Below are 143,688 nucleotides of genomic sequence, written 5' to 3'. Positions count from 1 at the left end.
AAACAGTGCAAGTGCCAGCTGCAGGGGCCGCCCCTTGGAGGCTGGCTGTGCTCCCGGGGGCAGATCTCAGGAGTGGCCCAACGGACCCCGGTTCAGAGCCTTCGCAGGCTCTATCTGCTGGTGACCTGTTTGCAGGCACAGTTACATCACTCAGGAGCACACCCACAATGCACTAGGTTAGGACCATGCACAGGGGAGAGGGCCCAGGACCACACCTCATTGCTCTGAGTGACAGAGATCCCGCCAAGGGGCACGCCTTGCCCGCCCCCCCGGCCTGCTGTGCAGCACACACCTGCACCCTCCCTGGTGGACACACGCAGGAGCAGGAATCCTCGGCCTGTGTTTGCTTTTTTATAAAATAATACGGCACCTTCTTTCTCTACTGGGGAGCTCTGGACAGGTTTTTCTGCAGATGTATTGAGGATGATAGTTAGCTTAAGGGAGAAGCAGTCAGGCCTTCCTCTTACAATGACTTGCAAGGACACTAGCTGCTCACCAGTTTGTACCTATGAATAAAATTTTTCTCCCCCACACAAGGACGGGGCCCCCCTTGGATGCAAGGACAGCCTCATCTCTGGGAAGCACCTTTCTTTTTAGGTTTGAAAATTTGCTTTTTCCTTTCCATTCTATCCTCTGTGAAGAATGGTGGGATCCGGGGACACACACACACACACACACACACACACACACACACACACACACACGGAGGGCAACACAGCATGTGGGAAAAAGGAGCTTCCGCCCCCGTAAGACAAAGGCTCCGCTGCCACATCACAGATCAGAGGAGACACAGCCCTGCGGCTGACACTTACCAACACCGCGCCTCCTGCAAGTTGACGGAGGGCTCGGATGCAGAGCGCCTGGTCCCCGTGTGCTGGGCACATGCATGAAGGGGACCCCTGGTCCATCCGTCCAGGGTCAAGGAGGCACGTGATGGTCAGTCCCTCCTCCCCGGGGGTGGTAGGAGACTGCTTCATGCCCTCGGGGAGAGGTGCTCCCTCGTCTTTCTTTCCTGACCTCCCCTGCTACCCCGTCCACATGCCCCCTCTCCGCACACACAGAGTCTGGCCCCCACCCCAGTGCCCGGGGACTTGGGGACAGGCGCCAAGAGTGGCCCCACTAAGGACACCCACACCTCGAGGACTGCAGGGGATGCCTCTTCTCTGGGCCCCAGGCATGGGGCCAGGAGGGAGCAGGAGCCGAGCCTGGCAAGGGCTGCTGCGCTGGGGGGTGGAGGTGAGGACAGGGCCCTCTGTCTGTCCTTCAGGCTCCGGAGGAGGACGGCCCTGCCTCTGGCCTCCCGTGTCTCAGGAGGCCCCCACACAGGGTGTGCCCCCCCCACAGTCCCTTCTGTGGCAGGCCGTGGAAGAAGAGGGGTGGTGACCTCAGCCCTCCCCTCCCGCTGGAGAAAGGTCTCTGGCTGACACATAGGGATGGCATTAGGAGTGGGGTCATCTGGCCCTTTATACAGCAGCCCCATCATCATCACTTCAGGTTGTTGATAACCAGGCAATGAATTCCATGTCCACAGGTCTTGCGGGCCTGGCCAGAGGACATGGAAGGTCTGGCCCATCCCTGCATCCAGGGATGGGTAGGAAGGCAGGTGGGCAAGTGCCGGAGGGGCGGACGGTTGGGTAGGCTTTGAGGGAGGTGCAGGGAGAGGTGCAGGGGGCCAGAGGACACAAATCCAAACCTGAGTCTTTCCTCAAGCAGGGCTCAGAAACGTGTATGCGCAGAGTGGGGATTAGGAAACAGGATGAAGCTTTAGTCACAACCTCCCTGGGCATCGCCTGGTGATGTGTGACAGGCCTGGGACTGCCCTACAGGACAGCCTCTGCCAGGACGCTGGCCTCCCGCCCGTGGGCGAGTAGAGGTGGCCGGAGAGGGCCACAATCAAGGCAGCCTCGAGGGTGGGCCGTCCGGTGCCCCCTCCCAGGAAGTCAGGTTTCCTCCTGTGAATGATGAAAGCAGTGGGCTCCGGGCTCTCTGAGGCCATGCCAGCCCAAGACTGTGACTCTGGGTCTGAGAGATTTGATACCGATTGGTTGGCGATTCACACCCAAGGCCTGGAGGTAATGGTGGGCTAGGAGATTCCTCGTAAAGAATCAGAGTATCAGTAGGTAAGCAGAATTACTTATCCTCAGAATTCAGCATCAGGCAGCACTACTAGTGGAAAATAATTTTTAAAGAGCTCTGTCTCTGCAAAGCCAAATCAGATAGGAAGTGTGAGGAAATGGCTGCCACCCTGGAGGGAGAGTGACATGGCAGGGTGCAGGCCCACCGATTAATAATCAGTAATAACTGGTTATTATGAACTAGAGTGAGACAAACGCTTGCATATGAATTACTAAGATACCTTCCCTGGAGCCTCCCTAGAACCTGTATATAGGATTTGAGCTCAGCCAGAGGAACATGAAACACTTTCTCTCTAATTTATTGCCTTCCCCTGAGCTCCTGTTTTCTCCCAAGAGCAAGAATAATCTTGCTATTTCCAGAGGAGCTTCTTTAATAACTACAAAGTCATTTCAGGATTTGAATCCAGATGTTTCTGCCCCAGGGATTGGGTAAAGGCCCTGGGGGACTCAGGTAAGCCTCAGTCAGCCTCCGCCCAGGAGGCCCTTCTGCTTAGATGGTGCTCGGGCTCCATGCTGTGCCGGCCACACCTCAGGGCACAGCCCCCAGCACTCGGGGGCTCCACAGCTTGTCGAGGGGTTATTGTCATGGCTCATTCAGCCTGCGTGTGCATGACACGGAGTCCCTTCCCCAAGGCGCAGCTTCGGCGACCTTCCTTACAGCCTCCCCTCCTGAGTTTGAAAAAACTCCTCCTGCAGCCCAGAAAGAGCTTTCACCCCTTGTTCTGCCATGAAGAAAATGGGTGAGGTGAGATTCTTCCAAAGCGTCATATGTAGATAAACTTCCAACACTTAATTCTTCACTTCTTCACCTCTGGATCCTTCCTCAAAGCCAGAATGTTGCCAGTTGAAATCCTTAGTTTTGAAGACATTTTCTCCGCTACGGTTCTCACGAGCCCATTTTATTTACAGGGGAGGCTCAGAATTTTGCTCCACGTTTTGTCCCTGAACTTGGCCTGTAATGCTAGAAAGAAGGGCTGTGTGATAGACAGGGATGCCCAGAACAAAAACAATCTGCTGCTATTTCAAACTATTTTCCTATGACGTTAAGATACACCAGTCTAGTGGGGACCCAGCTGTGTGCACCTCAGGCGCGTAAGCTACGGGCGGCCAAGTCCAGCCGGTCTCTCCCACAGCTGAGGGCCGAAACAGGCCGGCCAGTCAGACTTTCTGTTTGGGTGTTTTCCATGCTTCATCATGTTGAGGGCTAAGACTCGGCTTTTCATGTGTTCACCTCATCACCTGAAGCAGCTAAAAGAATCATCAGACTCCAGGCTTATATGGCAGCGACTTCTGCACCAGCAATTGCCTCTTCACCCAGAATGGGCTGCTCTGGCTAAAAAGCAGCTGAAAGGCAAAAACCCAGAAGACCTAATATGGCACACTCCAGAAGGGCTCTCCATAAAGCCCTTATATTCCAGTAGGGATACCAAGGACTTGCCTGAAGAACTTCCAGGAGTGAAGCCGTTCACGTGGGGACCATATCCTACTATGTACACCTTTAGGCCCTGGACCATCCGTCAGTATGCTGGTTTTAGTACTGTGGAAGAGAGCAATAAGTTCTATAAGGACAATATTAAAGCTGGTCAACAGGGATTATCCGTTGCCTTTGATCTGGCAACACATCGTGGCTATGATTCAGACAACCCTCGAGTTCGTGGTGATGTTGGAATGGCTGGAGTTGCTATTGACACTGTGGAAGATACTAAAATTCTCTTTGATGAAATTCCTTTAGAAAAAATGTCAGTTTCCATGACCATGAATGGAGCAGTTATTCCAATCCTTGCAAATTTTATAGTAACTGGAGAAGAGCAAGGCGTACCTAAAGAACAACTTACTGGTACAATCCAAAATGATATACTAAAGGAGTTTATGGTCAGAAATACTTACATTTTTCCTCCAGAACCATCCATGAAAATTATTGCAGACATTTTCCAGTATACAGCAAAGCACATGCCAAAATTTAATTCAATTTCAATTAGTGGTTACCATATGCAAGAGGCAGGGGCTGATGCCATTCTGGAACTCGCCTATACTATAGCAGATGGACTGGAGTATTGTAGAACTGGACTCCAAGCAGGCCTGACAATTGATGAGTTTGCACCAAGGTTGTCTTTCTTCTGGGGAATTGGGATGAACTTCTATATGGAAATTGCAAAAATGAGAGCTGGGAGAAAACTCTGGTCTCACTTAATAGAGAAAATGTTTCAGCCTAAAAACTCTAAATCTCTTCTTCTGAGAGCACATTGTCAGACATCAGGATGGTCACTTACTGAGCAGGATCCTTATAATAACATTATTCGTACCACAGTGGAAGCAATGGCAGCAGTGTTTGGAGGGACTCAGTCTTTGCACACAAATTCTTTTGATGAAGCCTTGGGTTTGCCAACGGTGAAAAGTGCTCGAATTGCCAGGAACACACAAATCATCATTCAGGAAGAATCTGGGATTCCCAAAGTGGCTGATCCTTGGGGAGGTTCATATATGATGGAGTCACTTACAAATGATGTTTGTGATGCTGCCTTGAAGCTCATTAATGAAATTGAAGAGCTGGGTGGGATGGCCAAAGCTGTAGCAGAGGGAATACCTAAACTTCAAATTGAACAATGTGCTGCCCGAAAACAAGCTAGAATAGACTCTGGTTCTGAGGTAATTGTTGGAGTAAATAAGTACCAGTTGGAAAAAGAAGAATCTGTGGATGTTCTCGCTATTGACAATACTTCAGTGCGTAACAAGCAGATTGAAAAACTTAAGAAGGTTAAATCCAGCAGGGATCAAGTTGTGGCTGCGAGGTGTCTCTCTGCCCTGACTGAGTGTGCTGCCAGTGGCGATGGGAATATTCTGGCTCTTGCAGTGGATGCAGCTCGTGCAAGATGTACAGTTGGAGAAATCACAGATGCCATGAAAAAGATATTTGGTGAACATAAAGCTAGTGATCGTATGGTGAGTGGAGCCTATCGCCAGGAATTTGGAGAAAGTAAAGAGATATCATTTGCTATTAAGAGGGTTAATAAATTCATGGAACATGAAGGTCGTAGACCTCGCCTTCTTGTGGCAAAAATGGGACAAGATGGACATGATAGAGGAGCAAAAGTTATTGCTACAGGATTTGCTGATCTTGGTTTTGATGTGGACATAGGTCCTCTTTTTCAGACTCCCCGGGAAGTGGCCCAGCAGGCTGTAGATGCAGATGTGCATGCCGTGGGTGTAAGCACACTTGCTGCTGGTCATAAAACCCTGGTTCCTGAGCTCATCAAAGAACTTAACTCTCTGGGACGGCCAGACATTCTTGTCATGTGTGGAGGGGTGATACCACCACAGGATTATGAATTTCTGTTTGAAGTTGGTGTTTCCAATGTATTTGGTCCTGGGACTCGAATTCCAAAGGCTGCCGTTCAAGTGCTTGATGATATTGAGAAGTGTTTGGAAAAGAAGCAGCAATCTATGTAACATCCTGTTTTTGTTTTAGCTTTTTTCTAAAGAACTCTTCCAATGATGATCAAAAAAGAGAGGGAAGCCATGTTTTCAATTTAATTCAACACCTGATACATGCTTTCTTGAAAGCTTTACATTAAAAATACCTGACTTAAAAGCATATTGGCATGCTGTAAGAATGTATGTGCAGCTTCACTTTAGAAGTTAAAAAGAAATTATCCTTAAAAACTCTCTCTAACACATACTTTATCAGAAACTCTAGATAAAGGTATTTAAAAAATAAAAAAAAAAAAAAGATACACCAGTCTACTGCATCTTGGAAAATGCCCCGGGGATGAAGCAAAAACCCACACGAGTTTCAAGGAAATCAGACTCTCCCGGACCTGTCAAGCCCTGGGACCACGCCACCCCTGACCTCCCCAGTGGGAGCCCCTTTCAGTCGGCTTTCTGTCTCTTGCCGTGAAAGCACCGGGGGGCTGAGGCACTCGTGATGCCGCATCCTCTGCAAGAGAGCTCATGGGGCACAATTTCCTCCGGCCTCACTTTCATGGATAATTGCACTTCTGAGCAATTTGTGGCTTGTTTTTCTCCCTGCATACCATGAATCCGTTCCTGAGTGTGCCAGGGGTGCAGTTTACTCAGGTATGGTAAGACACACAGACATGGAAACATGTCATGAAGAAAGAACTGTTTGTACTCACAGATTCCCCAGAAATGAGAGGCACCCCATGCAGGGCAGCGCAGGGAAGCACCAGGGCCGGCCAGGAGGCTGAGGGCGTGGGGAGAACGTCACCAGGGGGGTCTACTATGGCCAGCATGGCCAATGCAGGTGTCAAGGGCTAGGGCAGTGCCCAGAGAACCCCGAGCCCGTAGGAGCAGTGTGGGGGGTGCGGGCTCCCGTTGGCTGGTTTACATACGAAAGGTGCCCGAAGAGGGGCCCTTTTCACAGGGTCTTCAGGGCCCCAATGTCAAAGCATCAGAATAAAAAGACACATCGACACAATCACAGACCTACTTGTATTTCCCGTCTTTCCTAAGCTCTTGGTAGGCTCAGGATTGAGTTTATGGCTCCCGCTATACCTGCCTCCGGTCTCCCACATGGAGAGGCGGAACCAAGATGGGAACTGAAGCAGCCTGATGCCTGTGTCTGTGCCTTTGGCCAGGCAGGCACTGCCTCTGTACAAGGGCGTCTAAAGACAAGCAAGCGAAGTGGGAAGGAGTGCCCAGGCACAGGCATGTTTTTGGGCAGGCCTGGCCCTCAGACCCATCACAACCACCCCAGCCATTGCTCCCTCTGGCAGCTCCCTCCTGGCAGGGACTGCAGCTGCCCAGCCCCCCATTAGGCGTGGCCCAGGCCCTCTGCAGAGAGTCTGGGGAGCACCTCCCTGAGCAGCTTGGACCACAGGTTCATCCAGGACCAACTGGTGCTTCCAACTTGGTTCAGTCTGGGTCACACACCTGACCAGTTTTTCTTTTCTTTTTGGAGTGGGGTGGGGGGATTCGTACACAGCAGTATGATTGACAGTTCAGGGCAGCTTTGAGGCCAGTTGCCAGGGGGAAGGAAGGTGTCAGCATAACACAGATGGCTGCTAAAAAGCCTGCTGGCCAGCCCTGGACCTGGGGCGCTTCAGCAAGCAGCCCCTCCCTGCCCAGGAACACCCCAAACGAGGGCCATGTGCGGGGAATTCCAGCTGTTCCTGCGGCCCAGGAGGGGCAGCAGGTGCTCTGTGGCAAAGCCCTGCCACGGTGGGCAGGTCTCTTCAGTGAAGGTGGAACAGACCAACGACCACAACCAGAGGCCCCTGGGCACCAGAGGGGCCCTCAGAACCCCGGGGCTCTGACGCTGAACCAGACATGCTGACCGGACAGCTTCCCATCAGAGCAAAGGTACCCCTCCTGGTATAGCTTCCTGGAGGGAAGGCACCCTCGGGGGCTCCGGGGCACAGACAGAAATCAGACTCACTGCCCCAGACTTCCGTGCAGAGGTGGTTTCATGTATTTTATGGCTGGTCCAGGTATCAGGCCATGCATCCCGGTATTTTCTTCCAAACACATAGATGCCCTACAAATGGCCCTCGGGGTTGGAGACTTGGTTTGAAGGTCACCAGAGGCCCCAGGATTCTCCCCAACTTCTCCTTGCTCACCTGCAGTCCCAGGGTTGGGCTCCTGCAAGGAGATCAAGCTGAGCAGCGTCCATCACACGGAATACACGCGGGCCAGCACACGCAGACCCGCTGTGTTCGCATGCTCCTTACAGAGCCATTTCCGTCCCTTGGGCCTGGAGCAGATAAAAGCCCTGACTCCAGGTTTGCGGGGAAGGACAGTGCCAGCCACCGGGTGCAGCAGGGCAAGCGCCACTCTGCGGCTCTGTAGATGTTCTGCACGACTCTACAAAGAGAGACCTGTGGCTTTTTCGAAATCTTGAAATCAAATCCACGTATTCTATCTGGGGAGGGAAGATTCAGAGGCAAAAAATATCTCAAAAGAGAAAAAATGTTTACTTTCAAAAAGAAGGAAGGGAAGCAGCCTCCAAAGGTGAACTCATCCAGTGCAAACCCAGCAGGCATCTGATGTCAAACACCCCAATGCCTGCCGCGCTCGCGCCTGTCTTTTCATGGTGGAAAAACGTCAGCTCCTCCCAGTTCGCATCCACACATTGTTACATTCTCAGAGGTCAACCCTGAAATTAGCCAGAATGAGGCTGGTTCCTGCTGGGTCCAGGCTGACGAGATAGACTCAAGCTGTTGCTCTTTGGAAACCAACACTAGACAGTGTGACTGCATTATTTTTATTTTGTGCGAAGGCACAAAGCATTTTTTCTCAAACACATGACGAAAGGGCTGGACCAAGGGGCGGTTTCCATGGGATGAGCCATTTGGATACATTTGGTCCTTTGTTACTTTATTGTTCCAGCCCCCCAAAGACACAGTCACATTAGTATCACTCCCAAGGGGACACTCTTTTCTGCTACTCAGATCAGGAGGTTCACAGGGCCACAAGGAAATGGCATATGTCATCTCACAGTAAAGAAGAGGCAAAATAATGCAAGGGATGCTCGGCACTGTTCCCTTCAGCATTTTTCTTGTTCCCGGCACACCCTGTGTCGCATGAATCATGATGTCTGTTGATTTTACGAAGCAGAAGGACATCTCGACACATTGCTCTCTGGGTGATTCCCTTCCATCCTGGGGCTCTTTCATCATTAAAGAGGCTGCAGCGTGTGGCTTCACGGGAGGCTGGGCTTAGGGAGCTGAGGATCCTGGGCTCTGCCTTTGAAACCACGGCCTTGAAACCCACCCCAGAGACCCCATAACCAAAGTCAAGGGTTTTATTTACAAGCACCTGACTGTCTGCATACAAATAGTAAGGGTATTGGGGTCTTGGAAAGGACCTGGAGTAAAATGACACACACTCACACACATGCACTCCCTGCCCCACACAGGTACGCGTGACCTTGCACACACACACTGCAGTGCACACAGATGCACAAACGTTTGGAAGGCTCACGCCTCGCCTGCTTTCCCACCACTCCAAGAGGAGAGAAGAACTTCTGGGTTGGGGACTTGGGCCTGTTTTGCCAAGAAAGCCCACCTTTGGTTCTAGCTCCTGAGGGCAAAGGAAATTGCCCCACATGCCTCCTTCCTGCACCCCTTCTTTCCCCACAGGGAGCCTCTAAGTGTCTAGTAGAGCTTCCCAGGCATCAACCCCCCAGCTTTTTTAGAGGAGGTCGCTAAGGCCCAGGAACTTCCCATTCTTGCTGAGATCCCACCGCAGATTAGGAGCTTCTGTGCCCTGGTCATGTCACCCGGGGCTTTGCCCGCCTGCTGCATCTCCCTCCTCACCCAGCCTGCAGAGGCATGCCAGGAGCTGCTAATGCCCCTAAAGCACTCTCAGCCCTGGCCAAGGGAAGCACGTTCATGGGCTGCACTTCATTGGTGAAGTCATGGCTGAGGACGTTTGTCAAAGCATTTAGGAGATCTGACAGCATGCAGGGCAGGACCCAGGGCCAGAACTGTCAGCAATTGGGAATGCTACGTCAACCTAAAAAAAATTACACACACTTGCACATGTACACACTCGGACGCAACAAATCCCGGGGCCCCTTAAACAGCCTTCCTGCAAGGATAAGAGGGGGCTGCAGGCCCAGACACCAGGAGGCTGCCCCGTGCACAGCGCGAGCAGCATACGCAAAGGCCTTAAGGTAGTAAAGACTGGCTTATCTGGGGGCCTGGAGGGGACCTCAGTGGCCAAGGTGAGTGGGAGAAGGACGCAGCCCAGTGGGATGCCTGCTCCATATGCGCTTTCGGTACTGAAAGTGAGGAAGCCTGCCACGGGCCTGGACTCCTCCTGTGAGTCCTTGATGTGGGGAGCTGGGGCACAAATCCACACACACTCTCTTGATGGTGTCCTTGAAGCACAGCAGCTTTTAATTGTGGGGTTCTGGTTCAAGGTGGTAACATGAGAGGTTCCTGAACTCACCTCCTTCCACAGACACACCAAATTTACAGCTATGTGTGGAGCAATTTCCCCTGAAAAAGCCCCCAAATGAGCTGAGTGACCCCTACCCATGGGGCGAACAAGAAAGAAAACACACAGAAACAGGTAGGACAGGCTGAAACCCAATCCTGATATAAACCCATCCCCCAGTGCGGGGACCCACAGTTGGGAGGAAAGTCTCAACCTCAGGCTTCTCCCTGAGGCATGAAGGGTTTGACCCCACATCTGGCACTCCAGCCTTTGAGACCTGCACCTGGGAGATGAGCTCCCAGAGCGTCTACTTTGAAAGCCAGCAGGTCTTGCATCCACAAAAGCCACAGGCCGAGGGAGCGGCGGAAGTTCCGAAGGGCTCTGTGGGGTCTCGCCCACCCCGGGCCCAGCGCAGAGGCAGCCGAGGGCAAGGTGCCCAGGCTTCCCGGGAAGGAGGCTTGTTGGCTTTGGGGTCAGCCTGAGGGGCAGCGGCTGATTCAGCACATACGTAGGGGCTTCTTTAAGCCAAAACAACAGGGTGCTGATCAGGAACATGAAACCATATGAAACTATAAATCTCACTGGCAAAAGTCAATATATACTGAATTTTCAGAATACTCTAATGTTGTAAATGTGACTGGCTAATCACATATAAAATGTATGAAGGTAAAAAGACAAAAGTAGTAAAAATAATTATGACTACAATAATGGGTTGATAGATACACAAGATAAAGAGGTGTAAACGGTGACATCAAAAACATGAAACATTGGAGGGAAGCAATCTAAGTGTACACCAAAGGCTGAATGGATAAAGAAAATGTGGTATATTAGAGAGAATATTTTATAATATACATAGAATACTATTCAGCCATGAACAAGAAGGAAATCTTCCATTTGCAATGATTTGGGTAGACCTTGAGGGCATTACACTATGTGAAATAAGTCAGAGAAAGACAAAAACCATGTGATCACACTTATATGTGGAATCTAAAAACAAAAAAATCAAACTCATAGATAAAAGATTATGGATTGGTGGTTGCCAGCAAGTAGGGAGTGGGGGCGGCAGGTGGGCAAAATGGGTAAAGGTGGTCAAAAGGTATAAATTTCCAGTTATAAAATCAGTAAGTTCTGGTGATATAATGTACAGCACAGTGAGTATAGTTACTATTTCTCTATTGTATATTTGAAAGTTGTCAGCAGAATAAATCTTAAAAGTGCTTGTTATGGGAAAAATTATAACTATGTTAACTAGACTTATTGTGGTGATACACTTGCCAATATATACAAATATCAAATCACTATGCTGTACAACCGAAGCTAGTATAATGTTACATGTCAATTAAAAAAAAACAGAAGACACAGAAACCTGAAAAAATTATACTTTTTACTTTCATGAATTCCAATTTATCTATTTCTTTCATTACTTGTGCTTTGGGTTTCTATATCTAGGAAACTATGGCCTAATGCAAGATCACAAAGATTTACCATCAGGTTTCTTCTAAGAATATGTCATTTTGGCCCTTACATTTAGATTCACAATCCCTGTTGGGTTGATTTTTGTGTATGGTGTGAAGTAGGGGTCCAACTTCATTCTTTTGTATGTGGCTATGCAATTGCCCAGGAACAGTTTGTTGAAAAGACTGTTCTACCCTCCATTGAATTGTCTTGAATTGTTTTGTCTTCTACAAACTTTTGTTGAAAATCAATTGACCATCCTTCAGTCAAGGACTACACATGACACAGGGTGAGGCAGGTGATACATCAGATGTGGGTTGAGGACAAGTACCTGCCTCAAAACAATGCTGTGAGGGCTTCTTACATGCTAGGCTCCATTCCAAGAACCTTACAAAACCCATCTCATGTGCTCCTGGTGGCAATCCTCTGAGGGTAAATACAATCATTCTGTCCTGCAAAGGAGGGAACCACAGAGATGCTGAGCAGTGCGGGCAAGGCCATTCACTAGTTAGAGAGCAAAGCCGAGACCAATCCCAGACAGTTTACCTCCCATGCCTGAGCTCCCGACCACTAGGTAAGCAACCTAGCACAGCCCCCGCCATCTCCCAAGCTCTCAAAAAAAACAAAAAGTACTGTTATTTCACTGCGTCACCATGAACCACAGGATGTAGGACTTGGGCTTTGCCGGTTTTCGCACTGGTTACGCCTGTGATGTGACAGAGGACTTCCATCTGTGGACGGCTCTGCTGGCAGAGGGGCCTCCTCTAAAGGGACAAATTTGTGCTCAGTCCAAAACCAGCTACAGTGCAAACTGAACCAAGTGGGTTCCCGTTGTGTTTAAGGCTTCCTTGATCTCATGGTAGGTTCCATCCATGTAGTTCCAAAGAGGTTCAGAATGCAGGGAACCCACACCCCCCACGGACACACGTATACATGGGAAACACCGTGGTCCTGCATGCCCAGCTCTGGGAAACTGCTTTTCCCTTGTGACACTTTGGTATTTAGAAAGGAAAGCAATGTGTGACAATAAATCTTCAGGCTGCTGATAATCTGTCTGCAGGATATTACTGTCATCCTGATATTCAGGAAATGAGGACGCTCTAAGCAGCAAAGGCAGGTGTATTACTGCCTTCCAAGGAGATGTCAGCAAGGACTTCAAAGAAAGGAAAACAAGTTGCTTTCATCAGGAAGGCTGCAGACAGCTTTGCTATTGATGAGTTGGGGTGGGAACCCAGCACGAGCACCTGTGGCACTTGCCCAGGGGTAGCATGCTCTTAACACGGATCCCAAGGACAATGTGCTGCTCTGACCACATGGCCTCCATTGCTTCTGTACCATGATTGGTTCATGCCAGGAGGAGAGAAGAGAGCCCCAGGGAGGGTCATTTTTCATTAGATGCTTGTATTAGTGACCTTCCACTGCCGTAACAGATTATTGCAAGCAGTGACTTGAACAGGACAAACTTATCATCTTACAGTTCTGCAGGTCAGAAGGCTGGAATGGATCTCAAATCCAGGCATGGGCAGGCTGCGTTCCAGAAGTCCTTTTCCTTCAAGGTTGCCTGGGTCCCGTGGCCCACAGCCCCCTTCTGCCACGCACCCCTCCCTCCTCTGCTGCTGTACCCCAGCTCCTTCTCTGGCTGAGCTGCTTCCTCTTATAAGGACTCCTATAATTATATTAGGTCCATCCAGTAATCCAGGAAAACACCCCATCTCAGGGTCCTCACCGTAATCACACCCGAGGTAACAGGGTCACATGTTCTGGGGATTAGAACGTGGACATTTTTGGGGGTGGGCATCAGTCCACGACAGCGTCATAGCCCTTTCTGCTTCCAAGGGACTGGGTAAGGAGTCCCATTTGCCTGGCCTGCCCCAACTGAGGCAAAAGGACACAGAACCAAGCTTGTGTTCTTAAAGGGGCAGGAGCGCTGGTCCAACCTTGGTGGGCAGGGCCTTGGGCACGCTCCTGCCCGCCTCCATGGCCGTGCATCCGGGAAGATGCCCCCAGAGCGTGCGGGAGGACAGCAGCTGGGCTGGGCGGCCATGGGCCAGGCCTTCCTTTTAAATAACAATGATAGTCACTCTCAGGAACTGAACTGCTGCCGCACACCTTGCACCCAGAAAAGACTGCAGACGTCATTGCATCAAGCCTGACAATATTCTGGCTGGTGTTTTTCTCAGTGTACGGACGGGGAAGCACAGGCTTGGAGGAGTGAGTCATCTGGGAAGTGACCTCTGGGACTCATGACCTTCACACTCAGGGTATGCTCCCCCAGCAGGCTCTTCAGGACAGGAGAGATGCCCCCCTCTTCCCTTGCTTTCTGCCCCAGCAGCCAGCAGAGTGCTAGATGCACAGTGGGTGCCCAAAAGTGCTGGTTCACCTTGCCTCACCTGCCTCAGAAGTAACTCCCACTTCTCTCTGCAGAGAGCACATGGGTCCTGCAGGACCAGCACATACTAAGCACCACATCTGGCACGCCCTTCTCGGGCAGCACCTGTGTGACGTCTAAAGCAGAAGGCAGACTCATGATAGTTTTCTCTGTCTTACAGTCCACATCTCTTAAGAGCCTTGGTGCTTTAAGCCAAGATTCCTTTCCCTTTCACCCAGGAGTTTCTGGGATCTATGAGCCCCGCGTGCTCCTCAGATACATCCTCTGTCGGGACTTACAGAGGGAGGCCTGGAAATAAAGTGCTTGGTGCCATGCGGGGACTGGAGGGGGGTGGTTCTGGGAAGGGGGCCAGGCCCCTGTGGCCGGGCATGTTCCCACCACCCACCACAAGGTCCCCTCAAACAGTTCACGGCAGCAAGTCTGCCATCTGCCCAAAGGCGAGGGCAGAGCTCGGCCGAGATGGTGAAGCCTGGGCCCCCTACAGACTGGGGACCAGGAAGCCTCCATGGCCTGGGCAGTATCATGCAGCTTGCGGGAATAGACTGGCCATTTTCTAAAGGAGTGAAAACCAGGTTTCTCATGATCTTTGTGGTCAAGATGGCACCTTGTAGGCACTTCTGCACCTCATGAGCTCTGGGACCCAGCCAGGGCACCAGAAGTTTCCCAGCAAGGACACCCCATCTACTGAAGGTGCCAGCATCGGGGGCAGTGTGTAAAGTTGGCAAGGCCCTACAGGGTAGTAGGGGGGCAGGGCAGTACCCAGACACACCCCAGCAGATGAAGGCCCACTGCTGGGACAGCCACGCCTTCCTGCCCTTAACAGAGCTGGCTCTGGTTTTTCTTTCCATGAGGCTATGTCCTTTGAGCCTGTCTCCATCTCTATCTCTGTGATGGCAGACCACCAGCTAAAAAGTGAAAATTCAGAGAATCAAACATCCTCTCCATAATCTAGATGACAGCAAGGGTCGTGCGCCCTCCTAAAAGCGAGGATAGATTTCCTCGTTCCATCCTGCAGAAAATCCAGTGTCGTCCTCCCACACCTCAGCAGTGGAGACTCCTATTTGCACATCTATTTTCTGCCTCTGAGCTAGTGCAGCTATCACTAAAAACATGTTCAACAGAACTCTGCTGTACTGGCAGAGAGCCAGGGGTATCAGTATGAACTCATGTTTGACTTAATATAAGCACATGTGTAGAGAGAGAGACAATTATAGATGTGTGCATTCGTGGGCTCATACTCAGCACCACTTCCCAGCCTGCAAGCAGTGACACCCCAGTAGCAATGCACACACCTGGTGCCCAGGACTTGGTTTCTAAATATCCTCCTCCAATAAAAGGGGCCAGGGCTCCTTGGAGAAGCCGCTGATTCTAGAGCAGGGAAAATACAACATGAGGCAAGAGCACAGGACAGAGTGCTCGTAAACAGAAGTACCAGGGCATCTCAAAGAAACCCAGCCACTGACCCAAAAGAGCATCTGATGGCCACGGCTGGAATGATTTGAGCAGCAAAATAAGTAACAGAGCATTGGATTTTAACCCAAAGTATTAACAAATGTGTGCAAATCCACACTGAAGAATATTATAATCGAGTAAGTGAACACTGGGTGAGAAGGGGCAGCCCCTCCTCACAAAGCATTCCAAACAGCATCTCCCACTCGGGGGTGTGGTTCAATTCCCCCAACCTTTAAGCTCCAATCCTGAGCTCCAAAGAATATTTTAGGGAAAGTAAAAAACAGTAACTTAGAGAGGAGAAACCCAGCAACACCCCTTAACCGTGTGATGAGGGCTGACCTCACCAGGGGGGGCCACATAGGCTTCCTGTGTATATGAGACAAGAAGGGCACTTGCCTCTTCAATATTCTTTCCAAAAGCCCACAACCCCAGTCAGATCACAAGAAAACCAGCAGAAAAACCCAAGTTAAAGGACCTTCTACAAAATCCCTGACCAGCATGCCTCAAAACGAAAAAACAAGACAAGACTGGGAAACTGTCACAGACCAGAGGAGACTAAGAAAATAAACGCAATGTCGTCTCTTGGATGGGATCCTGGCGCAGAAAGAGGGCATTAATGGGAAAACTGGTGCAGCCCACAAGAAGCCAGGGGCTTAGGAACTGGGATGCCCCCAGGCTGGCTCCTTAATGTGACAGCTGTACGGGGTCCCAGGAGATGCCAACAGTGGGGCCACTGGGTGCCAGGTGTGTGGAAGCTCTATGAACTCCCATTGCAACTTTTCTGCAAATCTAGTTTTGCCAAATAAATGTTTGTTTTTTTAAAAACTCGAATTGAGCTTTTAAATAATAAATCCTTTGTGCATTCAGCAACCACATATATCACACTTCCCCATTCAAGACACTATTCTAAGTGCAGCAAAAATCCTAACTGCTCCCTCTCCCCAACCTGGGTCCTGGGCATAGCTCACTGAGGTATTTAGCCTCTCGCCCCACTTTCTGCCCCCTACTCAGTCCTGCGAGTGGGAACTTTTTGACAGTTAGGCTTCTGTTCACAGTCCACAGACTGGCCTGAGACAATCCCTCGCGGGCAAGCGCAGAGGAGCAGCCCTGCGCATGACGAAGGCCTGAATTAGCTCACTCCGAGGTGGGGACGCTGCTAGGAGGACACAGAGCTTCTCCTGGGGAGGGGTTCAGGAGCCCAGAGAACCCTGGGGCTGTGAACAGTCACTGCAGGTGATCTCAGACCTCCGGGCAGAGGGGGACCCCGGAGGTGACCACTCTGCCCCTGTTTTACAGACGCGGAGGCACCATCCCGGAACGTGGTCAGCAGACACAGGATGCCCAGGCCTGCAGAGCCAAGGGGATACTGCCGGGAGGAGAGGGCGCCTGAAGGTGTGAGAGGTGCAGGTGAGGTTGACCTGGAGGTGCTGGGCAGCTCTGCCGCAGCAGAAAGGGGCCTGGCCGAGCTCCAGGCCACAGCAGCCCCTCCGGCAGTACGGGGGGCCAGCGCGGCTTCTCAGGACTGCAAACCAAGTGCAGGAGGATGTTGAGGAGGCTGCCCGATTCTGGGCAGTTTTGATGAGGTTTCTAAGAAAGGAGCAAACTGAATGGCGTCAGCTTCCAAAGGAGGCAAAGCTTGAGGGAGTTCCTGGGAGCTGCCAGTTGAGGTGACAAGTGCTTTTTAAGCAGCTTTGTTCACGGATCTGATAAAATCTAGATCCCTGAGAGTTTTAAGCCCTGGGACATCAGCTCCTTCTGAGTTCTGCAGCTCTTTTTGATTTTGGCTTATCACCATCCATTCTCTGCAACTCATCAAGCTGAAGAAGCCTAGGAAGAAAGCGCAAAATGAAAGTTAATACATTTCTTTGCCTAGTTAAAATGATAATAATGATGATGATAAACTCAAACCAGACCCGTTCCTGAGACTGGCCTTGTCTGGGCCCTGGGGAGGTGGAGGTGAAGCGGGCTAGCTCTCTGGCTGAATGCGAAAAGTAAAGGGGTGCTGAAGACGCCTGTCACTTCCCATCCCCCCAGGGGGCACAGCCTCCCCAGCCAGTCACTGTCAAATAGTGCCTGGACGGGGGCAGAAAGAAGGCTGTGTGCCTTCCTCCCCGCCCAGTGCTCAGCTGCATGGGGCCCTGCCTGGAGGTTGTGGGGGCTCTGTGCCCTGGATGGGGCCTCCTCCGGGCCACCAGGGAAGTGTGGTCCCAGTTTCCAAAATTAGCTCTCCTTGTAGAGTCATGCATCAACTGCCCTAGTAAACATGCCCAGACGTTACCAGGGACAGAATGCAATTAAGCCACTGTCAGCCACGAACTAGGTTAATTTATAGAACAGAGAGGAGCCCCTGGGTGGAGGGGCAGCAGAGGAGCAGCTGAGCCAGGTAAGGCCCACGTGCGGGCTTGTGGACAGTCAGGGGTACAGCAAGAAAAGGCACTAAAAGTACTAGAAGCCAGTGTCTGCATTTTGCCTGGAGGAGGCAGTGGGCCTGCTCCCGGTGAGGTCAGAGGACGCCCGGTAAAGTTCAGGTTCAGGCATCAGTTCCCTCGGCATGCCGGACCAGGCCCCCCCTTCCGAGGCTCACCCATGGCTGCAGGAGTCCCTGGGACCTAATAATACACACAAATCAGAGCGCAGGCCGCCGGCCCTGGCCATGCAAGGAGTGGAGGAAAGCCGACACCTGCCCCAGCCTGTCCCCACCGGCCTTGCCCTGAAGCACAGGGTGGCATTCCTCCAGCCAAGGCCCACGGCCAGGGTGCCAGCAGCACCCTATATCGAGGGGATGAGCACGCAGGGCGGAATGGCAGGCATGTGGCCCAGCTGTTGCAGTGAGCCCAGCCCAGGGAGGCTGCTCAGTCCCCTCATCCTCCTTCCTGCCCCAGGCTCAGCAGCCAGTGGCAGAGCTGCAGCCCAGGCACTGTTCCCAGGGCCCTCAGTCTAGACGGCAGGAACCTCCGAGAAATGGAAAAGCAGGCACACAGAGCGAGTGGGGGCCACTCAGGAGACAGAAAAGCTGAAAACCTGCTTAAGGAAGGTGGAGGGCTCTGGCCTCCACTCTGGCCCTAGTTGAGGGGATCTAGGAGAGAAGCACCCCCTTGTCTCTTGCACCCAGAAGAAGCCCAGTAGCTCATGCTTCCAGGGCTGCTCTAGACCTGCCCTCCATCCCCACCACCACATCCCCTGTGCGTTCCAGGCCTCAGAAAAGCAGCAGGTCAGAGACACAGGCTTCTAGATGCAGCCTGGGACTTGACGATCAACTCTCAGCCTTGTTTCCAAATCTGCAAAATGGGATGCTTCTAACTTTCGTCTTGAGCGGGCTGCTCCTGCCACAGAGGGACGACCCTCCCAGTTCACGATGGGCAGAGACCCTGGGGCCTCACTACTCGGTCAGCAGGCCTCACAGAGCCAGCCCCCGAGGAAAGAACTACATGGGTCCCATCATCAGGGAGGCTTGGCCACGGCCCTCAAGGAGCACTGGAGATGAACAAGACCCAAGCCAGGCATCTAGGGCGGGGGTGGGTGTCCCAGCAGCTGGAGACCAGGCCGCCTTTTCACCGGTAGGGACAGGAGGCACCCAGGGGTTGAGCTCCCTGGCATGTCCGAGCCTCATGCCTGACAGGGGCAATGCCCAGGAGAAGGGGCCTGGGAAGGATGCAGCGCAGGCAGGGCGCGGGGAGGTGGGAGAGGCCAGCGCGCAGGGAGCCTGGCTGGCCCCTCGGACCTTCCGGTGGGGGCTGGGTGTCCAGGTGCTCCTGTCCCTCACCCAGGGCCCACCACAGCCGCTCTTGGCTGTAAAGTTTGAATTTTAAGCCTTGTTTACTTGCCCGAGGAGAATGGGGGAGAAAAAAAACACAACAGACCGCTTGTCAGTGTCTCTCCGCTTCCTTCTAGGGTGTGGGAGGGAGAGGACAGCTGGCTCTCCCGGGGAGTCCCCAGAAAGGGGAAGCGGTGCTGTGGCCCCGCCCACTCCTGCTCCTGCAGGCGTGACCCCTGGGGCACCCCGAGCTGGGCCAGGGTCAGGGCTCAACCTGTGCAGCCCCCACCCTGATTCAGGTCCAGGGCCCAGGGCCCCGAGTCAACAGGATCTTGCTCTGAATGTGGGGGTTCATCCAGGGGAGACCCGAGATGCTCACGCCTCTTCTCCGCCAGCCCAGGAGCTGCGCAACCCCTCGCTTTAAAGCACGATGAAAAGGATCCATCACTCCCCCTGGCCCAGTTCCCTCGGCGGGAGTAAATCCTGATTCTCTTCCTAGTACCTCAGGAGTGACATAACCGACATCCTCCCCCTGATTTAATGCAAAGAAGTTTACTTGAGGAGCCGGGTCTCACACAGCAGTCTCTGATTTGGGTGCGCCAAATAACCGAGCTGTTGAAAGTACAGAACCTCGGGGGAGGACCATGGTCTGGAAAGACCACCCAAGAAGTCATTCTCCAGCTGCCCGGCTGAGCCCCACAGGGGCCCGTGCCCTGGACCCCGGCCAGCGGTCACGGAGGGGCTTGCGTACCCACCACAGGCCAAAGACAGGGCAAACACCAGCCCTAGAAGGGGAACCCCAACCCTAGAAGCTGCCCCAGACACGGCCGGCGGGGCCGGGGTTCCCCCGGCCTCCCTCTCAGGAGAGCTGCTGACACCCGGCATCTGCCCAGTCTGCTCTAACCCTCCGGCTTGCAAGGCTGGGGGCCTCCACTGCCTTTCATAGATGAGGGAACCGAGGCTGAAAGCCGGGGCACGTTTTGCACAAGGCAGCGGGGACTGTGGACCCGGGGCCGGTGCCACCCCCCGGGGCCGTTCTGCCCGCCGGGGCAGCTCCCTCCGCGGGAGCAGCAGCCACTGTCCCGCCGGAGCGGCCTCCGTTCCGCCGGGGGGCGGCTGGGTGCCCGCTAGCACGGCCGCCTGGGCCCCTCCCGCAGCCGCCACCACTCCGCCGGGCTCCCCGCTCCGGCCCAGGCGGCTCCCGCGCGGCCGCTGGGAGCGCCTGGGTGTCAGGGAGGCGAGCACCATACGACAGAGGGGTCGCGCAGACCGCCTGCCTAGAGTATTTCGGCTTCTAAACTGTTCCCTCGGCCCGCACCCTCCGCCCAGACGCTCCTCCACCGCTTGGGAGACTCGTTTCCCGGGTCCGATGTGAGTGGGCGCTGGTGCACAAACAGCGGCGGGCGGCGGGACAGCTGCAGGCTCTCCTCCCCGGGCCCCGCCCCCTGCCCCCTGCCGGCACACACGCCCAGGTCCGCGGAGCAGACGCAGGACAAAGCGGCGCCCCGTGAGGCCGGCTTCCCCAGCCACACTGGCCATTTAAGAGCCAGAGACGGCTGCAAACACCAAAAGGGCCCCGCTCCCACTCTCCTGTGGCGGGTCTGGATTTTCTGCAGAGCACATTCCCATTCGAAAGATGCTCCATGCCAGTTCCGAGGCTGGAACGCTCTGGGGGGAAGCGAAGGGCTGCGGCCCACGCCACAGCCCCCATGTCAGGGCCCAGGCCTGGTCTGCCCCGCTCACCGGCGGCTCCTTCTCCAGGACTGCCGACCCAGCCGGTTCCCCGCACCAGCCGCAGGCCCCAGGTCCCCAGCAGCCGTGCTTCAGTGAGTATGAAATGTGGTCGGAGACAGGAGACTGGTCATGTCCATTCCTCTGCCCCCAGCGATGCCAGGTGCCCTCGGTGCTTAAAGCAGTTCAATGGCTTCCCAGTGTTCTTAGAATAAAGAAAAAGTGTTTGCTTAGCAATGGGGGGGTCTGAGCTGGGTCTGCCTCCGTCTGCACCCTCAGCCCACACCACCCTGGGGCTGCTCCCCCGGCCCCACCCACCTCTCTTCAGGGCGCAGAAGGTCCGCCTTCAAGTCCAGCCTGGCCTTGAGTGAGCTGCCCCCTCCCCACTATCCCTGACTCTTCAAAGGCACCTCAAGCTGCACCTGCTCGGGGAACCTGTCCCTGACCTTGGCGGCCTCCCTGATGCCGCATGCCCCACCTCCCTTCTGTAGCAGGTACCAAATACTTAGACTCTTTACCGTTGATTTGTTCAGTTCCTCCATTAGTATCTGTCTGTCTCCCGACACTGTGAGTTCCCTGAGGGCAGACAGCCTGCCTTTCCCAGCTCACTGTTTCATCTGCCAGCACAGTCTGGCCCATAGCAAGGGCTCAGTCCATGTTTTTTAATAAATCAGCAATTTAATGATGACAGGAGGTTGTGCCAATCAGTAAGCATGGCAACAGTGGGGTGAGAGAATTCTAGATCTTTTTGGAAAATGAGCTAAAGAATAATCAAGAGTAGGTTATTTTGGATGTCTTGACTTCTCAGGCGGAGTAGAAGGACAGGCTCACCCCTATGCTTGGATGAGCAGGGTCTTGAGTGGAGGAAAAGGACACATCCCTGGCTGGGAACCATCACCCCGTGTTCTCCTGTGGCCTGGGACAAATCTGCTCGCCTCAGTGCCTGGACTGCCCTTTGGAAAAACACAGCCGCCCCATGCAGGGCTGAGACTGGTACGGCGGGTGAAGTGCCCAGGGTGCAGAGACTGAGGATGCTTGATGTGAGGGCAGGCCTTGCGCAGCCTGAGCCTCACCCTCACCCTCATCCGCCCAGACCGGTAGGTGTCTTACCCCTTGAGTGAGAGACTCCCTGTAATTTCAGAAGCACTGTGATCCCCGGCTTTCCAGTTCTGCCCTCTAGTAGCAGCATGGTGGGGGAAGCAATACACAGCTCCTCCAGGGGGGGAGACCTGGGCTGGCAATTCCTGCCTTCGTGTCCCTGGTGATCCAAACACACATTCTGCATGGAGCCTGTCTCTATCCCGTGGTCCTGCTCTCTATCTGCCTGCCTTGCACCAAGCACCAGAGACTTGAAACCAAAACTAGAGGAAAACCTAGATTCCAGAGAACTTCGCAGAGACAGGTGTGAAGCACATGAGGCTGAAGTTAGAGCAAATACAGTCAAATTACTACTTATAGTGCCTCTCAATGCATGCAACAGAAGAGATGCTCAAGAAATAGGTGTGATGGTTGGCCAGGACAGGAGGGAGGGACGAGGGGAGAAGTGGGGCCCACTGGCTTAGGAAGGGCAAAGTGTACAACTTCAGAGAGTATCTGGGCATGGAGAGCTCCTGGGCAGCCCTGCGCCCTTCCAGCTGACCACCTCGCCTACACACCGAGGCGCTTCAGAACAGCCTCCCCTTCCTTTCCCAGGCATCTGCATCTGGAGGAGTGAGCAGGGCAGAATCACACGCTGTCAGCGGGAGGAGAGACGGGCAGACCTTCCCTGCCCGGCAGAGTTGGACACCCAGTGCCAGCAGCACAGCCGGACCTGGACCCAGGGACCGGGGACTCTGCTTGCACACCCATCTGCCAGGGACTCGCCTGGAGCTCAGAGCGGAGAAATAAAGGGAGCAAGCCTAGCTGCTTTCAGCAGGTGCCCCCTGGGAACAAGCACAGCTCGGCTGACCCTCGGCCCGGACCAGACCCCTGTCCTGGTCTGTCTCAGGAGCCCAGCCCGGCTTCGGGCGGGGCTGCACATGGCTCTGCCCCAGCTCTGGAAATACCAGCAGAGCTGCAGGCTTTATGGGACCTTTTCCATTGATATATTTTTTTCATTTTTCTTCTAATATTATGAACATAACACGTTTCCTAAGGAAAAAAAAAAGGCTGGAAGAAATATTTAAGTATTAAAATGGCAGAAAAAAAAATCCCCCTCACCCCACCCACAGAAGCTATCTTAATAATTTACCACCCTGACCAAGTTCCTTTGTCTCTTTTGCCCTTTGTTTATTTTTTCATGGTTCAGCTGGTCCCTGCTGGCACATGGCACCTGGCGCTGGCCTGAAGGGGCTGCAGGCCTTCTGCCTCCCAGTAGGTGCCCCTATCCGCCTGGGGGAGCTTCTCAGACTCAGTGCATTTTTAAGCCCAGAGGAAAAAAACAACTTTAAAATAAGGCAGCAGAATTTGGGGCAGCATTCCTTAAGCCTGTGAGATTTGAGCTGTATTTCAGGGGTGGCAAAAGCCAAGCCTGAGGCGTAAGAGATGTGGAGTTCTATTTTTAGAGAATATAGGAGGCTACATTCTCGGAATCAACACTCTCTGTTACAAGCAACTTTAAAAGACAGATAAAGTATTTTTAAAATCTTCTTCCAGGTCCTGAAGAGTGGACAAGATTGTAAAGAATTACTAGGCTCAAGTCCAAGAAAAGCCAGAAGTGCAATGATTTCTAGAAACAGCTCCTGCCCTGAAAGTGTTTGCTTATCTCAATTACCTGGTGTTTGACAGCTTTGTAAAGCTTGGGGCCTCCCCTACATGAAGCCGGAACCCGAAGTGGGGCCACAATCCCGGGTGAAGGTAGGGGAGGGAACCAGAGGTGACCCCCACCCCATGCTGACCCTCCAGGATCTTAAGGGCACATCGTGTTGGCCCCGAGCGAGAGCTGGCAGTGTGGGGTGCAGATTTTCTGGGAAATTGCACACACAAGCTGAGCCATCATGTGTATTTGCAGCTCGAATTCCTATCACCTGGGGGGACCACGAGGCTGTGCATTTTGTTTAACATGATCTCAGGTTAGTAGTGTCTTGGGAGTCGCTGACTCTCTCTGAAGAGAAATCCCCTTTATGCTGGCTCTCCAAAGCGTCCCCCAGGCCATTCTTCAAGGACAGTGAGCATGTCGAGGACACATGGAAACAGGAGTTTGAGCAAGGACTGACCAACAGGTCTCAGAAGCCAGAAGGAGTTCTGGGGCTGCTGGGATTGTTCGATCAGCACTATTAAAAAGCTATGCTTGCTCTAGTAAGAGAGGAAGCGACCAGCTAATAGCCAAAGGGATAAAAAACGTTTTAAGAAATCTTTAAAAAAAATTTTTGAAGACAGAAATTTGAAACTGCAGAATATCAAAGGCAAAGAAAGGGTCTTCAAAAATCTTTTTGAAAAGCTGAGAGGTGAGGAGAGGGAAAGCAGATCGCCTCATGGAAGGACCTGGACAGCTTCTGACTTTCTCAGCAGCAGCCCTGGCGCCCAGGAGGCAGAGAAATGCCATTTCAACGTGCCAGAGAGATAACTGTCCACTGGGACTTCTATATCCAGAGACACTGTCTTTCAATCATGGGGGGGGGGGTGGAAATAGAGACATGCATAGGTAAACAAAAACAGGGATTTTACAACCAACAGATCTTCACGAAGGAAAATTCTAAAGACTGCTTCAAACAGCAGAGAAATTTTGGAAGGAATCCATAAGCAAAGAAAAACCGGTTAGTATGCAAGCAAATCTGAACTGTATAAAACAGCTATGGTATCTTGAGGAGGTTAAAAGCATGAGGGGAGTATAACAAATAATAGAATATCTGGAACAATGAAAAAGTGCGTGACAAGTCAGGAGGGTAAACGGACGGATTGACAGTCCACAAAGCCTCACATGGTCCAAGAGGGTAAGAGTATTGATTAATTTTAGCCTTTGAACAGGCTGGACTAACAGCACAAAATAAAAAAGTAGATTTTAAACCCAAATATGTTAGTGATTACATTAAATATAAATGGACCAAGTGTCTCAATTAAAAGACAGAATTGTCAGGCTGGAGAAACTATTCAACCCTATGCAGTTTATAAGAAATACATCTAAAATATTGAAGCTATGTCAAGGTTGAAAATGGAAAAATAGAATCAAGAATTCCACGTTCAGGTCTTTGTTCCACCACTTCTCCTAATTAAAAAAGGTGCACAAGGCTCTTACTCTTGACACCTCACTTCTATCATTTACGAAAGTGGGATGTCAAAAGGCAGGTTTCATGTCTACCCTAATAAAACATGAGCTTGTGCATGCGACGTGCTTCACGTAGCATAAAGCACAAGATTGACACAAGAGATGCATGACCCATGGGGATGAACTGCCGATGGCAGCTCCTTAGGGACCACAGTGGGTTGACCTGGGCTGAACTCTGTGCCCCAAATTCATATGCTGGAGTCCTGAGCCCCACCACCTCTGAATGTGACTGTATTTGGAGACAGAGTTTTTAAAGAGGTAAAATAAGTTCATTATAAGATATCCTTACAAGAAGAGGAGAGGAGGACACAGACGCACAGAGAGGGAAGACCATGTGTGGACTCAGGGGAAGGCAGCACCTACATGCCAAGGAGAGGGGCCACGGGGGACTCCCCCGCTGACACATCAGTCTTGGATGTCTAGCTTCCAGACCTGTGAAAAAATGAATCCTGTTGTTTTGAATCCCCCAGTTTCACAGCAGCCCCAGGAATCCAGTGCAAGTACCCTGGAGGAAATCAGGGAAGATGGGGAGATGTAAGGATCCAAGGGACGTCCAGCCACCTCTGGCCCCATGCTGTCTAGGAGGTCTGCATCCCTGAGGCCAGCTGCACCCACCAGGGCCTCTGCACAGGGATGAGGTCCAGGAAGCCCCAGGGATAATCATGCAAAAGGCAATCTTGGTTCTACTGACACCTGGGAGGATCCCCAGCGTCATCTTCACACCTTTTGGTGTTCCTGCCATTCACGGATCACCCCCAGAACCTGCTCAGTATCAGGATAAGCCACTAGGAAGCAGACAGGGGAGGCAGGGTCAGTCAGAGGGCCGAGGGCTCCTGCACCCCAGCAGGGCCAGCACGCTCCTTGTGTGGCCAGGGCCAGCCTTTGTGAAGCCCCCCACCCACCATGCTCCTCATCCACACTGGCCTAGTCGCCGGCTGCCTTCCCACCCCACGCCGCCTCTGGAAGTGGCAGCCCACGGTCCTGCCTGGGAGACTGGCCCTGGCTGTGGGTGATGGGAGCACAGGTGAACCCGGATCCCTGGTTCCCACCCCGCTGACTCCCAAACCAGACCCCCACCCAGCGCAGATCTCAGCTTCTCTCCGGAGCTGCTGTTGGAGCACAGATGGTCAGCTTGTCATGACCCCTCAAAGGACTAGGATATATCAACGGTGCTGAAGGACAGCGCAGGGCCGGAAGGAAAGGGAAGCGACAGAAGGGAGAGGAGAGGAGAGGGCGGCAGGCAGGCTGACCACACCAGTGCCCTGTCTGGGCCTGAGCCTGTGTCCACCTCCGGCCTCCAGGATGAGGCAGCACATCGCAGCAGGGCGGACCCCCTAGAGCACAGTGAGGTACGTGCTTCCCCACAAGAACCAATGTCTGGGACCCGTCCAGCCTTTGTTAGAAAACAACGCCGTGCGGAAGGGAACCCAGCCTCGTGGTGGCAAGAGACTGAACAGACTGCAAAACAGCCACCATGTCTACGGCATCTGATGGTTCACAGCGCAGGAGGGACCCTCCTCCCTCACAACCAGCAGCCCCACGGGCTTTTTGGTGGTCAGAGTCAGGGCATACGTGCCTGGGGTGGGGGCGCGTTGTGACAGCAAATCCTAAGGACGGGACCATATCTCAGCCCTCTCTGTCCCCCTTGCACATAGTAAGTGGGCAATAAAATATTTCATTAATCCCTTGTAGGTCTGTCGCATCTAGGGTGATGGCTAAGGGGACAGATGCAGCTAGAAGGGACCCCGATCTTCCATGGTCTAATTCCAAGTTCCAAAGGTTTAAATGATAGAGCTTGGGTACAGCCTGGTCCTGGATCCTTTTATTTTCCCCACTCAATGCTAATCCTTTTTAATCCTGATACATTCCCTTCCCTGTTTTCTTTGTCTCTCTTTCTTTAACTGGATACTGGTAATACAGATTTAGTTAAACAGAAACGGTGGCAATTTCATGAGCTTTTGTGAGAAGGAAATGACTCCAATTAGATCCCCAATAAGCCCTCCAGCCAAGTCTAAGGAAACACACCACACTCACTCAGGAGAAATTTGTTGCTGTTTTCAGTACCCCACCAGCTCCAAAAATTGATTCTCTGAGGTGGCTGTTCAGTGGGGGGGGCAGCTATACCATTATTCACACTGTTGCACACAAGGGCTATCACTACACACACTCCTAGAACCCTGGAAAGAGTTATTTCTCTCCTCCCCCAACACAAACATTTGTTTATGTCCTGATATATATTTTTAAAGATATTCTTTATGACACTACACTGAAAATCCTCTTTCAGGACTAATGTAAGTAACACACTTTATCAAATACCTGTACACAATAGGACAGCAGGGAAGACACAGAGCATCAGTAAAATGCATGATGCTCGTTTTCTTTTACAGAAGTGTCAGAAAATGAGAGGTAATTTTTAAATCTGGCACATCTCCAGTGAAATGACACAATTCACAATTTTTGCCTGATTGCAGTCGAAGAGTAATGTCAAAAGGGGTATGCAAGGAAAATCTACCATGTCATATTGACAACTTTTGTGAGTTTCTAAATGATCCTGAGTCACTTCGCAGTTATGATCTCAGGAGAAATGGCTCTTCACCTCCTTCATACTTACTGAAATCCTAATGAACTGATTTGTGGTTTGGGTTAAATAATGTTTAACATGACAATTAGCCAACTCATGTAATCCTACCATGTTCTGGGCTGCTGGCTCTGTGAATTATTCAGGTTGTGTTTGCTCAACTATGCCTACATAAGTTTATTATTAATAATAAAACCTAGATTCCTCTGAAAGACTAGAATTCAGCCGTTTTTTAACCTTTGTCCACCCTGGGTGGGGCAATGATACATGGTCTTCAGTGCACATATATTTAATTAAAATCCTAAATTTTACCAAATGATCGAGTCTTTTGACGTCTGGGGTTGGCAGTAGTCTTGTCTTGGAGACCTCAAGGAATTGGGGAGCTTCTCCCTACGCCATAAAAGGAGGGAATAAACAAGGCTATGTGGCATATTAACAACAGACTGTTCATTCTACTTATAAGCTTGTTTCCGAAGGAGTTTAATATCCTCTTTGAATGAGAACCTATTTTATTTAGGGATTACTGCTCTTGGTAATCTTGCCTAGAAAACTTTAAGCTGATTTAGAGTAAAATAGATACTGTGCTCTCCTACAGAAATTCAAACTCTACAGGTTTTGCGCCTTTCGAACACTGGGGGAGGCGGGGCGGGGGGGGGCGTTCCCTCTCTCTCGGTCCCTCTTCCTCCGGCGCCGGCGTCAGCGCCCCTCCCAGCGCCCCTGCCTCGCGCGGACCGCCCCGGAGCCCGTCCGGCCCGCTGTGCCGTCCTTCTTGGGACAGCGCCCCTCCCCGACCCCCGACCCTTGCTCGCCCTCCTCACCCCTCGGGGTGCCGCCCTGGAAGGGGCGCTTTGCTGCACCACCGTCACCTGGCCCGCAGCAAAGGACTTCCCAGTTGCGAAGAGCAGTGATTGTCGTCACTTACAAGTGAAAACGGGCTGATCACATGCAGGGAACCACCTTTTCGGTTGGATCTGGAGACCCAGCGGGGACTCTGGTCCCGGTAAGGGACCGGGCTCTGGACGTGAGCGGCGCTCGGGCCCAGCACCGTGGCCAGCGCCCGCTGCGCGCACCGCCCGGGAGCGCGGCGCAGAGGGCGAGGGGCGCCACGCCCCCGAGGGCACGCCGGCTAAGACGCGTCTGCCCGCGTCTGGGAACGGGCCTGGGGCAGGGGAGGCGGGGGCACCGTGAGCGGGGAGGACTGGATGGTCTGGCGGGGAGTGGATTCATCCCGAGTACCGTGGAAAGCGATGCAAGACGGGGTCCCTCTCCCTCCTGACCCCTCCGCACCCACCCCCGCCGCTCCCCACCCCAGCCACCAATAAACACAACAATGTTACGCAGCAGAACCGAATGGCTGAGTTTAATGCTTCAAGTTTTCCATTTCCTTCCACAGGGCTTTGTTTTAAAAATAACAAAATGAGGTAAATAAGTTAATGTATGTACACGTTATAAACACTGCATCGGGGTGCGGCCGCAGCGACGAGAGTTGTCGGACAGCCGCTGCGCGACGGCGGCTAGAGGGCAGCCCCCGGCACCCCGGGCAGGTCGTCGTCCTGAGGAGAGTCGGCGCGCCGGTGGCGGGCGGGGTCTAGAAGCATTTGCGGTGCACGATGGAGGGCCCGGCCTCGTCGTACTCCTGCTTGGTGATCCACATCTGCTGAAAGGTGGACAGCGACGCCAGGATGGAACCGCCGATCCACACCGAGTACTTGCGCTCCGGCGGGGCAATGATCTGCGGAGACAAGGCGGGCGGCTGCAGCTGCGGGCGCCTCTTCCCGGCAGGACCCGGGCCCGCGCCCCCGGGCCGCGCTCGGGACTCACCTTGATCTTCATGGTGCTGGGCGCCAGCGCGGTGATCTCCTTCTGCATGCGGTCGGCGATGCCCGGGTACATGGTGGTGCCCCCCGACATGACGTTGTTGGCGTACAGGTCCTTCCTGATGTCGATGTCACACTTCATGATGCTGTTGTACGTGGTCTCGTGGATGCCTGCCGACTCCATGCCTGCGGGCCGCGGGGACAGCGTGAGCAGGCGGCGTGGGCGGCGGGGCCCCGGCCCCGGGGGTCCGGCCGGCCGCGCTCACCGATGAAGGAGGGCTGGAAGAGCGTCTCCGGGCAGCGGAAGCGCTCGTTGCCGATGGTGATGACCTGCCCGTCGGGCAGCTCGTAGCTCTTTTCCAAGGAGGAGGACGACGCGGCCGTCGCCATCTCGTTCTCGAAGTCCAGGGCCACGTAGCACAGCTTCTCCTTGATGTCTCGCACGATCTCGCGCTCGGCTGCGGCGGGCAGGACAGGCGCGGGGCGCTCAGCGTGGCGGCGCCCCGGGGCCCGCGCGCCGCCCGGCCCTGCCCAGCCCCCGGGGCCCGCCGCGCCGCGCACCTGTGGTCACGAACGAGTAGCCGCGCTCGGTGAGGATCTTCATCAGGTAGTCGGTGAGGTCGCGGCCGGCCAGGTCCAGGCGCATGATGGCGTGCGGCAGCGCGTAGCCCTCGTAGATGGGCACGTTGTGGGTGACACCGTCGCCGGAGTCCAGCACGATCCCTGCGCGCGGGGCGGGGAGGGCGCTGCGGGTGAGCGGAGCGGGCGCGCGGGGCGGCCGGGGCCACGGGGGCGCGGCGCGGGGCACTCACCGGTGGTGCGGCCGGAGGCGTACAGGGACAGCACGGCCTGGATGGCCACGTACATGGCGGGCACGTTGAAGGTCTCGAACATGATCTGGGTCATCTTCTCGCGGTTGGCCTTGGGGTTGAGGGGGGCCTCGGTGAGCAGGGTGGGGTGCTCCTCGGGGGCCACGCGCAGCTCGTTGTAGAAGGTGTGGTGCCAGATCTTCTCCATGTCGTCCCAGTTGGTGATGATGCCGTGCTCGATGGGGTACTTGAGGGTCAGGATGCCCCTCTTGCTCTGGGCCTCGTCGCCCACGTAGGAGTCCTTCTGGCCCATACCCACCATGACGCCCTGCGAGCGGGGACAGCGCGCACCGGTCAGCGCGGCCCAGCAAGGCGCGGCCTCCCCGCCCCACGCCCTCCTCCGACGGGCGGCCTGACCTGGTGGCGGGGGCGGCCCACGATGGACGGGAACACGGCCCTCGGGGCGTCATCGCCGGCAAAGCCGGCTTTCACCAGGCCGGAGCCATTGTCGCACACGAGGGCGGTGGTCTCGTCTTCGTCGCACATGGTGTCCGGTTCCTTCTGCAAGGCGGTGGAGGCGCGGGGAGGGGAGTGTCAGCGCGGGCACCCGAGCGCCCGCCCTCCCCGGGGGCCTATGAACATTCCTGTCACCAGCGCCTCCGCAGCCCTCAGGGGAACGGCCGGAGAGACCCGGCCCGAGCTTGGCCTCCCCGGGAGAGGGAACAGGGGTGTCCACACCGCAGGTAAAATGTCTCTACCCCGGGGCGCGTGGCCCCCGACCTCTCTGCTTCGGCTGCGCCCTGGGCTGCTGGCTGTAAGAGCCTGGCGCCGGCGCCCACTCCCTCCCTGCCTGGGCGGCCTCACCGATAGGGTTAAGGCCCGCCGCACCTGCTGCCTAGACGAGTGTGAGTGTGAGTGTGAGTGTGAGAGGAGATGCCCGTGGGAAGGGCCTTGAGCTCCTCCCAAGGAGGCATGCCCTGCTCCGCTCCCCCGTGGCGTTGCACACTCGCAGCAGAGGCACCTTTGCGCCTGATGGCGAGCCCAGAGGGCAGAGGCGCTTGCTGCTCTTATTCCGGTTCTCGCTTGCGTGTGGGGGCGGGGGGGTGGGGGGTAACTGCCCCAGGGGGTGACCAGAGCAAAACCTATGATCTATCTTAAATGCCACGCAGAGCAGCCCAAAGGAGCCAGGGGTGAATTGGGGAAGGTCCCAAAGGCCGACTGTGTCCTGTCTCCTCTCCAAAGCGCACGGCCCTGGGGCCGGAGACTCGCCGAGGGACTGGGGCCGCTCAGCTGAGGGGGCTGGGCTCCGCCCCAGATCGCCCTGGCTCCTGCCTCCCCCCAGTCCCGCTCTACCTGGGCGGGTGGCTACACCTGCTGCTGTCCGGCTCGGGCCCTGGTCGCCGCGGGAGGGAAGCGAGGCTTCTCTCGGCGCTGTCCGCTGCGGTGGCCGCCGGTGCCCCCGCTCAGGTTTTATATAGCCCGCGGGCGCTCCCCCCGTGCCGCCCTGCAGGAATGTCGCTCCCCTTCTCGAGCCATATTTGGGTGTTGGGCGCTAGAGCCCCCTCCCCCGCGGGTTCGCGGCCTGGGTCCCCGCCCGGATCCCCTGCGCTGACCAAAGAAGGAGCGGCCTGGCTCGAGCCCAGGTAACGCGGGCCGGGCCGTATATGGAGCGTCCCCGGGCCGGGCGGCCCCTCCCGACCCGGCCCAGTTGCCCCGCGAGGGGACGGGGTGGGGCGAGGGTCACCGCGTGCCTGCGGGTGCGCGCGCGCCGCGCTCCCGGCTGCACCTGTCCGAGGTCCGCCCTGCGCGCGGGGCGCTCGGGAAGGTGCCTCCCACACTGCAGCGCTCAGGCTGCGTACGGACCCCAGCGCCCCCGGGCGGCTGCAGGGAGGGGGGCGCCGTGGCGGGCCCGCCGGGGCAGGGGAGGCGAGGCGGTCACAGCCGGGGAGGAAGGCGACACCCCAATCGCCTCCCAGGGGGCTCCGTGCTTCCCTCCCACCCCTGGGTTCCCCGAATCCAGAGGGCTGACCCTGGGCGCCCCCGCCCCCACCGCCTCTCGGCCGCCGGCGGCGGGAGGTCGCGCAGCTGTCGCGGAGCAGACAGCTGGCGGCGGGAGGCGCGGGGCTCCCCGGGACCGGCCCGGGCGGTGGCTCTGGCAGCGCCGGGCACGAAGCCAGGGCACCCGGAGCTGTCCGCCTCCAGTGGTGCGCAGCGCGGCGGGGGGTTCAGGGAAGGAGTGAAACGGGGCGCTGTTCCTGTCCTCCCGCACCGACCGGCCCTGGGTTGCAGTGGGCCGGGCCGAGCGCCCTCCCCTCACCGCCGCGGTGGGCTGTGGCCCATTCCCGGGGCTGAGCGGCGAGGGTTACACCCCGCGACCTGGAGGTGGGAACGGGTGAAGCGCTCCTACTAGACAAGTCTCGCTCGCCCTTCCCTCCGCTAAGAGGACAAGGACGCTGCCCTCTAGGGTTACAGTGTTTCCTTTTGCAAAGGCTGAACGGACTCATCTGTATATTTAGAGGATGGTGCCAGGCCAAGGCCAGGCTGCCTCTGGGCCGCCTTGGGGCCGCCTCCTCCCGGAGCCTGGGGCAGCGTTCTATTTATACCGCTGATACACCGGGATAGGCCCTTCATGTTTTCTAGAAGGATTTGGATCTACTTAGGTAAGGTGGAGCGCGGGTCAGAGGAGGTTATCCAGTTGCCACCTTTTTTGGGGAGGGGAGGGGCAAAAACAGTTCTGACCTTGCTATAGAAGGCATAAAGAGAAACAACTATTCACGACGAGCTCGGTGACATGCTTTCAGGGGGTACATCAGTGATGCGCTGCGAGCCAGATGGAAGCATCCGCTTTTCTGATGGGCTCGTGTTCCCAAAATAGTTGCAATTCACATTTGGTAGCCAACTCAGCAACTGGGACTGGTGGCTTCTCGAGGAGGGACAGAAACACGCGCGTGACCCTCCTCCTTAGCCCACATCATAGCATCTCTACCCAAAAATGATCAAAGCCAATTTAAAAAATGAGTGTCATTAGTAAGCGGTGTATGTAGTGAGTACACATGAAAAAAGCTGCTGCGGTTTCCTTCATTGGCGTTTTTGATTATTTTAGAGAAAGAGTGAACGAATATTTGACATAACTACGATTCATTTTTAATACCTCATAATCCTGCTGGGTCAGCGGGTAGTGGAGACACCAGAAAAAAAATAACCAGACAAATGCACTCTGTGTACAATGGTAAGGGACGTAGTTTAAATTTTGGCCTCTAAAGTAGGAAATGGTGCTCATTCACTAAATACCTAAGACTTTGTTGACACTTTAAAGGGGACAAGCGTTGTCAATATTTTCCAAAACTTCTCAGTGTGACTATTTTCTTTCCTACAGAGTCTGTCCCAAGCTCAGGGTCCATCAAACGCATTAAAAGCTGTGAAGAAAACACTCCCAAGCCAACGGGGACCTGCTGGTGCCGCCAGCCTCCTGGAGACGGGCCCTGGGAGTGTGGGTCCAGACACCTCTCCGCCCCACAGCTGGGGCTGGTTTAAATGGTCTCTGCCGGTCACTGTGGGGCAGCTCTCGGCCCTGTTCTGGTGCTGACGACCCCTCATTGGCTCAGAGAATACACCTGATGAGCGGGCGAAACGCCGTCCCCATACATGTACACTTTCGGGTAACACACCAGAGCTCTGCTCTCGCCCAGATAAGCACGTTCTGTTCTGCCCCCACGGCCTTTGCAGAACAACCACGAAGTGAGGGTCTGCCACACGGAGTATGCCTGGCGTTCGGGTGCAGCCTCAGCTCCGTACCTCCAGCAGGGCCCTCCCGCTGCCGCCCGGCCAGCTGCCCGCTCCTTCCTTCTCCAGCCCCGTCCCCTCAACCCCTCACAGGGCTCACACCCCAGTCTTGCTGAGTGTTCTGTTGTGTTTCCTATCGACTCAAACACGAATTTGTAATATACTTCAAATGCTTTCATGGTGTTCCCATTAATCCTTTTAACTACCCTGAGGTATACAAGATAGCTACTATTCATTCCAGTTTTAAAAGAAAAGAAACAAGGCTCAGTGAGCCGGGCAACGTGGCCCCCGAACAGCCGTGGGTAGAGCAGGGCTGGGTGACCTTCCCCCCCACTGGGAGTGGTCAGGGCTGGGCTGGGCGGGGACTGCTGTCTGTCCTCTTTAACACCCCACAACACTGGAAATGTAAGGCTCTTCAAGGGATCTCCTCCAGCCCCTGAAATGAAGGCACAGCTTCACCTGCAACTACCACCTACCATCTCAGAGAGCGAGCGAGGGGTGCTGGCTGGCGAGAGTCAGAAGCACGCCAGCGGCCAGGTGGGCAAGGGGTGAAACCAAACTCACTCTCGTGTCTACAAATGTTAGGTGGGCCCACGGGAGCCGGGGGTGGGGGGCCCCAGGCCTTCCCAAGGTGGCTCGCATCCTCCGGGCCCTGCTCTCCTGGGCCATCTCTAAGGGCCTGGTGATTCCCTGGGAGCCACCCCTTCCCCCCCCGCCCACCCAGTTACACCTGGTACAAGGAACTAGGTGGAAGCCTGCCTTTGGAGTGAAGCATTTCTGGGTGTGCCTTGCCCTGGGACTGGCTATGTGGCCTTAGGCAGGCCGCTTGCGGAGAGAGTCAGCATTCTCAACTGAGATACTACCTACTCTAGGATGGATTACCTATTCACCTAAAAATACGTAGTGCCTAGGACATAAGAAACAAATAATGCATACCTTTCTTCTGCGTGTTTGGAGGAGGTAGGGGGTGAGGTGGAAGGACATGACAAAGGGTTGAGAGGTGGGCAAAGGAAATTACAAATGATTAGAGCTGTTCACTAACATTGAATCAATGCCATCACAAACCGAAGAGTCGATATAATTTTAAATGTATCTGGAGTGCACAAGGATTTGGGTAAAAAGACTTATTCTAGTATTATTTAAAATGGCAAACAAACCAAACCAAAACCATTAACCCAAGTGTTTTAAGAGAGTTAAGAAGGAGAGGCAGAAAGCGACAGAACTGTTACAGTTACAGCCATATGGTCGTTAAAAAATTGTATCTTGAAGAATATTGAAGACACACATTCTGAAAGAGGGAAAAAATGGTTTTTAGAGGAGGTGAGGAGAATCTTGAATATACAATCCTGTGGCCTCCAAAGGCCATGGCACACAGGAGATACACAGTGTATCTGTGACCTTAAACCTTCATGGCGGCGGGGGGTGAGGCAGAGTGATTAGGAAAAAAAACCGTCTAATGAGGCTCCTTGGCAAGAGTGATCATGAAAAATGGTTGGAAAATACTGGATTAAGGACACACAGAAATGCTCACAGTTATCTTACATCAAAGTAAGTGGGTTACAAAAATAGTATGCACAGTCCAAAACATGTTAAGATGTATTTTAAAATAGTTACTGAAGTTATTTCTGGCTGGTGGGATTACAGATCTTTCATATACTTCAAAAAATAGGTTTCACATTTTCCACAGTATTTTTTTTAATTTTAGAATTGTACAAGATTATTTTTTAAATGTACTTTGGTATTAATAAGTGGATTTTACACTGGAATATAGTAAAGCGACTTTCCCTTTAGATATTCTCTGAGTAAAACATCCAGGAATAGGTAGGTGGGACTGCACTAATATTTTGTCAGTTCTCAGCCTCACAATACATAAGTGTGTCGGGTGACCACACACAGCGAGAGGCGGCTCTGGCGTACTGATGGTGCGGCTTACTTTCGTTCAAGTCACTGAAGAACACGATCCTCCCCAAAGGCGGACAGGGCCGCACCCCCGACTCCCGTCCCTGGTCCTGGCACGTGGGGACAGTGCCGCAGGGAAAGCCAGGCCAGGACCGAAGGGAACCACGGAACACCTGTCCCCAAACATCCCCTAAAACGAGATCCCTACAACAGAGGGCTTCGGCGGCCTCCTGCTTCCCTAAGGATTTCAGCGAGTGTCTTGCTGGTACCTCAAGTTCTGCCTTAGTCTTTGACACATTCACAAGCTCTTAAAACATACCAATGTGCAAAGCCTGCCACTCACTATCAAAAACACAACCTGATTATTTGATTTAATCAAGGCCACAAGCTGTGACTTTCCGAACAGCATTCCACAGGCAGAGTGAAAAAAAACCTTTTCCAAGTCAGTCAAGTTTCTCTTTCCTTAGAAAACATGTTTACCTTCATAGCACCTTTATAAGTTGTCTTTATCAATTACTCAATTTACATAAAAATCCATACATCTTTGATAAAGATTATGTCGTGGAACAAATTTTAAAATTTTTGGAAAAAAAATAGTTCAAAATCTTAGGCCTTAATCTCACTATTAGTGCTAAAATCATTTAAAAAACCCGACCATTTTGATGCCAGAGCTCCTGACTTTAGGAGGTAGAGCTCTGAAGAACGAGCCCTTTCACCCCGTATTCCGAGAAAACAGCAGTTTTCCACCTGTGTGACCCGCAGGGCCAGGGCCATCGCCGGAGCGGTTTCCCCACCACACGTGGAACCGGGTGTGTGGCCACAGGTGAAGGCGGCACGGTCCCTGGGTCCCCAGAACACAGCCCCGGTAGGATGGCACAGGTGAGAACTGCCGATGCCTACGTGAAGCAAAGCTGCTCCTGCAACACAAGACCCCGGCAGCCCTCAGCTGCCCCCTGACAAGCTCCCCCCTCCCTCTTGGCCCCTTCACTGATCACAGCCCCGGACCGGACCCGGACCCTGTCCCAGCACCCGAGCCACGGTCAGCAAGGGCCAGACTGATCTCCCTCGACCGTGGAGGTGAGCAGCCCACTCGGCCTGATCTCGCAACTGTGCTCACAGGCCAGGCTCGAAGCCTGGAGGGCGAGGGCGGGTGCAGCACCTGGGTGCACCCTGAGTCCCGGCGCTGAGCTCTCTCTGCTACACTTAACTTCTGACCTTCTCGGCTGTCAGAACAAGTTGTTTAGTGGGCGTCCCACTGGACCGAAGCCTGAATACACCACAACTCCCCGTCCGATCTCTGGTCTTCATCTGAAGCTGGATGAAAACTGAGTGACGGCACGGGTCAGAAGAGAGATGCTCCGAGAACCATTATTTTCCAATTAAATTGGTTGTCATATTAAGAAAAGCCTATAATGGTTTCTACCACTACACAATAGAGCCGGAGTGCAGTGTAAACCATCCTGAGGCTACATGAAGCTGACTGAATCACAGTGAAAGACTGCAACCAACACTAAGGACTAGTTACATGGTGACTCACAGATAGATAGAAAGCCACATGTATGTCTTATTCACTAAAATAACTGTCATTAATACTCTATGCAGAAAGTTTAAAACTTTCCCGATGACATAATCAGTTACCAAACTCACTCTGTTTTATCTTTTAGTCTCATGATAAAGTCAGCAAATCTGACATTTACCTTGCCAGTATTTCCCACTAGCACTGACCAAATGGATATCCAGCACTCCAGATTCTCTTCAGTACTTCATGTCCCAGATGGACAACAATTTCGGAAGCAACCGAGTGCAATCTTGTCATTTTTAGAGTCATAGAAACTGAAGCCTGGTGGGAATCTGTACATACACGCAGCCAGACCGAGGCCAAGAGGTCCAGAGCGCTAGACGGAGGGGTCAGAAGGAAAGGTCAGCAAGTACGGGAACGACAGATAGATCGCAATCAGAAAAAAGGAGAAGAGAAAATATTTAATTAAAAACCAAAACTCAAGTCATAGTTGCTTTATAGTAGCTTCCAAATAAAGTATAAAAAACTCAGCAATGCATAGAATAAAACTGTACAAACTTCTAGATGTTCAAGGCCTATAGTTTTTATAAGGACACACTTAACACACATTTTCAGGAACAATGACCATTTTTAGAAAAAGTTACATTTGTCCTTGGACATAATATTCGTAATTTGCTTTCAAGACAAACTCAAAGTAAGGATTGGACTTCAAACTTCCAAGCTGATCTGCTTGTAGTAGGTCTTTCACCTCTGGTAGGTATTCGTTGAGCTGAATGCCTGAACACAAACACAGAAAGTGATTTTTTATTTCCATAAAACTCTCAAATGAATTAAATTGATTGATAATAAAAACACCTATGCTTCTATTCAAAATATAATGTCATTCTGCTATTGGGAAATATTGTTCTAAATTCCTTCCATCTGTAAAACACAATTGCGGGTCTAACAACGTGACAGTCTTTACTGAGATGAGGTTGCTTGTTTTTCCCCCTAGTGGTTCAAAATAGCCAGTCTATTTAAAATCTTTAATGGGATCTGAAATACTTTCATTTTTCTCCACAGTTTAAGTCCTTACATCAGTGTGAAATTTTTTAAGTAATAATTACTTGAAAACAAGTATTTCAAACAATTATATATTCACCTAGTTGGGAAATAATTTAGGAGAAACACTGTCATGAAAGCCAGCTCTAGCATCTCAAAATGTATCAGTCTGAATTTAAAATTAGATAGGAAGAAGAATCATTTCTTCATTAGTCCTCCATGGAGCTGGGAAGTCAATGAGCACAGATTCAATGGATTACGTTGGGATCTGTGTAATTACAAAAAAGTATGTACAATTTTCTCATTTCATAAAGAAAACCAGAGAAAAAAATTTTAATTAATGTAATTTTACAATGTCTCACATTGCCATAAGGTTCTCAAAATCAAGTATTGCTTTTATATCCTCAAAATACCTAGGCACCATTTTTTGTACTTAATTGTCATACAACATAAAATCAGGGCTAACAAATGTAATAAGGCTAAACCCAAAATATTGATATATCATTCATTAAAATTAACACTTTTAATAGACTTTTTCTCTGTAAAATAGGATTACACTTGGAAAATATCGTATTAATTTCTAAACAATCAATTCTCTAAAAAACTGAACATCTGATTTCCATCTCTACAATGTATATCTTCTGTTTAGACCTAATATTTAATGGTGTATTTCTTTTCTTTAGAGCAGGAGTTGAAGCTCAAACGTCCCCTGGCAGGTGGCCTGAGTAAGGGGGGCAGTGCTCCAGCTGACTGTTGCCAGGTAAGTATTTCAAGCTGTTGTATACATATCTATTCATTTTTAGGAGAAGTCAGAAAACAAGACTTTTGTAAGAATTCTTCTATTAAATGCTGGTGACTAATAAGAAAACATTTTAAACTCCATGTAATGACAGGTGCATTTCATTTTGTATGATGATGTACTTCAATAACATGTAAAAACAAACTGAAAAGGTCCATGTGGGTAATATAAATATAGCTGATAGAATGAATTCACTCCACAGGCTGAAGCAATTGTCAGGCTGTCAGAGCCTATGAAATATAACATGAGTCTATCTATATCTCTCTACGTTCGAGGCTCTGTCCTTTAAAAATATTTACTATTGTACATAGAAGCTATACTATTAAAAAGGTTACACAGATAAATGTCTTTGGCTTGTTGTTATAATAAATACATATTCTTCAGAACAGAATCTATGTGTGCACTATTATATATATTCTTATATAATAGTTTCTACTTGTTTTTGTCCTTTGGTCAAAATCTAGTAATTCCTTTTGTAAAACCATAACAGAAAAATTCCTGCTTTCCATCTAGTATTTAAATTCTAACAATAGCAAAACCTGCAAAGTCATCTTTAAATGACACTAACCAATTAGCCACAACTCAGTTCTGTGGCACTTCTGCAAGAACTAACTTCATGGAAAGCATCGTATTTGGGCCCAAAGGCTTTCTAATAATCTATTATGCTCAACTGGAGATCTCTCCAACAGTATAGAGAAATCAACTATATCCTGCTATTTCTTCAATTCCAAATATATAAAAAAGAAAAAAGCCTTTAGATACATTTTAGCTCTTCCTGAATTTCAAGTATTCCAAGTATTTCCAAGCAAAAGATATTTTCTTTTGCTACATATTTCTTCCTTCATTATTTAATTTTTATCTTCTGATAATGAAAAGCCTTAATTAACCTTTGTGTTATTTGCTCATCTTTAAAAATGAATGTACTCATTAAATCTGTCAATTTTGGGTGATCAAGTTATCTATCCATTTTTCATAAATAAAAGTCAAGGTCAAGTTACAGTAATCTAATCACAGAATTGCATTTATATTTGATTAGTTATAAAAGAAGACTAAAAACCCGAAAAGCAATGCTAGGAGATCCCCCTGGGAGGCCCTAAAATGAAAGCTTTTGGAACACAAACATTGTGAGCAAGTTCACTTCCCTTTAACCTTAATATTGGTTGTGGCTTGTGCCTCAGTAGTTCGGAGAACTGCGCTTCATGTCACAGAGTTTAGCCAGTGACCCTAAAACAGGACTGCAGAACAGAATCTATGTGTGCACAGAAAAATTTCACATGTGTGTAAATGTCAGCATAAGTAAAAGTTCACTTACATTCAGGACTGCTGTGTTATGACAGCTTTTTGTCATCGTGTATTTTTTCTAACTGGTATTTAAGAGACTGTCTTTATATTTGAAAAGATTGGTAAACACTATGTTAGCCTATTTTGCACATTGCCTGGATTTAGTATCACATATTTTGATCTAGTAATTCTGTAATAAACATGAGCCACATTTGTCTTCGTGTATAAAATGTGCAAAATCTCTCATCTCTAGGACACTCCCCAAATAGGAAGCTTCCGGTTAGATGATAAAACGTGGAAGCGTCCTCTAATTCCTCTTTCCTCCTGAGAATAAGCATTTCATTTCTAAAAGCTTCTTTACCTCTTTGTATCTTGATCAACAAACAGCATTTTGCTTACTGCTTTAGGTACAAAATCATATGCAAAACATACTCCCTCTTGTTTCTTTTTAATTAGTTCCCAAGATGAGTTTTAGAGTGTTAATGTCCAAAATGGATTTGTAAAAACATTTTGTAATTTGTTCTTAGGTATGGTATGGTCAGTGCAGGAGGGGATATACCAAAAAAGTGTGTATCTCATTTCCAGTTTTCAATCTTCACAAGAGTTAACTAAAAAAATTAAAGGAAATGATTACTTCTATCACATAGTTTTTTGGTGTCACAACCAAAATGTGACCCCATTCCTTGTCCATCCGAGTCAGCATGGACTTACTTCAGTCACCCAGGGCCCAAGTGGCTGGAGACGTTGCCTTGACACACATACCTCCACTTGCAGAGGGAGGAAAACAATCCCTTCCATTATCTTAAACACATTTCTCTAATTTTGAGCATGATGCTGTTTAATTTTAAACTACCTTGCCATTTGACACTTTGGCAAATCCCCATCATTTTAAGATTTCTTAAAACTGAGCAGTGATGAAGATATAATTTTCAACAATAAAAAACTACTTACCATCTTTTAAAAGTTTCTGTAAGATTTTCACAAATATACTGTCTTTAGATACTTCAATTGGATCATCTTTACCATCTGAACTGGACCAGCTAGAAAACAAAATCACTGTGAGGGGGAAATGGAATCACAGACACCCCTGAAATAAATGATTTCTGTTTGCTATGTAGTTTTGTTTTGATGGTTGGGAGGTGATCTAATCTTTGAGTTTTCTGATAGTGTTTCAGATTATTTAAATAAGGCAGCTTTAAATGATGGATATACTGAGATCTCTGTATTAGATACAAGATGCCACACTCAGGTATCTATTCATGCAATGAACTGTGATGTATTTGAGGTATATTTATACTGATGTATATTTCCCAAGAAAATTCTACAAGTTAAGTAACAATTCTAGTAAGACCCCCAAGTATGACCTTTCAGAGCACAGGCAATAGTTATGTTACAACATACTCTGTTTTCCATAAAAGTAAAATGACAGCCAGTGTCAGGTATAATTTAAGTTTTCTTTCTCTAGTTGAGATTATCTATTAAAATACAAACACGCAGATCTACTGCTTAGTAGCAATCAATGGACACATCCGTGTGACTTAAAGTTTTTAAACACGGAGCCAGGATAAGGAATTCCAGTCAAACAAGCAGTATACTTTTTTATGATTAGGAAGGAGAATCAACCTCCAAGACCAAATTTAACAATAATTTTAACTGTTTGGGAATAACCAGAGGAAGAAATGCTTCAGTAAAAATTGTTCTACCATAATTTCTTATCACTATAGGGAAAATGGCTGAGTAGGCTTTTAGCACTCAAGTCATGCTCTCTTTAAAATTCTTTTCCTGGAAACAGTCCATCCCCACAAGGAATTATTCTTAGTCTTTGCTACCACTAACGCCATCATCCTCACCGATGGAAATCCTCCTCTACAGGGAGAGGACTATGAAAAACAGGCTTCAATAACTTAAGAGGGCACTGATCCTCACACTGTAGTAACTTTTTGTTTACAAAAGCACGTGGCCTCAAGTCTTGTTTAGCCCAACTTCTGTGAAAATAAATAACACATGTATTTCTGTACAAACTGACAGTCTAAATTTCAAAATTAAAGGTACAGATTTATTACAATTGTCTAAGTCCTTAAGCTCTTCGTTAAGTATTGAATGGAAAAAGATTACTAATGCAACTCCTAAAACTTTCATTAATATATTTTACAGTTCACTTAGGCTACAAAACCATTTCACGTATGGTGGCATCACCTTCTAAGAGTCCTGTTCCAAAACCGTACTTGGATTCATGCTGTGAGAACTTACTTGTCTCTCTGAAGAGCTTTGCAAAGGATTTCCAATTTCAGATCATTTATATTTACATCTTCCTCCTTCACAGCAAAACAAAAAATCCTCATTAAGTCCTCATTTTAAAAAATACATGCTTAAACCAAAGTGTCCATCAATAGATGAATGGATAAAGAGCATGTGGTACATATACTCAATAGAATGTTATTCAGCCAAAAAAATTAAGAAATCCTGCCATTTGCAACACATGGATGGACCTAGAGGGTATTATGCTCAGTGAAATAAGCCAGGCAGAGAAAGACAAGTACCATGATTTCAGTTATTTGTAGAATATAAAAACAAAACAAAATAGCAGTAGACTCGTAACACTGAGAAGTGACCAGTGGTTATCAGGGGGAGGGGTTTGATGGGTGGGTGGGGTGGGTGAGGGGGATAAAGAAGCATAAAATCTCAATCATAATATTAATTGGTCATGGGGATGGAGGTGCAGCATGGAGAATATAGTAAATGGTTCTGTAACATCTATGTTGACAGATAGTAACTGCACTAGTTGGCAGGAGGATTTAATAATGTGTGTAACTGTTCAATCACTGTGTTGTATACTTGAAACCAATATAATATGGTATATCGAGTATATTTCAATTTAAAAAAAAGGAGACAGTAAAGAGATCAGTGGTTGCCAGGGGTTGGTGTAGGAGGGATGCAGAGATGGAGCAGAGAGGATTTTTAGGGCAGAGAAATTCGTACTTAGGATACTGTAACAGTGGGTCCATGTCATTACGCATCTGTTGAAGCTCACAGAATATACAACACAGACTGAACCCTAAGGTAAACAGCAGACTTAATAATAATGTATGGGCATTGCTCCATCGATTATGACAAATGTAGCTCACTGATGCGAGATGTTAACAGTAAGGGAGACAGCAGTGGTGTGGGTGAGAGGGTAAATGGGAACCCCTGTACTTTTCATTCATTTATCTGTAAACCTAAAAATGCTCTAATAAATGAAGTCTATTAATTAATTGAAACACAAACACAAAGTAAAAATAAATACATGCTCAAATTTGAGTTAAGCCAACTCCCAATTCTGCATAAATATTATGTTAAATTCATAATTTAAAAAAATTTCTGTCTTCAAAATGTCACTACTACTTAGAAGAATAAGCCCGTTAATAACTTTGTGTGGATCAGTTTCTGATTATTCTGTGATAAGCCTATTTCATTGGGAACCTTGAGAGGGTCAGACCTTCACACGGGGCAGCATAAAGCCAGCGCATGGTGCTTTCCGGGCCCGCCACATACTGGCAATCGCAGGCCAGCTACTCATCCTACGGAATTTTCATTATAACTTTTATTTTTTTCAAAGAAGCTGGAAAACAGCTTCCCTTAGGGTGAATATTATAAAGAACACAGACCAACCTCAGAGATATTGTGGGCTCGGTTCCAGACCACTGCAATAATGCAAGTCAGCTGAGGTTTTTTTGGCTTCTCAGGACCTATAAACATTATGTTTACATGACACTGTAGTCTATTAAGTGCAAAAGCATCATGTCTAAAAAAACAATGTATGTACTTTAATTAAAAAATACTTTATTGCTAACACATGCTGACCGTCCCCTGAGCTCTCAGCAGGCTGTGGTCACTGATGGCCGATCACTGTAACAAATACAACAGGAAGCTTGAAATACTCTGAGAATTACCGAAATGGGGCACAGAGACAGCAAGGGAGCAAATGCTGTTGGGAAATTGGCACCAACAGACTTGCTCGACGACACAGGGTTGTTAACAAACCTTCAACCTGTAAAAAACACAGTCTCTGCAAAGCACAATACAACAAGGTGTGTTTGTAAACCAATAAAGCAACATTGCAGACTGAGGAATTCCTAAGGACTTAACAAATGAGAGAGGACTTTGAAAAGCAGCATTTTTATTTGTGCAGAGAAAAAGACATCAGGGAATGTGTAAGAATCACCAAGAAGTGCAATCATTTGACAGATTTTCTAAAGAGCTATGTGTATTCTAAGAACTAGGGGTAGCTGACCCAGGGTCTTTTCTAATTAACATGTTTTCATGACTGGCTAAAAGAGGCTCTTTTTTCTTTTTGTATGTATTCAGGTCTGCAGAAAACCACATGTAAGTTCTGATACTTGCCTGTGACCATCTCAGGTGATCTACTCACCTCATCAATATACTCCAACAAGTCCAGTGCTTTCTTGAAGTCATACTCACTGGCTCTTCTGTTTTCTTCACAGATATACAGCTATGGCAAGTTAAAATAAGGGTGAGGATTATTTTAAGTTATCATATAACCAAGACTGGAGAAATTTATAGAGAAAAGAAGTCATTTTGTCTTTCAAGTAAGTTGTATTTTTATAGTAAAGAGCAGTATCAACCTTCGAAATTACACTCTATCTACCTCACAATAAACTGTATTTTAAAACACACATATGTTCAATCAGTAATTAATTTGCACAACTTGGTATATATACTTTTTAAATGTCAGTACATTTAAATTCTTATGTTCAAGACAGCATACACATTTCAGTGTTCTTTTTTTGAGCATTCCCTTTGTACTACACTGCTACCCCTGACCTTTAAAAGCTGGCTATAATGCTTTCAAAATGTTGCCCTTTCAGTTTAAAAAACAGCATACAGCTGGTCTACAGTTTACTTAAAAGACAAGAAAATATACACCTACATGTTATCAATGGTTATCACTGATTGGTTATATCATAGATGAGCATATACACATTTCTATCTTCTTCAAATCTCCTATAATTTTGTGATCAGAAAAATACTTGCCTTATTAAAATATAAATTTGAATTTTTCCTGTCTTCTCTTTCTAACTATTCATAATACAACAAATTTCACTTTTAAATACTGTATATAATCCTTTAACAGCAAAGACAGTACTTAAACCATTTTAGAAAAAAGCTATCTACTTGCTTTCACTGTCCTACAACACTCAAAACACAATACTTCATTTCTCTGTTTCTGAATACCCTTGTTTCTCCCACTGTTAACATCTCTGAAATGGGAATGTGGCATCATCAGAGTAAAACTGCCCCTACTTTCCCCTTCTTACTAATATATAAAATAATGATGAGTTTTACAAGCAACGGTTATCTTATATTTTAAACTAAAAATGTTGTGACAGGAGAGGTTGCTGTGAGTTCAAATAGGACATGTGTTGCTAATAGTGGCGAAAATACTAGTTTTTACTTGTTTGCTTTCCTTTTCATATAATTAGAGCAAATCCAAGGTGAGCCTGTGACACCGCTCTGGAATTTGAAATGCTTCCCAAAGAGGGAGCAGCAGAGCTACGGCTACAGCTGTACACGACACAGTCACCCGTCAGAGGCTGCAGCCCACAGTGGAGCTGGGCCCCTAGGAAAGAGTCATGCGGCAGAGGAAGAGGGTGAGGATGACACTTAGGGGCTGTGTAAATCCAGCTCCTTAAACCATTCTTCTTACAGAGGAGCCTGAAAAGCATCTCATGATACTTATCTGTCCCACACTAGAAAAGCAAGATACAAGCAATTTCTTCTGGTCACCTGGATAAACTTTTATGAATAAGTGGAGATCCACGGGGAGGCAGAGGCTGATCAACTATTTCTGCCAATTGGTGTCCTGTGCTCAAGCAGCTTCTGACAACTTATTCTAGGGGGACACTATCAGGAAAACAGGAAGTGGAAAGATGACTACTCTTAGGAACTACACTACGTGGCCCAAGGTTGTTCTGACACTAAGAAATGGTGCCAGAATTTGAAAAGCACGTACACCAATGAGTTGCGGTGCAGTCAGTACTGGCATCGCGCTGAGACTCAGCTGTTTCTCGGCGAGCAGCTGTTCAGGGAGGGTCTCCTGGTGCAGCAGAAAGCGCTCCTGCTCAGCCATGTCTAAAATTCAGAATGAGAAGAGGAATAGGAGTAAACTTTTGCTCCATCGAACAAATTCGAATTTAAAAGGAATCACTTCATCTCTAAAGGCAGTCACATCACTATTCAATGACCTTAGAATGCTATTAATTCTACTATCACTATTCAATGACCTTAGAATGCTATTAATTCTACTTATTCTCGGTTCCTGATTATATTAAAACTTATTCACGATTTGATCCAAGTCACATGGATGATCACATCTACCTGGAACAAGAGGAGAGAGAAGAGCTAAGAAAATGTATGCTACTTCTGGAAGAAGCCACAGAGCAGAGGCTAATGCACGAAGCATAAGCTCCCCAAGTCCGGGGTCTCCCAGTCCCACCTTATGGTGACTCAGTAAGTGCTTCTTCCCACCAGAATTTCTCGTATGATTTCATTCACTAAGATAAATGACCCACTTAAAAGCCACCATGAGTATATTCCAGGAAAACAAAACCTGGACGATTACGTGCCTAAAACTGCTTTGGTTACCTCTGTATGATGAGGTGACAGGCGCTTTTAACTTGCCATCAATGATCCAGGCTGCAGCCCATGGCCTGGCTTTACCCGCAAAAATGTGCTGGGTTGCAGGGAAAAGGGTGGAGACCTGCTCTGTAGCCTCACAGACACAGCAGTCGCGGGGAAATGGAGCGACCAAAGCACAGATATGCTCGTTCAAATTGTGGCATCCTTCCACATAATCCCAATTTCATAAAAATTAAACAAAACATTTTTGTGCAATTCCCACACCTAGAAAAACAGACTGGGAGGATACACAGCCCAGCAGGAGCAGTTACCTCTGAGGCAGTGGGGCTGGACTACTGACCACTTTTTCATTGTTGCTGTGCTTCTTCCACAATTTACAATTTTCTGTAAAGAATTATTTACAGATCCAGAAAGAAACTTCTTTTTAAAAAACTTATCCCCTATAAGTAGATACACTGTGATGATAGTCTGTAAGAAATTACTGAGACCTGAAAGTATTCCCATTGTGTTAAGAAAGCAAATGCTTTCTTAATCATAAGAAGTGATCAAATGCAAAACACTGACCAGAGTTCCAAAGTTACCTGGGGGGAAACAGTAAATAATAAAGCCTTGTGTCAAAATACTTAGATTAACATGATCTATCTCTGGTGACCAGGCTCAAATATGGCTTCCCATTTCAGACCATCAGCCAGCCTTGCAGAACACAGACACATTTTTCCAGAACAACAGGCACTACTTATGCTTAAAAATTAAAGATTGAAAGGTTCTCCCCAACAGTGAAAAATAATCTTAATTATAAATGCTAATCCTATGATTTATTGAGTATTTAATATGTAGAAGACTTTTTTTTTTCAAGGAACACATAATGGCTCTGATCCCACCCATTTATAAATGAGGACACTGAGGCCCAGGAGGGTAGATCGACCACTCAAGGGCATGGAGCCAGCCCCTGGATGAGATATCTGACACCAGATCTGTCCCGTTCTGCCCAGATCACTTCCACTGCACCCAGTCCCTAGAGAAGCCACCGAGCCTTCCAACCAACCTTTGTGTGCGAACGTACTTCATCCCTGACCACCCAGCTGGGACCCTACCCTCCAATACTCACTTGGAAAATTTCCAAACCTGAATACCAAGTGCACTGTGAATCTAGAGTCACCTGCTGCTGACATTTTGCCGCCTTTGCTCTACCTACCTACCAACCTACCTATCTGCCCTCTCCCCCTAACCCATATGGAAGTTCCAGACATCACACCATTTCACTTCCAAACGCTTCAGCATGTATCTCCTAAGAACAAGGACATTTAATTAACCACCATATCATTACCAGGCCTAAAGAATTAAATATCAATAGAGCAATATCATCTAATATTAAGCATGCTAAAATTTCCCCCGTTATCCCCAAAACGTGTGTCACAGTTGTTTTGGTTATTGAGGAGCCGATCGAGGGGCTGATCAAGAATCCCACACGGCACTTGGCCATCAGGGCTGTTAGGCCCCTTTCATCTACAACAGCCTTTTTCTGTCTTTCATGAGGCTGAATCTTGAAGAGTTTGGGCTGATTACATTGTAAAATGCCCCACAAGTGGGATACAGCTAAACGTTCCTTTCTGATTACGTTCAGGGTGAACATTCTTGGCAAGAGTATGACACAGGTGTCCCGTGCTGCCTGCCGCATGACATCGCTCCAGGGAGAGCGCAGTGCGAGCTCGCCTTGCTGTTGGTGACAACACCCTGAACACGTGAGGATAGCCTCTTGCCCTCACCCGGCAACCCAGTGACTTAGTATCCTTGGATGGTCAGTTAGTCATTACGGTTGCAAAGTGGTGACTTCCCAAGTCAGTCATTTTTTTCTACATTACTTGGCATTCTTTCTCACAAAGCAGCATTTCACTGACCCCTCTCCCTTTTGGATAACACTGGGTTTACGGATTTTTCATTTTTAAACTGTGAAATAAAATCCCTTTCCGCCTTTCTCTTTAGTGTCCGAGCAATCCCCAAACTGGCCGGTGGGAGCCATGTGTCGTGTGACACCTCTGCATCAACCCTGCTTCTGACCAGACAACACTCCCCAAGATTCTATCTTCAATAGCCTCCCTACCATTTTGAAATGGTAGCTAGAAAACAAAACACAGGTCCAAAAGTATACTCTTGCTACAGCATGTCGTTATTTTTAGGTCTTTTCAGTGGAGAGCACCAAGAAATAATTTTTGTAGAATAGAGACCCCAGATATTAACCCAAACATATATGGTCAATTAATATATGATAAAGGAGCCATGGACATACAATGGGGAAATCACAGTCTCTTCAACAGATGGTGCTGGCAAAACTGGACAGCTATATGTAAGAGAATGAAACTGGATCACTGTCTAACCCCATACACAAAAGTAAATTCAAAATGGATCAAAGACCTGAATGTAAGTCATGAAACCATAAAACTCTTAGAAGAAAACATAGGCAAAAATCTCTTGGACATAAACATGAGTGACTTCTTCATGAACATATCTCCCCGGGCAAAGGAAACAAAAGCAAAAATGAACAAGTGGGACTATATCAAGCTGAAAAGCTTCTGTACAGCAAAGGACACCATCAATAAAACAGAAAGGTACCCTACAGTATGGGAGATGATATTCATAAATGACAGATCCAATAAAGGCTTAACATCCAAAATATATAAAGGGCTCACGTATACCTCAACAAACAAAAAGCAAATAATCCAATTAAAAAATGGGCAGAGGAGCTGAATAGACAGTTCTCCAAAGAAGAAATTCAGATGGCCAACAGACACATGAAAAGATGCTCCACATCACTTGTCATCAGAGAAATGCAAATTAAAACCACAATGAGATATCACCTCACACCACTAAGGATCACCACCATCCAAAAGACAAACAACAAATGTTGGCGAGGTTGTGGAGAAAGGGGAACCCTCCTACACTGCTGGTGGGAATGTAAATTAGTTCAACCATTGTGGAAAGCACTATGGAGGTTCCTCAAAAAGCTCAAAATAGAAATACCATTTGACCCAGAAATTCCACTTCTAGGAATTTACCCTAAGAATGCAGCAGCCCAGTTTGAAAGAGACACATGCACCCCTATGTTTATCGCAGCACTATTTACAATAGCCAAGAAATGGAAGCAACCTAAGTGTCCATCAGTAGATGAATGGATAAAGAAGATGTGGTACATATACACAATGGAATATTATTCAGCCATAAGAAGAAAACAAATCCTACCATTTGTAACAACATGGATGGAGCTAGAGGGTATTATGCTCAGTGAAATAAGCCAGGCAGAGAAAGACAAGTATCAAATGATTTCACTCATATGTGGAGAATAAGAACAAAGCAAAAACTGAAGGAACAAAGCAGCAGCAGACTCACAGAACCCAAGAATGGACTAACGGTTACCAAAGGGAAAGCGACTGGGTAGGAGGGGTGGGAAGGGAGGGATAAGGGCAGGGAAAAAGAAAAGGAGCCTTACGAAAGGGAGCATTATGATTAGCATGTATAATGTTGGGTGGGGGGTATGGGGAGGGCTGTGCAACACAGAGAAGAGAAGTAGTGATTCTACAACATCTTACTATGCTGATGGACAGTGACTGTAATGGGGTTTGTGGGGGGACTTGGTGAAGGGGGAGTCTAGTAACTATAATGTTCTCCATGTAATTGTAGATTAATGATAATAAAATGAATAATAAAAAAAAAAGAAATACATTTTTGAAACAATCGTGATTCCGTCGGTATCTCCAATTCAAATGCAAAAATATATGGTTCTTCCTCATATTTCTTCTATATTTACATCTCCCTTCTCATTGGTTTTCAAAAATAACATATTCAATCATTTTCTCAATCTGTAGTATACACAAAGTAGTTTTACAATTAAGACACCAGAACATTTTGAATTCTGAAACCAAGAACTTCAAAATTATCTCTATCTATACAACAAACCCACTGAGTGATGGTCAAGATTTCTTTGCAGTTCTTGTCAGAATATGAGTAGCTAAGGGTGGCATGAGAGTACTCTGTTCGAATCATTTGACTTTATTCTTCAGGAATTCTAATTTAAAATATAGATTATTTTTCTCTAAAAAGAGAATTGCAAGTATACTGAAAAGCATTCAGTGAAAAAAGAAAAAAAAAAGCCTTCAGAGAAAAGATTTCCTCTTACAGGAGACAGGGGCCCACTTTCTAATGGGTCCTGGTAAATGGTAGCAGGGATGCGTTATCAGCGCTCATTGATGGCAGGGCTGATTTGTATGTCTTCTTGTTCAGATTATTTCTTTTACCTTCAATTTTTTCTTGCAGTACATCTTCTGAAAAGTCTGAAGCTAATGCAGCCAATTTACTCAAGCCAAGAAGGGTTTTTTTCTTTGCAAAGTAACGAGTTTCCGTATTTGCCAAACCCAAAAGTGTCGCATGCGCCTATAGTAAACAAAATGTGAAAACTGTGGTAAGAAACTGGGTACTAATTCAAGTGGAAATAAAGATTAAATACAATCCAAACTTGTTTTAAGCTGTGTCAATGGAAGATCATCAATATCAGCAAATCTAAAAACTGACCAGTACCCTATATTGACAGTAATTACACAATAAAACACCAGCCCCCACACTAAACACTGGGCAAAAATACATGTATCATGTATAAAACATTTGGTCTATGACAATTATATATTCACTTCAACATCCAGCCAAGGACAAACTTTAAAATTTGTGCACTCCTTTTACCCATAATTTGAACATTTTTATTTTAAGAAAATACTCATTACAAAAAAGATCAACTGCTACTTACATGTCAATAAAATTTTTGCACTTTATTTTACTGTAATAGTCAAATCACAATTGAATACATTTTTTTAACTGAGACATCAGAATAGCAATATCATCATAAATAGAAAACTTCATTCATATTATGAGAATAGAAGATACACATTTCAAATAACTTGTAAGTAGTATTTTAATTACTAAAAACTAATTAAAACTAGCTAAATAAAAAATTGCCTAAATCTGCTCCACATAACCCATTCTTCTTACCTTTTCTAATTCTTGGCTGTTAATTTCATGTAACCAACTGAGATGTTCATGCGCTTGCAAAAAATCTGCCAACTGTCCATGCTGAGAAACGGGCTGAGATAATAATTTACCTCGCTTTCCTTTCTCCATATACCAACGGAAGAGAAAGTCTGAAAAATTCTACAAAAAATAGAGTCAAGAATCCAATAATATTTAGTAATATTGTTTAAAAACATAATTTGATCATAAAACATTAAATTTCCTCCAAAGGTTTTAGACTCTCAAACAGAAATCTTGTTTTAAGCACTGATTTCCTATATTGTAGAGTCCTTAAAAATTACCTACTTCAATAATCCCATTTGACAAATGAGGACATTCAGACTTAGAACGGGGATCTTGATCAAGATCATATAGAATCCAGATGTGTGCTTGCCCAATGTGGTAGCCATTGGTCACATGTAGCTGTTTAAACTTAATTAAAATTTAAAATCCAGTTTGTCAGTCACACAAGCCACATTTCAAGTACTCGATGGCCAATGTGGCTAGAATCTCCCATTTCAAACGGTAATTACAAGTAAGATCTGCATTATCACAGAAAGTTCTACTGGACAATGCCAAGACTCTGTCATTCCAGAATAAAAGATTCTCAGGGGTAGAATCCTGTGCCCGAGGGCCACGTGGGCTGGCCTGATAAATTAGAATCTAGAGAGGACCCCAACACCCAGCCAGTTCTCACCATGGAACATTTGCTGAATGTTGGGATGGTGTGGGAGGCTGGGCTGGAAAAGACGACTAAAATGTCCTACGTCCTCATAGTATGTAAGAGATATTTCCCCTAAAAGGGGACTCTGCAATGAACACATCAGTCCCACAGACTTTTGAAACCAGAAATGAAAAGAATATAACAGAAGTGGCAACCAAGCCCTTGCCCACCTCTATTCCTGATGAACTGAGTGATCTGCCTCTTACCTGCTTTCAAGGGAAAAATAGCATTGATTTCCATCTTTACAGTTCTTTTATATACAATGTCCAAAATACAATGAAACAATTTTAAACATAAGCAGAAAAACATGACCAATAAGAGGAACAGAAGCAGACCTAAGAATGATCAGATGTTGGAGTTAGCACATAGGACTTTAAAATAACTACTAAACATATTAAAGAAAATATAAAAAACAATGCAAAAAATGGATGAAAATATCAATGGAGAACTAGAATCCATAAAAAGAATAAACATCATGATGGGTCCAAAAGTATTACTTTAGCACTATCATAAAATACTGGCTAAGTCATGTCCAAAGTCAGGCACTGATCAGGTAAGTTATATCCAGTCCATGAAATACCATAACATCATTAAAAACACTGTTATGGAATATTTAACAATATGGACAAATGTTTGTCATCTATTAAGAAAAATAAGAAGTTGACAAAACATATTTGTCTTTAATAATATAGAGTAAAAAGACTACAAGAGTATGAACCAAATGTTAAAAAGGGTTTTTCTGAGTGGTACAATTATGAGTGATTTTTTTATATTCTTTTTCTGTTCAAAGGAGTTTTCTGAATTTTATGTAGTCACTTTTATAGCAAGAAAAAAATCAGTTTTTACATTAAGATCAAATGATTGAATACATTGGCTTTAGGAGGCAACTTAAATTCACTTAGTGTCATAATGGGAATTTTAAAAAAATTGGAAGCATGATAATTGAACAAGAAAAAAAGAATCTTAGGGGTATGGAAATCTGAGCTCTCTCAAAGTAGTATCCTATGCTCCTAAGATCTTCTATGCAAATTTTTAAAACTCTACCAATATTCACATATCTAAGTTCCTTCAATTATAACTAAAAATATAAGAACAGAAACACAAGTTTTAACATATTTTCAAAGGCCAAAGAATATTTCAGTAATATTTAAAGAATTGTTTGCCAATTTAAAAAGAGCCATACTGTGCAAATTACTCTCTAAGTTAAATATTAAAAGATTATGCCATTTTCCAAAAGCCCCAAGGAAGATCTGAAATGGCAAAGCCTTGCTACAGGCCCCTGCCCATATCCCGCGTCCCTTACATGGTCCTGGAACTGGGTCATGTAGCGCTGGAGTCTGGTCTGGTTGTCAGTCTGCTCACATATTTGTACCAAGATATCAAAGTCACAGTATTTTTCTGCTAATGAAGCAGCCCATGAGTACTGGCCTAGTGTGACTGTGGAAATGAGAACAAACGTAAAAAACAAATCCTGTTAGTGAAAGCTTAATATCTAATAAAAAATATTACTTGAAGTTTTGCCTTTATTCATATTATATTCTAAAAATAATTAATGAAATGGAAACCTTCCCAGTTACTGGCATGTAGTTTCATAATCCAAATAAACACATTAGATGCAAATTCAGTCCCTTGCTTCAACGCTGCCTACCTAAGATACTACCCCCTTCCTTCACGTTCTAGCAAAACAAGCTGCTTCTCGTAATCCCAACTGCAGTGTCCCTTGCTGACCAGCCCCACTCCTCTATGTACGCCTCTGACAGCCTTCATCGTGTTCTACTCTGAAGTCTAATTACTCATGTCAATGTCTGAGAAAATAAGCTCTTTGAGGGCAGCTTCCCCATGTGGATTTATTCATTTTTAAATCAACTTCAACATCATCTATGGTACTTACGCCTGGTAAGTTATGAAAACAAAGTTGAAGAAATGAACACAGAAAGCTAGCCAGACTTGCTGTGCTTTATGTTCTTGGTTATAGTTGGAATAATAATATTACACTGAAAATGCTACATTAAATGATGTGACTACTTCACTGGTTCTGCACATACAAAGACCCATAGCCCTCACTACAATATCATGCACTTACGAAGCGGAGATAAGATATCTGATCTTTTCTGTAGGTATTCCATTTCCAGATTGTTGTATCTTTCTTTATCACAAGACTTGTCCAGAGACTTAAGCTGCGAAACATAACCGTCCAGGAAGCAATCAATCAGCGCCACCAGCTGCTCTGTCAGAGTGTTCCGGAGGCTGCTGTCCGCCTGAGGATAGACCACTCTCAGAACAATTCCATGCTGATGCAGCACGACTGTTCGGAGGCCAGCAGGACCACCCGTTGCTGTAAAGTCACACAGAATAATACAGTGAGTAGTGGCTGGGGAAAAACCAACTGCCTAGAAATAGCATCACTTCACTGCTGCTGGGGAAAAAAATGTCACATAAGAGCTCAGGTGGTACCTCTCTCTGCCCTGTTCACACCCTGTGTTCTCCACAGGGAGAGAAGGCTTCCGCAGCAAAGCCAGGTACACAGGACCCTTCCTTCTCCTGAACTCCTTAAATGCTACTCCACTTACTTTCTGGTATTACACCAACATAAAATATAGTCAATACCTCCAGGACCAGTATTGCAAATAAAGTAGAAGTAAATGCTTCTACTTGTACTAAAACCTAGGAGATGAATAACAAGTACCAGTGAAATAAATTACAAAGAGATCTATAAATTATCCCCAGGGGATAGAATGATTTTTCACAAGAATTCCTCATCTTGGAGACAGCACACTAGGGGAATAATACAGTCCACAAAAACAATGGATCATTAGAAACACATTTTGAAAAACTGCTATTAAATCAGTCTATTTGGGATCAGTGCTTCAGTCTCACCTGTCCATGGAACATACTCAGGTTCTTTTCCTAGTGGTCCTTCTCTTCTATACAAGGAGTTTCTATTTTGTCGATAATGACTAGCAGCTTGCAGCATGTCCTGAAAAAAATGAAACGTGTTATCACATGTGAGAAGTGATGAATCCCGGTATTTCCAAAGGTAATTTGAAACACCATCTGTTAGTACAAAAAACTATTCAGCACAGGCCTGGAGGACTACTTTCTGGTTCTTTCTGCATTTGCAATTTGTTTTACTCTAGCATATAACTTCAATTTTGGAAAATGACAAAATTATAGTAACCAAAGTAGGGAAATCATTACTATATAGTCAATTAGCTAAAATTAAATGGAACATTCTAATCAATAATATAAGTAATGAGCTTTTGAGTAATTAAAAAAGAGATTTACATAGTTACTTTAACATTAATACATTTGCAATGATTTATATATATATAAACATATATGTATGTCCTTCTCCAAATAAAAGGTTTATTCTACCAAACCGAACTCACCGTTATAGAAACTTTCAACACGCACAAGGCAAAAATGCAAAATGTTTAACTGATTGATAAAATAACTGGTATTTTTCTGCCTTTTGGAATTAACAAATGTCTAAACCTTTATAATTATTAGTGATACAAAGTAGGAATATGGAAACCACTTTCTCTTGTACCCACCCTCTGGGAGTCACCATATCTTTGTATTTTTGTACCTTGAGAATACTGTTCACATTAATCACCACTTCAGCCCATTCAACTGACTCCAATGACATGTCCTTCAAGACTTGCTCCTCGTGCTCCAGCAAACACTCACATATGGTATCTACCTGGGATACCTGTGGGAATAGAGAAAAGTTAACTACTTTTAACAAAAATTATAGTGATGGGTATTAATTACAACTGCCCAGAATCTACTCAATGGGCTTTCTCATTAAATCATACCCTCAGCTCCTTAGTTGGAGGAAAACAAATTTAAAATCCAAGAAAAGTTAGAATCTCCTACATTTTGAAAGTTGAAATGTCCAAATAACCAAGTTTAATAAGTAAGCAAATTCTGAATTGTTACCAGGTAAGTTTTTAAAATACGAAGTAACTGAAAAAGTATGTACAAATGATTTACTATGGCTATTAGTGTTTATGCTGCCTTTAAATAGTACTAGGTTCCAGATGACACCACATTATAACGTAAGATCCCAAACTGATGAACTAATGAACTACTGGATTCAAATAATGACCCAAGCTAATGACTTGCCAATTTCTTTCTTTGAGGAGACATAACATAAAAATTCCTCTTTTTTTACATATGACAGAAATTTTTGTCAAATAGCTACATATAGAAAACAGCTAACTAAATATATAACTTCTAACTGTTCTTTCTGTCTTTTTTTTTCACTAATTAACACACAATGGTAATGGTGCAAAAATTTCTTAAGCACTAAAACATTTGTTTCCAACTTCAGCCCACCGCTAAGCTTTTCCGCTTTAGTAATTAAGTGGACATTCACTTAGCATTTAGAGTTTGCATAGCATTGGGCACTTAGAGATAAGAAGGAGAAATCAGACTCATTGCTCGCAAGGAACTTACAAACTAGGTGAAGGAATAAGGCATGCACACACACAAAATGTGGTCCATACAAATAAATCATTGCAAACCTTGTTTTTCCTTTTGTATGTCTGATGTTAGTCAAAGGCATCCTAACAGACCTAGCAAGAAACTTTGACACATTTAATTTTCAAGGTTAAATGTAAGGATTTTTTTATATTAATGTGAAAAAGATAAAGCATAGATGATATAAAAGAAAATAATATGAAAGTAAATAAAAAGTCAAAACAATTGCTAAACACCCTTATCATGTGAGTTACATATTCAGTGGTTGCAATTCTGCTGTACAAACATGGTCTGTTTCTTAAGCAGTTAACTGTACTTCATAGAGCCCTGGGCGGTGCCGGGCTACTTCCCAGACTGGGAACGAGGCGGAGAGCGTACCCTCAAGCCGACTCTATTATTTTACTTCCAATCAGAGCTGCTAGGTCATATCTCTCCTATACAAGCTCCCCAATTAGACATCTTCTCTTAATATGCTAATACCTGTTGGTAATGTAATTTGTCACAAGTGACGGACGGGTAAAGACAAAGAAAGAATCATTTATATGTACCTTTTCCTTATATTGATACATCCCTTCTTTCCAGCTCCTCTTTCATTATGGCTAAGCCAAGTGAGAGAACCTTTACAACTTTACCCAAAGGAAGCTTACGACCAGTAAATATCATGGGAAATTAAGATAAATGGTGATGTAAACAGTCCTAAACACAAACATTTTGCATAGAAAGCATTCCTTAGAGGAATTAATCACACTTTGAGTTTTGTTCTGTCGTATTCCTAAGGTATTACTCATGAGTTACATATCCAACTAATAATTTCCAGACCCTTTTTCCTCCGCTAATTGGAAAATGGGCATAGACTTAATTAACTAGTATGCTTTGCACTTTTATCCAAATGCAGAAAAAGGAAACAGCCTCTTAATTCTTATGAGTAATTTATCATTAATAACTTTAAATTTTTTGTTTTATCATGTAAAATTATGTATGAATAGACAAAAAGAAGTTACAACAGTTTAATTGGTTGCATCATGAAACTTGAGGTGAACTGTTTTTCTTTCATTCATATTTTGGGTATGTTTGCTAGATAAAACAAACAAAACAAAAAAGTGCTGTGCTTTATATTCTCTAGGGAAAAAAAACTAACCCAAATAAATTAAAACAAGGCATACTTCAAACTAAATACATTCATGCATCAGCAGAAAACCTGAACATAGTTCAACGTCTTAAATTATTTCCAGGTTATAGTATATCAATTACTAAGAAAAAGGAAGACTTCTTGGCATAGCCTGTTAGATGCTAGATTATAGCTAATTGGAAGAGGAAGGAAATAAAATGAGAGGCACCAAATAGAGTTGAGTTCCCCAAATGCAAAAAATAATTTCAAATTTCACAAAGCTGTGGAAAGATTGACACTTTCTAAAATCTGATGCCACAAAGGAAGAAGGGGACAGTCCTAGTTAAAGGGCTATAAACTCCAGAAGCAACCTACTAGTATGCCTGAAACAGTGCGCTTCATGCCAGCTCAGAGCTGGAGTCCGGAGTCTAAGGTGAGACGATCAGTCCCTCTGAATCTCAGCATCAGCATGTTTAAAGGAAGAGAGTGAAGCCTCCACCACTTCATGAGGCTGCGAGGCATCGCACAAGCGCTACCAGTACAGTGCCCAGCTGCTACTACTCACTGGCCAGCATCTGCAGAGTTCAGTGATAGCACCATTCACAGAGGCGTGAGCAGGAGCAAGGGGTGGTGCAGCGCCTAGGGCGAGCCAGAGAGTGGGCCATGGTAAAGTCCAGGCCTGGAAGGGCACCTGGAGGGAGCAGTTACTGGCAGTGCAGAGAGAGCAGCCAGAGAAGAGCTGTGGTCTCTGACCACAGGCACAGCACACAGGCGAAGCAGCAAAGAAGGGGGCTGACGGAATAACCCCCCTGTCCTCTGACCTGACATTGCCTCACCTTCATCAGACCCACAGGAAGCCAGAGGGCAAGGGGGCCCACTGGCCAGGAGGCCCCCCGGGGCAGAGTCCAGGGCGGATGTGGGAAGACAGAAGGGAAACACCCAGCACACAATGGTGAGGCCTTCTTGGTCGATTCTGCAAGCTCTGATTTAAAAGTAGCACATGAGTGACACTTTTGAGTGATAACACCCAGAAAATACAGTCCAGTTTAAAATTTCTCTGGGCTCTTTTGTCCTCAATCTTTTCGCTGCTTGGGTGGGTGAGTAAATGTCACACTTCTTCAAAGCCACATTATGGAAAGAAAGAGGGCTCATCTTACCTCTCTAAAAAAGACATCTGCAGGGGTCAGGCTGGATGGGATGTCACAGTCCCTCTTGTTCAGAGCCATCAGTATTGCTGTGTTCACAAGGCCAGGAAGCCTTGAGTGGTGGCTCTTGAGAACAACAGCAGCCGACACCTTTTCCGCGTGCTCACAGAGCAGCAGTCGGGTCGCCATCGGCAGCCCCCTCACGGGGGACGTGCCCAGACGTTCAAACACACCGACCTTGGGAAGAGACATACACATATTCTTAGAACACATTTACAGTAACACACAAACTAATGTGTTCAGCCAGAGCCAGTGATACCTGTAAGTACAGACATTACTGTTCAAAGATCGGGGGCACTGTGGAGTCTCTGTCTCCTGTGGTTGTCCCTACCTATCTTATTTCTCAAATTATTGTTTATGGATATGAAAATGGTAAAACTGTTCTTGTCTATCTACACCAGTTAACTCCCCCAGATTCCAGACTTCGGGGAACCAGAAACCCAGCAGTCTCCGTCTTCCATGATGGAGCCCCAGAGCCCCACAGCTGCCCGGAGGGGCGGGAGGGTCTTTGTGGCACCATCTACCTCTGATTTTGCCTAATGTCCCTTTCTGACACATCACTGGATTCTAGGAGTTTCTGGAAGCTTTCTCATTCAATAAAGCATTAGAATTACCTGAACTAGGAGAAAGTCAAAAGACAAACATACACAATGACTACTCTTCTGCATTTTAACTATAACTCATTTTATTAACAAATTACTTGATTTTTTATATATGTTAAGGCTTATTTTAAATCTGGAAAAAGTACACAGTACAAAAAAAGAAAGCAAAGGGAGCCAAGATGGCGGCGTGAGTAATTCAGTGGAAATCTCCTCCCAAAAACATATATATTTATGAAAATATAATAAATACAACTATTCCCAAAAGGGACACCAGTGGACACAGTACAACAGCCAGGATACATCTATATCTGTGAGAACTCAACATCACACGAAGGGGGTAAGATACAAGCCGTGGCCTGGCAGGACCTGAGCGCTACCCCCACCCTATAACCCAGTGGGAAGAAAGGAATCAGAACAGGGAGGGAGTGAAAGCCCAGGACTGCTAAACAACCAGCTCTAGAAATCCACACCCAGAGCGCAGACACACGGTGCATGGGGTGCTGGATATTAGAGAAACGAGAAAGTAAAACCTGCGGGCAGGTCCCCGAACCAGCGCCACTGAGACAAAACAAAAGTGCTTTTTGCAAGTCTTAAAGAGAATGGGACCCCACAGCTGGACGAAGTTGTCCCGGCACACTTAGCCAGCAGCTGGGAATCCTGGGGAACTTTAGGCACCCTAACCCCCTGGGCGGCAGCGCTGCTCTGAAGCCCCTCACGGCACTAAGCAGCCTGCCAGTCATTCCCCCAACTGGCACAGAATCCGACACACCAGGCCAGTAGTGGGAGAGCGGCAGTGTGTACCGGGGACGGCGGCGCCAGAGGGGACCAGGAGTGGCCCGCGTGTGCCAGAGGCGCCAGAGGGGACCGGGAGCAGCTTGTGCAAGCCTGCCACGGCGGTGACCGAGTGGCCCAGGAGCGGCCCACATGCGCTGGCGACTGCGGCGCCAGAGGGGCATGGGAGAGGCCTGCGCGCATCTGCAGTGGTGCCAGAGGGAGCAGCCGTGCTCCCAGCAGCTGACCGGAATCACAGCCCGACGCACAGCTGCCTGGGCCAGACGAAAAGGCCGCTGCTGGCACACAGCTGCCCAGCAGGGGCACCACTATCACGGAGGAGCGCACCCAGCGTGCCTGCCACGCGCCACAGGGCTCCATGCTGCTCTGGTGGAGACCCGGCCCACAGCAGCTTAGGGGATTAACCCGGTGGCTGCTCCAGGAGTGCGGGTAACCGACACAGGCAGCGGACAAGGGCAAGGGGTCCAACAAGCAGGAAAGGACTTTTCTTCTCTCAGCTGACACATCCACAACCTGCCTACAGCCACCAGTATCACCATGAAAAGGCAGAAAAATTTAGTCCAGTCCAAAATAGTCCAGACAACCCCTGAGAGAGGATCTTCAGAGACAGACCTAAACAGTCTCCCTGAAAAAGAATTCAAAATAAAAATCATAAGCATGCTGATGGATCTGCACAGAAATACACAAGAGCTAAAGAAGCAAGTATGGAGGGAGACTACAGAAATAAAACAACCTCTGGAAGGACTTAAAAGTAGAGTGGACGGGATGCAAGAGGCCATTAATGGAATAGAAACCAGAGAACAGGAACACATAGAAGCTGATGCAGAGAGAGATAAAAGGATCTCCAGAAATGAAACAATATTAAGAGAACCGTATGACCAATCCAAAAGGAACAATATCCACATTACAGGGGTATCAGAAGAAGAAGAGAGAGAAAAAGGGATAGAAACTGTCTCTGAAGAAAAAATTGTTGAAAACTTCCCCAAATTGGGAGAGGAAATAGTTGCTCAAACCACGGAAGCACACAGAACTCCCAACAGAAGGGACACAAAGAGGACAACACCAAGACACATAATAATTAAAATGGCAAAGATCAAGGACAAGGACAGAGTATTAAAGGCAGCCAGAGAGAAAAAAAAGGTCACCTACAAAGGAAAACCCATCAGGGTACCATCAGACTTCTCAACAGAAACCTTACAGGACAGAAGAGAATGGAATGATATATTCAATGCAATGAAACAGAAGGGCCTTGAACCAAGGACACTATATCCAGCACGATTATCATTTAAATATGAAGGAGGGATTAAACAATTCCCAGACAAGCAAAAGTTGAGGGAATTTGCCTCCCACAAACCACCTCTACAGGGTATTTTAGAGGGACTGCTCTAGATGGGAGCACTCCTAAAAAGAGCACAGAACAAAACCAATATATGAAGAATGGAGGAGGAGGAATAAGAAGGGAGAGAAATAAAGAATCATCATCAGACAGTGTTTATAATAGCTCAATAAGCAAGTTAAGTTAGACAGTAAGGTAAATAAGCTAACCTTGAACCTTTGGTAACCATGAATCTGAAGCCTGCAATGGCAATAAGTACATATCTTTCAATAATCACCCTAAATGTAAATGAACTGAATGCACCAAGCAAAAGACACAGAGTAACAGAATGGATAAAAAAGCAAGACCCATCTATACGCTGCTTAGAAGAGACTCACCTCAAACCCAAAGATATGCACAGATTAAAAGTCAAGGGATGGAAAAAGATATTTCATGCAAACAACAGAGAGAAAAAAGCAGGTGTTGCAATACTAGTATCAGACAAAATAGACTTCAAAACAAAGAAAGTAACAAGAGATAAAGAAGGACATTACATAATGATAAAGGGCTCAGTCCAACAGAGGATATAACCATTATAAACATATATGCACCCAATACAGGAGTACCAATATATGTGAAACAAATACTAACAGAAGTAAAGGAGGAAATAGAATGCAATGCATTCATTTTGGGAGACTTTAACACACCACTCACTCCAAAGGACAGATCCACCAGACAGAAAATAAGTAAGGACACAGAGGCACTGAACAACACACTAAAACAGATGGACCTAATAGACATCTATAGAACTCTATATCCAAAAGCAACAGCATACACATTCTTCTCAAGTGCACATGGAACATTCTCCAGAATAGACCACATACTAGGCCACAAAAAGAGCCTCAGTAAATTCAAAAAGATTGAAATCCTACCAACCAACTTTTCAGACCACAAAGGTATAAAACTAGAAATAAATTGTACAAAGAAAGCAAAAAGGCTCACAAACACATGGAGGCTAAACAACATGCTCCTAAATAATCAATGGATCAACGACCAAATTAAAATGGAGATCCAGCAATATATGGAAACAAATGACAACAACAACACTAAGCCCCAACTTCTGTGGGACGCAGTAAAAGCAGTCTTAAGAGGAAAGTACATAGCAATCCAGGCATATTTACAGAAGGAAGAACAATCCCAAATGGATAGTCTAATGTCACAATTATCAAAATTGGAAAAAGAAGAACAAATGAGGCCTAAGGTCAGCAGATGGAGGGACATAATAAAGATCAGAGAAGAAATAAATAAAATTGAGAAGAATAAAACAATAGAAAAAAATCAATGAAACCAAGAGCTGGTTCTTTGAGAAAATAAGCAAAATAGATAAGCCTCTAGCCAGATTTATTAAGAGAAAAAGAGAGTCAACACACATCAACAGAATAAGAAATGAGAAAGGAAAAATCACAACCGACCCCACAGAAATACAAAGAATTATTAGAGAATACTATGAAAACCTATATGCTAACAAGCTAGAAAACCTAGGAGACATGGACAACTTCCTAGAAAAATACAACCTTCCAAGACTGACCCAGAAAGAAACAGAAAATCTAAACAGACCAATTACCAGCAACAAAATTGAAGTGGTAATCAAAAAACTACCCAAGAACAAAACCCCCGGGCCAGATGGATTTACCTCGGAATTTTATCAGACATACAGGGAAGACAGAATACCCATTCTCCTTAAAATTTTCCAAAAAATAGAAAAGGAGGGAATACTCCCAAACTCATTCTATGAAGCCAACATCACCCTAATACTAAAACCAGGCAAAGACCCCACCAAAAAAGAAAACTACAGACCAATATCCCAGATGAACATAGATGCAAAAATACTCAACAAAATATTAGCAAACCGAATTCAAAAATACGTCAAGAGGATCATACACCATGACCAAGTGGGATTCATCCCAGGGATGCAAGGATGGTACAACATTCGAAAATCCATCAACACCATCCACCACATCAACAAAAGGAAGGACAAAAACCACATGATCATCTCCATAGATGCTGAAAAAGCATTTGACAAAGTTCAACATCCATTCATGATAAAAACTCTCAACAAAATGGGCAGAGGGCAAGTACCTCAACATAATAAAGGCCATATATGATAAACACACAGCTAACATCATACTGAACAGCAAGAGGCTGAAAGCTTTTCCTCTGAGATCGGGAACAAGACAGGGATGCCCACTCTCCCCACTGTTATTCAACATAGTACTGGAGGTCCTAGCCACGGCAATTAGACAAAACAAAGAAATACAAGAAATCCAGATTGGTAAAGAAGTCAAACTGTCACTATTTGCAGATGACATGATATTGTACATAAAAAACCCTAAAGACTCCACTCCACAACTACTAGAACTAATATCTGAATTCAGCAAAGTTGCAGGATACAAAATTAACACACAGAAATCTGTAGCTTTCCTATACACTAACAATGAACTAATAAAAGGGAAATCAGGAAAACAATTCCATTCACAATAGCATCAAAAAGAATAAAATACCTAGGAATAAACCTAACCAAGGAAGTGAAAGACCTATACCCTGAAAACTACAAGACACTCTTAAGAGAAATTAAAGAGGACACTAACAAATGGAAACTCATCCCATGCTCCTGGCTAGGAAGAATTAATATCATCAAAATGGCCATCCTGCCCAAATTCAATGCAATCCCTATCAAATTACCAACAACATTCTTCAATGAACTGGAATAAATAGTTCAAAAATTCATATGGAAACAGCAAAGACCTTGAATAGCCAAAGCAATCCTGAGAAGGAAGAATAAAGTGGGGGGAATCTCGCTCCCCAACTTCAAGCTCTTCTACAAAGCCACAGTAATCAAGACAGTTTGGTACTGGCACAAGAACAGAGCCACAGACCAGTGGAACAGAAAAGAGACCCCAGATATTAACCAAACATATATGGTCAATTAATATATGATAAAGGAGCCATGGACATACAATGGGGAAATGACAGTCTCTTCAACAGATGGTGCTGGCAAAACTGGACAGTTACATGTAAGAGAATGAAACTGGATCACTGTCTAACCCCATACACAAAAGTAAATTCAAAATGGATCAAAGACCTGAATGTAAGTCATGAAACCATAAAACTCTTTGAAGAAAATATAGGCAAAAATCTCTTGACATAAACATGAGCGAGTTCTTCATGATCATATCTCCCTGGGCAAGGGAAACAAAAGAAAAATGAACAAGTGGGATTATATCAAACCGAAAAGCTTCTGTACAGCAAAGGACACCATCAATAGAACAAAAAGGTACCCTACAGTATGGGAGAATATATTCATAAATGACAGATCCGATAAAGGCTTGACATCCAAAATATACAAAGAGCTCACACACCTCAACAAACAAAAAGCAAATAATCCAATTAAAAAATGGGCAGAGGAGCTGAATAGACAGTTCTCCAAAGAAGAAATTCAGATGGCCAACAGACACATGAAAAGATGCTCCACATCGCTTGTCATCAGAGAAATGCAAATTAAAACCACAATGAGATATCACCTCACACCAGTAAGGATCGCCACCATCCAAAAGGCAAACAACAACAAATGTTGGCGAGGTTGTGGAGAAAGGGAAACCCTCTTTCACTGCTGGTGGGAATGTAAATTAGTTAAACCATTGTGGAAAGTAGAATGGAGGTTCCTCAAAATGCTTAAAATAGAAATACCATTTGACCCAGGAATTCCACTTCTAGGAATTTACCCTAAGAATGCAGCAACCCAGTTTGAAAAAGACAGATGCACCCCAATGTTTATCGCAGCACTACTTACAATAGCCAAGAAGTGGAAGCAACCTAAGTGCCCATCAGTAGATGAACGGAAAAAGAAGATGTGGTACATATACACAATGGAATATTATTCAGCCATAAGAAGAAAACAAATCTTACCATTTGCAACAACATGGATGGAGCTAGAGGGTACTATGCTAAGTGAAATAAGCCAGGCGGAGAAAGACAAGTACCAAGTGATTTCACTCATATGTGGAGTATAAGAGCAAAGAAAAACTGAAGGAACAAAACAGCAGCAGAATCACAGAACCCACAAATGGACTAACAGTCACCAAAGGGAAAGGGACTAGGGAGGATGGGTGGGAAGGGAGGAATAAGGGCTGGAAAAACAAAGGGGGCATTACAATTAGCATGTATAATGTAGGGGGGTGGTACGGGGCAGGCTCAACAACACAGAGAAGACAAGTAGTGATTTTACAGCATCTTACTACGCTGATGGACAGTGACTGTGAAGGGGTACCTGGCGGGGACTTGGTGAAAGGAGGAGCCTAGTAAACATAATGTTCTTCATGTAATTGTAGCTTAATGATACCAGAATAAAAAAATAAAAAAAAAGAAAGCAATCATCTAATTCCCCAGAGAATCCCTCCTGCCATGAGTAATGAACACACATTAGAAAATGTAATCGCTTTTTGCCTTTCGGTAAAAGCCGAGAGGCAAAAGCCCCCCGCCCTCTCTTCCCCCAGTGCCACTGCGGTTAAGTCTTCTCCATATCTGTATATGCTTTTATAGTACTTATGTGCTAGAAGATAACCTTTTTTAAAACACAAAGAAGTCATACTGCATGTATTGGCCTGCAACTTGTTTTGACAGCATCTTATTTTTTCACAACACATTTAGATGTTCCCCATTGTTCTTAATGACCACAGAATATTCCACTGAATCAGCCTGTCCTGACTCATTCAGCCTGTTCCTGTGGTTATTCTAAAGTAAGAGTTAGTCTTTCCTGATGGGACTTCACTTCCTGGTTCCTTTGCAAGTCTGTAGGGGTAGCTGTGATGTGAGGGCATCCTGACCGCCCGCCCGCAGGGGTAGCTGTGATGTGAGGACATCCTGACCGCCCGCCCACGCTTGCCTCGGTGCGGCAGCCCCACCAGTGAGGCAGCGACTACAGACTAACATTCCTCCGGCCACACAATGCGGAGGGCCGCACCACACCCGCCCCCTGCCTCTCCATACGCGTCATTCCCTCAGCCCCCTGCCTTGCTGCTTCCCCCCGTGTGCTGTGCCCGCGGTCAGAGACCACAGCTCGCTCTGGCTGCCCTCTCCTAATGACTCACCTGGTGACTTACTGGCCAACTGAATATGGCTCACGGCTCATGAGCAGTAGCCACCACACAGGCTGCCCTCGACCCCAGAGAGGAGAGGCAGAGACCCAGCTCTCTGCACCGACAGCACTTCCATCCCCTTCAGAACGAGGCCACCGCCTGCCGGCACTGAGTTTGGCTTCAGGAGGAGAGCCTTATATTCAGAATTATTTCCTTTACATACAAGTATCTAGTTACACATTTCTCCTGACCATGAATGTAAATTCCTCAGTGAAATAAGCTTTAAATATTAAAGGAAAATACACAGGTACAGCCAGAACGGGGCTTTCAGATCTGGCTAGAGAGGACCTCGCAACGGATGCTGCTCCCACCAGCTGCGTGACTCCACAAGGGTCCCGGAGGGCCCCTGACTCCTGGCCCTCGCCTCTGGTCAAGCAATCAGGGCCACAGCCCCGCCCGCCCAGGACTGTGACCCCTCTGCAGGGCGACTGCCACCCTTCCGTCAGGGGTAGGGGCAGGTGCTCAGCCCCGTCACCCGGGCTGGCCCTGTGACAGGCTTTAACCAGTGTCACTTAGGTGGGAGTGACAGGATGTGACATCCGAGGTGAGACCTTCATAAGCCTACAGCTTCTACGTCCGTGCCCTTGCAGTGCTGCCCTGGGACGCGTCAAAAGGAGGAGCAGAGACTAACTGGAGGAGAACCTCACTGCCCCAGAGGACAGCCGGCGCCGCCTGCCCACCGGGGAGAGGAGCCCGGGGACCTTCCAGCTCGGCCCTCCCTAAATGCAGATGACCCACAATATTGTTTTAATCCACCACATTTCAGGTGGTTTTTATCTATTGATAGTTAACTGATATACCTGATTGATTAAAGAATTACATAAGGAGAAAATGGTTTTTTCCCTCATTGATCTGAACCCACATAAAACACTAAAAAAAGAGAAGACCTAATAAATTATTGGAATTCTCTTGCCAAGAAAGTAGGAGTAGGTGGCAACTAAACCATGCATTAAAAAGGAAGCAGAATGTGGCATTAGGGACAATCAAGAGGTTCTGGAATCACCTAGAATTGAACTGCCCAATAAGGTAACCACTATCCATCAAAGTGGTGATATAAATTTAACTAGAATTCAATTTTAAAAACAATTTAGTTCCTTGATTGCACCAGCCACATTTTAAGTGCTCAGCAGTCACATGGGACTTAGCGGCTACTGTCCTAGAGAGCACAGATCTAGAACATTCCCATCACCACGCGCAGTTCTATTAGGCAGCACTGACTAAAATCTCTTCAACATGAAGGCATTTATGACTTTGGGGGAAAAAAATCAACAGAAACATGTTTAAATTCATCCACCTGGGTATATAATACGGCTTGGGGCCACTGCTGGAGACAAGGAGGCATGGAGGGGTGGTTTTGTGTAACAATTCTGTCTAGCAGCAAAAACATTTGCTAATTCTAGGTTGTATATAAATGGGGATATGTCTTTTAGAAAAAGAATACTTTAAATGAGGATTCCACTCTATTGGCATTTCAAAATTAAAAATCCTATATAAAAATTTGCCATCCCTTACTTTTCTTCACTATCTTCCTAATAATTCGAAATCATCTCATGAAAATCTAAGTTCTACATAAAAAGCACACAGGCAGTAAGAATGAGAAGCAGCATGTCACAGGACATTACAGAAGCTGAAACAAAGTTTCTGCAGAAGTATGCTACTATTTCTTCTTTTTGTCTTATTTTTAATGCAGCTTTTATACTTGGAATAACAGGCCTCCACGCAGCCCTGGAATTATTTACTTTTAAGTCAGCAAAGAAAATGGAAAATACTAGTCAGGTCTCTCTATTCCTTAACAAAACACCTCAGAATGAGAAGCGTTTGCCCTAGAGGGCTGCAGAGAAAGGCAGGGCAAAGGCAGGCGGCCCGGCCACCCCGCTCAGCATCACCGGCGTGCTTACTTGGTGAATGAAGTCCATGAGGAAAGAGTGGGCTTTCATCTTGTCTTCTAGCTGGTGAAGAATGATCAGTGATGTGTTGCTAAACCCAGGAGCTTCTGCTGAAACACAGTAACAAGACTTACATGCGTAATATACTAGCTTTACAATAATTACTGTTACTAAAATAAAAAGTTAAAAATCTATACAAAAGTCAAGTACCAACCTTTCAATGCAATTATTTGTTAACACTACTCAAGAGTTAAAAAAATCTGGAGGACAATTTGGGGGATTTGATACAATTCATACTGTATTTACCCAAAATACAAAATACATTATTAATTTAATCACTTACATCATTCTAAGCTTGACAGCTCAAAAAAACAGTTAAAAAAGTAGGAAACCACTTCCTAACTCTGTAATGAGGCTTAGCAAACCTGGAAGTAGAAAATCAGGAAGAGAAATGGACATTTGAGACAGTTTCTGGCCTTGGGAGCCCCACAGTATATGCCTGAAGTTGCAATGGAAGTGTAAGAGGGACAGTCACTGGGGCAGGTGGGGAAGCATCAGGCAGAAAGATCTGATATGCCCGCTCCTACACGTCAGAGAAAGCTCACTGCCACTCTCAGAGAAATGTATAATTTCTATTAGCCAAATACAGTGGTTATGCCAAAACTGTCATTCAACTTAGGGGCTAGTAAGTGCCAAGTGCCTACCTATGCCACCAATTTCCTTTTATAAATTAAATGCTGAGATTTTATTTAATTAGTAGGGCTAAGTAATATGCTTCAAACAGAAGTAGGATTTTCTCCAATGTTCCTTCAGTTTTCATTCTAATGAGTCCTGTTCTGTTCTGAGCCCTCTTCAAAATCTACTACAAGGCAAGTTACAAACCTTTTAAAAGATGAATATTATATTGCTTCAGAAACTGAAAAATATGCTTTGAGATGCCTTAATAAAGGAACCACAACATTATTCTCAAAACATATCATTCCACAATATTAAAATTAGAATGTTCTTACCCTCAGGGACAGACTCGGCCCATCGTGGATCAGAAGCTGGGTAGTCATCTATCAGGTCCACGCTGATTTGGGTAACTGCTCTGTCTAGTTCACAATCGGAATCCAAGCCAGAGCAAGAGGAAAACATTTCATCCACCATCATTTGAGCATGACCTAAATCTTTTCTGAAATAACATTGGAAGACAAAAGTATTAAAGGAGGCAAAACATTTTCAAAACTCACCATGAAAAAGTTAACCATGAAATTAAAGTCCTATATTTAAGCCCACAGTTACTTACTTTCAAAAACATTTACTTGAAAGGGAGATAACTAGCATGCATCAATTAATTCAACAGATACATGCTGAGTACTTACAATATGCTAGGCCCTGGAGACAGAATGACAAATAAGACACTAAACAGCAGTCCAGGACTTCACAAAGTAGACAGTGCCATGAGGAGTCAGACAATTAAACAAGCAGCTCCACGTGCAGTAAGGCAGGGAAAGAACAGTACTACAGAGCGTGGAGGGGGAAAACCCAAGCTACCCATGGGGCAGAGAAACTTCCTGGGGGAGAGGTGGCTAAGCAGAGGCCTGTCGGCTAAGGAGCAGGTGCAGGAGGCTGGGGTGAATGTACAGAGGGGCCTGTATCGCAGGAGAGAACTGAAGCCCTGGGTGGGGAGGATGGCATCCCGAGGGAAGAAGTGGGGGAGACAGCTCCTGGGGCAGGCCTCTTAGAACCACTGCCCATTAAAGGAAAAAGTACAGAAAGTCTCATAAACCATGTTATGGAGCTTGAGCTTAGCCCTAAGGACAGTGGAAAGGCACTGAGAAGGAAGCACCATGATCTGCTCTACTTCTCCAAAAGATCATCCTACCAGTGAGATGGAAATGGGGGGTCAGACAGGAGGGAGGAAGCTCCAGTTAAGAAGACACGGCAGAACCACAGTTGTCTCCACTAGCTGTGGCTGCAGAGGAGAATGGAGACAAGGAGACAGGCTTGAGAAAGAAAGCTACATGAGGGGAATGCTGGCATCTGGCTGGGGCCGATGCATATTTTGCTCTGAACACCTGAATGGATTATGGTAGGACTTGTCCCTGGAACAGGGGGTAGAAAAGAAAGAACAAGCTTCAGAGAAGACCAGCGTGGTTTGGGATGATGCTGAGACCACAGTGCGTGTGGAATACACGCCTGCTCTAGAACACTCTGCGTTTGAACACCACGGGCCGAGCATAGCAATCTGTGTCTTCAGCAAATGAAACCAAGGAAGGAGAAAACATCATACAGGGAGTAGAAGGAGAAGAACACAGCGGACGAGAGTAAACGTAGACCACTTTCAGGCGGTCCAGCTATAACAGAGACATGTGAAAGGAGTGGTCGCTCAAAGGGGGATACAAAGGCAGGACTGGCTATTCTGAAACGGCTCACGGCTCATGAGAAGTAGACAGCACAAGGAAGGTTAAAGGTACAGAAGAGGACAACTGAATGAGCAGGCCTCAATGAAAGCAGGAAATAACAGCTTTCCAGATAAATACAAAGAGATTAGCCTTCGGAAGAACCCCTCTTCCTACTCCAGAGGGAGGGAGAGAGGAAAGGCGGTTTGGACGCAGGTCTGTAGGAAGTCTGTCCGGGGAGTTCTCCTGTGTGAAGTAGGGGCAGAGTCAGCTGCTAAGTGTGGGCAACGAGGTGAGGAAATGGAAAGGCGGAGATCGGAGAGACCCTGAAAGGGTGTCCTGGTGCATCAGAAGACAGAGCTGCCTGGGGAAACACAGGAAAACTGCCCAGAAGTGGTAAAGGCCAGACTGAAGCAGGACACCTGGTTACGCTACAGGTTACGGGAATATGAGAAAGTTGGATATAACAAGATCAGTAATTATTTTAATCAACAGAGTAAGTTTCTTTCAACTCTCATGAACAAAAGATCTCATATTCATGTTAAGTAAAATGTAAACCAAATAACACAAAAACTAATTCCAAAGAAATTACACTATGAATGTAGTAATATTACCTGAGCAAAAAACTAAACAAATAACACTTAGAGTGCAATCTACCAATTTTGACCCCCAGGGAGCCTCTGGCACTATCTGAAGATAATTCTGGTTGTCATACCATGGGGAGAAGGATGCTACTAGAGTCAGGTGTGAAGAGGCCAGGGATGCTGCTGAACACTAACTGGTTCCTGGGACAGCCCCACGACAGAAAATAACAAAAAATTATCTGGTCTCAAATGTCAACAGAGGTGAGGCTAAGAAATCCTGCTTTAATGGTACCGTGACTTCGTTTGTGAAGAGTGATTCTCTAAGACCGTCAGCTGACAGCACCCCAGAAATGATTACTCGTAAACCACCCAGGACTTCACCACGTTACACAGGATGTCAACAGCTCAGCTGTGTCAGGGGCCCAGTGACCCTGTGCCTAAGGTCACTACACTCTCAGGACTTAAGGTCAGGATCCTTTTTATGCTTAATAATCTTCCCCTGTAAAACACTTAGAAATGACGACCCTGAGTTGAATAATGTCCTCCCCAAATCCACGTGCACCCTGAACCTTGTCGTGTGACCTTATTTGGAAATAAGGTTTTTGTAGACAGGATCAGTTATGATGAGGTCAGAGTGGATTAGAGCAGGCCCTAGATCTAATGACTGGTATCATTATTAGAAGGACAGGTGAAGACAGACATTCAGGGAAGAAGGCCAGTGACAATGGAAGAAACTGGAGTGACGTGTCTACAAGCTAAGGAAGGCCAATGATCACCAGCAACCACCAGGAGCTGGGAGAGAGGCAAGCAGAGGGTCTTCCTTTGTCTCAGACATGAATTCTGCCTATCATGTGTCCTGGCATCTTCCTTGAAAGGTCTAGTAAATTATTTGAATAAACACTCAGGACAACTGTGATCCAGCTCTTGCTGTGTCCCTGACTGGCTATGTGAGGCTTTGGACAGGTTGCTCATCACCTCTGCAACCGTTTCTTCCTTCATGGAGTGTCGGGTGGGGTGGCAGCTGGAGTGCGTGATGGATGTTAGCTGCATCAGATCCTTGTTCTGAGGAACTGGAGCTGACCACTGTGTCCCCCAGTCCCCAGCTCACGACCTGTGACCCCGAGTCGTGTCTTCAGAGGGAGTGCGGCCCTGCTGGCCGACGCAGCTGACTTTGGGCTTCTGGCCTCAAGTACTGTGACTAGTAAATTTCTATTGTGCTAAGCCACCCAGTTTGGGGTAATTTGTTAGAGTATCTGCAGGAAACTAATCAAATGACTGTGGCGAAGTGCTCTATTACCACTTAAATTTTGAGATGTCATAAATCTGACAGAATTATTAATTAGAGGATAAACTTGTGCAAGATAAAACCATAGCAATTTAATCCAAATCTTGGCAATAAGACTGAACACCATGCCAAACGAACGAGATTAAAGGAATACTATTAAAAGCAGAACCAAAAAGCTTGTCTCACAGTGCCCTCTTCTGGACAGGACACTAAGCTCAGAAGGTCATTCTGATGGGACGGAACTTTAAACCTGTAACACACCGTACAGTCTATTACCCCTTCCATGAGAGTGAGCCACTATGCATCAGACACCACTCTATGCACGCGATTGTAGGTCATGCAGTGAGAACTGGGGAAACAGAAGTAGTCAACTCTAGTTCCTCCAAACAAGGATCTAGATACAACTAATGATCCGTCACGCACTCCAGCTGCCACCCCACCCAACACTGCACAAAGGAAGAAACAGGGTTGCAGAGGTGATGAGCAAAAAAAAAAACACAGCCAATTAGGGACACAGCAAGAGCTGGATCACAACTGTCCTGTTTATTCAAATAAGAATTTACTACACCTTTTAAGGAAGACACCAGGACACATGACAGGCAGGATTCATGTCTAGGACAAACTGAAGTGACTGGATTCACCTTAAAACCAAGAATATTAGGTCAGCAAGTGTGATAGACCAAATCATTCCACCTCCCCCCACCGCACACTCCCTGGGAGCACCTGCCCCCTGGGTGCTTCCCTCCGAGGCTTGCTCAGGCCAGCGTGGGGTCAGCAGGTGGGGCCTGGCAGAGACAGGGAGAGTGCCTGTGCCCCGAGGCACACTCTCCTTCCGCTCATGGGGCCCCGAGACGGGTGAGCCGGGCCAGGACAGCCTGCTCAGGCATGAGGGGCCATGTGGGGCCGGCAGAGCTGAGCGGCCAGCACCCCCAGGATGTGCGCAGGCCTGGCCAGGGCCACTGACAGTGAGTGAGCCCCGACGGGCCAGCAACACGGCCACTTGAGCCTGACCCCACACGCCTGGACTGTGGAATCATGAACTACTTTAAATAAGCCACTAAATTCTGTGGTGATTTTCTACGGAGCAAAACCCAGTAAATAGGCCAAGTCCAAATTTTTTACAACACTGATAAAACTTTGTATTTATTTATGCATTCAGATTAATATCATACTTAAAAGACACCTGTGGCCTGTCCTTGTGGTCCCCATTTTTACCGGTACATCGCTTCCCACTAAGTGTGCCGGGTGAGCCGCACTGTGCCCCCGGCCTCACTGGAGCCCCCCCTCCAGAGGCCGCCAGGCCCCAGCAACAGCCCGCCAAGCGCTCAGCTCAGAGACAGGTTTCTCCCTTGGAGGTGTCACTCTGCCAACTGGCTCCCCACCGGTCAACAAATAAGTAGCATATCAATAAAATGTGTCCTCAGAATAAGATAAACCATGACTTTAAAATCTTATTATACCTGCAGTATTGCAGAAAAGCAGCTTTTAGCAATTTGGTTTTATCTTCCTGGGCTATGGTTTCATTCTTTGTAGAGGTCTCAAGAACCATATTCTGTAAAATAACAAGCCGTAATTTAGAGATGAGTATCTCTAAACAGACTATTCTTAACTATCAGACTAGAAACTGGGCCTGTGGCAGCAACACCACGACACACGAGCTATGCCAGCGGGCCATATACTTAAGGTACTTAAAAATGATAAGAATCCCCAAAGGATCAAGGTGTTATAGAAAAGGTGTGTGTAATTCAGGGATTATATTGTGAGTAAAATTACTTGGGATTTCATCATAACCAATGCCACCTTCTACAGATGCACTCTCACACAGCTCATTTTACTAAGCATGATGGTTGATTTCTAGTTTAAACAAGGACTTAGAAAATTTTTAAAAACATGATAGCTTCAGCACACACAGCAGTATTACAAAATCCACAATTACAAAATAATGAAAGTTAGAAAATTGTGACTTTCTCTTGAAACTGTACTAATCATTTTAATTTTTGAATTACAGAAATGGTCTATATATTTCACACACTATTCAAATGGAGATTGCCCTGAAAAGCATTAATTATTAATTATTATCAGTCTCCTGTAAAAGAATAAAAATCCCATGGATCAGGGTATTTGGGTTTCAAGACGACAGGAAACAACACTGATGGTTTGTACCTTGCTCTCCCTCTCAAAAATCATTCCAGAGTCACAATACAAAAAGAAACAAAACCACCCAAATGCCTGTGATTCTAACTATAACACACAAGGATGGAAACCAGAAGAAGGGGCAGCCAAGGACAGAGCAGAGCAGAGATAGGCAGAGCCCTCGTGTGTGTGCGGGGACAGGTCTGGGTGTGAGGACAGTGACAGCGCTGTTTCAACATGACAGTGGAGGCAGAGTTTCTAGAGATCTGATCCTGGAGAAACTATACGGAAAGGCATTTATAGAGCTGCTGCGGGGTGTGAAGATAAGCCAGATAGCAAAGAAAAGGAGCAAACATAAAATTAGTCCACACGCACTCCAAGAGTCACACAAGCTATATAATATAGGAAATACAGTCAGTACATTACTTGACTCAGTGAGCCATAAACAACAACAACATTGTCATTTTAATGGAAAAAAATTTGTATTGGAATGAGCAAGGCAGAGGAAAGAGTGTAAGTTACCTCAATGCCTCATCTTCTACAAGAGGAAATCAATATGTCTGAAACTGGTGAATTAGGAGACAGCAATATATGCATATTACTGAAGATATGAGGAAAACATCACGAGAAACAGCTGAAAGACTTAAAAAGTAGTTGCTCCTAGAAAGGCCAAAGGGGATGAGGATGATAACAGAACTAATGCTTTCATCACAACTCTTTTAAAACTGACTTTTTAAAACATTTGTGGGAAATACTCTGCTACAAATTTAAAAATCTTATGGAACCATATTACCTCATTGCTTGGTCCAGCAACTGAAGATGCTAGGGAATCTTCAAGATCTTCCGCTAACATGGACACATTTTCCCTTGAAGTAATGGACACCAATCCACTGTTTCTAGAAAAAAGGATAGGAATGCCACCACAGGAACCAGCTCCTAAAATACTATCTCCTAAAAGAAAAATACACAAATGTAAAAAGCAAATGCTTTCTAACAAAAAACCATTCTCTAAAATCTACTATTGTAAGAAGAAAACCATTTTCATATACTAAGAACTTTCATTTCCATTAAAAATATCACTACTTTAAACTTAGCTTTTTAACCCCAGATCAACTGTCTAGAACCTGTCACTATTTGAAACCGCAGACTCTATGTCCTTTAGCTTTAGGATGATAAAAACTAGTCTTGCAAGAGAACAGTGAGTATGCTAGCCAAAAAAGAAAATTATTCATTCTGCACAACTCAGAGTAACAGCTTTTTCAATCTGACAGAGTCCTCTTGCCCAATTCGACCTTTACTTCCTTAGTGAGCCGACGCAAGGGCAAAGTCCAGGCCCTCAGCGGCCTGACACCCACCCGCCCACAGGCAAGCGTCTGGTGCTGGGACGGGGATAGCTTCACCCTGCTGCCCCCAGGACTTTGGCCTCTGCCCAATCCCTTCAGAAGGATATCCTGATTAGACTATCTGCTTGGCTTTTTATCACTCCTGGCCGGCTCCCCAGACCCCATGCCCCCATCCCAAGGCCCTTGCATGAGTCCAGCACTAGATTCTTCTTACTCAGGGGCCTGGACAAACTTATCTGAAGAACATTCAAGCAAGTCATTCTTACTAACTAGGAATTAGTAATTACTTCTCCAAGTATCAGTTCTTTCCTCCTTGGCCTCTTCTGGGGAAAATGTTACTATTTTTTCCCATAAATACAGTAATTTGGGATTTACTACCCTTTGTTTTTTCAGTAGGGTTGTGACTTCAGCTACTGCAGGTATGGAAATGAATGTCTCAGGAATGCTTGGAGGGATTATGCTTGAAGCAATATTTATGAAAAGAACAAAATGGCTCAGAATGACTCACGAGCTCACTAGTCATGCTTTCTGAAACTGTTACTGTACCTTGTGCATTAAAGACGATTTTCTCCTGAGGAAGAGAAAACTTCCCAGTCCCTGTGGAGCACACACAGACAGCACTCTCAGTATACAGATACGCAGTCTGGTTTGAAAAGTTTGGGACCATCAACCGACACATAATCAAGTCTTCAGACTAAAAATCAAATTAAAATTTATATTTAATGAGAATTAAAACAAACATGCTTATTTGTATGATTATATAATTCACATTTTTGTACAATGATATCTTATAAAAATGATAATATAATTCAGACTGTTCTTGTGAGAACCTAACCACTACCCATGAGATGATTTACAACATATGACAGAATAAGTTTATAAACATCAATTAGAGAAATCATTTGTTTAGTTGCAAATAATTAGCATATTTCCAAAACATCTCCATGGTGTAAGATTTTAACTAGAAGCCTATAAAAAATGTGAGAAAGAAAAGGATTAACTCATTTTATTATTTATTTTGGAATTAGCAAATACTTTATAAATGATACCTGATAAACATTTTGGATTTTACTTCACTGTCAAGATATCAAGCACAAGAAAATTGAGGTAATTTGTTCATATATAAAATCAGAAGCAGAAGGAAAACAATTCCATTCACAATTGCATCAACAAGAATAAAATACCTGGGAATAAACCTAACCAAGGAAGTGAAAGACCTATACCCTGAAAACTATAAGACACTCATGAGAGAAGTTAAAGAAGATGCCAATAAATGGAAATACGTCCCATGCTCATGGATAGGAAGAATTAATATTGTCACACTGTCCATCTTGCCTCAAGCAACCTACAGAGTCAATGCAATACCTATCAAAATACTAACAGCATTCTTCAATGAACTAGAACAAATAGTTCTAAAATTCAAATGGAACCACAAAAGACCCTGAATAGCCAAAGCAATCCTGAGAAGGAAGAATAAAGCAGGGGGGATTATACTCCCCAACTTCAAGCTCTACTACAAAGCCACAGTAATCAACACAATTTGGTACTGGCACAAGAACAGACCCATAGACCAGTGGAACAGACTAGAGAGCCCAGATATAAACCCAAGCATATATGGTCAATTAATATACAACAAAGGAGCCATGGATACACAATGGGGAAATGACAGCCTCTTCAACAGCTGGTGTTGGAAAAACCAGACAGCTACATGCAAGAGAATGAAAACTGGATTATTGTCTAACCCCATACACAAAAGTAAACTCGAAATGGATCAAAGACCTGAATGCAAGTCATGAAACCATAAAACTCTTACAAGAAAACATAGGCGAAAATCTCTTGAATATAAATATGAGCAACTTTTTCCTGAACACATCTCCTCGGACAAGGGAAACAAAAGCAAAAATGAACATGTGGGACTACATCAAACTAAAAAGCTTCTGTACAGCAAAAGGACACCATCAGTAAAACAAAAAGGCATCCTATAGTATGGGAGAATATATTTGTACACGAGATATCTGATAAGGAGTTAACACCCAAAATATATAAAAAACTCACACACCTCAACACCCAAAAGGCAAATAACCCAATTAAAAAATGGGCAGATGATCTGAAAAGAAACTTCTCCAAAGAAGAAATTCAGATGGCCAACAGACACATGAAAAGATGCTCCACATCGCTAATCATCAGAGAGATGCAAATTAAAACCACAATGATATATCACCTCACACCAGTTAGGATCACCACCATCCAAAAGACTAGGAACAACAAATCTGGTGAGGATGCAGAGAAAGGGGAACCCTCCTGCACTGCTGGTGGGAATGTACATTATTTAGTTCAAACACTGTGAAAACAATATGGAGGTTCCTCTATAAACTAAAACAGAAGTACCATTTGACCCAGGAATTCCACTCCTAGGAATTTACCCAAAGCAAACAAGATCCCAGATTCAAAAAGAAATATGCACCCCTATGTTTACCACAGCATTATTTACAATTGCCAAGATATGTAAGCCAACATCTACTAAGTGTCCATCAGTAGATGAATGTATAAAGAAGACGTGGTACATATACACAATGAAATGTTATTCATCAATAAAAAGAAAACAAATCCTACCATTTGCAACAACATGGATGGAGCTAGAGGGTATTATGCTCAGTGAAATAAGCCAGGCAGAGAAACACAAGCACCAAATGATTTCACTCATCTGCGGAGTATAAGAACAAAGCAAAAACTGAAGAAACAAAACAGTAGCACAATCACAGAGCCCAAGAAGAGACTAGCGGTTACCAAAGAGAAAGGGGATGCGAAGGTACGGTGAGGAGGGCAGCAGAAGGGGATTAAAGGGCATTACCATTAGCACACATAATGTGGGGGTGGTACGGGGAAGGCAGTACAGCACAGAGAAGACAAGTAGTGACTCTATAGCATTTCACTATGCTGATGGACAGTGACTGCAATGGGGTATGAGGGGGACTTGATATAATATGGGTAAATGTAGTAACCACAATGTTGCTCATGTGAAACCTTCATAAGATTGCAGAAATAGATACAAGACCTAACTAAATGATAAAATTAGCAAATGCTAAAATGACATACTATTTGTTATTAAAGAAATAATTTCACACACAAAACATTATAAATGGCATCCCATGATTTTTTTATTCTCAAATTGTTTTCTTTATATCCATTTGCATTGTCTGATAAATTTTAACACTTAACCAGTTACGTTACTGTCACTTTGTGATTTAACTTCCAGAAATCTTACCTGAAAAGGTGGATTATACTGAGTGACTTCTACAGTTACTGCATCTGACATTTGATAGCCATTATCTTCTAATGTTATCAGAGAGTAATAGACGAGACACGGACTATCTGCCAGGTGCCACGCCGCTGCCAGAATCAGGAGTCCATCGCTAATCAATGGAAAAGAAAGATCTATAGCCTCTTTGGAAAACAGCCTGGAAGGTTTGTATACAGTTAAACATACACTTACCATATACGACCTAGCAATCTCACTCCTAGATATTTACCCAAGAGACATAAAAACACGTTCACAAAAAAACCTGTATGCAAATGTTTACAGTGGCTTCACTGCTGAGCACCAGAAACTGAAAACAGCCCAATACCCTTCAGCTGCTGGACAAACAGACTCTGGTATGGCTATTTAATGGACGACTACTCAGCAGCAAAAGGGCACACTAATGAATGACTATCAAATACGTCATGCTAAGTGAAAGAACCTGGACTCAAAAGACACATATGATTTATACTATATGATCCCACGTCTGTAAAGGCATTCTGTAAAGGTAAAACTATAGGGACAGAAAATACATCAGTGATTGCCAGGGCCTGGAAACAGAAGGAAGGGCTTATTACATACAGGCAGAAGAGAACTTTTGGGACTGTTCTGCATCTTGACTGTGGTTAAGGCTAAATGCACTAATCTGTCAAAAAGAGTAAATGCTACTACATGTAAAATATAGCCCAATAAACCCAACTTGATAAAAAAAAATCAACAAATCATCAAATGCAGGGATTGGCAAGGTACAGGCATCAGGCCAAAGCGTGCCGGGCACATGTTTGTAAATGAAGCCTTGCCGGAGTGCAGCCCCACCTGCTCCTTCTGCACCGTCTGTGGACAGACCACTCGGCCCCCAGAGCTGTTCTGGGCCCTGCACAGAGAAGGCTGCCAACCCAGTTATAACGGGTTCTTCAAACCTTTCTTTTGTCCAAAGAAAAACGTTTTTAATTTTAATCATTGGTTATAGGAAACTTCAAGCTGCTGTATTTGTGAAAACCTTTTTTTCCATCTTAATGCTAATTTGTTCTTAAGTCTGTCCAAGTTGTTACCCCCAACAGAGAATTAAATGGTCTGTAATCTCAACCCTTCCAAAAGATTTAGTAACATGTATTAGCAACTTTCATTCAAGACTCAGAAATATTTAACAGGGCAGAAAGCACCCTCTACTGACAACTAAAAATGAGAAACCAGCTAGTGATTTAATGACATGCACTCAAATCAAGCAATTCTAACACGGCTCTCATTTTCCTTCTCCACTGTTCTCTTCCCCTGGCTTCCAACCCTCATCGTGTCCCCCTGGACTCCTGAAAGGAATTCACAGATATCGGCCCAAACTGTAATACACTGGCAGTGACCTAAAGAGCTAACAGATGGCAGACGATAACGTTACACATGGAAGGAACGGAGTGAGGTCTCAGAGGACACAGTCTTGAGTGTCCTCTCCCTATCAAGTAGGGAAGTGTAATTGGTTACACCTACGGTAAGACTCTAAAGTTACTGTAGAGATTGCATCAACGCAATAGGCGGTGCCCACTGAGTCTCGAAGACATAACCAATGGGGTTCTTTATGGAGTGGTGCTAGGATCAGTTTTACATGACATCTTTATTTAAAAAATCTTCATGTTTGAAAAAACAAAGCTATTTGAGGTAGTAAAGATGATAGGAAAAAAAAATCACAATTTTGCATATCAGTAAAAAATTTGACAAATTTTTATGGCACATACAAGGTAATTCATTTAAGATTTTAAAAATTGCAAACTGTACATCTTAAATGAAGCTTTCTGAGCTTTGTATCAGTAATAATCTAGTAAAAGAACTTATAAGCCTGTTCAATGAAAATACAAGCCCAGGTTGCAGCTGGGCCAAAATGGGCGCTCTGTCAGGGAGCATCAGTGAGCACCAGGAAGACAAACGCGGCCCTTAAATAAGAGAAACCCGTCCGCACGTGGGACACTCTTTACAGAGCACTAGGAACAGAGGATATAAGACATAACCAGTTAATGTGGAGTGAGGGTGGGAAGGAAGGTCAAGACGGAGAATGCAGGCCGTGCCTCACAAACCCCCTAAGCTCCCTGCCCGCAGGACACAGCAAGGGTGGAGTCCTGAGCCTGCACCCATGGAGGCCCCCAGCATGCTGCCCTCTGCCCCTCGCAGCCCACATCACCACTCGGGGAACTACACGTGGGGAAAGGTCTGTATCCGATGTCCACGGAGGGCTGTGTCCCAGCAGAAGTTCTAAATTTCTTAAACTCTGGTAAAGATAAATGAAAACACATAAACTGTCTATTTAAACTGCTTATGGAAATCAAACATGTACTAATATTTTTTACCTCTTTGATAGTTTCCATAAGGTTTTCAGAAACTATAAAAAAGAATCCTACAGATAATCTCAATAGCCTGAGAGGAAAAATCACATACAACTGCAATGTCCGTCCAGGAAGGAGGCAGCCTGTCCTGCCTGAGCCCTCGAGGCCCAGGAGGATGGCCCTGGACTTCTGAGAGGCTGTGCTCTGGAGGACTGCAGCTCACATACTGGCCCTCACTAGGAATCTCCTCACAGAAGCTATAATACAAATGACTGAGTTCCACATGACCTTGGTATTAAAGCTAAATAACAACGTGGGATAAATTAGCTTTATCAGACTAACCTGGGACCCTAAGCACTGCTAACAGCATTGTTGCTAAGAGGAAATTCACGGAGTCCAAACCGTGGCTGAGCTGTGACGTGTACTGCCAAGAGAAAACCTCACCCCTAAAAATAGGTTTACTGACGTTCCTTCAGCAACAGGAAAGGCTGGAGAAAGGTGCCTGGCGTCTCCGCCGAGAGGGAAATACTGACAGGACGGAGCGCCCACAGTGGTGGAGGCACCTCTTAGCAGTAAGAGAAGCTCCAACCGTGGGAGCAGAAAAGATGAGCCCCCAACCAGGCAGACAGCTACTGCGAGAACATACAGCTGAAGGATGAGAACCGCCTCCATTTCTCAGTCAACCGGCATCTCCAGGTAAGAGCACAACCCAGTCAGTAAGACCAGCCGCAGAGCGCACAGCAAGGCTGCTCATCGTTTCAGGAGGAACATCAGTTTATTTTTCTGTTTGTATTCCCTACGACAAATCGCTCACTTACTTACCAGTTCTGCTTCAGATCCAAGTACCGAATGTTGACCCCTTCTTTAATAGCTTCATAGTCACTCTCAGATCCCTGTACAAAAATATCAGTGACATAAGCTCCTTGAGCACAGGAATCATTTTTCCCCCTGTGTTCCCAGAACTACCAAAGTGCCTCATTCACAGCAGCTCCTTTACTGAATGGATACTGTGCCCGTTTAGCAATTAAGTAAATCAGTGAGTTCTAATATTTCTAGAAACTGAATACCCCATTTGCACTTATCTGATAATTAAAACTGTATGTGTGGTGCACTGAAGGTGTTCTCCTAAATAAAACTAAGGGTACTAGCATTCTCCAATAACACTAAGTATGAATCACAGAATGAATATTACTGTTCCTTACCCAAATGGCATCAGCAATGTTTTCCTTCAGGACTCTGTTTATATCCCAGCTATGTGCTTGTTTTTCTGAACAGTCATCTAATTCCCACTTACTGATGCTTGAACTTGTCAGACTATAAAAGCTTGATCTCTCTCCATCCCAAAGGACACTGGAAAGCTGTGTGGAGGAGAAAAAAGTCCAGATTATTAAATCACTGAGATTGAGGTATAGATTATTAAGTTCTAATGTTAACGACTATTTTTATGAAATTTCAAATTTTGCATAGTTCATGCCTATCTGATTAGCAACCGAGCAGAATCCAGCAGGATTCAGAGGAGAGAGCCTGAAAATGGCCAGGGAAACAAGGCTGAATTTCCAGACACAAAGGCAGCGGGGAGCCCACAGGGAGGGCGGCCGGGAGGGGGAGAAGTCACAGGGTCTGCAGAGAACACGAGCAGTCCTGTGAAATTGGAATATAGATTATTAACTAGAAAAGAAGCAAAAATAAGGCTCAAATGAAAGACTAGGGAGATACAGCAGAGGGTCCTGACTATGAGTGTGCAAGGGAAATATATTATCAACGGCTTTCGAACACAAGAGCCATGTTATAGGAAAATGAATCTGGCAGGGATGCATGTAGTTATACATGGGTATGTTATTTTGCCTTTTGAGTATATACTTGCTTATGAAGCATAGACGTGTTTTTTAAAGTTGGTGCACGTGTGACTGTTTTGAGTTAAAACCCTAATTGTCTCCATTTCTCCTGTTGGGACTCTGGCCACTAATGGGACAGGGGCGCCGACAGCGAGTAAACTGGACTGGCAGCAAGAGCTTGAGCAAAACGTGCCGAGAGTGAGAATTACGGCCTAACAATACAAGCAGAAAGATGGGGGTGGAAATGGGGTATTTCTGAAGCCAAGTCATAGTATCTGTTAAATAATTTGCTATAGAAGGAGAGGGAGACACCGAAAAAAAAAAAATCAAAGTTTTTTCCTGGATCATTGAAGAAAGTGACAATGCCATTAACAGAAATAAGTCAAAAGAGAATGAGTTTTGTAGGTTACTGTATTGTCAAAGGGAGACAAGAGGGACTATGAGCAATTTGTTTTCTGACATGCTAACTTTGAGGTTCAAAGACTACTCAGGGAACACATGATGAGAGCGACCTGAAATCTCCTAACTCAGAGCACAGGAAAGAAAAGACAGGCTTTCAACTCAAACAGGTGCAAGCGTGAATCTGCCACCAAGTAGTTCCATGACCCAGGGCAGTTTACATAGCCTCCCTGAGGCTGCTTCCTCATCCACAAACTGGAGAGAAAGCTCTCAACGTTACAGGCAGTCAGAGGAATTACACAAGATAACCAAATATGGAGCAGCTGGCAGAGAGGAGATGCTCCTGAAATACGAGTTCCCATCATCCTCCCTTCATTATTCTGGAGCTCATGGCAGAAGCCCAACTGACAGATGCAGCTCTGAGCTGTCCGCACAGACAGCTGGGCTCAGGGGAGTGAGGAACATGCTGGGTTAAGTCTAGAAGGCAAAATCAGTCCATAGACGTTTATCTTTTTATGGAACAGTTTTAATTCAAAGAATGCACTTGTAAAACAGCCTGTGTGATTTAAGAATATTAAAGTGATACGGTATGTGAAAGGGTTAGTACGAACTCATGTGATCATCATAAAAGCCCTTCACTGAAAAGATCAAAGGTTGTATTTTAGGTATACCACTGTTCATATGATGACAATACCAACTTCACAGGAAACTTCCAATTTACTGATTTCACTAAGAAACAAGCAGATAAAGCCAAGTTTTTTACCAACTTACTATGAGATCAGTGCTAGGAGACAAAATTCCCAGAAGAGAAGACACCTTGCGACTGATTCCTGAAAGCATGCCCTGCCCCTGCGGCAGGACGTGCTGATGAATCTTCCCTGAACCTTCAGGTATCAGCCGAACCAGCGGGCTTCCCGATGAGGACAAAATAAAACTTCCTCCCTGGGAACAAACATTGTGAAATTAGGTAAGCATCTAAGACAAAGATGTGTTACAAAACTGACACAGAATGCTCAGATACACAGAATCATCTGCAACTTAAAACAGGTCCATTCATATAACAATATTAACTCCACTTAGTAAAACTTTTGCTGCAATTTTGTTTTTTAACTGCATGTTTTTAAATTTTGATTTTTAAATTACAGGCTCACCATATTGAAAGTTCGACAAATCAAGTATCAGATTTTACTTCTTTGGTAAACCTGCAGAGTACACATTAGCACATCATTCTTCATACTGTCTAAGAGTTTCTAGGTCATTCTTGAAGAATGTTTCTGGAAGAAATGAATACCACTGACTACTATCTCATATCTACTTCAGAGTCCTATGAGAAGGGCTTCCCTTCGTCTCACTACTCCAATCCTAGACCCTTACAGTCTTCTCCTGCCTCTTGATCCCTCCCTGACTTGTAAGGTCTGCTCAAAACCCCACACTTTCAGTCATTGAAATCCCACTTCCAAACAAATCACCACTTTCCAGTAAGTATAAAAGAATATCCACCATATACCTGCACTGCTGTTAGGAAATTGTAAGTCTTATCACCTCCCAAATCTACTGAAGTCTCTGTGTAGGTGTCTTCGGCAGCAAGGCTTGGCCAGTAGCGGACAGATCCCCCTCTGGTGGCGACCATGACAGTGACAGCCTGGAAACAAGACGAGAGCGCTCAGCAATCACGACGACAGACAGATGACACCAATATGAAGAAAGCAGGGCAATTACTAAATCAGAAACAACAACTCCTTCTTTTTGTTTAAAAGTTAAGTATAGTTGACATACCATACTATACTGGCTCTAAGTGTACAATGATTTGACAGTTATATATATTACTAAAACGCTCACCACAATAAGTGTAGTTATCATCTGTCACCATCAAAGTTATTACAAAATTATTGACCATATTCCCTATGCTCTGCTTTCATCCCCATAACTAGTTTATAATTGGAAGTTTGTCCCTCTTTATCCCCTCCACCAATTTTGCCCATCTTCCCATCTCCTCCCCTATTGCAACCACCAGCCTGTTCTCTGTGTTTATGAATCTATTTGTTTTGTTTGTTGGTTTGTTTTTTAGATTCCACATGTAAATGAAATCATATGGTGTTTGCCTTTCTCTGTCTGACATTTCACTGAGCATAATAATCTCTATGTTTTGTTGCAAATGGCAAGGTTTCATTCTTTTATATGGCCGAATAATATTCCACTATATCTGGAGAAAAGGAAACCTTGCATGCTGGCTATTGGTGGAATATAAACTGGTACAGCCACTATGAAAAACAGTATGGAGTTTTCTCAAAAAAAAAAAACAAACCTAAAAACAGAAATACCATACAACACAGTAATTTCACTTCTGGGAATTTACCCAAAGAAACTAAAATCACTAATTTAAAAAGATGCATGCACTCTTATATTTATTGCAACATTATTTACAACAGCCAAGATTTCAAAGCAATCTGTGTCTTCCTTTATTTTTATTTTTTTTAAGGTATCATTGATATACTCTCTTATGCTGTCATCTTGAATCTCCTGTGTCTTCCTTTTTATATTTTAAAAATGATCATACAGTAAAATTGACTTTTTTCCTCTTACTGTATAGTTCTATGAATTTCAACACCTATACAGACTCATGTAACTATCACCACAATGAGGATACAGAATAATTCCATAAGTACCCAAAACTCCCTAGTGCTATCCCCTTATAGACATACCCTTCCCCATCCTAACTCCTGGCCACCACTATTCCCATCATTATAATTTTTTCTTTCCAAGAATGTCAAGCAAATGAAGTCACATAAAACGTAACCTTTTGACACTGGTTTATATCACTTAGCATAACGTCTTTGAGATTCATCCAGGCTGTGGCATGTCTCAATAGTCATTCCTTTTTATTGCTGAAAAGTATTGCATTCTATGGATGAACCAGTTTGTTTAACCATCCAATTGCTAAAAGATATTTGGGTTGTTTCCACTGCTGGTGTCCACAAATAAAGTGCTCTGACATTCATGTACTGATTTTTTGCGTAAACATTACGTTTTAATTTCTCTAAGGTAAATAGATAGGAATGAAATTGCTCGGTCGTATGCTAAGTGTATTTTAACTTTATAAGAAAGTGAAAATCAAATGGCTGTACCATTTTGCACTCCCATCACCAACACAGGAGTCCCAGCTGCTCCACATCCTTGTCGGTGCTTAGCAGTGTTAATACTTTTTATTTTAGGCAGGTAGTGTTACCTGTTGTTTCAATTTGCATTTAGCTAATGGCTAATGATGTGAACATCTGTTTATGAGCCTATTTGACAACCTTATAACCTCTTTGTTTGGTAAAGTGTCTGTTCAAGTTCTAGGCCTTGTTTTCAAATTGTTTTCTTACTAAGCTGTGAGAATTTTTATGTTCTGTAGACAAATCCTTTGTTGGGTATATGACTTACAGATATTTTCTCCCAGTCTGCAGCTTGTCTCTTCACTTTCTCATCAATGTCTTTGGAAGAGCCATGTTTTCAATTTCGATGAAGTCCAATTAATCTTTTTTTCCTAACAGATCACACTTTTAGGGATTTCTAAGCACTCTCCCCCATAATTCCAGGTCATGATAATTTTCTGCTAAAAGTTTAATGGTTGGTTTTGTTTTACATTTAGATCTATGATCTCTTTTCAGTTGATCTTTGGATAAGGCATGAGGTTTGGAGAAAATTTTATTTGCAGATGGATGACCAATGGTTCCAACAACATTTACTGAAAAGACTATCCCTGCTCCATTGAATTACTTTTGCATGAAAGCTCCACCTTCACCGGGTCTGTATCCGTCCTGTCTATTCTGTCCTGTTGTCCTGTGTGCCCATCTCTGACACCACCATGGTGTCTGATTCCTGTACCTTTAGAGCTACGTTTCACAACAAGGTTGGATGATTCCTTCCATCTTAGAACTCCCTTATTTAAAAAAGTACTTCAATTAGCATTTAAGTCACCTACCTGAGTAGAATGTGCTTCACCTGAGACAGCAGAATAAGAGAGGGCCACCAAGTCAGCACTCCAGGGGGAATCACTAGGTGGCAGCTGAAGTTCTTTGCACACTGATAACTACAGAACAAACCCAAACAAAAAATCTTTTGCATCATATCTTTTTTGAAAATCCATCAGACTTTACTATTTTCTTTCTCTGCCTTTTTTAGGGTCTGATTCATTGCTAGAACTACCATGCTACAGATAGTCTTTCTTCTCACACCTTTTTGATCAGACTGTCATCACAGCTTTCAGTAAGTTCAAAACAAAAGATTTTGAGACATAAAAATCAGGAAAACTTAACAGCCAGATCAGAACCTGAATATCAACTAGTTCAGTCTCTCCTAGGACTAAACAAGGTCTACTTAAGCAGAGAAGTGCACAGTGTCCCTGTGGAATTTCCCCAGTTCTAGTCTTGAGTTATTAATTTGACATGTAAAATCAGCATGACTACAGAGTACTTATATCAAGTTACTCAGAAATTGTTTTCTAAATAAAGAGGCTGCTGGCCCAGTGAGTGACGAGCGGTGCAAGGAAGTACACCTGGTGCGGAGCAGCCAGAGAAAGAGTCTGCAGGCCCAGTGAGTGATGAGCGGTGCAAGGAAGTACGCCTGGTCTGGAGCAGCCAGAGAAAGAGGCTGCTGGACCAGTGAGTGATGAGCGGTGCAAGGAAGTACGCCTGGTGCGGAGCAGCCAGAGAAAGAGTCTGCAGGCCCAGTGAGTGATGAGCGGTGCAAGGAAGTACGCCTGGTCTGGAGCAGCCAGAGAAAGAGGCTGCTGGACCAGTGAGTGATGAGCGGTGCAAGGAAGTACACCCGGTGTGGAGCAGCCAGAGAAGGAGGCTGCTGGCCCAGTGAGTGATGAACGGTGCAAGGAAGTACGCCTGATCTGGAGCAGCCAGAAAAAGAGGCTGCAGGCCCAGTGAGTGATGAGCGGTGCAAGGAAGTACGCCTGGTGCGGAGCAGTCAGAGAAAAAGGCTGCTGGCCCAGTGAGCGATGAGCGGTGCAAGGAAGTACGCCTGGTCCGGAGCAGCCAGAGAAAGAGGCTGCAGGCCCAGTGAGTGATGAGCGGTGCAAGGAAGTACGCCTGGTGCGGAGCAGCCAGAGAAAGAGGCTGCAGGCCCAGTGAGTGATGAGCGGTGCAAGGAAGTATGCCTGGTGCGGAGCAGTCAGAGAAACAGGCTGCTGGCCCAGTGAGTGATGAGCGGTGCAAGGAAGTACGCCTGGTGTGGAGCAGCCAGAGAAGGAGGCTGCTGGCCCAGTGAGTGATGAGCGGTGCAAGGAAGTACGCCTGATCTGGAGCAGCCAGAGAAAGAGTCTGCAGGCCCAGTGAGTGACGAGCGGTGCAAGGAAGTACGCCTGGTGCGGAGCAGTCAGAGAAACAGGCTGCTGGCCCAGTGAGTGATGAGCAGTGCAAGGAAGTACGCCTGGTGCGGAGCAGTCATAGAAACAGGCTGCTGGCCCAGTGAGCGATGAGCGGTGCAAGGAAGTACGCCTTGTCCGGAGCAGCCAGAGAAAGAGGCTGCAGGCCCAGTGAGTGATGAGCGGTGCAGGGAAGTACGCCTGGTGCGGAGCAGCCAGAGAAAGAGGCTGCAGGCCCAGTGAGTGATGAGCAGTTCAAGGAAGTACACCCGGTGTTGAGCAGCCAGAGAAGGAGGCTGCAGGCCCAGTGAGTGATGAGCGGTGCAAGGAAGTACGCCTGTTGCGGAGCAGTCAGAGAAACAGGCTGCTGGCCCAGTGAGTGATGAGTGGTGCAAGGAAGTACGCCTGGTGCGGAGCAGTCAGAGAAACAGGCTGCAGGCCCAGTGAGCGATGAGCGGTGCAAGGAAGTACGCCTGGTTTGGAGCAGCCGGAGAAAGAGGCTGCAGGCCCAGTGAGTGATGAGCGGTGCAAGGAAGTACACCCGGTGTGGAGCAGCCAGAGAAGGAGGCTGCAGGCCCAGTGAGTGATGAGCGGTGCAAGGAAGTACGCCTGGTCCGGAGCAGCCAGAGAAAGAGTCTGCAGGCCCAGTGAGTGATGAGCGGTGCAAGGAAGTACACCCGGTGTGGAGCAGCCAGAGAAGGAGGCTGCTGGCCCAGTGAGTGATGAGTGGTGCAAGGAAGTACGCCTGGTCTGGAGCAGCCAGAGAAAGAGGCTGCTGGACCAGTGAGTGATGAGCGGTGCAAGGAAGTACGCCTGGTCCGGAGCAGCCAGAGAAAGAAGCTGCTGGCCCAGTGAGTGATGAACGGAGCAAGGAAGTACGCCTGGTGCAGAGCAGTCAGAGAAACAGGCTGCTGGCCCAGTGAGTGATGAGCGGTGCAAGGAAGTACGCCTGGTGTGGAGCAGCCAGAGAAGGAGGCTGCTGGGGGTGAGTCATTAGACACACAAACAATGACCCATGTAGGAGAAAATGACGACTCAAAAGTTAAACTGACAATTTTAAAAACTGTTGTGAGTTTTTCCTATTTTATTAAGCATCATACAGTAGATTCAGTGAAACACAGTCCATTCTTCTTAGAAATGAATTTAGTTCATTAACTCATAAGGATGGTATTTAGTTTTAGACTTTGTAAGATACACTAATTAGCATGACATTCATTAAAAATTTCAATGTCTCTAGTTTTATTATAAATAAATAACATGGATCTTGTTTTACTAAAGAGGAGAAACTTTTTTCACAATAAACATATGTATATGCAGCTCAGCATTTCATATCACACAAAAATGCAAATACATAATGCTTGAATAGATTCAGATTACTGTTGTCCAACAACTCTAAAAATTTAGGGTAAAAATTAAGAGCCAATTGGTAATGCTCTCTTCTAACTTCTAGGTCTCTAAAGAGCCATTACCTTAGTAATAGGTGACAGAGCAATCTTCCAAATAATGAGTTTCTCTTTGCAGACCAAACAAGCCCATCCACCTTCATCTATGTGAACAGTCAGCTGATCATCAACTAAAGAAAAGTATGAGGTAATCTTAATTATGAATAAGAAAACCTGTTAAAATGTCCTTATACCAAAATCTTTATTGCCACATTTTCACCAAAAAATGTAATTATCACACACAAAAAAGATTAATTCACCACAAAAACACTCTTTAATATTTCAAGTTATTAATTTCCAAACAAGAGATCCATTTAACTTTCATAACCACTTTTAGAAATAATATCTAAAGGCAATAAGTATATCCTGAGCCTAGGTTTAATACCTTAAGTTTTGTTGTAAACTGGTATCTTACTTTCTACAATATACAGTAACTTTCATAATTTTATTTCGATAAAGCAACACAAATAATAAACCCTCTCATTAAATACATACAGTATTTCGAGGAAAAATCATGTTTCTTAAAAGTATATGACTTTCAAGTGAAAAAATAAATTACTTTATTGTATGGAGACATAGAAGAGACATAATAAGGAGACATTCTGTATTAAGTGACAAAATTCAATTTGCATATTATTGTCATAAGCATCCCAAGTAAACCTACATAAACCTGTTAACAGCCCTGGAAATTAAAGTAACTTGAGCTTTGCTCTTTGATTTAAGACAAGGCAGAGGGGCAAAATAAAAGACATCAATTATGTGCAAGCTAAAGTATCAAAATCACGGTAAGTGTGGATTTTTTGATGAATTGGAATAACTGTTCAGTATTTTGTTTTCCTGAAAACACTAAAGCAGCTCCAAATCCTCTGCTGTGAGCCCTGGAGGACCCTGAGGACCCTGACTTAACACATAGCACTTGACAGGTTTCCACATGGAGAAGAGTTCTCCAAGTTTACACACCTCTTCCGTTTACACACCTGGTTTCTAGGGACTGTCTCCTCTGGAGCTGTGTACCATCTGCTATTAACATAGTCTGGTGGCATGAACATATGTATGTTAAAAGGTTTAAATGCAATTTGCAATTAAGCTGAAATTTTTAGAGAGGAAATTTTTAAAATATATTATTAGTTATCTGAAAACAACTGTACCCAAAACTCCCAAGGATTTATTGGCAAGATGTGCAAGTTCAAGCTGATGGGAAATGTTCATTCTTCTAGAAGGAAGTACTTTAAACTTTCTTGACCACCATCCACCATATGAAATACATGTTACATCATGATGCATTCACACACAATGTAAATAAAACAAAGTTACTTAACATTTTTGTATGAGCTAAACTCTGATATTTTATATTTTATTTCACTTTTTTTTAAAACCCTGGTTATGAAACACTAAATTGATTTCAGTTACTGCCTATAGTTTGAAAAACATTGTTCCAGAAAATCACAAAGATCTAAAATTGAATCCTTAACCAAAATGGCATGGGCAGATCACTGAGGATGCTTTAAACTTTGCTCTTTCAGCCACCCAATACTTTATCCTTCCTGTTACCTTTCTGAAGTTTGTGTTGACTGCCTCTTCCAAACTTCTACTCTGATTCTCTCCACTAAAAAATCTTCTATGGTACACCACATTGATAACATAAATTTGTGCATATAGCCGCTGGGATACTACACAGGATCCAGAAATGGAGGTAAGACTTGATTTTACTGCATTACTAAACCCAATAATCTGAGGCAGCAGTTTTTTGGGGTTTTGTTGTTGTTTTTAAAAGCTAAACTTCATATACTCAATCAACTTTTGAAACTGGATGAAATTTTGCATAAGCAGCATTTACGACCACTAAAGACTTAATTTGACTGTGCTAAGTGAAGTCATTCTGCTTCTCAAATTTACTGTATTTCTCAATCACAATGAAAAACCAAATAGGTTTCCTTTTTCTCTCATTTAAGTGAAGGTTAAAAAAGAACACACAGATTTCAATCCCCATGCCAGACCTAGGCTTCATTTTGAATTGCTAATAGAGGCAAATGGAAATGACACCCACCTTCAGCCAATGTTAGGGCTTCCATGATTTTAACAGGAAGAGAAGATCCAAAGGTTTTCACATCATAGTTCACGGACTCAGTTACAGAGTGGTGTGGGAATGTTCGTGTAGGTGTTCCTCTAAAGAAAAGAGAGCATATTACTTCACCCATAACTTAAGATTTTCCACTATCCAAATTTTTGTATGTATATTTTCACACAAAGATCTTTGATAAACGGAAAGAAAAAGGTATGGTGGTGAAAAAAAACTGGCACAAGTATACTGCATAATTAGATGTATTTTTCATTTTAAAAAGACTGTCAAGACTTAGGAAAGCTTGGCTTCAGATTCTTAGTTCTAGTAATTAAATATACGTTCTATTCACTTAAGCTATAACTATGTTTCCTTAGCTGTGTAACAAGGTTGGACTAGACCACTGATTTTCAAACTGGGTCATTTTGAGGGTCTCAATGAACACTTTTGAAAAACAAAATATAAGAAATGGAGCCATCATACACTGTGGTCCAAAAGTTTTACAAACATTGGGTTAGACTACTTTTCAGCTCTCATCAGCTCCAGAATTATAAGAATTTGCCAGATCTGTACAATCAAGTAAAAAATTAGTGTCATGACTTTCTGCTGTTACCTTGTCTTCAACTGCAGATACAGCAGTAGAAATAACATTTCCTTTCCACCTTCTTGTTAACATTCAGAAAAATAATGTAAAGTTACCAGTATAAAAGTTATTCTACCCTTTATCTTTAAGATTGAACAAGGAGATACACATACAAAAGGATAAGAGCTTTGTTCCTTCACAAAGTATTATAACAAACATTTTGGTTAACTGATCACCAGAAGGTAAGAAGAGATTAAAGAAAAACACATTAAATAAAGTACAGCTTTTATTCCCTGACTTTTCTCAAAAAGATTAGAGAACCCTGGCAAGATATTAAAGACTTTAAAGAGTGCTTTTCAAAATGCAAAAATCAAGGATGCGGTGTCTTCTTTAAAGTATTGTAAGGTTTTATAAATATATTTTAATTATTCGTTCGAGACCCAATATTACTATTTTCTTGCAGGGGTAAATGCATTTTTGATAGACATATTCAGAAGAAGCTTCTCAGAAACACATTCCCGTCTTCTAAAATTCTAGATTAAATATGAAAGAGGGGAGGCTGAGGAGCATGGTTTTATGGGTGATGGGGACAGATGCGCCATGTTTTTATTAGTAACAAAATTACACTTATCTCACTATTTATGGAAATTTCCCTATTTAGCTACAAAGTTGATTTCTGTAGCTAAAGGCCCTTTAGTTCCCAATCATAAGACACTAATGGCAGTTACACGTTAGGCATTATATGATTTTCCAGGGCTGGCGATCGCCACGCCCACCATCACTTCGTATCTGTGTCGCGTCTTTTCTCATCGACTCCTTCGGCCTTAGTGAAGCAGGCTCAGGTCGGCTACCGGTATCGCCATTTCACTGATGAAAAGCATCCTGAGAGATTCTCTTATACCAGATCAGAAGTGCAGTAAAGGAGAGAGGCAGGTAGCCGCTGATTCAAGCCCAATTTGTTCTTCACCCCTGCGCAAACGTAATTGCAGGAAAAGCACAGAACGAGGACTCATCCGAGTTGATCGGAGCGAGGTGACAACCGCGAATGTGGAAGGTCTGTTTCCCCAGGACTCTGGCCTGCGCCCGGCCCCGGCGTTCCTGGACCCGGAGGCTCCAGGGGACACTACCCCGTCCGGCCCGTGGCCCGGGAGCCTGTCGGTCGCCAGACCCAAGCGGGGATGACCACTTACCGCGAGCTCAGCGAACTACGCCAGCCGACCGGCGAGAAGATCCCCGGGGAGCTGACCGCGGACCCCAGGGACAGGCCCGTCCTGCTTGCGGCCCGGGGCGTGGAACCCGCTCCGACACCGCCCAGCGGGCCCCTTCGGCCGCCGGGCCCTGGGGTCCGCGGGGAGGACACCGCCGGGAACATGACGGGAGGGAAAGGCGACAGGGAACGCGGCGGCTCCTGCTGTGGGGCTGAAGAGATGCTCCCGCGCGGAGCTTGGCCACCTAAGGGGCTGGAGGGCGCGCGGTGAACACGCAAAAACCCCGCGCCCGGCCGCGGGGCGTGGGCGGGGCGTGGGCGGGGCGCCCGGTGATGGCGTCAAAGTGCAACGACCGGTCGCGAGACGTGGGCGGGGCGTGGGCGGGATGGCTGGGTTGGGAAAGGGCGCTCGGTGATGACGTCCAAGTGCAGTGCCCAGCCGCTGGGTGTGGTCGGGGCGGTGGCTCTGGAGGCCGAGGGATCCGCTGCCTGGTTCCCCGCAGCCCCGGGCGATGGCAAATGAAATTGGGAAGCCACGTGCGCTTCTCGACATCGGTGGGTGGTTGAATGCGAAGCCTCTCAGCGCACCGGTCCTTCCCGAGCGTCTGGGGACGTGAAGAGTGCGTTCCCCAGCCCTAGCGGAGAAAACCTGTAAAGCTGACGTGGATTTCACGCTCGGTGCTACATTTGTGCTTCTCTAGGTTTGCCATTTTCCCGTTCAGCTCTGCAGTCTCAGCTTAGGCCCCAAGTCCGTGTCTCGAGCGCAGATCTTTCTAAAAAAACCGCAGGCTCCTAAAACCTCCCTAGTGGACTATTTTCACCTGATGTCCTGCAGGGTCCACACTATACATTTGTTAATGGAATTCCTGTTCTCCTTTAGGGCACCTATCCGGCTACCACTCCTGTACCGTTTGTTAAAACTGGCCAACTGCCCAAGGCAAGCGTCCCACTCAATAGAGTCATTCATGCCTCTTACCCGCACTCTTAAGTTACATCCTGATATTGTGGCTCCCAACTATCTCCAGTAGATCTCACTTTTGGTCTGCCTGTGCCCTGTTGAAGTACTCAACTCTTTGTTTTTTGTCTTTAGCCTCTTTTTTGGTCTCCGTGCCTCTGTCTAGTCTTAACTTCTGCTGCGTCGGATGGTCTCAGCTCTGGACAAGTTCACTCTGGATTCAGTGAAACCAAAAATAATGACAAGGAAACGTTGGGGATAAAAGGTCTTATGCCAGATTTTATCGGTGGTGGCTAGAAACCCATCCACATCGGGCAAGTCTGCAGTCTGTCTCTGCCAGTGTTGCCTCTCTCCCTCTGGGCAGAGCACTGAGCCAAGCTCCTTATACAGCAACACAGCCCACAAAGGCTCATAGCCAGCGCATGTGTAAGCATGTGCCTATGCAGTAGACCAATTACATCATTGCAGGTGCACAGTGGGCAAGTAGATTAGGGTCAGGTGAGGATCCTGGCCGTTAGAACTTCGATTTTCCCTATGCTCACTTGGTCCTACCCACTGTCAACATAATAAACTAAGGCCAATCTGAAGCTGCTTTTGAGCTTGTCGATGCTCTGATGGTTGACCATTGCCCATAGGTAATTTGCTAAGCTCCTTTGCAAAGTTCTTTGTGATTTAACTGGCTTGTTTTTCTGTCCCTACTCTACTTCCACCACTTCCCACTTGAACTCCACATTTCAAGAATAAAGAACCCGTTTTTCTGTCTAATGCCTTTTTCACATTTTACCTGCAATGCCCTCCCTCCCCTATTGCCCAACAAGTGCTACCTCATGCATGAAGTCGTAGATTAGTGCCTTCTTAGTGATGCCTTCCACAGGATTAGGTTTCCCTTTATCCTTTGCCCCTCTGTGCTCCCATGCGTAAGGTCTTTATAATAGTTTTACCCTACATAATAGTTGTTTACCTAACTCTCACATAGCTCCTTTTACATGTCTTAACAGCTGTTGCCTTTGTGCTCACCATAGCAGGTACATAGCAGACTTTCATTAAATATTTGTTGAAATAAGGGAATGGGTAAACACTGGCATATCCATATCCAGTTCACAGGGTGAATGTCAGTTGTTGACATTTCCCAGGGGGTGAGGGGGCAGGCATTCTTTTGTGCACATTAACAGCATCTGGGCAGTCATCTCATCAAGGTCATATAGGCAAGCCACTTCACTCCTTCTCCCACCAGGGTTTGTGACCCAACTTTGCAGCATTTCATCCTTGTTTCATTCTCACTGGGGGATGCAGGGAGAGTGTGTGTGTGTGTTGGGGGCAGGGGGGTGTGGAAGTGGAGAGTAGTCATGTCTGAGAAGGTATTGGAATAAATTTATTCTTGGCCTTTGTTGGACTGATTGGTGGTGTGACCACCGTACATTTATAAAAGCTGCTGTTTGCAAGAGCTGGAATGACTTGCCAACACCTTTGAGGAGGAAATTCCCTGGAATCCAGATGTATGACAATGTAAGAATGATAAATAACACCATGTCATTCATTCATTATGGGTTTGTTGAGTACCTACTATGTGCCAGGCTGTATGATTAGTGTGGTAAGTATTGAAAGGAAAGGAGCGACACACAGCAGCAATTCACCGGAGAATTCCACTTTATTAGGGAAAGGTGCTGGGTTATATAGGAAGGGGCATGGGGTGATTGTGGTGTCACTTCTACGGGGCTGGTGGCTATTGGCTAGGTGCTGGGATTAGGGGGGCGAGGGGTGATTGGGGTTCAGGTGGCGCTGGTGGGAACCGAGGACCCGGAAGAGAAGCAGGAATTTCGCCATCTTATGGGTGGGGGCCCTTCAAGTATAAACAAAGCAGACGTGGGCCCTGTCTTCACAGAGATCACAAACCAATGAAGACACTGAACAAATGAACATGAATTTAAGTATACTCCTGTGCACTGAGATGTGTGCAATGAAAGAGAAGAGTAGGGTGTGTGACAGAATAACTGGGGGCACCTAATTCGGGAGGAATCTACCAAAGCCTTTGGAAGAAAAGGATATTTAAGCTGAGATGGGAAGCATGAGTAGAAGTTAGTCAAAGAATAAAAGGAATAGTGTTTTAAGCAGAGGATCCTCAGGCGAAGGTTCTGAAGCAGCAAAGAGCTTGGTACATTACAGGGACTTAAACCAGCTCAAATAACCAAAAGTAGAGGAAATTGGAGAAATAAGGAGGGGCTGTGAAGGGTCCTGTAGGCTCTGTCAAACAAGGTCATAGAAGAAACAGCATCCTCAAGCTGGGTAATTAAAGAGAGTAATAAAGGCATATTAGGAACAGTGTAAAGTCCTGAGGCTCCTCACAACAGATGGGCCAAGAAAGGAAGGAGTCACCAGAACCTGAGAAAAATGGCTCCCTGCCAGAGCTGTGACCTTGGATCAGGGGATGCAGGCCCCTTGTGGAACCCAGCAGGCAGGCGTCTGGGGTTGTAGTACAAACTCACGCTCCACCCAGCCCCAAGCCAGCTCTGGAAACCAAAGTGTGCGGGGCGAGGACACTAGCACAGTCCACTAGCACAGTCCACGGAGGCCAGCCTCCCGTAGTGTGTTTAGAAGGCAAGTGGATGGAAGGCTTTCGAGACAAACCGCGGGGCAGCCCGAGTGCCTTGTCGCTCCCCAGGGCTCTGTCGTTTTCTCATGGCGGCTATTTCCTTACCTTTTTTTCCAGTTTTGATGCCGGGTTCTTGTTTGCGGAGTCGAAGAATGAACTTAACAGACAAGGTAGGAGAGCGAGGGAGAGGCTTTTATTTAGGGATTAGTGAGAGAATAGAGCTCCCGGCTCATGCCAGGAGGGTACAGGAGAGCCCGGGGTGGTGCGCTGTCTAGGGGATTTATAGGCAGTTGAGAGATAAAGAGCTAGGGATGCAGATCCACCAAATGGTCTCTAAATGTTTATTTTTGAAGAGACACTAAGTTTCTTACCAGTTTTCCGGACTATTTTGCAGAGTTAACATAAGTTTACTGCATTGATTCTTTCTCAGAATAGCAGTTTTTTGGTTTGGGAGCATATCAATCAAGGCTGCTTGTCCTGCTTTCAAGGAGAGTTGAGTTACTGCCTGTTTGTTAAATAGGAAGTTAAGAATCTTACTTGTTAACCTCTTGGGTGTAAAAATGCAGTCTTATCTTTAAAGGTGGAATCCTTCCTGCCCTTCACTATGTTCTTTATGGCTGGGCCTGCCTGCTGTATTAATTGCCCAGGTTATATATTACTTGATTAGGGGCTCGAGGAGGAAAAGCAGCATCTGGGAAAGTTAAAGATAAGCCGGGCCGTTTAGCAGGCTAAAGTAAACTTTACAATAGCCTCATTTAATTGACACCACTGAAGACATGGGCCATGCTGACGTATTTTCTTATCTGGGGGATGTTCACACATTCCAGGCCAAGTTACTCCTGGCTTTTTAGTTTTAACTAATCTTCACTGAAGAATGCTTATACTCCTACTAGTTTGATATCTTACTTTAGAGAATTAATGTGACTCTGTCTTTGCTTAATTGTTTAATACGGAGTTTTGGTAGGGGTCTTTTTCCAGAGGCCCTCACCCTACTCTGACTACACCCACGGTCCCTGTCTCAATTTTATTCATTTCCTTATCTGTCTTTCTACCTTATTTTATCCAGGGTTGCCACTTACTATAGTAATCTAGAAGGGATTGGGTAGAGCAGCAGCTCTCAAAGTAAACCCATGCATGAGCCTCACCCAGAGGGCTTGGAAAGCCGGAGCGCTGCCTGCTCGGAGCAGCTGACTCAGGCGGGCTGGGCTGGAGCGTGAGAATGGGCATTTCCAACAAGTCCCCAGGTGTCCCTGCTGCTGCCACCTGGGGACACTTTCATAACCAGCGGTGTAGAAATTGAGAGTGTCCAGAGAATAGACTCTGGAATTAAATGGGACTTGCTTCAAACCCCTCTCTGCAATTTTTTATGTTTGTTACCTTTTCGAGTCTCTGTAAAATTACTAAGAGGACCCACTTGTGAGAATTAGATAATATAGGTGTGACTACACTGTGGATGTCAAAAAACACAAAATAGAAAGGCAAGCAAGCTGAAGAAAAAACTTTCCAATAAAATAATAATCTTTAAAAATCAGTAGAAGAAAGCAAGCTGCCCCAATAGAAAGAAATGGCAATGTATGAAGGGTAGGAAGGAGCACTAAATTATACACTAGAAATGGCCAAAACCACATGAAAAATCTTCAACTTCACTGGTAACTAAAGAAATGCAAATTAAAACACCTATCAGCATTGTTTACCTGTTGAATTAGCAGGAATGTTTTTAAAGATGAAAACAGCTCCTGTTGAAAAGGCTGTGGGGAAATTGGCACTGTCGTATACACTTCTGGTGGGATTATAAATCAGAACAATCTTTTAAGAGGACAATCTATCAAAAAGCCTTATAATTTGCATATGCTCTTTACACTTGGCAATTTCACTTTTAGGAATTTATCTGAAAACGATCAAAGAAACCATAACAAAGATACATAGTTATTGTTTACAACAAGGAATACAGAAAGATAAATGTCCAATAATAGATTTAATGCTATATGGTTACGAAGAATACATGCCGATGGGTGTAATGAATATTTAAAGATGTAGGAAAATACTCTGGTATCAAATAAAGCAGGTAGGTTGAAAAATAATACATCCAATATAAGCCCACTTTTGCTTTATTAAAAGAAAGACTTCATGAGCATAGACATAGGTATGTGCCTCCCCACTGTACCCCCTCCCTGAAATACTGCACTTTCAATTAAGACCAAACTTTGATGTTATGTGGGACTAATCACTGCAGTCAACAACTGGAAGGTATCCAGAATTGGTAGAATCCCATTCTCAGCAGCACAGCAATGATGACCTTATTAAATGGGTAAAGGCAGCGGGACGCTGAGGGGACTCTTCCTGGAAAGTATCCCTGCGCACCCGTTTCAAGGCATTCATCCAAGGGAAGTAGATCTTTCTGAGATAACTCTGCATTTCATTGGAGTTTAAAGGTCCTTCACGCAGGGAAGAAGGCACATTGTGTTCATGGGTTCTGAGGTCAGCAAACTGTCAAGGGCCAGAGAGTATCTCTGGCTTGCAGTCTGCACAGTCTCTGTTGTAACCGTGAGTGAGTGTGGCTATGTTCCAATAAAACTATCGATGGACACTGAAATTTGAGTTTTGTATAACTTCCATGTGTTATGAAATATTTTTATTTTTTTAAACATTTAAAACTGTAAAAGCCATTGTTAGTTTGCAGGCCATACACATCGGGCAGATCTGTGCTAGCTTCATGAGGGGCGCATGGCCAGAACCTAGCATGGGACGTAACAAAACAGAAGATGCTTAGTATCGGTTTTTGACCAAGTTGAATGAATGAAGGTTACCAAGGGAACTAACTCCACGATGTCTCAGATGTAAAAAACATGTGGAGAAACACCCCCAAAGGAACGTTTACAATGTAGTTATGATATACTTCTTTAATATACTTAATATTTTGTAACATTTACATTTGCATTCATTTATTTTCTAACAGCTTTGGCATTTTTACAGAATACAATGGATTTCCCAAAATGGAGCCCTCCTTTATAAAAGAGCACTTATAAGGGTTTGGCGTATAATGGTTTAACTTGTGGTTACTTCCCGGGAACCAGTCAGGTCCAAGGTCAGAACAGAATTTGCACATAGAGATGAGCTGGGAAGACGAACAATGCTAAGCTCATATTAATGTGAAATGTTTATCTTCCTATGTAGAACTTCAGGCGACTTTTCTTCTTTTTTGCTTATTTTCTAAATTGCTTCCAAGAATGCATATTTTTTATGGCTCTCCATGCATGGAGGATGAAAGCTAGGATTCTCAGCATGGCATTGAAGAACCCCTACGATCCTGCCCCTTTTCCACCAGTATCTTCTTGTATACAGCAGCAAAGCTTAGGAGATGATAGGTATTTAAATTACTGTCAAAAAGTACCAAATGTGGTGGCATGTGCAAACCCTCTGGAAGCAAAAAGGGGTGCCAGCCATTGTCAGCAACAGCAGCTCTGTAATAGTTAGCTATTGTCTGAGAATTTTTTAAATCTATTTTTTATCAAAGTATCCTTGATACACAATCTTTATTGGCTTCAAGTATACAATGCAGTGATTCAACAGTTATCCTTATTATTAAATCCTCACCCCCACTAGTGTGGTTACTACTATCTGTCATCACAGAAAGATGTCACAGAATCACTGACTATATTCTCCATGCTGCACTACTATCCCTGTGACCAACTTATATTATGATTGAGGATTTTTGTGCCCCTTTGTCCCCCTCCCCCAGCCCCCTCCCCCATGGTAGCCAGTAGTCAGTCACCTTCTCAGTGCTGATGAGTCTGCTGCTGTTCTGTTCATTCTGTTTTGCCTAGTTATTATACTCCACAAACAAAAGAAATCATACGGCAATGTCTTTCTCCACCTGGTTCTGTAATTAATTTTTATCTGCCTTACCTCTTCTTTTAAACTAGAAGCTCCTTGAGGGCAGATACTGCCTTTGTCATGTGTCATCACCCCACAGCAGTTCCTTGTCTGTGAGAGCAGACACGTGGGGAGGGCGGGAGGTACTTACTGTTACTGATGCAACTAGACATGTTTAAAAACAGCAAAATAATGAGGACATTGACAACCTTCGGTAAGGAGGAAAGGAATAGAACTTGTAATGATTACATATTTTTCTATATTCATAATTTAATTTTTTCTTTACTCCTGAATCTCCACAGCCAAATGCTGGTAAGAAACTGAATGTAATGAAAAGTTTTACAAGTGACAGACACAGATAAAGTTCAGTATAAACTTTAATCCATATTATAAAATGTTACCTAAAGACACAATTGAATATCTTGCATTAGAAAATATAATAATCCAATTCAATTTTGTAAACACTTCTATGGCACAAAGAGATTTCCCTCAGATCCAACCTTGTAATATTTTGTTTGCTTTCTGAAAACCACACTGTAATAGCAAACTGTATAAAGAGTACAAATAAATCTTGTTAAAACAATTGTCACAGATGTACTGTTACTAATTAAATGAACACTGAGTTCATTTATTGAATTCATTTCATTCATTAATAAATTCCTGTATATAGAATGGAATATAACAGTCCATGCTTATCATGAAACACTGGTTTCTTTTTCCAGTATAATCAGGAACTGATGAGTACTTAGTACAGAAGAAAACTCCCATTTTAATTACATCAGCATAGTTTCTTCTTAGGTCCCGGCATTTTTAGTGGGGAAAGAGCACTGTTTCTTGAGACAACAGCAGATTGACAGCGCTGACATGAAACACAGCAAATCCATGGGTGTCAGCACTGCTTTAGGGATTTTGAGACATTTAGGTGAATAAAACGAACCATAAATAAAAGAAAAAAGGTTACTAATGTCCTCTTTTCAAAAGAGTGACAAGTTCGTAAGGTGTCTTGATATCTATAGAACAGAAGAACTTCTTAACTTTCTTCCAGTGCTTTAATGAAAGGTTGAAAACTACTTTGGGTTTGGATTTCATTTGGATTTTAGCCTCACGGAATGAAATTTCAAAAGTATTTAAATGACTGGTAAAAAGCTGTAAGAATTATACATTTTGTTAAGATTTATACGTTTTTAAAAATAATTCTCAAAACACCTTCAGGCAACTTAAATGTGAAATTCATATCTACATCTTTCTAGATAATAGCTGGCAGTTCATGCCTCACTTCCCAAAGTACTCATAGAAACAAATATGTGAATAATGAAAGTAGAAGTTTCCCTATTTAAAGGATGGGGCTTCTTCCCTTTTTAAAACTCACCAGGCCCTCATGTGTCAAAAAGGTTGAAAACTACACATGTCCAAGCACAGTCTCGTCCCACGGGGACACAGATTCCTGGACTCTCACGCCTTGGGAGACACGGGGGATGGGGACTGTAAGTGTTCCCTTCTCACTATGGGACATTAACTATTTCTGTATATATATTAGGTTCATTTCATAAGATTATCAGGATTAAAACAAAGGTTAGATCTTCACCTTTTATGCTACTTAGTAAAAGCAGGCCCAAAATAGGTAGAATGGTACCAAAACAATCATACAGTGATTGGCAAACTGGCCTAAAATAATTAGGCTTTTTATTTATAATACCCTTTTAAAAGTTGTCGTTTGACAATAGCTTCAATCTCTAACAGGAGGTAAAAAGAAAAAAAAAAAGAGGTGTCATGCTATATTAATTAAAATATCCCGAGATGAAAGTACAAAACCTGAAAATAACTTCAGTGCTATAGACATTAGAAAGTTACAATTATTAAAATTCTGAATAAAAAAGTCTTGAGACAGGTACATCTCAAAACAATATTTTATACAGTTTGGAAAAAAATAGGCATATGTCAAATAACTTGAAGTATGACTTACAGATCTCATACTGTCCCTAAGTATTTTTTTTCCTGCAATGCTATCTGGCTTTAAAAAGTCTTTCATATTCATTTTACCGGTAATGGCTTCTCTATGCTGAAATAAAACTTTGTTTGTTCATTAATTTTCTATATGTCCCGTCTGGTTTTGAGAGCAGTTCCTCATGTTTCCCACATTCAGTTATTCTCCCTTGGTCGAGAACGGCCACCACATGAGCGTTCTTGATGGTAGACAGACGATGGGCGATGATCAACACTGTTCTTCCTTCCATCAGCCGATCCAGAGCTTCTTGCACAAGGTGCTCGTTCTCAGCGTCCAGCGCACTTGAACAGGAAAACCCATGGGAGAAGCAAAGAGGTGAGTGCCACACACACTGTGAGCTCACGTGGTCCTGCTCCATCCAGAGTGGCCTTTCCTCAGCAGTGAATTTTCCCTATGATCAGAACTGCATGTATTTCATACCTATATTTATTGGGCCTACTACAAATATTTTATATCACAAAGATACTATAAAGGAGACGCGTGGGCCCCTTGGTTCCACAGCGCTGCCATCACATAAGGAGAAGAGCATCCCGCACAGCTGCCCATCAGAGTGAGCAGGGGCTCATCTCTGGCGGGTCTGCCCTGGAACCAGGGCTCACATCTCCGGACTCGGCCTGTCCACTGCCTCCCAACTGCCATTATTAATTAAGAGTCTGTCACTTCAAAGTGTAGGGGGGAAAGGCTGTGTCACTCTAAGGTACAGAATAATACATTTTTGATAAGGAATTTGCTTTAATATAATTACACACAGTATTAAGATAGCCTCACCTGGTTGCTTCATCTAGGAGAAGAATTTTGGGATTCTGAAGAAGCAAAAACATTAAAAAGAAACACACTTTATTAGTAAAACACAAACTCTCAGTAATAAAGAAGGAACAAAGAACTGATACATAATATAACACGGATGAACCTTGAAAACACTCTGCTAAGTGAAGGAGACCAGACACAGACTGCCATGTATTACATGATTCCATTTATAGGAAATGCCCAGAATAGGCACGTTTCTAGCGACAGACGGTAGATCGGTGGCTCCCTGGGTCTGGGGTCAGTGGGGCCGTAAGGGAGGGTTGTGTGTGTGTGCCTGGTAAAAGCAGAGGGTCTCTTCTTGGAGTGATGAGAACGTCCTAAAATTGATCTTGATCATGGTGATGGATGCACGACTGTGAACACACCGAGCCCCACTGAGCTGTGTACTGCATGGGGGCTGTGCAGTATGTGAATCACTTCACAATGAAGCTGCTATGAAAAAGAGAAGGCACACTCACAAGTGTCTGAGGTAAGCACATACATGCAAGAGTTAGAGATGATTTTGAACTATTATCACTGGAATGGATAATGGTTACAGTGCAGTTTTATTTAGCCAACCAACTAGGCATCTAAAGTGAATAAGACAGAGTCTGGACTCTCAAGGTCCTGTTGTAGTTTAGGTAGGAGGGCCACACAAAACTGAGACAAGTGAGATAAGCTGATGCTGTGACACATTAAATTCCAGCTTTGCCTGGGAATCTCTCCACAGGAAATGAAAACACACAATCACACAGAATCACCAACACCATTCCCTCTCAGCAATACTATTCACAGTAGCCCCAAACTGGAAACTACCCAAATGCTCGTCAGCTGGGGAATGGATAACACACTGTGGTACATCCACACACAGGAATGCTGCTCAGCAACAGAGAGGAATGATGTGCCGACACAGGCTGCAATACAGAGGAACCCCAAACACATCGTCCTCGTAGAAGAGGAAGGACACCAGAGACCGTATCTTGTCTGATTCCATTTATCTGAAATGTCCATGAGGGCAAATCCAGACAGACAGTGAGTGGACTGGACCTGAGGGTGGGAATGGGGATGGCCACACATGGGCCCCCTGATCTTTTCAAGTGGTAGAAATCTTCTAAAATTGGACTGCATGATGGCTGTGCAACTCCGTAAGTTTACTAAAAAGGCACGGGAAAGTATATTTAAAATTCATCGATTTATGGTATGTAAGTTATGCTTCAATAAAGCTGTTTTTAAAAAGAAACTCTAAATCTGAGAATAGTTACATAGTAAAGGGAAAGCCTATCATTTCCTAAAAAGTGCAAGAAAGTCTACGACTTTCAGCTAAAATGGCTTTCCCTCTCCTCCTAGGAGTCCTGTGTAAGTGTTTGCAGTCTGTACTATACAGTGTAGCAGTTGATTATACCTCATCCAAGTAAGCATATTGTATTGTTTTGACATTTTGACATATAGGCACACCTCAGAGATACTGCAGGTTCGGTCCAGACCACTGCATAAAGTATGTCAGTAAAGCAAGGCAAGTGAATGTGTTGGCTTCCCAGTGCATACAAAAGCTGTGTTTGCACCCTGCTGTATCTGCTAAGTGTGAAATAGCACTGTGTCTAAAAAACCACAATGTGTGTGCAAACCTTAATTTACAAGCACTACTGCTAAAAAATGCTAACCCTCACCTGAGCTTCTGGCGAGTCATAATCACTGATACAGATCACCGTAACAAACGGAATAATGAAGTTTGAAATACTGCAAGAATTACCAAAATGGAATACAGAGACATGAAATGAACAAACGTTCTTTGGAAAATGTTGTCAACAGACTTCCTCAATGACACAGGGTTGCCACAAACCTTCAATGTGTGAAAAACGTGGTATCAGGAAAATGCAGTGCAACGAGGTGTGCCTGCAGTCAGTGTTTCACTAGCTGGACTGTGTGCTTCCTGACGGAAGGTCCGTCTGTCCTGCTTCTCTCCCTGATGCCCCTCGCTCAGTACCGGGCCCCTAATGCCCAGGATATACTTGTTAAATCTGGACAACATGCACTCAGGGGAACTCCCAACTCATCTTTCACCAGGACTGTCAACCGCATATCTGCCCTCCCCCTCCAAAAGAAGAAGAAAAACAGTAAATTACAAATTATATGGACCCTAATTAAACACAGTAACAAAAAACCCCAGCCCAGTAGCAGCTTCAGGCTTACCTTCAGCAAAGCCCGGGCGATCGCGATCCGCTGTTTCTGCCCACCTGACAAGGACAATATTTTTTTTTAATCGAGGGCCTTAAATACTTGGTATGGGGCTTTTCTGATAAGGCATGTGGCACTTTAAAGGTAGTTTCTTCCAGTTAGTCACAGCGCAGAAATCTGTGTTTTAAACATCTCATTAACCTTAAAACTAGTAACAATTATCTGGCATTTATTGAGTCCCTACGTACCAGAAATTTTCTAAATGCATTGCATGCATTTAATCTTTAAGAAAACCTGTGATGTCGATCCTGTCATTTCTCCCTTTTTACAGCCGAAAAACTGAGGCGCCAAACACCCTGAGGTCTCACGGTGGGTAAGTGCGAGGGCCTCCTAACACTCCCGGTGCCACCTCCCAGTGTGGCAGGAAAACCAGAAAGCCCCCGTATTTAGAGGGGTGTGAGCGGCAGGATGGGCACAGAGGGTGCCACAAGGCCGGGACCCGGAATCCCACTGCAGCCTCAGCACCCTCTGCACGCCTCCGCCCCCCACCACTGGCTTCTGTTCCCTGCGCAGGGCAACAACGGGCACACATGGTAGTCCGCTTGCACGTATGAAATGGGAGGCCACAGTAAGCCACTCAAAGGTCCCCTTTCTTTTTCAAGACTCAGGTTCTGCTAAAAGCATGGGAACAAAGGCGAGGGGGAGACGCGGATGGAACAGATGAGGGCACGCAGTCTGAGACCACCCAGCCCACCGCCCCCGCTCCCGAGTCGTGACTGAGGAGTCTCACTGAACGGTTCTGTCACTTCATTTTACAAGGCTCAGTCCCATTTTTGGTGATGGACAGAAACATCCTTTTCCGGTTGATTTTATTGGCTGAACATACTTATTAACAGTAATTGCTGGGTATTATATCGTTTTCACCTAAAAGAAGTTTATCGTTCACAACTGAAACATGGGGTGCTGCTAACGCTGTCCCAGGACGGCGACCCCATGCGCATAAGGGAGCAGGGAGGCCCCTTCTCCCCCCACCCCTCTGGTTGGTGAGAGGGTCTGAGGGCCCCGAGGCGGGTGGGCAGGGTCGCCAGCGGAGAGCTTTGGGGAGTCCCCGGTGCCAGCTGGAGCACTGGGCACCTATGCTGTACACCCTGTCCTCCTGCCAGAACCTTCGGTCATTTCACCCTGAAATGGAGACAGGAAGGGAAGGTGGAAGGACACGTGGAATCTGTTTCGGGGGGTGCAGTGAGGGAGTCCCAGTCCCATGCCCTGCTGCTCCGTGATTTCACGTGAGCAGCTTGAACTGGGCTTCTGCCCAAGGACAGGTTCAGGGCTGCAGTAGCAGTTCACCTGTACATGGCCGTGCGCGATTCTGCACCTGGCATTTCCCCATTCTATCAAAAACATTTTTTCATCTATTGTCTATAGATGTTAAAAAATATACATACATATATAGTTTAAAAATATACACATATAGTTAAAAAATATACATACATAGTTAAAAAAAATACATGCATGATGAATTTTAAATATTTTGTGTTAAATTTTCTGTGCTCTGACTTCAAGTGAGCAGTTCAGAGTTAGAAAGAGCTCCTGCCCCCATCCAGCCTGGGGCCTCCCTCGGACACAGAGCCATGCGCCCTCTGCACAGAGCTCCCACGGAGAGAGCTTGTTATCGCAAAAAGCAGCACATTGCAGTATTTCTAAGGAAAACCTTATCTCTGTTTGACCAAAAATTGATTGCCCTTTAAGTTCTACTCCTCTGTACTCCAGAGCAATAGAAATTAAGTTTTCTCTTTCCCTCCTAAAAACGAGGAACCCATACTGCAATCCGCCATGCTCACTGTGCCTGGGCAGCAACAGGGGACGGCAGCCATGCTCACTGCGCCCGGGCAGCATGGGGGACAGCGGCCGTGCCTCCCAGCTGCAGGTCCATTACTTGTTTGGTGCAGGGCATGTCAAGCTATGCTACAGGCCAGACCTGGACAAGGGCCTGTCTGTGCATGACTCTCAAGCTAGGAGGGTTTTTATACTTTGAAAGGGTTGTTAAAAAACAACAACAGAGAATATGTGACAGAGACCACATGTGGCCCACATGACCTAGAATATGTGGTCTCTGGCCCTGTGTACACTGGTCAGCCTGACCCCACCACAGTCCCACTCCAGGTGCACTGCTCTGCCTCCCAGGACCAATCATCTGCTGCCTGCATCTGTCTGTCCGTCTATGCCTGTCAAGGACCTCAAGCTGCAGAACACACCGTTTCTCAGAGAAGTGCTGCTGTGGCTGGGCACTACTCAGGGAGACACTGGGGGGCTCAGGAGCGCCTCTGGGGTGGGAATTGGAGGGACCTGGGGATTGACCACACGGAAAAGAGACTTTAGAAAATGAAAGGCTGCCTTCGTGTGCCCCGAGGATGAAAGCCTAGCGAGAGAGTAATAGCGCAGTGCCAGCGCCTGGGGCACTTGGGGGGCACTGACGTGAAGGTACCTGAGAGCAGAACCCCCTTCTCTCCGACTATGGTGTCAAATCCCTGAGGGAAGTTGCGGATGAAGGCGGCCGCGTTGGCTGCCTCTGCCGCATTCTCTATCTGCTTGGCGGTCACCACGGCGGGGTCATCGGCACCGTAAGCGATGTTCTCAGTGATCGAGCAAGAAAACAAAATCGGCTCCTATGAAGTGGAAATAAACGCACTTACAGCCAATTCCAAAACAGACTTCAAACATGTCTAGTAAACACAGGGGAGCTTGGTACAGTACTTACATCTGCTATGGAACTGTTCCCAAAGAATATACACTATTTTCTTGGTTCTACTCCCTCATTCCACATAAATTCACCCGGCAGACTTTTGAAAAATTCCTGTTTTGCCATGAATGGCGTTGACTTCCTCACCACACTGCAGGAAATGAGGTCCCAAAGCAGGTGCCCGCACGGGGCCCGGCACACAGTAGGCCCTTCATAAAAGCAAGTTCCCCTCCCTTGGGAATCGTGAGATGCCGCAAGACCCGGAGTCCATCTGCCTTTCCCAGCTGCTGGCCTTCCACTAAGGGCAAAGGCGAAATCCATCTCTGTCTGTTACTTTTTGGAATATACACTCACCAGCTGGGAATGTGACATTTTAACAGACCCTGTGGAATGGTCCTAAAAGGCAAATGACTTCTCAGCTTTTCCTCCTTCCCTACATAATACACACCAGCTGATATCCTCACACTAGCAGGCAACCCCGTCGTGGGCCCACCTGCCCCTCACCCAATGGAGCCGGGGCAAGGGGAAGGTCTGACGGGAGGGAAACTCATCAGCGGGAGAGGTTCAGAAATGAGGAGAGACTTGGGTTTGCTGTGCACAGAGCTTGGTTATCAAAAAATATAAATGGCTGTGTCAAAATTTCTCGGAACCCAATGGTCTTGCAAAAGCAGCCTCATCAAAGTCACCTTATTACACCAAAACTCTGCCTGGACATCCACAGCCTCTCTGCAGAGCGACCTGGCTTTTGCTGCAGCCTTTGCTTGCTCATCCCTGAGGCCCATTATGCAAGACCCAGACTGTGGTTGGTGACTACAACGGAAGTGGCGGCAGAGTCCGTTTAAGCTGAAAAGCGGTATCACTTCCTCCCCATTCTCTAGACCATCTGCCTTACAAAGCGATGTTGGTCCCCAGGCTTCTGATGAAAAGTCAAAGCTCCAAGTGGTTCAAGTACTTGAGGTTTTCAGGAAACAGCAATGCCTACAAACCTAGACCACCTGGCAGCTAAGATCAGTCCAGTGCACTGGGAACACTTGTGTTCCTCCTCTTTTGAGGGACTCATGACTAATTAAAAAACAAATTACAAAAGAAATTTTAACAGAAAGCGTAGTGAAAAGGAGACCCACTCCACCTACCTGACTCACTGTCCCAATCTTGGACCTCAGCCAGGCTGGATTAAGCTGACGGATGTCATGGCCATCGAGACTGATGGTTCCTGGGGGGGAGTAAAGGGAAGAGCCGCTGAGCATCCTCAGCCAGCGGCAAATGTGCACACAGAGGATCTAGTGGGGACACCCCAGGCTTGGTTTCGGAGAGATGAAAAGCACACTCAAATCCTCCAAACAGAATCCTGACCCAATATATTCCACGGAATCCCCACATCCTTTCCCCTGACGTGGCTACCTGGCTGCCCAGCTGGCCACCCATCTTCCTGCAGAGGCTGCCAAGAGCTTCCCAGACTCCTGGAGCAACTGAGGGCGCCACCACAAGTGCACCTGTGCACAGCTTTGGTTCAGAGGCATTACACGGGAGGGCCAGCCGTGAGGGGCCCCCTGTCTGGGGTGGCACAGCTCTGAAGCTGCGCCCTGGATGGTGGCTGCCTCAGCGTGCAGATTCCTGATGACATCCGTGCCAGCAACCACGCTGAACTCCTGGTTCTGTGGCCAAGTTCTGGGAAGTGTCCTGCAAGTTCCATCCTGCCAGCAATCTCTGAGTGCTTTCCTCACTCCTTAAAATAGCCCTTCCCACATAAACTTCACTGGAGGAGAATCTGTTATCTGTAACTAAGAATCTGACTTATGCCAGGGCAGAGCTTTTAAGTAATGAGATGTAACTCTGTGCCCTTAGCTAATAGAATTAATTCTACACACTGAGGGAACTCAGTAATGCCTGGTGGTGATGATGGTGACTAAGGAACACCACTGCTTCTCAGTTAGTGGGGGGAATTACACACACCAGGGGCAAACTTTCAAAAACTGGCAAAAACCTGAGGTCTTTGACTTAAGAAGTACAAGAGCCCTAAGACCACACAAGGCAGGAACAGAAGGGCAGTTCCTTGATCACTGAATTATCCACCATGGTGAAGAAACTAGAGATATTTTGACTTGCTTTGAGTCTACGTAACTGGGATTTTTCTAAACTCAGAATTTAATAGCAAGTAGACAGTGAATCAAGGCTGATTTTAGAGGCAAACCGTGCTAACACCCATTTTAACACAGCTGGTGATTCCACGGGTCAGGATCTGCAATCAGATAATTATCTGGCACTTAACCAGCTCTCATTGTTTTAACCAAGCACAGGTACAAAGACCGTGAGACACATTCTTTTTAAACTCATGATTTGACTTTTACTAACAGTTATTTTGGTGCTTAGAAACTGAGGGTTTTCTCAGTCCAAAATTAAATCAGTACCTACAGAATATTTTTTTGTAACTATGTGCGGTGACGGATGTTAACCAGACTTCTGTGATGATCATTTTGCAATATATACACATATCAAATCATTATGTTGTATATTTGAGACTAATACAATGTTACATCAATTGTATCTTAATAAAAAAAGTATATAAAGAAGTTAAATGTGTTCCTTCCTCTAAAAATGTTACAATCCACTTAAAAATAAAACCAAAACAAGAAAAATCCATTAAGAAAGTCCCTACTACCTCAAAACAGCTTCCATAGAGTAGCCACTTAGAAGCGAAGCACTGACTGCCAAATCATGCGTGTGCACACTGACCACAGGGCAGCTCATGGGCAGAAGCAGTCAGGCTTCCAGGGAGCAACGCAGGGCTCTGAAGCCAGCTCCGTGGCTGGCACCAAAGGGTACTCATCCCGAGTGCTGCCTGACAGTGGTGCCCAGCACGAGGCACCTGAAGAAGGCGTGAGAAGGAGACACGAGCGCGGGAGATGAGGAGGTGGAATTCAGGAAGTCACTTGGCACTCAAAGAGGTCAGACAGGAACTACATAAAATGCCTGGCAGGCCTTCTGCATGAGTGGTCATACACCTGAAAGTGACACCTTTGTTTAAGGGATTTCCTTCCTGGGAGCAAGCCCTCTGGTGTTCAGAACTCTTCTCCAGTTGCACAGTCTTTGCATAATCTAACCCCCTCCCCCGGGCCGCAGAGGTGGAAGGGCTCAGCAGGGCCCTCCCGCCCTACAACGTGGTGAGCCACTCACCAGAAACAGGGTCATACAGCCGCAGCAGAAGGGAGACCACTGTGGATTTGCCGGAGCCACTTGGGCCGACCAGCGCCGTGACGGACCCTGATGGGATGGAGAGGCTGAAATCCTGGAATACGGGCACCTCTGGCCGAGCTGGATAGGCGAAATGAACGTTCTGGAACTCCAAAGCGCCCTGGAAGCTTTTCTCTTTTAAAACAACACCCTCTGAAACAGGAGGTGGAATAGCGTTACTTAAGGCAAAGGTCAAACCCGCAGCTGAGCCCCGCTCCCCGCCTGTGTGCTTGTGGCTGGCAGCCACAGGGCCGTTGGGCTGGTGAGCTCCAGCTGGGCAAGAGGGAAGGAAGCAGCCTCTGCCTGGCGCTCCCCGGGGCCTGCTTGGCCCTCTGCGCATGGGGCACCTGCACGGGCGGGCCTGGCGGACGCTCAGCCCTGGGAGGGGGGAACCACTGACCGGAGCCCGGGGGGCAGACAACTGAGCTAACAGGAGAGGAGTCAGTTCACAGCCTTGTGGCAGCCAGGGCTCAAACCCGGCTGCCTTCTGGCCGTGCCCCCGCCTCCACGGTTCCCTTGGCTCAGGCTTTGTCTTATCTACTCTGGTATCAGTGTTTTGAGAGAATGTGGATAAATGGGTGGTAAGTGGCTGAGGAGCTGGAGGGCACCAGAGGCCTGTCCTGTCCTGGTGACTTGGGGCAAGCTGCTCACTCTCTCTCCCACAGACTACTTCCTCCGACCTATGAACCTGGAGAATCCTGGGCCTTCCCTCACTGCCTGGGGGTGGCCAACAGAGTCCTGGCCAAGCAGCGGGGAGTGGCCACACTTCCCCTGAGCCCCACACTTCCCACAAGCCCCACACTTCCCCGGCACTGGCTTCTGGGGAAGTACTGGTAAAGGAGATGGCTCCGGCCAGGTAGGAGTGGCACCCTCTACTCCACCCCCAGAGCCATGAGATCCAGAGGCTTTTGTATGGGGGACCCCTCTTCTTTTCCTCCTGCCCCACACAAATATCAAAATCCCTGGGAAGACAAATCTGGCGGGCGGACTGGGGCCCTCCAGTCTGCATCCCTGGGGCGCAACTGCTCCTGCCCTCCTGTCACTGCTACGGGGTCACCTGCAGCGGGGGAAGCAGCAGACCTGCAGGGCATGCTGTGGGGTCAGCCCCCCAGCCCTGGGCTGCCCCTGGGCCCCACAGCCACCCGGCAGCTGACCTCGCTCTCTCACCGCCTGCCCCTCGGACAATGCTTTCTCCACTGTGTGGCAGGAACCACGTCCTTACCCTGCGCGTCCTTCACTAGGAGGGAGGGAGTTGGTCTAACTGTCCCTTTTTAAAGCCATGCGTGTTTAATCCCAGCAAAGGACAAGCCCATGTGAGACCCACCGTTGAAAGGCAGCCCAGGCTCTCTGTCCAGGAGCTCCCACAGGCGGGTGCCGGCTCCCAGCCCCTTCATCAGCTCCGAGTAGAAGGAGCTCAGACCTGAGGGCCAGAAGCAGACACGTCCGTCAGTGGCACCAGGAACAGCAAACGACAACTTGCTCTTAATATAAAATCTGTTACTTCCAAAAAAGGGTTTGAGGCTGCTGGAAATCCGTATTCACCATTCCCTCCATCTAATATCCTGAGTTTTCTTCAGCGTCTCCTCCAGTCTCACTGATTTCTAATAAGGATTTTATGTTTGATCAGGGAATTTAAAAACACATATAGTCATACTCATCAGTCACCAAAGTATAAAATCACAATGTTACAGGGAAAGTCCTAGTAAGAAAACATAGCACTATAAAGAAAATAAAATTCTTATCCCATACTTAAAAGGAATATAAGATATCCCAATATTCATTTTAAACTGATATCCACAGTATCAAACTTCCCTTTCAGGCACTCAACAAATACAAACTTGTACTAGGCTAAAAACTCAAAAGGAATTTGTTAATGTCAAACAGCCCCAATATCTCTTTTAAGTCATCTTCGAACTAGATTTAATTAATGACCTAAACTCCAGGCACACTAGTCCAAGCCAACAGCCAGACCAGGGACGTGTAACACCTTCCCTCAGTAAGGATGCTGAAACAACGCCATTCAAGTATTCTTCCTAAGGTATATTTGTGCATATACTTGTGGATATTTGTGCAAGATACAGTGGAGTGAAACCTTCATTTTGAGTTAAAAGTGCACTGGGTAGAAATAGCCCCAGATAAATACGATCACCCAGCGATGACAGAGGAACTAAGGTGCTGCAGAGAAAGGATGGTCTCCTCAACAAATGGCGCGGGAGCAGCCCGGCGTCCACGGCAGAAAGTGGATCAAGGCACGGGCCTCACACCTTCACACAAATTAGCTGAAAATGGGTCCCGGACCAAAATGTGGAATATAAAAACTAAAAAACTAGAAGATAACATAGGAGAAAGAAGACCTTGGGCTCTACAATGCCTTTTTAGATACCAGACCAAAGGCTGAGTCCACGAAGGAAAGAATTGGTAAGTCAGACTTCCTGAAAATTTGACACTTCTGCTCTTTGAAAAGAACACAAACACTGGGGGAAATGTGCAAAAGATCCGTCTGATAAAGGACTGATATCTAAGATACAAAAGAACTCTTAAACCAGTAAGAAAACGAACAACCCGATTTAGAAACGGACCAAAGACCTGAACAGACGTTTCACCCGAGAAGACGCATGCTGGCAGGCAAGTGTATGAAGGCGCTGCACATCCCATGTCATCAGGGGAATGAAAATTAAAACAAGGAGATACAACCGCACGCCTATTGGAACAGCAAACATCTACAATTCTGACATCAAAAGTTGGTGAGGATGAGGAGCAAGAGAAACCAGCGTCCACTGCTAGAGGGAATGCAGATGCTACAGCCACTTTAGAAGACAGGGTGGCAGTTTCTTACAAAACTAATCATAATCTTATCATATGGTCTAGCAATCTTATTCCTTTGTTTTTACCCAAAGGAGCTGAAAACAGATGCACACAAAAACCTGCTTGAGGACGTTGATTGCAGCTTCAGTCATAATTGTCAAAACTTGTAAAGCAACCAAGGTGTCTTAGTAGATGGATGGATACACTGTGGTCCCTCGAACAATGGAGTGATTAGTACTAAAAAGAAACAAGCTAAAACCTATACATGCTTATGTTACTCTACAAGAAGATATGTCAAAGAAATAATCAATCTTCCCATGTTTTCTTCCATCTGCTACTTTTATAGCTTTTCTTCTTCCTTCCTAATTACAACCCTTAAGTAGAATTCGTGCCTCATAACGAAATTACCAAGTATCATAATTCTTCCAAGTGGTAAAGATACCTCAAGACAAATGCTGGGCATAAAAGCCACAGGGCATAAATCTGCAAAGAAGTAAAAAGCTAACCTTTTCAAACAATATTGCTTCTCTCTCACCAACTTTACATTTCCCTGTATGGCCCCGGAAGATGACTGGTTAGCCAGAGATGGGTAAGATTCCTCAAGGGAGGAACAACCTAAGACAGGCACAGTCGCAGGGGGCCATCAGGTGAGAAATTGGGGATCAAAAGAGGTGAGGCTTAGAACCTCACCCCCCCTGTTTTGACAGAAATCTTCTGCATCCATGGATGTTTTTTTGCCCTTGTCTAGCTTGGATTAACACATAGTCTACAGGCACACACCTGATCATCTACATTTGCCCTCTTACAGCACTAAACTATGTTTTCTACCTTTCTCTTGCATCTACCTACCACTTCAGCATTTTATTAAAAATAATAATAATAATAATAATAAGGGAGAAATGTGGGATTCACATATAAATCAAGTATAAAAATCAAACGAATATTCACATTTGACCTGATTGTTTATAGTTCATAATGCATGATCAAAATCGAAAGTTCCTGTGATGACTGTCCTTGCACTGTTCACCATGTAAGAACTTATTCACTATGTAAGAATTTGTTCACCATGTAAGAACTTGTTCGTTATGCTTCAGAAGACTGGAGACTGTTGAGAATTAGGCTTGGGGTTGATTAATGATTGTGCATTGAGTCCCCTATACAGAATTTTATTGTTGTTAACAACCATTTGATCAATAAATATGAGAGATGCCCTCTCAAAAAAAAAAATAATAAATTAAATTATAAAAAAAAAAAGAAAAAGAAACAAGCCACCAAGCCATGAGAAGACTTGGAGGAGACTTAAATGCATACAACTAAGTGTAATAAGACAATCAGAGAGGCTGCATATTGTATGATTCTTACTATAGAACATTCTGGAAAAGGCAAAAGTACAGGGACTGTAAAAAGTTCAGTGGTTGCTAATGGTCAGGGCGAAGGAGGGAGGAATAGGCAGAGAGAGCACAGATGAACTTGAGGCAGTGAAACTATTATGTATGACACTATAATGACAGATACATGTCATCACAAATGTGTCAAAACCCAGGGGGCATACACCAGCAAGAGCGAACCCTCACGTGAACCACGGACCCTGGGTAGCAGTGATGTGTCACTGTAGGTCCATCAGTTTTAATGCATGCCCCACTCTGGTGGGGACACCGTGCCTGTGAAGGGGCAGGGGGCATATGGGAAATCTGTACTTGCTGCCCAATTTTGTTGTGAACTTAAAATTCCTCTTAAAAAAAAAAATTTAAAAGAAGTAAAAAAGAAAGAGAAAGAGAGAGAGAGAGAAGGGGAAGGGAGGGCAGGAGTAGGAGGTGGTTCAACACAGTAGAGTTTAGACTCTAGAAAACAAAAATCAAAAGGCCCTGGATAACAACATGCAGTCCATCCATTCAACGGAATATTGTTCAGCCATAAAAAGGAATGAAGGACTCATCTATGCTCTGATGTGAGTGAACTTCGAAAACATCATGCTACATGAAAAAGCCAATCATACAGGACCACATATTATGATTCCATTTATATAAAATATTCAGAATAAAGTATACAGAGACAGAAAGCAAACTGTGGTTGCTAGGGGCTCAGGGAAGGAGGGGTAAAGAGATACACTGTTTATTGGGTATGGGTTTTCTTTGGTGGGGGTACAAAAATATTTTGGAATTGAACAGAGGTGGTGGTTGCACAACATTGTGAATGTTCTAAATCCCACTAAATTGTTCACTTTAATATTGTTAATGTTATGTTACATGAACTTCACCTCAAGTTTTTCAGTATGCTGTTCTAAGCAAAAATCTGATGTATAAAAATTCTTATTTAACAAATAAAATAGGATTTCTTGCTCACTGGTTCATTATACAATTACTTTAAACAATGACTGTCACAAAAGCATTTAAAATCCAACTCAACTCGCTGAAGTAAATTTCCACAGCTTGAGGTCCCTGTCTGGGTGGTAAGTGTGGGGAAACTGGTGGCCCGGAGCCCACTGACTCTGTACCCTTCCTGCTCCACTGCCACATGGCAACAGCTGCACAGGACCTGTGGCTAGGAGGGCCCAGCTATACCCCGAAGCCTGGAGCTCAGGCACAGGTCCTCATCTGTAATGGGGGCAGTGATTGACTCCTGATGGCCTGGGGCTCTGTCTGTATGCAAGATACACCTGTGAACTTGTCAGGACAAAAGGTGGGCAGAGCACGCCCAGAAACAAAGGTAGCTCCTATCAGGTCAAACTGCTTTGAAAACGGGGTGGAGGTGTGGAGGGACTAAGGTCCAGTCCCCTGAGGCAGGAAACATAAGCCTACGGGAGGCCAGGGGGGAGAGCTCGCTGTGTTCACACGTGGAATGGCGAACAGGAAGGCCACAGGGAGGGGAAGCAGCAGCAGGCCAATGCACGCAGAGGCAGGGCAGGCAGGGGACAAAGGCACGGAGCTCCCGGGCGTGGAACCCGACAGCCTTGCAGGCCTGACCAGGGGCTGCAGAGGAAGGGGCAAGGCTGTGGCCACGGGGTCCCTCTCGGCTGTCATTTCCCAGATCACCCGGCATCCCCAGGTGGCTGACTCAGGTGTTTCTTCAAGACCAGCCAGCAGAACTAAAACATTATTTCTAGGGGTCTCTGGAAATCTCCATCCAGAAAACATCCTCAGTTGCCCGCATTTGTCTAAGGAAAAGCCTCTACCTTTAACCTGTAGACTAAAACCCTGAAAATAATCCCAGGAGATAACCCTGGGATATCTGAGTTCCACTAACCAGACCTTAAGCTATTTACCGAACTTTTCCATCTCATTTTCAAAGAGAGGAAGGAAAACAGAAAGCAGGAAATCAGGAAATCATTTGCCCCTTATTGACTGGGGACACGGAAAAATACTGAAAACTTCAGACTTCACACAGCTGTGCCTCCATGGACCTCGCTTCCCTTCACTGGAAATGGACAATAAAAGATGAACTCTGAGAATTCTTAACAAAAGCAAGCAACTTGGTTTCATACATTTTATGATTTATACTTTTTCATTATTTTTGCACAGGTTGACTTCTGTACAAAAGGAATTTTATTCAGCGGTGATTGGCCAGTCATGCCTCTTGTGACCGCAGGACTGTGGGTTTCTGCACACGCCTGGTCTGGTCAGTCCTATTTCCCTGCTCCCTGCATTCCTGGGTCCAAGTGAACAAACTGTCTCAACGTGCAGCTGGCAAGTACTGCTCCAGCAGGGCCCCGAGCTCAGCAAGCTGCAAGGGGCCTGCAAAACTCCTCAGCTCCCCGACCAGGGCTCTGCCCCCCCTGCGCGGGAAGATCACATGCATACCTATTTTTCCTTTCAAAGTCGGGTTGAAATAACAACTAGGAAATGTGTTTTTCAGGTGAAGTGAATTGATAAAAGGTGGAGCAATGGGGAAGTTAAGTTTTCATTTCAAAATCTGTAGCCTGATTTTTTAATTTGTAACTCCCAAGCCTATTTAAGGTATGTACCTCCAATGCTTAATCCAACCCAGAAAGCATACATCAGGAAGGAAGAGAGTTCACCCACGGTCATGTGGGCACTGCCCATCAGCAGCCCTCCTTTGTACAGGACAGAGAGCACAATCAGATTCCCAGAGAGCCCCGTCTGTCAAATGAAGAAAACACAGAGGTCAGGTGGAGACCAGAGGCCCATGTTCAGGAAGCACTCACACGGCCTGTCGTCTCCTTTGTGCATTTAACTATCACAGCAAGACTTTCCAAAAATAATCGGAATTTCAAATAAAAACATATATTTGAAATACTGCACTATTGAGGAAAATAAAGTCAGCAGTACCAAAACCTGGCAGCAAGCTAAGCCATCCATCAGATTCCTGTTTTACTCAATCTGCTCAGTTTTCAAAGGTAAAAGTATTAAGGATTCCCTCCCCAACTAGAGGAAGCAGATACATAGTCTGCATTTGTACAGTCTAATATGACGCCTGGGGACTGACTGGACTGAGGCTGGAGTCCTGTATCTCTGCTCTGCCTTCACTTTTGGTAGGTGCCTGGCCTCTGATGGTCTCTGAGTGAGGGGCTGCCTTCTCTCGGCCTCTGTCTCCTTATCTGCTAGATCATGATAGACTTAACGGATGGGAGAATCACCTCTGAAGTTCTTTCCAGTTTAAATATCTTATGCATTTGCCTCCATGGTGATTTTCTAGTTTGGTGTCCTATTTGATTTCACTGTGATCAATGTAATCAATTTTTTTATACTTCCCCCTTGAAATACACTAAAGTCCTCAGTGGGGGCCTCAAGCCACCTGCATCAGAATGACATGGTGGGCCTGTGAAAACACAGGTTGCTGCCCCTCCCCAGGAGGTCCGACCCTGGGTCAGGAGTGGGGCTGCAGATCTGCATGAGCAGCCAGCTGCCCAGGGAAGCTGCCGTGTGGCCTGGACCACACTCTGAGAATCAGTGCCTAACCCCACGCTGTTTTGGTCAAGGTCTCAAAGTAGTGCTGAAGTAGAACAATCTTCTACTTATGGCAAGTGGCACAAAATAAAAACATCCAACCTTCCACTCTTCCCCAAATGATGTACTTACTGCTCCGAAGAAGCCGGCCCGAGCGAATGCCTCTCTCCTTGCCAAGTCCATCACGTGGCCCACTTTACGGGTGTATTTCTCTATTTCAGTCATTTCTTTCCCAAAAGCTCGGACAGTTCTTATATTTCCAATACGTTCCTCAGCTAGCTGAGAGAGTAATAAATATGTTTCAGGGGGAAGAAGGTCACATTTCAAGATTTCTAGAAGCAAAATTAAAATGTGGTCTAATTTTTAAGACACTGTCAGTAGAGAGCTGTTCGTGATATGTGACCAAGTCAAAAACAGATTACAAAGCAGAGTCCATGAACAATCCTATTTTTGGAAACATATATATCTATACATATCATACATCATACATATAGGTAGACAGAAAGATAGGAGGGTAGGTAGGTAGATAAAGAGAAGAAGATAAAAAAGACAGACTCCAAAATTTAACATTCATTCTGATAGAGTTTTTCTCTTCATGTTTTCAAATTTTCAGTTATAAACATGCATGGCTTTTGTAATATGAAAGTATGTTATTTTTCATTTAGAAAAAAAATTAGATAGCGTTGCAAAGCTACCTTTATTAACTAACGAAGGACAAAGTGCCAACCAGACACTATTTTCGAACTATGATTAGCTTTTTTGTCCTATAAGAAATAGTGATGGTAAGAAGTGAGAAGTTCAAACAGCGTTGTCAAGTGGGACCTACTCTGAGGAGCAGGTAGTAATCCAGTCTAGAAGGTGGAGTGTTTGAGGCTTCTAGGATCTTAGATGCTAACAGAAGGAAAAGAAAGCACTTTTCTGAGGCTTTTTTGGGAGCCTCAGCACATCCCTTCAGGTCTGTACCCTGGGACCTCGGCTCCGAGCTCATTCCAGGGGGACCGAGCCATGGAGGGGTCTCACCTGGGTGGCCTGCGCCAGGGAATCCTGTGTGGCTTTGGTCAGTTTCCGCAGATAGCGTCCATAAAGCACAGCGAGGATGGATATCGGGGGCACCACACTCAAAACAAAAGCGGCCAGATGAGGTGAGACAAAAAACTGTCAAAAACAAAAGCCAAAAGGCGTGTTACAGAGCAGCAACACACCTCCCGCAGGTGTGTGGGGGTGGTGGTGTGTGTGTGTGTGTGTGTGTGTGTGACAGGCAGGCTTGAAGGTGCTGTTCTGTTCAGGTGGAACTTTTCGGATGTCTTCAATCTCCACTCAACTCCGTGACTGTCTGGAGCCACCCAGGCGCAGTGTGGCAGAGAGCTGCTGAAGAAACGGGGACGTGTTTTACCCTCCAGGGCTGTACCACTGCTGGCACGGTGCCTCCTCTGCTGTGTGCATCAGACCACGTTGTTCAGCAACAGAGGTGGGGGAGGCAGGGCGTGAGGAAAGGCTGTTCTCCACATGGCCAGGCCCCACCAGAAGTTCTGTATTCAAGTCCGGATGGCCTCACGGACACCGAACAACCAAAGCAATGAGTCCCACCGAGATGACCAACATAGCAGAGACCCAGACCCTGGCAGCTTCAGACAAACAGGTGCACCAAGACTTGCTGGGGGAATAACTCACAAGCGGAAGAGGAGCTAGAGCTGCGTCCACAGCTCAGAGGACACAGAACCGGAGGCAACGTGAGGAGTGGTTTCCTAACACCTGGAGTTGCTCAGAGGAAACAGCCAACTTCTGGAAGTAACAGTGGGTGTTTTCTGTCAGCCCTGCAATTTGCTGATTATATTTTAAATGGTTCTAACATCTCTTCAACAAATTATTAAAACCTACCAAATCTCATTTGCACAGAAAATAGTATGATCAGTACAAGACTTTCCTAAGAGGCTGAGGAAAGTCATTGACTGGAATGGGAAGTAACGGGCAGATCAGCCAATCAGTCGCTTACTTGGTCAGTGGCCCGTTACTGAATGCTTAGTGGAGAGGATGCCACTCCGGGTGCCGGGAAGGGAACTGACCCTCACAGAGTTTCGTGCAAGGGGAGACGGGAGGTGGGTGCCAGGTGGCAAACAGGCAAGGGAGAGACAGAGCATCCCGTCAGGTGTAGCCTGGTCCAGAAGGGCACATGCACAGAGGCCCTGAGCAGGACGGACCCACCCCGGGCAGGCGGCCGTGCAGTCTGTGGGACACATGCAGGAGCATGACTCCTGCAGGGCAGGGCAGGCCTGATGGTCCTGAAGCCTAAATGCAGCAGAGCTCGGCTAGAGCACTTGTACGCGGTGCCCTCTGTCAGGGCAGGAACGCCCATCGGGGCTCCTTGGACCCGGGAGGGCTGTCTCAGAACCCGCCCCCCACCCCACGCTCTGGCTCCATGTCTCACGATAACCTTCTGGAGACTGACTCGGGCCCTGTCACCAGACAGGAGTGCCAGAACGACAGGAACACACACCCTGATGGTGGGAACAAACATCCCACAACTCATGTCACTGACCTGGCAGTGTGGTGTGGACTCACGAGGTCACCGCAAGCAGGCTTGCCGTGAGTCAGGCAAAGAACACGGGTACTGGGGTTGTGATCTCGTGAGGCTTGTGTCCCCCAGAATTCATAGGCTGAAGACTTAACCCCAGTGTGGTTGTATTTGGAGATGGGGCTTGTAAGGAGGTAACTGAGGTGAAATGAGGTTATAAGGGTGGGACTCTGAGTCAACAGGATCAGCGTCCCTATAAGAAGACATGCCAGAGAACACCAGGGCAAGGCCACGTGAGCACAGGGTGAGATGGCGGCCAACAGGAGCAGCAGGAAGAGGCCTCGCAAGGACCCCACTTTGCCGACACCTTGGCCTCGGATGCCCGGCCTCCAGAACTGCGGGAAACTGTGCCTGTTGTCAGCTTGATCATGACACCTGAGTGACTAAGACAGGCCCTTCTGGCCGCCCGTCTGTCCTAAGGGGACTGTCCTCAACTTTACAGAACAGGTGCCTGACTCTCCCTGAGCCCCGGAGCTAGGAACGCTTTGCTGCAGGAGGGGCCTCCAGAGCTCTGCCCATTGCTTGGCTATGAAAGCTTGGGAACACAGAGCCGCTCTCCAGCCCTTAAGTCAGATGTCACGGGCTCACACTGGCAACACGCCCGCCTGCTCCAGCCTGAGGGCCACCTGGGACACACACACAGAACCCAAGCCCTTCCACCTGTGGGGAGCATCAGCCGCAGCGGCGCCCTCTGGGGCCAGAACCCCCCTGTCCAGAAGGATCACCTCCGCAGCTGTCAAGCACTTAAAACTGGCCAGTGTGACCGAGCAACTCAATTTTTAATTTTACACAGTTTTAATTCATTAAAATGTAAATCCGCATAAAAAAACCCTAAAAACTCCACTCCAAAACTACTAGAACTAATATCGGAATTCAGCAAAGTTGCAGGAGACAAAATTAACACACAGAAATCTGTGGCTTTCCTATACACTAACAATGAACTAATAGAAAGAGAAATCACGAAAACAATTCCATTCACAACTGCATCAAAAAGAATAAAATACCTAGGAATAAACCTAACCAAGGAAGTGAAAAAACTATACCCTGAAAACTACAAGACACTCTTAAGAGAAATTAAAGAGGACACTAACAAATGGAAACTCATCCCATGCTCCTGGCTAGGATAAATTAATATTGTCAAAATGGCCATACTGCCCAAAGCAGTATACAGATTTGATGCAATCCCTATCAAATTACCAACACCATTCTTCAACGAACTGGAACAAATAGTTCAAAAATTCATATGGAAACACCAAAGACCCCGAATAGCCAAAGCAATCCTGAGAAGGAAGAATAAAGTGGGGGGAATCTCGCTCCCCAACTTCAAGCTTTACTACAAAGCCACAGTAATCAAGACAATTTGGTACTGGCACAAGAACAGAGCCACAGACCAGTGGAACTGAATAGAGACTCCAAACATTAACCGAAACATATATGGTCAATTAATATACAATAAAGGAGCCATGGACATACAATGGGGAAATCACAGTTTCTTCAACAGATGGTGCTGGCAAAACTGGACAGCTACATGTAAGAGAATGAAACTGGATCACTGTCTAACCCCATACACAAAACTAAATTCAAAATGGATTAAAGACCTGAATGTAAGTCATGAAACTATAAAACTCTTAGAAAAAAACATAGGCAAAAATCTCTTAGACATAAACATGAGTGACTTCTTCATGAACGTATCTCCCTGGGCAAGGAAAACAAAAACAAAAATGAACAAGTGGGACTATATCAAGCTGAAAAGCTTCTGTACAGCAAAGGACACCATCAATAGAACAAAAAGATACCCTACAGTATGGGAGAATATATTCATAAATGACAGATAAGATAAAGGGTTGACATCCAAAATATATAAAGAGCTCATGCAGCTCAACAAACAAAAAGCAAATAATCCAATTAAAAATGGGCAGAGGAGCTGAACAGACACTTCTCCAAAGAAGAAATTCAGATGGCCAACAGACACATGAAAAGATGCTCCACATCGCTAGTCATCAGAGAAATGCAAATTAAAACCACCATGAGGTATCACCTCACACCAGTAAGGATCGCCACCATCCAAAAGACAAGCAACAACAAATGTTGGCAAGGTTGTGGAGAAAGGGGAACCCTCCTACACTGCTGGTGGGAATGTAAATTAGTTCAACCATTGTGGAAAGCAGTACGGAGGTTCCTCAAAATGCTCAAAACTCAAATGCTCAAAATAGACATACCATTTGACTCAGGAATTCCACTCGTAGGAATTTACCCTAAGAATGCAGCAGCCCAGTTTGAAAAAGACAGATGCACCCCTATGTTTATCGCAGCACTATTTACAATTGCCAAGAAATGGAATCAACCTAAGTGTCCATCAGTAGATGAATGAATAAAGAAGGTGTGGTACATATACACAATGGAATATTATTCAGCCATAAGAAGATAACAAATCCTACCTTTTGCAACAACATGGATGGAGCTAGAGGGTATTATGCTCAGTGAAATAAGCCAGGCAGAGAAAGACAAGTACCAAATGATTTCACTCATAGGTGGAGTATAAGAACAAAGAAAAACTGAAGGAACAAAACAGCAACAGAATCACAGAGGCCAAGAATGGTCTGACAGTTACCAAAGGGAAAGGGACTGGGGAGGATGGGTGAGAAGGGAAGGATGGGGGTTGGGGGAAGGGGACATTATGATTAGCAGGTATAATGTGGGGGGTGGGGCATGGGGAGGGCTGTGCAACACAGAGAAGACAAGTAGTGATTTTACAGCATCTTACTACGCTGATGGACAGTGACTGTAATGGGGTTTGTTGGGGGGACTTGGTGAAGGGGGGACCCTAGTAAACATAATGTTCTTCATGTAATTGTAGATTAATGATACCAAAAAAAAAAAGAAATGTAAATCTGAAACTCAATACTCCATTTCTTTTCAGCTATTGGTAAAATTTCAAATCTGGAAAACTTAGTATGTCCATCAACTTTTTCAAATGCAAATTTTATGAACTGTAAATACAGATCAAGCTATTTCCAGTGAAAATTTAGCATCTGGATCTAGACATCCCATTAGTATAAAATCCATGCCGGATTTTGAAATCTCAATGTGAAAAAATAATATGAAATACCTGATGCACAGAGGCCCTGAGCAGGACCCACCCGGGGTGAGCAGTTTTTGTCCTGATTACACGTGGAACAGACAATATTTTGTTTACATTAAGTAAAATTTACTATTAAAACTAACCTCATCTTTCTTTTTAATGATCACTTGACCTCGCCCAGGCAGCACCTGCTGTCCCTATCCAGCTCCGTATCCAGCCTCCTCCTGCTGCTGCCCTTTCCTGCAACACTCTCACACATTCTCAGAAAACCCAGGCGATACTGCCATCTCTTCTGAATGCATGGGTCCATTTCCCGGCTAAGAATTCATCCTGGAGGCCTCTCAGGAGGAGGCAGCTACATCCCCGCAGCCCTGGGGGTGCTGCTGGCTGGGTGCTGAAGGGCCCGGAGTACAGCTCGCCCCCGGCTCAGGACCGGGCGGCTGGGCCCTGCCCGGGAGGTGTCAATGGAAGCTGGGCCAACATACCATCATGCCGATGCCGACGGAAGCCTGGGCCCCTGCCCTGAGCCCATCTGAGACGTTTTCGGTCACCGAGCGTCCCAAGAGTGCCGTGTCTGCTGACAGGCGGTTAATCAGCTCCCCTGTGCGAGTCTTGTCAAAGAAAGCAACCTCCTGCCTCAGAACAGAGGAGAACAGCGAAGCCCTCAGCCTGTTGACGATGCGCTGGCCTGCAAAGGTGGACAGGAATGGCATCAGCTCTGCAGGAGCTCGGCCGATGCCATCACCCTCCAGCCCCATGTGCATCTGGTGGGGACAGGGAGGCCTGGCCCTGGCAGGCCCCCGGGTGTGCGCTGGTGACCAGTACGGTAGTAAAATGAACATAATACGACTGAGAGTATTTCTAAAAGGATCACAGAGATGCTCTACTGCTTCAACTTGCCAAAGGCTTATTTTTTATTTTGTTCATCCTTGGAAATCCTTTTCTGTGTCTGTATATACTTCTCTATCTCACTTAATTGTCTACAAGTATTTTATTAGCTGAATGGTGGGCAACCGACTTACAGCCGGGCATCCCGGGCTGTCATTGTTGCTGTCACCAGCCTGTCAACACCAGCCCTTATCACAGAAATACCATAAAAACGCCACCCCAGCTCCTGCTGAAGGGAAAGCATAAGCGTGGAGCACAAAAGCAGCTTCCCCGGCTCCCTGAGCAAGCCGCTCCTGACCCAGGGCTGCTCTCAAACCTCCCAGGGGTCAGGGAGGCTGCCTCCCTCGGGGCTCAACGCCAGCTCACGGGCAGAGCCAGTCGAGAAGATGGAACCTGACCTTCCTAGCTGCAACATCTGGCCAGAGGCCGGGCTGTCCCAGTAGAATGCGATGCTAGGGAGAGAGGGACAGACAGGGGCCTGGAGCACATGCGGCTGGAGGCCCGGACAAAGCCACAACTGCCCCATCTGCAGGCCGGGACCTTTTACCTGAAGTCTGCATGAGGTAGACGCGAACGGCGTTGGCAGCAGCCCCGCACAGGAACACGCCGCCAAGCGCCAGGCAGAGGCGGGTCAGGCTGTATCTGCAGTCCATGGTGGGCTGTGTGTAGATGACATCGACTATCCTCCCCAGGAAGAAGGGCGCAGACATGGTGATGACGCTGGACACAGCTAGAAACCCGACTGCGGCTGGAAAACACAAGCAGCTGTCAGGTCCCCTGGTGCTTCTGCAAAGGGGCAGGTGCTGAGCTCACCAAGCTTGGCTTCCAAGTGAACTTCCCCGAGCGCGGGCTGCCCTCCTGTGGTGGGAGGGTGCTCCCTTTAGCTCCCAGCCCCCTCACCTAAAGGGAGACCCAAACAGGTTCTAGGGCCAGAATCCATAGGGTGGATATAGGGAGGACTGATCACTGCCAAGAATCCAGATCAAACGCCTTTTGCTTTACTCTGGTCTGATTATCTCTTCCCTGCCAGGAATCACTGAGAGCTAACTACGAGGATCATTCTCGCCTCCATCCTGCCTCTTGTTGTGGGAGTTTATCTCAGATGGCACTTTTTGTGCATTCATGCTATGCACTGTTATTCCTCGGCATGTCACTGTATCTTAGCTGAAGATAAAACTATGCAGGTAAAACTCTTGATAAGGTCTAATATTTCAGAACACTTTAAAGGACCTTTGGAAAGCAGAGATGGGCATCACATGATACATGGGAGATGTTCCCTCTTAATATCATTGCCTTAATAAAGCACCAGAATATCAACATGATATGAAAATAGATTAGAACACAATTGTTCACACACTTAGGGGACAGAATCTTGTCAGAAAAGGAACTACTAAGAAAATCCAGTCAGGAACAACTACTCTGACAGATCACTGCATTTTGTGGAATAAGAGGAATGCAAATTCACACTACAGAGATATACGATTTTTCATCTATTGGATTGGCAGTGATCAAAGAGTTTGGTAACACAAGGTTGATAAAGCTCTGAAAAAGAGGCATTCATGCTCTTAGTGGGTGTGAAAATTGGTATAACAGCAATACAGAATGATGTCCACGTATGGGTCAAAATGTAAATGCACATTCCCTTTGACCCAGCAACTCTACCTCTAAGATTTTAACTTACAGGTACACTCCTATGTGTGTTTTCAAAAAACGTACTTTCGAGGATATGTATGACAGCGTGGCTTATACCAGCAAAAGATTCAAAATATGCTAAACGTCCATCAGTAGGGAACGGGTTAAATCAATTATGGAGCATTTATTTTATAAACATTATGAGTCATTACGAAGAATGAGTGACTCTACAGGTAACAACATGAGGCAATCCACCAAGATAGAGCATTAGCGAAAAAAGCCCGGGACTCAAATGTTAGCATTTGTGGGGCCTTTCTGCTTGCTGGTTTTCAAGTTCACATACGCACAGAACATTTCCAGAGACTAACAAGAAAAGAGGTTGCAGAGGTTCCTTGTGGAGAGTGGTCCCGGTGACTGGGGGGAGGGTCATGCTGCTGTGCACCTTTTATATCGGATCCTATTAGGAACCCAGCTAGTGCCACCGTCAGAGTCCAAGACACATGCGGACTGAGCCCCAGGAGATGGAGCTCTCAACACACTGCAAACAGCAGTGGCTTCTCTGTGTTTTGCATGATGCTAACACACCAGTTAAAGGTATTACTTTTATGCAACCTTACTAAAAAGAGTATAGAGCAAACTCAGTCCACCTGGACATCTGGGTGGCAAACAGAACTCTAGGAGAAACAGAGCCTTTTAAGCAGGGAACATTTCACACAGTCACTCTCTCCCTCCTTGAGGTAGCCTCATATCCTTTTCTCTGCAAGGCCTGCTCTGACAAACTTATTTAAAATGCAGATGCCAACACGGCTTTACTTCACTCCATCCTCATTCTTCCTCTTGCACGTCCCACCTCCTGGCATCCTAAACGTTTCCCTCATTTACTGTCTGTATTTCCGTTAGGACATGGAATATTTTTGTCTGTTGTGTTCCCTGTTTTCCTACTGCTTAAAGGGACAGGCATAGTAAAAGCCCAATAAATACCTGTTGACTGGATGAGCAAATAAACTGAACTTTGGCAAAGGAGGCATAAAGGTGTGTCAGATGAAAGTACTGAAGGACTCAGCCTAAACAGGAACCTAAGATCTGGCCCACACAGAAACAACTACTTTGCATGAGCCAGAAACTTCCAAGCCCCTGGCCTAAAACCCTGTAATTACAATTTCACTGAATAATGTGAAGCTGGCCAAGGACCACTTCATTCTGATGTAAGACCTGGGGTCTTGTTTTAAAATGTCATGCGCCTGCCAACAATCTCAAGAGGGACTGGAGGCCCAAAGGGCAGGAGGCACGTCTAACCTGGGGTTCTCTACACGATCATAATGAATGGGCACACTCCAGAAACAGGGGTCCTGGCGATGGAGGGATTAACCCAAAAAGATTTTTTTCACCTTCGATCATCACTAGTTTCTCTGGTCTGTTCTTCGGCCTTGGACAGTACTTCCAAGAGTGTACTACATGTGAGGTGCCAGAAGGGTCCTGCTCTCTCTCCCTCCCTCCCTCCCTTCTCCAGTTTCCCAATTCAAAGTTCCGATGCCAAAATAAGACTCTGCATTTCATGAATGAAATGCCCCCATGGTTTTGACTCTGAACACTAGTTCTGACACAGTAATGCTATGATTGCAAAGGGGAAGGGATTGAGGTGAACTGAAACTCATGCCAGGATATCCCCCCCTTTTTCCTTTTAATTTAAAAAAAAAGGTTATCAGCTTGATGTTTTATTGCCATTGGCCTCTTCTGCAAGCCGAATGTACAGAAAAGTAAAATAAAAGATTTTTTAGCTTTTGGTTAGCTGGGTTCTTGTTAGGGTTTTACTCCCTCTTTGACATTACTAAGTCACTTAGACTCACACCATAACTACCATTTCAAATTCCTCCCTAAACCCAACATGCTGGCTACATTGCAATATTTCTGAAATTCTTCTCTGACTTTTCTCCATAGGTAAGCCTCTTGTTTGCTGTTATCGTTGCCTGGTGGGCCCCCAGCAACTGTTATCTCTCTCTTAGCAGATGTCTTCAAGTATCTTTCTATTACCCTCGTTCTACTGAATCATGGCAAAGAGAAGGGAAAGAAAACCTGAAATGCAGATTACTGGTAGAAGCACTGCAGCAGACAGCTCACGGAAGCACAGAGGTTTGGGGTGGGCAAAGGAAGCTGCACAGCATGCCCACCACCTGCTGGACATGGGATCTTTCAATGATCCATTGGACCTTAGGCAGGTACAGCTACCCCACTGCCATTCGAGGTCCACAGAAGCAGCGCCAGGATGAGTCTCCACCAGTGTCTGAAGCACTGATATGTATTATCTCCTCAGTCCTCCCAACAACCCTCTTATCATCCTCGTTTTCTCGGAAAGGAAGCTCAAGCACATAGAGGTGAGAGAGGCTACCAGCTCACTTAGTGCAGAACCACATTCTGAAACAAGCCTGTCCTCCTCATCTTCCCATATTCCAGGGACAGAAAACAACATGGGCCAAGCCCAGGGCTTAGGGCGGACCAGGGAGCACGAAGGCCACAGGACGAGCTGGACAGGGACCTCACGGTGCAGAGGAAGAAGCACTGAGATGAAGCGGAGGGGTAGCAGGTGCTAGACCATGAAGTCCAATAGGGACTTTGCAGCAAGGCAGGCTGAACCAGACTTTTAGGTTGGGAGTGAGAGTCAGATTTGCATTTTAAATAATCCCCTCTGGCTGCAGAGCAAAAGGAGAAGGCTGGAGGCCAGCAGGACTGTAGACAGGACAGCTGGCAGTTCCACTGCTCCGGGCCGAGGTGGTGGTGAAGTCCTGGCTGGTGCAGAGGGGACAGGAGAGTGCCAAGGACCGGAGATATTTTTAGGAACCAGACTCTACATGACCTGAGGACTGGCTGGATTTGGGGAGTATGTTTAGAGGGCTGGTTCTGAAGTTGGGACAAGTCGGTGCCCAAGCTCTGCCGTCTCACTGTTTGACTCCAAGCGAGTCAATCTCTCTGTGACTCAGTTTCTTCATCTGCAAAATGGCAATAAAAACAATGCCCGCCTCGTGGAAATGTTCTCAGGAGTTTAAGTTGAATATGGAGACATAAAGCATCTGGCACAGTGAGCAGGATCTGGTAGGTAATAAATATTAGCCATGACTTTTATCAGTGTTGCCATTGCAAGGAGTCAAGAACGACTGCGTCTCTGGCTTCAGCAAGTGGCTCACGCAGCCATCCCAGTCTCTGAAAAGGAACAGAGAAGGAAGGGCAGCTTCGGGGGGGAAGGTAACTTTGGTTGTCAGATATTTGAGTGTTCAGATGTCTGGGGACATTCCTGTGGCTGCAGGTAGGTGTCAGAGGGACACAAGGAGAGGATACATACAGCCTAGAGGCTGAGGAGCGGGCATCAGAGCTGGACGGGGACAGAATGAACAAGACGGCTGACACATCTGCAGGGAGCAGCGCTTAGGAGACCTCAGGCCCACGGAGTAGTCTGCAGAACACACCCTGAGCGCTGCACAGCTGATGCAAGGCCAGACTGTTGGCATGTGCTACAGAGATGAGCGTCTGTGCCACGTGAACAGGGGGGCCTGCCTGTACCTCCAGGGCTTGCTGTCCTGTAGACATAAGCTGGGAGCATCCAGTAATTTAAAATTGTTGCCACATTAAAGAGAGTAAAAAGGGAGAGGTAAGATTAATAAAAGCCCTTTCAGAATCCGGTGTGTGTTTACACTTGAATCCGTTCTGACTAGCACATTGCACGGCACAGCTATAGAATGGTACTGTTTTCTCTGAAATACTCTATTTCCACAGCAAGCAAGCATCCCTGGCTTCCTGGAGCAGTCTCCGTCAAGGGCTCACCGTGCTGTCCTATCAGTACTGGCCTCATCGACATGGCAGTCCTGACTCAGGCTGCAGGATGCAGCCATTCCAAGCCTCGCCCACCGCCCTCTCTGCACCCACTGGGGTTATCGTTCTGTGCATTCTGGTCACTTCATGGTCTACCTTCATAAAACATAACTACAAGTTCAGCAAAAGCTCCCGGTGAGCATCAGCTTCTAAGAATGGTCCTAATCTCCAGCCACACAAGCTCTTATCAGCAATTTAAATGAAAGGCCCCCTCCCAAAGTCCTCCACAGAGGCCAGGACTAAACCTGTGGGGGTGGAGGAGCAGAGGTGTACTTCCCCCAGTTTCACTTGGAGGCTGCCTGGGAAGTGCGGGGAGGCAGGCTGCCTCTGCGTGCCTGGCCCGCGGGCACAATCTTCAGGCTGGCATCACCCTTACCTCATGGCTTCCTGAGAGCCCACAGCGCTCTCCAGAGACCCAGCTCAATGCACAGAGTCCCTGCCCCTCACTCACTGGTGTGGTTGGAGCCGCGGCAGCCTCTTCTATCTGTCAGGCGCAGTCAGAAGATTTCTGAAAAATTACTGCTTATCCCAGCGGTCCACCAGGGGCTCCTCAGAGAGCTCCTGCATCTTTAAAGACTCCTGGCCATGGTGATAAGATGAAGGATTAGCAATGGAAAAAGGCTGCAGGGCAGCCTCGAAAGCCACAGCTGCAGGAAGAGCACGGTAGATTCCCGCCCTGAGTGACCTGCCAGAGGGAGAGAGGAGTCTATTGGAAAGCGAATGGAAGCAATGCTCAAAACTTGTGTGGCACACACCCGTAAACACTCCGACTGGCACGGCCTGTCTTTAAAGCTTCTGATTCAGTTACTTAAAATTAAGACTTTCTGGTCATTCAGTTCAGTGGCAAACTGCTGAAGACAGAAGAAAATATTGTTGCTCAGGGGAATAGCTGAATTTTTGAAAAAAGGATTTTTGTACTTGTTTTCCTAAAAACATCAGAATTCCTTCTCCTCAAGTCATCAGCTTTGCTGGTCTCTTGATTAAAAAATACATACACACAGACAGACACACTCCTCTCCCTCTCTCTGAGATGTGGCACCATCTGAGGCTGCTCATGAGATACAGGATACAGATTAATGAGGACCCCTGCCCCCCACCCCAATTCCACAAATGCCAATATCCAGACTGGCTTCAATGTACCATATACAATGACTTCGAGAACGCATATTCCTAATGAGGGTTTTCCATCAAATTTCCTCATAACATACAAATCATATTACCTGCTTAAAAAGAAAAAAAAGAGTATACCAACCCTAGACTTATTTCCTCAAATTAAACACTCACAGCTATTCACTTTGGCAGATCAAAATAGCTCCCCTTCTTAAAAGGAAGTACAGCTCATGTTCACGGCTGTCTTCTCAAATACTCGCAGGGCGGGCCTTGCAGGATCAGGGTGTGAGGGTACAGGGACTGTGGCATTGGAGAGGCTGAGCATGGGTGGGCGCCCATAAAGCCTGACACCTAGTATTTCAGGGGCAAAACAAAACTGGATTTCCCTACACTTAGAGTTGCTTATGGGAATGGTGGACATACCCTGTGGAGCTTGGGTCTCTAAATTTAGGCCTCAATCTGGACGTGGTCATACCATCATTTATTCCTTCACCTGAGGAGTGAAGGTGCTCTGAGGCCCTGCTCCGTGCAGTACACACGCTAAGAACCTGAGAGACGAATGGATCATACATGGCCCAGAGCTCCTAATCTCAAAACGTTCTCTTACAAGAGGAAAAGAGCTTTATTTCCATCAAAATCTACAGACAACTGATGGAGCAATGAAATAATTCTCTTCGTACCTCCGGGACGCCAAGAATCCCCCTAAGCTTTAGGAGTCCACTAGAGATGAATGCTCTCAGTCCGCCCGCCCTCCCACACAGCACCCACCTGCCCTGAATCAGTTAGGTCCCTAACCAGCGGGTTTGCAGCAATATGGGAGTGTCACCTGCCTCAGGAGCTGCACCTGGAACCTCACAAGCCCTCTTTCTAAGCCCTCACCACAGTTACAGTGTTCTCTCTAGTCATATGATTATTGCATTAATGTTTCCCCCCCACCGAACTGGAAGCCCAATAAGAGCAGGACCCCTGTTTCTTTCTGCTCAACAGTGTAGCCCCGGGGCCTAGCGCACGAGCAGGGGCTGGATAAACATTTATTAAAGAAAGGAAGATTGAGAGATATCTCAAAAACAGATCTTACAAGGCCCTTGGCATTTAAACATTTCTCCAGTTAGGGCTAAAAATGAGGTGCTATAGAAAATCGTTCTTAAAGCATCCGTTCTGATTTCTTAAAAAATTACTCAATTATGATTTAGCTGGGTTATAAGCTATACAGTTTCTGAAACCTTCTAAAGTTTACAGATCACTTATGTAGCCAGTGTTGATAGTTTTGGAAAGAGGCAGTAACTTCCTGCTTACCAGTCGGGGAGGTAAAAGCACGTGACACGAATCTGAAAGGTTTACATCGTTTTGTGGTCGCATGGCGAAAACGTTGTTGACTGCGCGATAAACTTGCCTAAAGCAAATAATTTTCTAAGGGGTAAGTGCAAAATAATACAAAATAGGTATACTTTTATCTCGAATTAAAATTTCAAGAGTGGGGAAAGCCCCCAGCTCATTCTTAGAATGCTGTCAAAGCCAAATCAGAACTGACCCAAAGTCCAATAATGGGACGCGGGTCCACCGCACAGGGTGCCAAGCTGGAGAAAAGACCGGAGGCACCCGGCGCACAGACCCCGGCGAAGGCGCGGCATCTCTGTGCGCGGCGAGCGCTCCGTGCGGCGCTTCTCGGTAGCAGCCCCCAGGCGAAGAGCCGCCCCGTCCCGTCCCCGCAAGGAGCCCAGGGGGTCCCTACCCCGCCGCGCCCACAGCGCCCGGCGGCCGCAGAGGGGAGGTGGGCGTACCTGCCAGCCTGCGGCTCTCGGGGCGCGCCAGCCCCAGCAGCTTCCGGGCCTCCGAGCGCCGGCCCGCCGCGGGCCGCAGCCGAGAGTTGTTGCTCGAAGCTGCGGCCGCAGGCGCCTCCGGCCCGCGCCGCCAGGCCTCGCCCCCCGCCCGGGCCGCGACCGCGGGGCCGCCGGGGAGCCCGGCGCGCGGGAGCCGGGGCCCGCGGGGCCTGGCGAGCGCCGCGCACCTGTCCGCGCCGGGCGGACGCGTCCACAGCCCCAGCAGCCGCGCCAGGCCCGCCCCACCGCCGGCAACCCCGGCGAGCCCGGGCCCCGCGCCCGGCGGCCGCGCCAGCCCCAAGCCCGGGGACGGTGGCCCGGGCAAGCAGGCGGCCGGGCACCGCCGCGCCAGCAGCCGCAGCGGCCAGGCAGGGGCGCCGTGCATGGCGCCGCGTGCGACCCGCGCCTCAGGCCCCTGCCCAGCGCGCTCCGGCCCGAGCACCCTGCCGGCGCCGCCAGGCGGAGGGCGCAGGGTGCAGGGCGGGGACACAGCGCCGCTCTGGTCCGCGGGCCCCGCCTCCGCCCCCTGCTCGCACCGGCCCCGCCCATCAACCCCTCCCCAGCACTCTCGGCCCCGCCCCCTGCCCGCGCTGGCCCCGCCCATTGACCCCCCCTCACGCTGCCGGCTCCGCCCCCTGCCCCCGTCCCCTCCGCTTGCGCGCGGCCCGGGTCGGGAATCCCCGAGGCTGCTGCGCCTGCGCACGGCCGCGCGGGGCCGATTTTCGCGCTCCCAACGCCCTCCCTCTGGATCTGGCAGGGCTGAGGGGCAGGAGGACCGCACTGTCCGGACGGCGTGACGGGGGAAGCGACTCGCGAACAGTGAGATGTGGGTGATTCTGAGAAAAGAGCCTCCCGAGAGGGGCCGGGGGCCGAGGGGCGCACGCGGGGTGCACCGGCCGTCCGGAGCCGGGGAGGTCCCCGGAAGGCAGCGTTCCGGTGTGGGAGGGTTGGAGGCCCGCCGGGACTGCCCCGGGCACGGGGGTCGCCGTGGGGGCCTCCTGGGCGGGGCGGCGGGGCGGGGGAAGCCGGAGGAGAGGCTGAAATCCGGCCGGGACCACTCCGGGCCCTGGGGACGCCGTTGGGGGGTGTCCTGGGCGGAGCGGGGTAAGCCGGGGAGGGGCTGAAGGCCCGCCGGGACCGCCCCAGGCCCGGTGGGCGTCCTGGCCGGGGCGCCGCAGGGCCCTTGTTTGAGAGTCTTGACGGCGGAAGGAGAGAGGCTTCTGCGGGCTCCTGAGTTATTCACCTCACGAGAGGCGTTTGGCTCAAATTGCAAAATTGACGGATTTGGGGGTGAAAAAAAACACTGATTAAAACAAATATTATACTGCAATATTTTAAAATTCAACATCAATGCCAAAAATTCCACGGTGAGACATGCAGTTTCAAATGGCAGTGTGTGCCCCTGCACTTGAATGATCCTGCCTCTCTACCCCACCCTGATCCCAGTCCTGAAAACCTTACTTGCCAAGTTAGGCAGTCAGCAGCTGGCCTCGTTCGCTGATCTGTTTGTTTGTTTGGCATTAAACTATCTCTTATGATTACTGAGATTTGCTTTAAGGCTCCCTTAAATGTTCTCACCCCCCTCCCCACCAGGAGACTGCCTCACTGAACTCACCTTACTGGGGCCCTGTGAGGTGAGGAGGGCAGTACTCTGTGGGGAAGTAGCTATTGGAAGTAGGTATTGGGTTAAATCGTGCTTTAAAAGTCTTGGGGAAGTGAGCGGGAAGCATGCCATCCTCTAAACACCAATATCTGAGACCTCAGGTGGCACAGAACCCCACTCCCCACCAAAGTTAATCACGACTTAGGTTAGCCATTCACTGGTTCTGGAATGCCAGGTATAGACTGAAATAGACTCCATCGATTTCTGAGTAGGCACGTTCCCTTTGGGAAAGATTTTAAGTGACTTCCGAAAAAAGAGAGAGTGCCTCATATAAGGCATCCTGCTGCCTCCTCTTTGAGCCCAGCCGAATGGATGTCAAAGAATGACATTTTCCCCGTTGGAGAGAAAAATGACAATTTTAAGTCTTACTTTCTGTTTCCCACTTCCCAGAAAACTGTTGCTGCTTGCTCCAAGGGCCAGGGAAGGCGGGACTGGCCTTTGCCCTCTGCCTTTCCCCACGTGACGTCTCCAGGCTTCCCCAGCCAGTGCTCTCTGGGGCCTCAAGTCAACAGAAGAATAACCCGAGTGCAGCTGATTGAAGAGACAAAACTCACTTGTGTGCACTTCTAAAAATCAGTCAGATAATAATCAAAATAGTTATCCCTGACAAAATGTCATGTTAAAAAAAATTCCACCAGCTATCATACAATATATACAATTATTTGTTAATATATACAAGGGTTATTTGTTAATGTAGAATATAAAGAAAATGTCCATGGCACTTAAAAAAAAATTACAGCAGGAGAATGGAGTAGGGAATAAATATTGGCAGAAGAATCACCTGACTTAACAGTCATCACACCAAAATAAAGGGGGTCATGACTAAATGTGTGTGTGTGTAATCACATAGGAAGAGAAGGCCATAGTAATGCAAAGCAATAAATACATATTTACATATGTATAAATGTTTTGTGTATATATAGTATACACAAAGCAATAATATATATTCTACATATGCTACTGTGATCCTCTCTTTCCATTTGAAAATAAGGATAACTTACTGCCTTTATAGAAATTAGGAAAACATTTCTTGGCCCCTGATAAAGGCAAGACATGTTCTAAGGTGTGTTTGAGAAAGAAAGAAGCAAGCCACTTAGATATAAATAGTACAAAATACCACATCAAAGCAAGGAAAGGCTGCACATTAATTCTGAGACAACAAGCAAAAGTTGAAATCCCGCCAGTAGAAAAGGCCCCAGTGGAGGTGTGAGAGAACCAAAGGAGCAATTATGAATAAAGCTGCTAGAAACATCCACGTGCAGGTTTTTGTGCGGACATAAGTTTTCAGCTCCTCTGGGTAAAACAAAAAGTTGCACCATTGCCAGATCATATAGCAAGAGTATGTTTAGTTTTGTAAGAAACTGCCAAACTGTCTTGCAGAATGGCTGTATCGTTTTACACTCCCATAAGCAATGAATACAAGTTCTTACTTCCACATACTCATCAGCATTTGGTGTTAGTGTTTTGGATTTTAGCCATTCTGACAGGTGTGTCACTTCTAGGAATTTAAGTTATGTATCTATATATACTTCCACATATATGGAATGATATATACAAAGATATTTATTGCAGTATTGTTTATAATAGCAAAAGACTGAAAGCTACAGTCTAGCATGACGACATCAGTTAATAACTTAGTGTAGATTCAGGCAGTGGGAGTCCATACAACCTTTAGGAAGGTGAGGAAGCCTTACAAGCACCAACTTGGAATTGTACACCAAGATGTGCAATGAAAAGTGCAGGACTGTGTGTTTAGTATTCTATATTTGTATAAAAAATATATACACACTCACATGCCCTTATCAATTCACAGAATGTCTTTGGAAAGACATACAAGTAAATGGTTGCCTCTGGGGAGAAGTGATGGGATGTAAGGCTATGTGTCCTTTTTTAACTTGGAGTTTTCACCACCAATTCAAAAATAAATTAAAATTATTTACTAAAAATTAAGAAAGTAATAATAACCACCTGTGTAGTAAAAAGAATGAAAAAGAAAAATTTAGATACCAAAGGATTACCTAAAAGAAAAATGTGCATGGCAGTTTCTTTCAAATTTTATAAAACAAATAATCCCACAGTATATAAACTATCGTAAAGCAGAAGAAAAGGTAGACTTATTAATTCATTTTAAGAAATTAATTAACCCTGAAATTTTAAAGATAACCACAAAAACTAAACACAAGTATCAACATATAAATGGAAAATTCTTTATAAAAACAGTAAATCATACCCAAAAGAATAGTACAAGGCCTAAAAAACCATATTATTACTAAACTAACAGGCTAAGAATAGAACTGCCCAATTGCACAATGTAGTGCCCTGATAAAGAACATCTGCAGCAACCCAACTGCTGACATCACACTTAATCATGAGCCACCAGAGACATTCTTACCTAAATTAGAAATACGTTGAAGATGCTGGTCATAACTGCTGTCGTCACACATTGCGCCGGAGGTCCTAGCCAATGGGAGAGCCAAAAATGAGTGAAGAATAGTTACCAGCAAGAAAAAGATAAAATTGTCATCACATGCAAATGATAGTCTTGTCTACCTAAAAAGCCAAAGAGAGTCAAGTGAAAACGGAAGCAATAAGAGAACTCCACAAGGTAGTTGAATCCAAAATTGAGAAAAACAATAGTTTTCCTGTATCTGAAGACAGAATACACTGCAAAAAATAGCACCAAACATTGCAATAAAAATATGAAACACGTAGGAATCAAAAAGGATGTACAAGACTGATGTGAACATAATAACAAAACCATATGGAGAGGGAAATAAGACTCAAAATGAAAAACAAATACTTTCCTGGGTGTGTTGACCTAATAATAGGAACAACAAAATAATATAATTAGTCTCGATATGTACCAAGTTCTATGTTAAGCAATTTATACACATGATCACAAAACTTTTTGAAGGTTTTTTTTGGTTTTGTCTTAAAATAAGTTGTGGCGAGCAGAAGTGAAGCAATTTGCTCAAGATTGCAGTAGGTGGCAGAGTAGGATTTGAGCTCTGGCCACCAGTTCCCAAGGCAAATGCCTAAGAGCAACTTTGGTGTTCTCACATTGTACATGGATCTGACATAATTCCAACTAAACTCCCAAAGTTTTATTTCTAACGTACTGGTGTGTATCTAGGACCTAAGAAAATAAATAACAGAGCCAAGGGGACAATTAAATATGAAGCTTCCTATACCTGCTCCCCAAACCTGTGTGAATTAAAAAACAAACAAATAAAACCACATAAATAACATATCTATAACATAATTGCACACCTCAAATTACCAATAAATAGATAAGTAAACACCAATTTCTACTGGAGCGATCCTTCTAGCTTCTGCTACAAGGCTTTGAACAGAATTGGGGAAGGACGACTCTAGAAAAGCTGGAAAAATAAGACATGAGGGAAAAGGAAGAGTCTGAAATTGCAAGAGAGAAAGATAACTTAAAGATAAAAATATGAAAAAAAAAAAAGCATGCTAGTGGATTGAAACACTGGCAACAGGAAAACAATGTAAAAATGAGCGGGGCTCAAGGTAATCGCCTCAGAAAGGGAAAGGGAGAAGAGAGTTTAAAAACAAGGGAGAAGTATTCTTTGGAGATTTGGCAGTACAGAGAAAAAGAAGAAAGAGGGGGATATTAGATCCTGTGAGAAAAATCAAAGATCATACAATCCATTTCTCCTCCCTTCAAAAAGAAGTCACCTTTAAGTGAATTGCACTTCCCTGCACTGACAGAAGAGGGCCCTCTCGAGCTAACATTCCTGGAACCCAACTCCAACCCACCAACCCTGTTCATAGAATGCATTAAGGTTCCATCAACATCAATAAGTGGAACAAAAGTATTTTAAATAGGAAACAAAAAGAAAACAAAAACATTTCAGCTGATAAAAATTCCTCCCCAAAGAAGGACCACAAAAGAAAAGTGTATGGCAGTGCACAAAATTAAACTGAACATCTCCAAACAAGCATTTGGGATGTGAAAAACACCTTGAATCAGAAATTAACTGAGACCAAAATAGACACAAAATAGGGAGAAAGGAAATGAGTTGATGGAACTCAAGAAAGAAATGGAAGAACATGAAAAATCATCTCAGAAGTGAAGATTAAATGACTAAATTCCCAAGGGAGCATAGTTTCAAATAAAAAATTTAATAAGCAACATTGAAAAAAGGAAAACAATCAAAAGAATTAAAATGAGAATAAGGAAGAACAGACCACAGTAAATGGCTGAAATGGAAGATAGGTAAGAAGGTCCAAAATTATTATAATTGGAGAAGCAAATCCAAACACTAGACCAGAAGTAACATTTAAACCTATAATCAAGAAAATATTACAAAATTTAAAATAATCTCAATCTACTACTGAAGGATTCCCTAGCTACTTGAGAAAACTGATACAGAATGATCAATACTGAGATATATCATAGCAAAATGATTAAGCTTAAAAACTATTCAAAGCCTCAGGCAAAAGGATGGAATGACATAAGGGCATGAGAATTAGCCTTTAGACCTCAGACTTTTCAAAACTAGCATAAAAAGTAAGTGAACTCTGAAGCAGTACTAAGAAAAAGGAAAGAAAAGAAACTCAAGAAAGTGTAAACTAAAGGTTTTATATAACCAGCCAAGTTGTCTATACTTGTTTCTTATGTCTATCATAACAAATTGCCAAAAACTTAGTGGCTTAAAACAATGGGCATTTGTTCTCTCAGCATTCTGGAGGCCCAGGTGTTGGCACCATTGATTTCTTCTGCTGGTTCTGAGGGATGATCTGTTCCATGCCCACCTCTAAGCTGCTGGTGGCTGCTGGCAATTCTTGGCATTCTTTTTCTTGTGGAGGCATGACCCTAATTTTTATCTCATTTTTCACATGGTCTTCACCTCTGTATCTCTGTGTTTAAAATCTCATCCTATCTTTTTTCTATAAGGGTACCAGTCATTGGATTTAGGGTCCATCGTAAATCCGGGGTAATCTCATTCCAAGTTCCTTAATTGTATCTTCAAAGATCACATTTCCAAATAAGTGGATAGTCACAGATACCAGGGATTAGGACTTGAACACCTCTTTTGTGGAATACAATTCAACCCACTACCTTGTCCTTCAAGCATCAAGACTACAGAAAAGTTGTTTTGAACCTGCACAAGCTTAAATACTGAATTTATGAGCTCTTCTTGAGGAGTCTGCTAGAAGATAAACAT

The 143,688-nt window shown here is 45.9% G+C and overlaps 4 protein-coding genes and 1 long non-coding RNA gene across 7 annotated transcripts; 2 read left to right on the top strand and 3 right to left on the bottom strand.

Moving 5' to 3' along the window:
* The first annotated feature begins 3,201 nt into the window (after window positions 1–3,201).
* Window positions 3,202–5,846, top strand: LOC118922152 (methylmalonyl-CoA mutase, mitochondrial-like). Its single transcript, XM_036904550.2, has one exon. The coding sequence runs from the start codon at window positions 3,330–3,332 to the stop codon at window positions 5,580–5,582; it is 2,253 nt and encodes a 750-aa protein (XP_036760445.2). The 5' UTR covers window positions 3,202–3,329; the 3' UTR covers window positions 5,583–5,846.
* Window positions 5,847–28,969: 23,123 nt separating this feature from the next.
* Window positions 28,970–31,782, bottom strand: ACTA1 (actin alpha 1, skeletal muscle). 2 transcript variants are annotated; one of them, XM_036904575.2, is made up of 7 exons: window positions 31,634–31,782; window positions 30,680–30,823; window positions 30,266–30,590; window positions 30,015–30,176; window positions 29,720–29,911; window positions 29,458–29,639; window positions 28,970–29,368 (listed from the first exon to the last, which is right to left on the bottom strand). In XM_036904575.2, exons 2-7 carry the CDS (start codon window positions 30,806–30,808, stop codon window positions 29,225–29,227), a joined length of 1,134 nt encoding a protein of 377 aa, XP_036760470.1. In that variant the 5' UTR covers window positions 30,809–30,823; window positions 31,634–31,782; the 3' UTR covers window positions 28,970–29,224. The 2 variants fall into 2 exon arrangements, with proteins under 2 accessions (XP_036760470.1, XP_036760460.1); XM_036904565.2 differs by having other exon boundaries at window positions 31,616–31,775.
* Window positions 31,783–37,905: 6,123 nt separating this feature from the next.
* Window positions 37,906–96,091, bottom strand: NUP133 (nucleoporin 133). Of its 2 annotated transcripts, none has more exons than XM_036904589.2 (26): window positions 95,788–96,091; window positions 94,003–94,121; window positions 91,983–92,086; window positions 89,122–89,229; window positions 86,665–86,799; window positions 85,929–86,099; window positions 84,126–84,281; window positions 83,746–83,816; window positions 80,582–80,729; window positions 77,863–78,010; window positions 76,767–76,924; window positions 75,301–75,392; window positions 70,598–70,761; window positions 69,600–69,697; window positions 59,750–59,974; window positions 56,589–56,711; window positions 55,877–55,976; window positions 55,083–55,334; window positions 54,303–54,436; window positions 52,258–52,416; window positions 51,513–51,648; window positions 46,598–46,716; window positions 44,996–45,076; window positions 42,835–42,899; window positions 41,536–41,624; window positions 37,906–38,240 (listed from the first exon to the last, which is right to left on the bottom strand). In XM_036904589.2, the coding sequence occupies exons 1-26, from the start codon at window positions 95,967–95,969 to the stop codon at window positions 38,104–38,106; spliced, it is 3,474 nt and encodes a 1,157-aa protein (XP_036760484.2). In that variant the 5' UTR covers window positions 95,970–96,091; the 3' UTR covers window positions 37,906–38,103. The 2 variants fall into 2 exon arrangements, with proteins under 2 accessions (XP_036760484.2, XP_036760493.2); XM_036904598.2 differs by having other exon boundaries at window positions 69,600–69,694.
* A 7,495-nt stretch (window positions 96,092–103,586) lies between these two features.
* Window positions 103,587–137,301, bottom strand: ABCB10 (ATP binding cassette subfamily B member 10). The gene is made up of 13 exons (XM_036904623.2): window positions 136,795–137,301; window positions 128,958–129,158; window positions 128,008–128,210; window positions 122,889–123,023; window positions 122,001–122,147; window positions 120,926–121,061; window positions 115,484–115,579; window positions 114,103–114,312; window positions 112,062–112,141; window positions 110,674–110,854; window positions 108,204–108,247; window positions 105,996–106,030; window positions 103,587–105,508 (listed from the first exon to the last, which is right to left on the bottom strand). Exons 1-13 carry the CDS (start codon window positions 137,216–137,218, stop codon window positions 105,277–105,279), a joined length of 2,124 nt encoding a protein of 707 aa, XP_036760518.2. The 5' UTR covers window positions 137,219–137,301; the 3' UTR covers window positions 103,587–105,276.
* A 195-nt stretch (window positions 137,302–137,496) lies between these two features.
* On the top strand, window positions 137,497–139,749 carry LOC130680103 (uncharacterized). The gene is made up of 2 exons (XR_008993133.1): window positions 137,497–137,659; window positions 138,887–139,749. It is a non-coding gene; the product is annotated as an uncharacterized LOC130680103 (long non-coding RNA).
* The last annotated feature ends 3,939 nt before the right edge of the window (window positions 139,750–143,688 follow it).

Source organism: Manis pentadactyla, chromosome 12 (genome assembly GCF_030020395.1).
Source record: "Manis pentadactyla isolate mManPen7 chromosome 12, mManPen7.hap1, whole genome shotgun sequence".
Taxonomy (NCBI): domain Eukaryota; kingdom Metazoa; phylum Chordata; class Mammalia; order Pholidota; family Manidae; genus Manis; species Manis pentadactyla.
The sequence above is the reverse complement of the archived record's forward strand: the minus strand, read 5'-3'. Positions and strand labels throughout refer to the sequence as shown.

What these genes read in the sequence shown, in the direction of transcription:
- ABCB10 (XM_036904623.2), bottom strand. Translation starts at nt 137,218, where the DNA reads ATGCACGGCGCCCCTGCCTGGCCGCTGCGGCTGCTGGCGCGGCGGTGC. An exon ending in CTACCTCATGCAGACTTCAG is followed by an intron (nt 128,211 to 128,957) that starts GTAAAAGGTCCC and finishes CCACCTTTGCAG; the next exon opens with GCCAGCGCATCGTCAACAGG. An exon ending in GGGCCGGCTTCTTCGGAGCA is followed by an intron (nt 121,062 to 122,000) that starts GTAAGTACATCA and finishes TTCATTTGACAG; the next exon opens with ACGGGGCTCTCTGGGAATCT.
- NUP133 (XM_036904589.2), bottom strand. Translation starts at nt 95,969, where the DNA reads ATGTTCCCGGCGGTGTCCTCCCCGCGGACCCCAGGGCCCGGCGGCCGA. An exon ending in TGAGTATGTTCCATGGACAG is followed by an intron (nt 55,335 to 55,876) that starts GTGAGACTGAAG and finishes GTGACTTTACAG; the next exon opens with CAACGGGTGGTCCTGCTGGC. An exon ending in ACTGCAAGAAAAAATTGAAG is followed by an intron (nt 46,717 to 51,512) that starts GTAAAAGAAATA and finishes TCTGAATTTTAG; the next exon opens with ACATGGCTGAGCAGGAGCGC.
- LOC118922152 (XM_036904550.2), top strand. Translation starts at nt 3,330, where the DNA reads ATGTTGAGGGCTAAGACTCGGCTTTTCATGTGTTCACCTCATCACCTG.
- ACTA1 (XM_036904575.2), bottom strand. Translation starts at nt 30,808, where the DNA reads ATGTGCGACGAAGACGAGACCACCGCCCTCGTGTGCGACAATGGCTCC. An exon ending in TGGGCCGCCCCCGCCACCAG is followed by an intron (nt 30,591 to 30,679) that starts GTCAGGCCGCCC and finishes CCCCGCTCGCAG; the next exon opens with GGCGTCATGGTGGGTATGGG. An exon ending in CTACTCGTTCGTGACCACAG is followed by an intron (nt 29,912 to 30,014) that starts GTGCGCGGCGCG and finishes TGCCCGCCGCAG; the next exon opens with CCGAGCGCGAGATCGTGCGA.